Consider the following 144,179-nt stretch of genomic DNA (forward strand, 5'->3'; position numbering starts at 1 on the left):
ACAGTTTCAACTCCATCTAGAGTCTCCACATAAATGGCATCTTTCCGTGTAGTTTTGCACACTCAATATGGTCCCTTACCAGCATTTTTCAATTTCTTGGCCTTAGCTTCCGCTTCTTTTTGTTGTTGGGATAACTCCCAATTTTGTCGTCTCCTCATTGTACGGCTCAACTTGAGCTTCTCTACAATCTCTAATTGGGCAATGTCATGGGGTTGTGGACTACACCACATGACACTTTGGAGGTATTAACCGAGATTGTCTACTAGCTTTTGATGAGCATTCAAAGCTCCCACATAACAAAGACATTCTATAGTGGATTTCTTTTCATTTATCTAAGCATGAACATTTTGTCGATATTGCCACCTCTTATGGCTCCTCTTTTTCTTTCCTAGGACCTACTTTTGATTTACATCTAGATTTGACTCACTAGATTGGTCCTCGTTGATGTCCTCTTCACTCTCAAATGAGCTAACATAGGTTGATGTACTTGGTCTTGATTTTTTCGACTCTAAAATTGCTTTATCTCCCAATTCGTGAGTCTCAAAATAAGTTTCATGTTGGGATTCAATCTCTGAGCTGCATTGGTCAGAGTCTTCTATAGAGTCATCGGTGGCACTGTCAGGTTGCTTTACAAATTTCTTACCCTTAGAGGATATATGCATTGCACTTATCATGTTTAGGGGTGCAACCTGTGGTAACTCTTCCCCCTCTGATGTGACCCAAGTGGTTCCTCTATTTCCCCAGGTGTCTATGGTTGCAACTAGGAGTATCCAATCAACATTATCTGACTCCGTCATACATGATAACACATCCATGTAAGGAGAATCCTGGCCAATGTCTATATCCTTCTTACAAGTATAACAATATTTTAGTAGGGCTGAGTGAAGTGTGGTGTCAGAGCAATGATTGATAATGGATCTACTTCCTAGGGGGTGCACTTTATCGATCACCAAATCCACTCTAATGACAGAGTCCTAGAATCATAGATAGACATGGTTTTTAGACCAATCATGGACCATTTGTGTTTCCCTCACAAAAGGTCTTCCTAAGATCATTTCACATGACATAGGGTCCTTAGAGAAATCCATCATGATGAAAGTATGTCGTACCCTGTGCCCTAGAAGTTTGAACTTAAGATCCATGAGCATCCCAATAGGTTTTTCAATGGTACCATTGTCCATCTTTACCACAATGTTTGTAACACTGAAGTCAGGTTTTCCCATGGATCCCAACAATTTTTAGTAACGATGCTAACTCCCGCACCACCATGAAGGATTCCCTTTACAAATAATACCTTTGTAGTGATAGGTATGGTTGTATTAGACTCGTCACCTTCAAAGTACACCCTAATTCGTTGATGGGTACCTTGACAGCAGACTCTATTTCCATCTAAGTCATGCAATTGCACTTAATTCTCCTCAACACTCATAATCGAATCAAGCCTATTCATTTGTGAAAACTATGGTAATCCAACCTATAGATCCCCATTGAGGAATGCTCAAAGTGCAAAAAATAGCTCAGGATCTCCATATAGCTTTGTTATGATCGTGGTTCGGACCTTTGAAGACATGAAATCCACTAGCTTGGCAACATTCAATGGAATTTTGTGAGGTGTAGGTCCTTGACTAGGAACTGGTGAGGATGGAATCTCCCCTTCCTCAATGGGATCAGGTATTCCCTCACTAAACATCCTTTTAAACAAGAAAGGTGTATGCCCACTTTTTGTTGTCTTATCCTCACTCTCTTCTCGAATGATATTGGGTTTTGCTAACGATCTATGGTTCGTGTGGTGAGGATGGACTTGCTCAATCTCCTCTATTGGGTTTGGGTAGGTCCCAATCTTCTTCTTACGGTTTTCTTCTTTTGTCCCTCGTGTCTTATCTTGGGGGTTCTTGATTGGATTTGGAATCACTTGTTGTGTTTTCAAGAATTCGTTATGGCTCTCCCCAATTGGGTTTCCATTTGGCTCTGTCTCATGGTGTTCTTTGTTGGATTTTCCTTTGTGGTAATGGTTTTGGTTTCCATTGTTTCAATTAAATATGAATAATCCTCGGGGTCGTTCATATACATGGGATCGTCTCGTGTCCCTATGTTTGTCTTGGAACTCGGTTTTGAAATTCCGGTATTTAGCGATCTCTTCCTTCGTGTTTTCTTTTTCTTTGCTCATGCAATTGATGTAGTATCTCTCTCTTCAAAAATATGGTTTGAATTTTGGAGCATTGATCGTGTAATCACATTGGCGGGTACAATGGGTGGTATTGCTAATGTCCCACTAGCAATTTTGACCAAATTCATGGGTGTGATCTTGGGTGCATTTGGGTTATGGTGGCACTGTGCAATCAAATGATCTATGCCACAATGATTACATGTGAGTATTAGAATTGTGGATGTGCTCCCCTCACTTGTGTGGCATTCTTTTAGAGCCTAATAGGACATTCAGCTATTCAATGATTGTTTTGTGGAGCACAATTATCTCTATGACTTTCTTTGCCTGGATGCTTGCGAGCTATTAGACTTTGGCTCAGAGGACACTCTTTCACCTGCAATCATCAAATTGTCTTCCAATTGGATTGGATTGGTAGTGACTGCCTCCCAGGTAGTAATACCTCTACTACGCCATTATAGATATTTTCATGTTGTAATCCTTGAAGGAATCTATTGAGCAATTGGTTATTGTTCAAATGCTTATTTATAGGACAACGAGAGCTTGAGTACTTTAGACGGCTGATAAAGTCTCTCACTGACTTGCCTTCCTCACGCTCGGCCTTTTGTAGGTGAGATGATACACCCGAAAGCACACCTTCTCATATGTACTCCTTCACGAACAATCTCCAAAGAGTAGGTAAATTGTTTTCTCTTCCATCCTTAAGGTCCTATACCAATCCCCATCCTTCCCTAGCCTTAAGATCCTATACCAATCCCCAACCTTCCTACTCAAAGTCAATCTTAAAGAATTGCACTTATGTAGTTCATTGTGTTCTCCTAGGGAATCACATACTTGTTCAAATACTTTGATGTGCTTTCAAGCATCTTTATCTCCATTGAATTTTTGTGTAAGGTTTGGAATCTATACCACTTTACTCCTAGATTCTCTCTCAGGCGCATGACACATATTCTCCGCAATAGAGCGACCTATCATTTGAGCAAATGCTATCAAATCACCTATGTGAGGAGGTATGGCCGATGGAGGCACTCCTGGAATCATATGTGGGACTGGGGTGGTTACTGGCCTGGCATGTATGTAGATGATGTAGGATATGGAATATGACTTGGCATAGGCCCACTCGAATAAGGGCTTGAAAATGGCACTCATGGAGCATATGTTATCGGTACAATCAAAGGTGTAGGATCCATGTGTGCATAAGTGGCTACAGGGACATATGGTGAGGCCCAATGGTAGATACCAGGCGACTGGGTAGTGTTACTACACTAGCCCTAGAGGTCATGGATGCATTCTCTGTCACGTCCATCACTGGAGTAGGCATCGCAGTTTCTCTGAGAGGAAGTTGAGCCAAATTAGGAAAAGTAAAGTTTTTGTTTGTCGGCTCAGACTGCATCAGGACTGTAGGAAAAACGACATATGACGGGTCCATGGGACTCGTCATAGGAGTCTCCATTTGTGGTAGAGTAGGTTGTTTTGCCTTTCTTGTATCCAAAAATCTCATGGGGATAGTTGAGGGTACGTTTACACTTTGATTTTGCCTCTCCGAGTGGATGATGCCATGGATAACATTACAGATCATTCTTTGTTGCTCCTCAATATTAATGGTGCTAGATGTGGATTATAAAATCTCTATCCAACCTACATGGTAAGAGTGGCCAGAGTATAGATCCGTAAACATCTCAGTGTAGAGTCATATTTCCAATTTTCATTAAGGAATAACCCTTCTAGACTTAACGTGTTAGAGGTACCTTGTGAGGTGGAAGCAATATTGCTCCCAGTGGTTTTGTCTTTTGTGAAGAGGTCATATTTCCAATTTTCATTAAGGAATAACCCTTCTAGACTTAACGTGCTAGAGGTCCTTTGTGAGGTGGAAACAATATTGCTCCCCGTGGTTTTGGTCGGTACTTTAGAGGGAAGTTCCAAGGGAGGTAGCTCGGTAGGGCCTCTGTTGAAGGAGGTAGGAAAAACATCCACGTGGACACTCTTAGAGGGTGTAGGGTCCAGGTGAGATGTGAATAGAGAATCTACTTCCCCACCCCCTGCATACACTTCATTGGCCTCCGGTTTGGAGCAAGTAGCTCTACTAAATGTCTCCATAAAACAGCTAAACATGCTAGCACTAGGTTATGGAGCCCCGGTGGCCACGTGTCCTTCTTCCGATCAGTGTTGGTGAGTACCTATGAAGGCTGCTCACCTAGTTCTTTTGGTGTTTTGCAACCCGATTTTACTCTCACATTTTTTATTTTTTGGTTCTTTTTTCTGGCCAAGCTATGGAATATAGCATGTGATAGATCAAAACGAGTGTCTCAATTAGAAAGACGTGGCATGCTTTACAACCCTAGATTTGGTTACTTTACGTTGTCAGGAGTTTTTTGGAGCAAGGGGTTGCGCATATGTACATACACATGCATGGTGCATCAAATGAAGAATTGCCCATTTTCCAGAGCCAGGTGGTTACGTGGGGCCCACATGTGTACAGGTAGGACAGCGTGTACATAGTGCATCGATTTTCACTATCACCAGTACCACTGTGTTTTTCTACAATAATGAGGATTTTATAGCGCGTAAAACTTCTCGAGGAAGCTATCCGCGGGCTGAAGACATGAGGTCAACAGGTGCGTCAGATGGAATCTAGTGGCGTCAGGAGGGCGAACGAGGTCAATATTTGCACGCAGATGAGGACGGACACAACGTGGGTGTTTTCTTGTGAGAGTTACGCAGACAGTTCATCATTAGGACCACTTTTTGGGGCCACTTCACGTGGTGGCGAGATGCATTATTGGAAAAAAGCTGAGTGCCAGGTGTGCGGATGATGCAAAAAGGTGACAACTATGCACTGCGAGGTCCGTTTTTGGCCTGTTCAGGGTCGGTTTGAGGTCATCTAAAAGGCCAAGGGTGCCCAAGTAATAAAGCTAAGTGTGGGAACTGAAAAAACAGAGAGAAGACCAGAAAAAACGTGGAGAAGAGAGGAGGAACAGCCGCAGGTGTGTTTTTTGGGTTTTTGGAGCCTGTTTTGGCCGTAAACTGCTCATCCGAGGTCGGATTTGAGCACTTTGACATTGTAGACTGGGGTTTTGGGCCGTTCCGGACGCGATGGCGCTGTCCATTTTGCCAAATTCCTCACTCTTTTCCTGCTGTTTTTCTGTGTAAGTTTCTCCTATGAGCGAAGTTTCTTCTCTAGTTTGTGATTGTATCTGGCTTATTTTACCCATATTGTGTGAGCTATTTGCCCCATTGGTGTTGGCCCAAGCTCAATTGTATCTAAATATCAGAAATTCTCCTCTTTTGAGCTGAGTTTTTTGGGTGTGTGTGTGTGTGTGTGTGTGTGTGTGTGTGTGTGTCTGTGTGGAGTGGGCAAGTGGATAGTCTCTCTCCTCTCACTCCAGAGGTGTGTTCCTTGTCTCGGCCAGGTGTGTTGTCTAAGCCGAGTGGTGCCCCATAGTGTGTGTGTGTATCTTCCCAAGAGTGTGTGTCGGGTCGTTATAGAGGCGCTGTGTGTGTTTTCATCCCGCTCACAACGTCCTTGGAATCCTCAAAATAGTCTATTTCTAGTTGGAAACAAGGTTTAAAATGGAAGTCCAAGGGTGCAAGTGTGAAGGGGAGGGTGGAGGACTTGTCCCACATGCCCTCACTCCCTCTTGTGGGGGCAGACTATATATATAGTCTTGGGTCTATATTATATCATAAGACTGAGGACTGAGGCGTGCGAGGCCTGGGCTTGGTCCGGTCATTTTTTAATACACGCTTTTCGTTCTTTTCTTCTATTTTTTTAAAAAAAATTTGCAGTTTTTTCTTTTTTTATTTTTCTCTTTCTTTTTTAAATTTGAGGATAAAGTTTTTGGATACGCTAGCCGCACACGCATGAAGCTGCGTGTGGTTGTGGCCACACCAAATCTATGTGCCGCGCACAAAACTAAGTGGTCGTGTGCGTGAACCTAGTAGAACAAGGATAGAACGGAATTGCATAATAGAGCTAGTGAACAGAGCTTAACAAGGCTTAACAAAATTGAACAGACCTTAATAAAACAGAACTTTTATTCCATTCCTAATAGACTTGTACCAAAAACACACACACACCTTCCTCTACCATTCCTACGTGCAGTGAGTAACTTCACAAGGCAGCACAAATTGCTTCTTGAGCTTGGTGCAGGGAAACTCCCCGGCAACAATGCAAATAATGTGCACGTTTGCAGCACGTGTCAGAGCTAGGGACTTGCTCAGCACCATGTGCGAGCCACAAATGGCTGCAAGCAAACAACCAAGCTAGTGTAGCAAGCTCAAAGAGAGAAAGTCTATGTCACTCATCGCTCTACGCTCATCGTCGTGAAGGATTCCTCACTGTGAAGAAGAGGGATCCATCATCTCCACGCTCAATTGCCTCATCATCATCGATACCGCCGCAATGCTCTCTCTCTCTCTCTCTCACACACACACACACACACACACACACACACACTCGTGAGCACACAATGGAGAAGGATATGGAGATAGGGCAAGAGCAGTCTTCTTTACCATGCACCCTTCAAAATGAGGGATTTATGTCACAATGGCCCCTTTATATGGGGTTCACGCATGGGTGTCCACACTTGCAAGTCAAAGTAAAAATACTGTCAAATGAGATATGTGGTGTGCCTCTCTTCGACGATCACCCAAGCACCTATAGGACCAATAAGCCCGGCCCATCACTCAAAACAATCTGATAGGGCGTCTGTCATCCATTAACAATCAATCTTAGGTAGACCAAGGGAAAGATGTCCTCCTTGCTAAATAGGAGGTTATGATGTGCACTACTACCATGTCTTGCTCATAAGAAAGATGCAAGGATAGAAGCAAGTAAGAGAGTGAAGCACAGACAATGAATCCAATTGTGTTCCTATTGTTGAAACCAATCCTAGAACCGGCTCTATTTTCAAAAAAAACTTTATTATTGCATTGACTTCTCTTAACTTTCATATCTTCACAACACGCTAAGGCTTATCTAATATGTACAATCAAGCTAGGTAGCATTGTTAGACCAAGATAGACCAAAAGGAGGACTCTCTCTCTCTCTCTCTCTCTCTCTCTCTCTCTCTCTCAATAGAAGTAGAGCACTCATAATTTTATTGATACACACCCAATTTTGTTGAAAAGGGGTTAGCACCTCATGAAAAATAATGTCTATGATAAACTCCCAAGCTTGGTATCAAAGAATGTTTTGCAATCTTACATATATTTATGTTTGTTAGAATATATCAAGAGGTTGTGTCATGCATCACTTTTAGAAATGCAATAGACTATACATGTAAGAAGAGAGTATTAATAGTGTTCCTCTTAGAGAAGAAGATAGCCCTATGAGAATAGAGGCGATGTTTTTTGCCCGTGGAAACGCGTGGATCACATACAAGTGTGTACATATGTCATTGAGACATCAAATGATATCGGTGATCGTGCAAGCATTGTGCAAATGCCACATAAGTTTCATTTTCAGTAGGTTAGAGACCTGACCTTATCATCGTCTATAGCTAAAAAAAATTATGAACAAATGCCTTGTGTGAATAGGTGGCCAAAACGTTCTTTTTGGATTCATTAGAAGGCATCTTGGGAGATCCCATTTGGAAAAGGGAAGAGAAGTTTCTCTAAGCCCAAGTCAAAAGGGAAAGGTGGTCAATATGCCACTTTGGGGATTCGAGAGGAAAAGGAAATCTCTCTCTCTCTCTCTTTCGACGCATGGCAAGAAAAATCTCTCTCTTTGCCCCGCACGTGTGCGTTAAAATTTCTCTTCTTCTTCTTCTTCTCTCGTTCTCTCCCACAGGCCTTGCGCATCTATAGCAAAAAGAGCGCTTGATAGTGCTCTCTCTCTCTCTCTCTCTCTCTCTCTCTCTTTCTCTCTCTCTCTCTCTCTCTCTCTCTCTCTCTCTCTCTCTCTCTCTCTCTCTCTCTCTCTCTCTCTCTCTCTCTCTGTGCGCACGCCTTGAAGGAGTACGAGCGGAAGTGCGACACGAAAGAGAGTGCGAGAAGAAGAGCACAACGATATGGTGAACTCGCTCTACTGTAATGTGTAGAGCATAGTGAGTTCTTATTAGGTTTTTACAAAAGAATATGTGTACATACCTGGCGGCCCGCCCACTTACCTGGGCGACCACATTGGGCTTTATACCCCAACAACCTCCCACTTAAAGTCCAATGTGGTATTTTAAGTGTGAGAGAAGCTACTATACAAGCTAATATACAAGAGATGTAGAGAAGTGGTGTACTACCCTACACCTAACTGCTTGCGAAAATGCGCAAAGCTCTCTGAGGGAAGTCCTTTTGTAAGTAGATCAGCAGGATTTTCTGTGGTGTGAACTTTGACAAGCTGAAGTTGCTTATCCTCAAGCATTTCCTTGATGAAATGATACTTCACATCCACATGCTTTGTCTTTGAGTGATAAACTGGATTGCGAGCCAATTGTATAGCACTTTGACTATCACAATATAACACAGGCATCTCTTCTTTGATTCCCAAATATGTTACTAGTCGATTAAGCCAAATTGATTCTTTGCATGCCTCTGATGCTGCAACATATTCAGCCTCTATAGTAGATTGAGTAACACAATCTTGTAATCTAGAACGCCATGATACTGCTCCACCAGCCAATGTAAAGACATACCCTGACGTAGACCTTCGGTTGTCTAAGTCACCTGCATAATCTGAGTCTGTAAAACCCTTTACACTTACCTCCTGACTCCCATAGCATATACGCATACTCTTTGTAGCTTTCAGGTATCTCAATATTCCTTTCACTGCCTCCCAATGTTTCTTGCCTGGGTTTGACGTGTATCGACTTACTACTCCCACTGCAAATGCAATGTCTGGGCGAGTAGCAATCATTGCATACATCAAACTACCCACTGCAGACGCATATGGAATCTTATCCATTTCAGCATGTTCTTCCTCAGACACAGGACAATCTTGTTTGCTAAGTTTCACATATGGTGGCAATGGAACACTCAGTGCCTTTCCCTTCTCCATATTGAAACGTTGCAAAACCTTGTCAATATACTCTGTTTGAGATAACCAAATCAACTTCTTTGATCTGTCTCTCCCAATGCGCATACCAAGTATATGACTTGCCTCACCCATGTCTTTCATGTCAAACGATTTTGCCATCTTTGACTTCAAAGCTGAAATTTCTTCCAAGTGCTTGCCAGCAATCAACATGTCATCCACATACAAAATAAGGATCAGCCAACTACCATCCTTAGCTTTCTTTGTATATAGACAGTGATCGAACTCACTACGTTTGTAGCCTTCAGAAAGCATAAACTTGTGGAATTTATGGTACCATGCCCTCGGTGATTGTTTTAAGCCATAAAGACTCTTTAACAACTGGCATACCCAATCTTCCTTGCCTTTCTCAACAAACCCTTCTGGCTGCTGCATGTAAATTTCCACATCTAAATCACCATGCAAGAACGTTGTCTTGATATCCATTTGGTGCAACACCAAATCTAATATGGCAACCAATGCAAGGAAGCATCTCAATGTAGTCATCTTGACCACCGGAGAGAAGACTTCATCAAAGTCAATGCCTTGTTCTTGCTTAAAGCCCTTGGCAACGAGCCTTGCTTTGTACTTTGGCTGACTATCATGAGCGGTGATCTTATACCTGTAAACCCATTTACAGGGTAGAGCCTTTTTGCCCCGTGGTAATTTAACCAGCTTCCATGTCTGGTTTTTATGCAGAGCAATCATCTCTGACTGCATGGCCAATTGCCAATTCCCGGAGTCCTTCATATGTTCTTCTTCCTTGTAACATGAAGGCTCATTGCAATCAGTCAACATGACATAGTTCATAGATGGAACAAACCTATCAGGAGGTTGTGTGACACGTCCAGATCTACGCACAATAGGTGGCTCAGGCTCAGCCACAACCTGTGGTTCCACTCTATCCTGCCCTTGCTCCTCTTGAGCCCTGACATTTTGTCTTGCACGTGCAGGTCCATCTTCTTGGAAGACAACTCTTCTAATCTCCTCAACCCTCTCTGGTTTAGAATGATATTTGGATTCATTAAAGTGAACATCATTGGTGCGGACAACCTTTCTGGATTCGGGATCCCAAAGTCTGTACCCCATCTCACCAGAATTACCATAGCCTAGAAAGATGCACTTTCTACTCTTTGGCTCAAGTTTGTTCCTAAATTCCTTTGGAACGTGAGTATATGCCTCACAGCCAAAGACTCTGAGATGCTTGTATGAGGGCATTTTGCCTGACCATACCATCTCTGGCACTGAATCCTTCTGCAAAACCTTGCTAGGAGATCTATTTACAAGATGAACAGTTGTTGATACAGCTTCAGCCCAAAACCCATTTGGCAGCTGTGCATTAGACAACATACTTCTGACCTTCTCTTGTATGGTCCTATTCATCCTCTCAGCAACACCATTTTGAGGAGGATTGTAAGGAGCATTAAGTTCACGTTTTATCTCTTTTATTCACAAAAGTCCTGAAAGGCCTTTGAAACATACTCTCCACCATTGTCAGTGCGTAAGCATTTAAGCTTCTTGCCACTCTGATTCTCCACAAGTGTCACAAACGTTTTGAAAACACTAAACGCTTCATCCTTGTGCTTGAGAAAGTAAACCCATACTTTCCTCGAGTAATCATCTATAAATGTCATAAAGTAAGAAGCTCCCCCTAGAGATAGGTTAGGCATAGGTCCACACAAATCACTATGAACAAGTGCCAACTGTGTATCTCTTCTACTGCTTCTATGCTTATGTGGCTGCTGTGTTTGCTTACCATACAGACAATGTTCACAAAATTCAAAATCATTAAATGAAAAGCCAGGCAAATAACCAGAACGAGACAAGATTTCCATTCCCTTCTTGGACATATGTCCTAACTGGCTATGCCACAAAGAAACGTTCGGCTGCTCGGTTACATTGATTACATTTTTAGAGACATTTGATACATAAATCATGTAAAGTCCTCCAGACTTTACTCCATGTGCTACTGTCATAGAACCCTTGGATATCTTCCACATGTTCTGTCCAAAAGTGGTGACGTAGCCAGCATCATCAAGTAAACCTGTGCTGATCAAGCTCTTTGTAATTGCGGGAACATGTCTCACATTCTTCAGCGTGAAAGAAGAGCCATTCTGAAACTTCAATTGAACATCTCCAACACCTAAGATCTCACATGTCTGCCCATTGCCTAGCCGAACATGATCTTTAGTGGTCACATAAGAAGTAAACCACTCCTTGTTTGGAGACACATGAAGTGATGCCCTGAGTCTATAATCCAGTCACTCAGTGCATTTCCATCAGATGCTGTAAGAAGAGCTGAGTCCATTGTATTCTTCAAGAAGTAGATGTCTCCTGACACTAGACTGTCATCCTCTGCAACAGTGTTTGTCACATTTATTTCTTGAATCTTCACTGAGGACTTGTTCTTCTCACCATGGTCTTCAGCTTTCTCTTTGCCTTTTTCTGCTTTCCATTCTCTGCAGTCTCTTTTCATGTGACCCTTCTTGCCACAATGGTAGCATTCTATGTCACTCTTGCCTTTAGCACTGCGGGACTTGCTACGAGACTGATTCCTCTTTACACCTTTGTACTTTTCTTTGGTCCTTCCCCTGACAACTAAGGCTGTTCCTTTGCCTTTGTCCATTGTCTTTCTATCGGTTTCTTCAGTAAGCAGACTTCCTTCTACACCTACTATGTTCAAACCATCTGGAGGTGCAGAATTACTCAAAGTTTTGCGAAAAGTGTCCCAACTTTCCGGTAATGTGATCAACAGGAACATAGCTCTAATAGGTTCATCAAACTTGACACCTTGAACTGACAACTGACTATAGATTGTGTTGAATTCATTCAGATGATTGGACATAGGTGTCCCTTCTTTCATCTTCAAGTCAACAAGCTTCTTAAGCCAGTATACCTGTGAAGCTGCACTCTGCTTCTCATAAAGATCACTCAGCTTTAACCATGCTTGATAAGCCGACATCTCGTCTGCTACATTGAAGTAAACGCTTTCTGCCAAAGTCAGCATAATGGTAGAAAGTGCCAATTCGTCCATTTCGCTCCATTCATCTTCGTCCATATCTTCTGGTTTTATCCCCTTGAGCTTTATAGGTTTTATCTGCTTCTTTTGTACCAACACGTGCCAAATCTGCTTCTTCCACAATGGGAAATTGGTTCCATCCAGCTTCTTGATATTGTAAAGAGCAGTGTCCTGTGATCCAGCCATAGCTACGCTTCACAGTAGTTTACTTTTCTGGGAAAAATTCGGCAGAGTTTCCCCTGTAAACTGACCTCTGAACCAATATCAACCTGTCAAATGAACCAAGAAAGCTTCAGATTCTGCATAAATTTTGGCAGACTCTCCTTTGTAAAATGGCTCTGGTGTACTCAAAAACAGACCAAAAACAGCTCAAAAAACACTGTCTCTCTGACACTGTAAGCTGTGGGTAAACCTGTCCTGCACCTATAATGTCTCTCACTGTCCTGTCACTGTCCTGTAAGCATAGACTGTGACAATGCCTCAACGGCAGTAAAGCAAACATGCAATCCCAACTGTCTAACTCACAGTCAATACATCCTAGCTGCCTATCTAAGGGTGCTCGAGGGATCGCTCCAAGACCTGTATCACCGAAAGGATCTCAACATTCGAGAATCCCCCAGCTCAATAAAACCTCACTCGACCCTCAACAAAGGCTGCAGTAAATCTGACAGTACATAGACTTCCCACAAAGTCATACATCCACAAATTTCCCACTGTATGCTGTAACCGCTGCGGCGGTTGTTTGCTGCGTGACTCACAGCCAGCAAACCCTCAACAGACATACATCATCTCTGACAATACATCCCATGTGGAAGTACCTGCAATGTTAGGATGAAATCTGGAATATCAAGCAGCAAACACAACCTACCTGATGAACTAGTGGATGTCGCCTACAGTCTGTGTAGATGCGCCACGAATGTGACACGCCTCCAAGAACTGTGAGCCGTCCTTCGATGTGTAGACAGCCACAAATCAACACTCTGGGAGTGTCGATATCCTCAGCACCTGCAGTCGTAGGCCGAAAACCCCAAATTTGCAGAGTCGGATCTGCACCCGCTGAGACCACGCTGTCGAAAATGGCCTGCGCAAACCTTTGTCGAAGCCGAACGGTGGCCGAGATGACCTCAGAATGAAATTCTGATAACACCAAGTCCGTCGGGTACTCCCACGAGATTTGGGGCCGTGTCTTCGACTGTCGAATTTCACTCCAATCTGAGTTGGTGACTCTAGCCTCCTGCAGTGCTGCCCCGAGCCTCGATCTGAGCTCTGATACCAGTTGAAGGAGTACGAGCGGAAGTGCGACGTGAGAGAGAGTGCGAGAAGAAGAGCACAACGATATGGTGAACTCGCTCTACCGGAATGTGTAGAGCATAGTGAGTTCTTATTAGGTTTTTCCAAAAGAATATGTGTACATACCTGGCGGCCCGCCCACTTACCTGGGCGACCACATTGGGCTTTATACCCCAACACGCCTGATGCATCAAAGGAAGAAGGAATGCACGATCAGACATGCATGAGCAATGAGCATAAGGGCACAGAGTCTGGCTGCAGGAAAGGCCGAGTATGCAGGCGCAGGCAATGGGTCTGTCAGACGGTGTCTATGCAAACATACATGAGGTTTTGACCATGCCCAATCGGAGAAGCATGGTCTCCAAAACAGGGTGGCGACCAACAGGTAGCACCTCGGTTTTGGCATTGCCGCAGACAAAGACCATGTCATTGAACGCGGTCCGCCCATGATTCTATGGATACCTTCGTGCGGACAGCGTGTCTGTCTCAATATACAATGTCTTTAATTGCCGCTAGGATGAGCCAAAAGTCATGAGGACATAGCGAGGGGAGTGAAGGAAACGAGGAGGAGAGAACAATAGGATGACATGACGAGTTTACACTCGACCGAGAAGAGGGTGAGGACAAAGATCATGGGGGGAATACAATCGCGTTGTGTGTCTCTTTCTCTGCTGCATGTTTGCATGCACCCAAGGAGACCACTCTCACACAAGGGTTCATTGTTTGGACCGGTCCCAAGATTGCGCAGCGGAACGTAGGACGAGAGCAGGGGAGGGCGAGACAGCGTGTGTATCTCCTCTGGTAGGAGTTACTTTTTAAAAGTTAAGATGTTGTGGAATCCTGCCGGAAAATTAATTAATCGATATGCGAATAGACCAAACAGGACCGCCCAATTTTGCATTCATTAATTTTCTTAGAATCCAAGGAGATACCTTTGTTTCAAGGGATTAAAAGTAAAGCTAAGTGTTTTAGAGCCTCATCCCACCAAGTGGCTAGAGGAGCTCGAAGTCCTGCAAAATTGAGGAGTTGAAGTCTCGCTTGACACCTGGAGCACTTGGAGCGACTATTCGTATGCAGAAACATACAATATTCCGTTTCTTGAATTTGCCAAGAGGAAATTGTAGAAAATTAGGTCTATTATTTAGGTTTACATACTATTTTTTTCTATTTTGGAGCGGAATTTTCACTTTTCCCCTCGCCCTGAAAACGGCCGATATTAAGCTGAGACACATTTTTCTTGAACAATGGTTGTAAGGATCCAAGAAGGTCACACAGGTAGCATTTGGTGCGATTCTGGAAGGATTGCTCTTTGTGGCTGTGAGTGAAAAAAAGGGGACGTGCCAGGTGGAAGAAGAAGAAGAAGACACTTTTAACGTCGTAGGAAACTATCCAAGAGACCTTAAAGGTCTAGCTGACGTGGAGAATTGAACTCAAGACCTGTCATGTGAGAGAGAGAGAGAGAGAGAGAGAGAGACAGAGAGACAGAGAGAGAGAGAGTGAATTTTCTGCGTTGCTGTCAGGAGAAGACGCGAAGATTTTTTCGCCCTTCTTGGAATCCAATCGCCATCCGTTAGGAGAAGTGCAGATACGTATTGCATTGTTGCCATCGACCCAAGTGTGCAAACGACGATGCTGCCCAAGAGCACACGAAGAGCAACATCCAGCGCCAAGGGAAGGGGACAGATTGTTGGTCGCAAGACGTTCCCGGATGAGCCAGCCGGCGAAGGCAGGTGACAGGGCTTGGACCAAAGGCAGAGCAGCCATTGTTTTTCTCCAAATCAGCAAACGACGAGCTGGGCTGTGTGATGCTGGGCCGAGCATGGAGGAGACGTCGAGGAGGTCCTGTTCAAAAGCAGGGCCGGCGGGGGGGGGGGGGGGGCGGGGTAGCTAAGGAGCTGGTGTGCAGGCGATCACCGAGGGAAGAGAGAGAGGCTTTTTTACCTGTTTTGGGGACGGAGGGAGAAAGGGATCTGCCGAGATTCCGTTTAAAGGAGCACCGTGGACCGAGTAGGAGAAATTACGTAATAGATATGATTAGGAAATCTCAACGATTGAGAAATAATAGAGGAAAAGCTCATGGCATCAATAAAGCTCTTAGTTTTATCCAATGGTGTTAGTGGACTAGGCTTCAGAAGTTGAACCAAGGACATTATTAGTAGGGGGCTCCAAGCATGTGAAACATGCTAGCTTGTGTGGGGGTGCATCATGGTAGAGGCTAGGGGGTGCCCTCAAGGAGGACGCTTGACAAAACGCCGTCGAGGCTCTCAAGAAAAATCCATAGCTAAGCTTTCTTGAGCTAAATCAAAGGATCACATACTTATCTTGTAGATTCTAGCCTTCTTACCTACTGGCTCCAACTTTCACTTTTCAATACATAGTATCTTCCCAAGATGCTTCAACATCCCGAGGTAGCTTCAAAAGCACCCCTAATCCCTAGGATTTGACCTCAGCACGTAGACACTAAAAAGACAAGCTTAACCATTAGGCTATTCGCCTTGGCTGCCCTTAGGGCTCCCTTAAGCACAAAAAAAACAAATACCTCCCCCCCCCCCCCAAAACGCCCACCAACCAAAACTAATTAATTAATGATTTGTAAAAAAGTCATTTTGGCTACCTACTCCTTCAGGGCTTCAAGTAAAAACCTTCAACTGGTTGTGGGTTTTTGGAGCGCGGACCCCGGTGGAGGATAACTCTCCAGCGGGAGGATAAGGGTGATGGAGTGTAGGCCAATACTCTAAGCCAAAACCCTTTTTCACCATTTCTCCTTCCAAATGGCCACAGCTAGAGCACATCAACTACACTTCCAATCCATCATGTTGTTGATCCCTTTGCTACCATCTTGCATCTTCATGCCCACCATAGCTCCTGCTTAAAGGGAACCCCCATCCTAATCACCACTTATTAGTGCCCTTACTACTTTGCACCCTGATGGCCCATGTTTGCAATATTGTTGTGCCATATCAAAGCTAATGGTGGTGACCAAGCCCAACCGGGCCATGGTGAGTAGATTGGCTAGAATGTACACATCTGCAACTTGGAACTTCTCTCTCTCTCTCTCTCTCTCTCTCTCTCTCTCTCTCTCTCTCTCTCTCTCTCTCTGTGTGTGTGTGTGTGTGTGTGTGTGTGTGTGTGTGTGTGTGTGCCAGATAGCATGTAGGTGTGGACGACCTCGGTGCCATATAGTCTTGGAGCGGTGGGCACTTGCAGAGAGAGGCCCTTGAAAGGATTCGAGGCTCCATTTGTTAATATTTCCTCTCTAGTACTCCTATTGTGTGACCTAGGCTTGGACAGGGGGGTGTCTTCCCCTGATGTCGAAGGTTGCACGCGAGAGAGAGAGAGAGAGAGAGAGAGAGAGAGAGAGAGAGAGAGAGAGAGAGAGAGACTCCCTCTGTGTGTGTGTGTGTGTGTGTGTGTGTGTGTGTGTGTGTGTGTGTGTGTGTGTGTGTGTTGGGGGGGGAGGGGGTATTATTTGTTTGTTTTTAATTTTGGGAACCATTACTTGCTCCTCAGCTCGCACAACGTGATATACCCTTGGCTGGCCTTAGTTTCCATCTTCACATTAACAGAAGAGGCCATTAGATTGCAGCGTTTGTGTGCAGGGCCTAGGCTTGTGCGGCGAGCTCACAAGGTAGCGAACACTAGAGGACAGTGTCAGGAAATGGTTTGTGATTGAATAGAGGTTGGGACTTTGAAGGTAGGCGACAATGCAAGCTATAGATACTTTGTGTGTGTGTGTGTGTGTGTGTGTGTGTGTGTGTGTGTGTGTGTGTGTGTGTGTGTGTGTGTGTGTGTGTGTGTGTGTGTGTGTAAGAATGATTATCTAACAATACTTTCATTTCAGAAACTATTGAAGCACACAATGTGACTAGAAACCAGACAAAGTGTATATAATAGCCAAGAACTATGTCTATATTGTATAAGAAGTAATCTTTAAAATTGACAGAGATAAAACTACAATTGACATATAGACTAGACATTGACATATACATTGTTATTTGTCATTATATGAAACTATCGAGAAACATATAGAAGTGCTACCGATCAATTATACAAATAACTTGACAATGGGTGATCTTCTATTATTGTTGCAGTTGTCAACGTACTAACAAGGAGGAAACCTCTTACCTGCCACCATCCAAAAAAATGCAAGTCCATTAGTACTTGACAATAGTTGAGAAGACAGGTGTCACAACTCCCTCCCCTTGTTATTTGTGTCAAGAATTAAAACAAAAACTAACAACATAGCATAGATCAAGTATTATGTCTAGTGATCGAGTCATTTATTTGCATCTTTTAATTCTAAAAAACATCGAGCAGCAACTCCTTTGGAATTAGGCCCTATTTTCAAAATTCCAGTCCAATGTCATCTCATTCGAGACCCCCACATGAGGATTAAGGCCTTTTCTTAAAACCATTGGATTGATTTTAGAGTAAAATATTAGCACTAATTTCAAAAGTTATGCATTTATTCACCAAAAAAGGAAAGTGTTAAAGAACAATTAACAATACAAAATTCACTAATGTGAGTATACTTAGCTACCGCCATATTGCTACAATCGTATATCTAGCACCATCAATGAGAAAAAAAAAGGCAACATCAACTGCACAATAAACATGACTTCCCAGCCAAAAAACATGTGTGAGAGATCTGTTAGGTTACACCTAGGTTGTTCAAGATACCTGACATTTGACGACCTTCTAAAACCCACTTCGATCTCAGTAAGGATGTTTGAAAACCTCAATTACTTGTATACCATGTTGGAAAATTAGTATACTAGGCAATTGCATCTTACCACGTAGATAGGGTAACAAACACTAAAGTAGGGATGTCCAATAAGTCCACAACAAAAATCGGTACTAGGTTAGTTGAAAATCATGATTCAATACTTACTTAGAGTTGTAAATCCGAACAAATACAATCCAAAGTCTAGCTGAAGATCATTAAAAATACCCAATCGTATGATTACTCAGTATATAGCAAATAATACCAAGATAATTGTAGTCCCAAAACCTATAAGGGAATTTAAAAAATGTCGATCAATGTATCAATATTAGAGTTGTTTGTGTTCACCAAAAAGCACCGACAAGCTGCCAGATATTGTGTAGCAATAGGTCACTAGATCCACCTAGGTCCATGATATCTCATCCCACAAGAAAACTAGCACATTTTAGTTCAAAACATGCAAGGGAGTTTAGAGTATGTTAGTATAGTTATCAAAACAAAAACTACTTGTATTCACAAAATTCTCGATCAAATTTATCAAGCCTTGTGTAACTCTAGGCCAACCTTAAACTACCAAATCTATCAAGAGTGTGATTGTGTGTTAGATTTCCCAAAATTTGGACAACATCTTCTTTGCATTCCGACAATTTAAAAAAAACTCATAGATTGCTATCTCTTACAACACCCCTATAGGTCCTCCTATATACATCAGAGTACATAGAGATCCAAAAGAGCAATTAAATAAAAACCATTTGTTATTACTTTATAGCTGAGAATGCTTTACTTTATATGTCAAAGAGTAAACCATATATTCATCCTCCCAGTTCATATGAGTAATAAAAATTGCTCATGTGTGTGTATGTGCGCGCGCGCGCACGCACGTGCATGTGTGTGTGTGTGTGTGTGTGTGTGTGTGTTTTTATTTTCAGCAATTATGAACTACTATGTTTATCAGCAACCACAAAAGGACCATCTAAGTGTCAACCCTCATGATGACAATCAATAATGTCATATTTTCATGTGTAAAAGGACTCAGAGGACATAGAATCCTCTTCGACACTTAAAAAAGACGTTTGATATACTCCTTATTCAATGTAAACACCACAAACCTATTTCTTGTGCATAATTACACTTCCAGATCTATAGTGGTTCAAAATAATCAATCAAATCTACACTTTTCATCACGTTTACCTATATGTATCCATCCATGCCATAACACACCATATCTTCATATGTAGACATGCCCAAATAGAGATCAAATTGATAGTTATAGAAAACATCAATTGTCATTAAGTTTTAGTTGAGTATGTTCTAATCAATTGTTCCACCACGGACCTCGTTACCTTTTTCTAGGTCATTTGAGCAGGAAAAGACAATGTTATGAAAAACCTTCTACACTGAGTAGGTGCAGATGCACCTACCTGTATTTAGCTTCATTATACAACAGTCGTTGAATATGTCCATGACTCCACCACGAGAGCATCATGTGATGTACGTCATGTGGTGTCATGCTTGAGGGCATCATCATGTGGGTTGCGATGTGTGTATTTTGCATGAGATCCGAGAGCTATGGCAAGCCTTGCGTAGAAACCCAACTCTCATAATCCGAGGTGCTAAGAAGGTTAGAGACCCAAAGCTGCATGGTGTTCTATAGATGATGGCAAGCCTTCATAAGAGGACCTCGTTGATCGGTGGGGGGGGGGGGGGGGGGGGGGGGGGGGGGGGGGGGAGAGAAGATTATCATTTGTTCTAGATCAAGGTGTGGCGAGTAGGGAAAGGAGAAAAAACATAGGTATAGCAAGCGAGGGTAAAACCTCCTAGGAAGATTGATGCAAGTATACCTTTGCCCCAGGAGAGCTTATAGGGGATTTTGTAGCACGTCGAATACGTACCAACGTAAGTGTGTGTGTGTGTGTGTGTGTGTGTGTGTGTGTGTGTGTGTGTGTGTGTGTGTGTGTGTGTGTGTGTGTGTGAACCTATTATGCAAGGCTGTCAAGCCTTTCATTCACTATTATAAGAAGCTCACCACCAAAGGTAGGAATCCCACATTTAATTCTACCCATGTGCAGGAAAGGTTTTGCCTTCATAAAGTGCCATTGAGAAGGGGAGTGTGATAGGGGAGTCAAAGATAGGAGCCCATTAGAAAACTAAGCGCATGTATACCAGACTATGAAAAGCTCCCAAAAATTAAAACAACTTCCTTTTTGTCAGGACTCAAGGAAATTGTGTGATTGTGTGGGTGTGGGTGTTTATAATTGAATGTCTGTGTGTGTGTGTGTGTGTGTGTGTGTGTGTGTGTGTGTGTGTGTGTGTGTGTGAGAGAGAGAGAGAGAGAGAGAGAGAGAGAGAGAGAGAGATTCTAAGACCATATTGTCAATGAAACGGTGTGTGTATGTGTGTGTGTGTGTGTGTCCCTCACGCAACCCTAGCAGAAGGTCCACATGGTGGGAGATAGGGCCCACCATGTGGAACCCTACCCCCAACCAAGTATTATCAAATGAAAGAATACTCGTGAAAAAATGTTAGTGTTCAAAAGGGTACCTTGCAAAAAAACGGTGCCTATAGGGCTTATAGAATCAAGACAATATCATACATAGATATAATTGTACAGATGGAATCTATTGTGTGATGCATAGATAGTGTAAATGGAAGAAAAAAGAGGATTGAGTTAGAAAGTCCTTACCACTAGAGTTGTGTGTATTTGCATTAGTAAGTGCTTATGGAAAGAGGATTCTATAAGTTGTTCCCATTCTAGATATTTGAATCGAACACTGTATAGAATGGGCAATTCGGGTGTTAGCAAGAAAGGCATTTTAGACCAAACAATCTTGTGAATTAGTAATAGCTATCATTTACTACGAGATTAGGAAGTTGGTGTATTATCCATTTAGGATCCATACACCCATTTAGGACAGCTACATATTATCTTAGTATCTTGTGAAGTGATCAATGATACAAAAACAACTTGTAGATAACTGCATAGTTTATCTGTATAGTTTAACAGAAGAACTCTATGCTATATGTGCTTGATCAGATTAGGAGGCGAGGCCCCAACCCATACTCTTGGATTAGGTGGGTCTAGTAAACAAATATAACTGGTCTAAGCCCATTGTATGGCACTAACATCACCAAAGGTTAGCTAGAAACAAATGTGTGTGTGTGTGTGTGTGTGTGTGTGTGTGTGTTTTAAGAATGATTATTAACAATACTTTGATTTCACAAACTATTGAACCACACAATGGGACTAGAAAACAGACAAAGTGTATATGATACCAAGAACTATGTTTACATTATATAAGAAGTAATCTTTAAAATTGACAAAGATTAGACTACAATTGACATATAGGCTAGACATTGACGTATACAGTGTTATTTGTCATTATATGAAATTATCAAAGAAGCATATACAAGGGCTATTGATCAGTTATACAAATAACTGGACAATGGGTGATCATCTATTATTGGTGCAATTGTCGCCGTAATCCCAAGGAGGAAACTTCTTACCTGCCACCATCCAAAAAAATGCAAGTCCATCAGTACTTAAAAATAATCGGAAAGACAAGTGTCAACAACAACTCCCTCCCCTTGTTATTGGTGTCGAGAATTAAAACAAAAACTAACAACATAGCATAGATCAAGTATTATGTATGGCGATCGAGTCATTTATTTGCATCTTTTAATTATTTAAAAAATCGTGTAGCATCTCCTTTGTAATTAGGCCCCATTTTCAAAAGTACAATCCAATGCCATCTCATTCCAGACCCTCACATGAGGATTAAGGCCTTTTTTTAAAAACCATTGGAACGATTTTAGAGTAAAATATTAGCACTAATGTCAAAAGTTTTGCATTTATTCACCAAAAAAGGAAAGTGTTAAAGCACAATTAACATTACAAAATTCACTAATGTGAGTATACTCAGCTACTACCAAATTGCTACACGCGTATAACTAGCACCATCAATGTGCAAAAAAGCGAGCATCAGCTGCACAATAAAAATGACTTTCCAGCCAAAAAACATGTGTGGTTACACCCAGGTTGTTCAAGATACCTGACATTTGACGACCTTCTAAAACCCACTTCCATCTGAGTAAGGATATTTGAAAACCTGAATTACTACCATGGTAGCTATATCCGATGGAGCCTCACAAAAAAATTGCTCATGGTTGCCGTGATGACCTACAATGTCCTCAAGACAATCTTCTTAAGCAGGCTAGTATGCAACGATGAGCAATCCAAGGCACACACTGGCAGGCACTTATGCGACATGGATCTCACTTATGCAAGAAAGAGAAGACAAAGCCGGATTCAAGTAGCAATGGTTTCAATCAATAAGGTGAAGTGCAAAGTTACTGTGCAATGCTTGCATCCATGGATGCAAGTTTAAGTGGAGTCTATAGGTGGGTAAGAAAGAAAGCAACCCTTTGTAGGTTCCCTCATGTAGACACTTTCGTCTCATTGTCTACCTTAGGAGAATCCATAGGGTGCATGATGGCCATCCTCATCACATGCCAAGAACTAGAACAACCTTAAAATTCTTTGACATATGAGCATGGGTAAACAAGTATCAACAAAGGTTAATGACGATATTGTCTCTAGCAATGCTGCTAGGGAGTGGAAAGGATCTACGCATCTCGATCCTCATACAGGCTGTTGAAAGACATCACTTGAAAAAAAAATTGATTGACATGCATGCTAGAGGGTGTGTATCTTGAAAGCGCAAGTTGTTCTTGAAGCACTAACTATTTGGGACATCTCTCCTAGGATGAACTAATTGTGAGGTAGGCTACACATGGGTAACACTCAAAAAATATGTGCTCTTTTTAGTAAAAATGGACCCAAGAATTCCGCTCTACAGAATGCCATGTCATTGATTTCATTTCTTGTTAGATGTGTTTAATCAGCACAAGGCTAGGAAGCTATGGGTACATAAACACGGACATGGTGCGGAAGATTTGGGTTGTTTTTACTAAAGGGAACGAGGGTCGCGATGTGCAAACACATACAATCACATCTAGTTGGCGAATCACAAGTCATTGCAGAGTCCATGCTCCAAGATGTTGTCTCTTGGAGAACACTAATTGCAAGGTATGCTCAACATGGGCCTTTGATGCATCCCTTTGATGTATGTTGTGAGTATGAGAGAGGTCTACCTTCTTGGGATGCATCTAGTGTAGTTGGTTACCTTACCTTTCATGTACCGAAAGTTTGGATGATTTTTTTGTCATGTAAAATGTTATTAGATTCATGTTACTCTATGTCTATTGTAGAGTTATAGTTATAGTACGTTCAAAGTGATAGGCTTCAGCAAGTAGTGAACAAGCATGCAAAAGTCCAAATGTGATTGGCAGATTTTGACAATGCTTCACTTATCGCTTAGAGAGTCAGCTACAATTTAGGACTAGATGTGTGTGTGTGTGTGTGTGTGTGTGTGTGTGTGTGTGTGTGTGTGTGTGTGTGTGTTTGTTTTGGTTTAGTGTGTGAGAAAAAGTCATTTGGTGAAGACTCGATGTTAGATGGTGTATGATGCTTCTCTTTAGAAGGCCCTTCTCATAACACCTTTGTATGAATGCCCTTATCCTCATTGGGAACAATCCGAATTGGCCAATCTATTTTTGTGTCGATCATCTGTGTGTCACGAAGAGATGTATGAAGATAGGAATGCGCGCACACACACACACAAATATATCATTGATAAGAGTGAACGAGACCCGTTGGTAGCGGATCGCGTAAGCTAGTATCTCTAGTTTTTATGGTTTATGTGAAGTTTTATCCAATGGTGCACAACCCAATAATTCCAACACTTCCTAGGTGAAATTCCAACTAAGACAATGATCGCGTTACCTCAGGACTAAGTGACACGGATCATTTAAGAGGGAGGGGTGAGGGGATCAATGGACGGGAACTCCACGCGCGACCGTCGAGGTGTTTTGAGCCGTAGATGGCTTATTAAAACTAAACTCGGCCAAGAACTAAACCCGACAAAGGGCCCCGTCCGGGTTTAGTTCTAAGCCGTCCAGGTTTATCGTTTATATCATTGTGTAAAATGGGAGTTCTTTCACATGTGCGCGGACGGGCGACGTGGTTAGCCCATGCTTCCAAAAGCATTGGAATGGGACGTCGTGGGTTCCAATCCCAACCTTTCAACGGCACCCCCATTTTTTGAGTGCACTCCTCCACCTCGAGATGCCCGCCGTCACCCTTCGCCGTCGATCCCCTTACTCGCGCCCACGTGCCCCCATGTGTCACTTAGTGTCGTGGATCGCCGTACGCATAGTTGTCACTAACACTTTGAAATAATTGTGTCCTATTCATAGTCACATGTGCGTTCCTAGTTTGTCCTACACAAATGTGTGAGTCTTTTTTGTTAACTACCTCGATTTTGGCATAGTTATATTAGTAAGGAAGTGGTCACATGAAGCATAGTTATCAATTACTTTTTGAGTTAACCAGCTATTTGTTTTAGGGAAAATTACCAAAATACCACTCTAATTTGAGGAAATTCCCCAAATACCCCTCAAATTTTGAAAATTCCCAAAACACTCTTGTATTTATTTTTGTTCAGATTGTTTAATATTTTTTAATCTTTATTCGTTTTTGAAAATTGAGATACATTTTTGAGTGCTTAGCATGTAATTTATCACAAATTACCTCGCAAAAAAAGTAATCATGTCTAAAAATAATGAAGCAATTCATCTCCGAAACCTGTATGACCAACCTAGATTCTACTTTTAGCATCTTGTATTAATAGACAATCACTCTTCTTATCATGAAAAGCTACAACTTTTTTATTTTTGGAAATATTTAATCCCACAACCAAGAATATTTTGGGAATTTTTGAAATTTGAGGGGTATTTTGAGAATTTCCACAAATTAGAGGAGTATTTTGGTAATTTTTCCTTTGTTATATGTAAAATTATGCAAGGCCCTATGTGACTATGCCGATTTTGATGTAGTACATTATGAGATCTTGTTAATAACTATGCTTTGGCCCCTAGGTGATCAAAGCATGCTGATAACTGGTGCAGGCATGACCACATCATGTCGAGGTCAGTGTTAGAAAAAAACCGGAGTGCAGTGTATTTTAACCGGCTAAAATCATAAAATCTTGGTTAGATTTTGAGCTTGCCTTGAAGAAAACCGACAAATTTACACAAGTTTTAGTGCCAAAAGCTTCAAATTTTGACCAAAAAAACCGGTAGAATTTCAAGTTTGCCCTTATTTCCTTCGGTTAGGGAAAATAGCCCTGGTCGAGGTGGGTTCAAATCCGGGTTTCTTCATATTTAGAGAAAAGTGATGCCCTTGAAACTTGTATTCCGTGTGGAATGCGTGTGGTCCTGACGTGGAGGTCAAGGCCAAGAAGGTTCGCAGCTCCCCGCATATAGCTTGCGCATTCAGAATTCCTGAGCCCATCTCGCGCTCTCTCTCTCCTCTCTCTCACTCTCTCACACACACACACACATACATACACGCTCGCACGCACACAATCTCTCTTTCTCTCTCTCTCCCTCCATGGAAGGCAGGCATTTAGACCTCACTGTCGTTTCTGCAAAAGACCTGAAGAAGGTGAATCTGATAGGCAAGATGCACACCTACGCAGTGGTGTGGATAGACCCCTACTACCGCCAGTCCACGGGCGTAGACGAGGAGGGCGGCAGTAAGCCCCAATGGAACAAGAAGCTCTCATTCCCTGTGCCGGAGCACTTCTTCCAGCAGGCCAATTCACGCCTCACGGTCGAAATCTACAGTAAAGGGACATTCTCCGATGACAAGTTCGTGGGTGCGGCCAGCATTCCATTGTCGGAGATCGCACAGAAGACGTCAAATCAGGAGGAAGCGGCGACGTATCAGGTGATGAGGAAATCCGGAAAGGAGAAGGGATCATTGCGGCTTTCGACCCGGGTCGGGGAGAAGACGACCATAGGTACGGCACCGCCGCCGGCTGCAGCAGCGCCGGTCGCAGCATATGACCATAAGCAACATGATGTAGCGGCCGCGGTGCCATATGGTTATCCACCGCCGTCCGCCGGCGGTCCGGCGCCATATGGGTATACTCCACCCGCCGGCGCGTCGGCACCATACGGGTATCCTCCATCTGCCGGACCGTATCCTCAAGCGTACGGCGGGTATGGCGGTCAAGGTTACTATCAGCAGCCGCCGCCGCAGTATTACGCACAGCCCCCTCAGAACGGCCGGCGGCCTGGATTTGGTGGCGGCGGTATGGGTATGGGGCTAGGCGCGGGCTTGCTCGCCGGTGCTGTTGGGGGCCTCATCGTGGGTGACATGGTCGACGATGCTTTCGATGGCGGATGCGATTTCTAGGTCTGCTTTGCTTTGTCTTTATTGTAGTTGGTGCTTGGACATGATTTTCCCACTTTTCCACACCCACCCACCCACACACGCAAACCTGGCTTCTGTTCCCACCAAAATACAACCCCCCCCCCCCCCCCCCCCCCCCCAAAAACCCCAAAAATGGGCATCTCAAATTGCAATGTACTGACAATGGTGTATCAAATCAATCTTATATGTCTATTTTGTCCATTCATGATGTCTCCATTAAGTCAATTTTTGCTTGGTTGGCTTAAGAGCCGAGACCCCCCTTTGTTTTTCTACTATTAGTGAGATTACAAAGTTAAAACAATGAAATTGGTGTTCCGTTGCACTAACTCAAACGTGTCTCTCCTTGGAATATCTTAAATATAACCAAAAAATGAACGCCCAAGTGATTTAAAGTCAAAGATGCTTTCCAAAGTGAACTCTTATTGTTTAGTACTCCAAGCAATTCCTTAATAATATAAAAGTGATCATAGCCACAAGGATGCCATTATTGAAAAGCTATGAATAATGTAGAGACCACAATAGAGAGAATGAATATAAAAGTAATCATAGCCACAAAGATGCCATAATTGAAGGACTCACGCATAGCATGATGATCCAAGGATATATACAATGGATATGCAAGTATTTATGACAATGTTGCACGGAGAGATCGAAGCGGGAGGGATCGAGATAATAAAAACCCTAGCACTTCAAAAGACCATTAACAATGGGAACTTGAGTTGCTCAATGTTCATCGAGCTAGGGATACATGTGACATGGATCCTGTCTGCTTTGTGCAGCTTACGGCTTTCATTATCAAAAGAAAGGGATTGTGTACTAAGTTGCATTGTACGCTATACAACGTACGCATAATACGCTTTAAACGGAAGTATTATGCGATATTTATTTTTATTCGACTGTATTATACGATGCCACATAGCACCGTATCGTATAATTTCTTGGAATTTCAATCGAATAACATTTTGATCAAAATATTATTTCGATCAAAATATAGCTCTTTATATACCGTGAAGACGGTCTTTTCTCATTTATAGGTGAGTTTCATCATCAAAAAAAATATTTAAAAATCAGTTTACATTTGTTATATAAAATTTAATAAAAGTTTAGAGCTTTGGACAAATGTGTTTTATAGGGTTTGGACTTTTGAGTTTAGTCCTAATCTGCTCTGTGTGAAGTATATCTTACACTGGGAGGTAAATTAAGCAAGGTAGTTAATTATTACTTGCTTTGTGTAGAGAAAACTCACACTTGGAAGTAATTTAATAAAGTTAAATTTAGCAGTTATTTGCTTTGTGTTGAACTATGTTCGCACTTAGAAGTAACTAAAGTTAGATAGTTAAAATTAAGAGTTACTTGTTGTGTGTTGAACTATGTTCACACCTGGACGTAACTTAGCATAGATTTATCTAATGATTGTCTGTCATGTGTAGAGTAGTACTCACACTACATACAATTTAAGTAGATTCAATAATAATCTCTCTCTTTGTATAGAGGTATTCTCACACCTAGAAGAGATTTGGAGAAATAATGAATTTTTATTGCTTGCCATTTGTAGAGTTACACTCACACTTGGAGGTAATTTAGATAGGTTTTTTAAAAATATATTGCCATGTGTAGAGTTTACTCACACTTGGAAGTTATTGAGATAGATTAAGCAATTTATTTATCATGATTCAGGTGTAAGTAAGATCTCACACTTGAAAAAAATCTATTTTTGGTATTTATTAATTAAAGAGGTTGAAAACGTTGATGAATAAAGTAATGTGAATGGTATTAGAGTTTGATTTTAGATGTGTATTTAGTAATTAGTTATGTTTGAGTTTGCAGATCTTAAGAAGATGGTGAAAGAATATGAGTGGAACTACGTAGATGAATTGTTCAGTGGAAAGACTACATCAAAGTTGAAGTGTAAGACCTGTGGCCATAATTTTCGCGAAAATGTTCACAAGATAAAAGAACATGTGTTCAAAATTCCTGGAATTGTTTTAGCTTGCAAATACCCCCCAAGAGGTATTGAAGAAAAATTTCCCGAGTGGGCGCTCAGGGCAAAGAGAGCACATCTTGAGGGCAAAAAAATGGGAGGTCCCAAATGATGGCTCCATCTATGGCTAGGAACATCGAGATGACACTCGAGAATAATCAAAACCCTCATTCGACTCGTGCTTCAGGTCAAGGAGGGTGTCATTCATCCTTTGTTGGGGATTGCAGCTCTAATCTTATCGGAAGCTCTGCTAACCTAAGCCGAAGTGAAGCATGGACTGGAGAAAAACATGCGCCAAGTGGTTCTACTTTGCATCAAGCATTTGATAAACAATGGCTACTTGAACTCCATCTTAAGTGGACGCAAGTATTTATTGCATATGGAATTCCTTTTAATGTCATCCGAAATCCTATCTTCAAAAATGCTTTAATGAGCACGACGAAGAAGGATTTTGTGGTACCTAATTATAATAAGATGCGTACAGAATACTTAGATAAAGTGAAAACTACATCAGAAAATATTTTAAAGGGCACAACTCTTGATTATGTGCCACACTATCGTTTCACAATTGCTCTAGATGGTTGGAAAATTTGTCAGAAGAAACCATTGATTAATGTGATGTTGATTTTTCCAAGAGGTTCCATCTTTCTTGAGGCAATTAATACATCCCTGAAAGAGAAACTGGATATCTTGTTGGTGTATATGAGCGTTCAATCAGAAGAGCACGAGGACATAAAAATGTGACAGCCATTGTCACAGATAATGCATCTAACTACAAGACAATTGAAGCAAAGTATCCAGAGATAACATGGGTTCCATGTGCTACTCACACTTTGAATCTGCTCTTAAAGGAATTTGGGAGAGTTCCTTCTATTAAGCAAATTCTTCTAGATGCAAACCACTTGGTGAAGTTTATAAGAGAGCATTCATTTTCTTATGCTTTGTTTAGAACAAAGTCCCCAACAAAAAATTTACAGATTTTTTATGTGACCCGTTCTGCAACAGCATATTACGTTCTCTCTACACTACAATAGTTTAAAGCAGCCCTTGTTGAAACAATGGTAGATAGAAGATGGAACATTTAGCTTGATAAATATCCCAAGTATGAACCTGCTGCTTCCAAATGCTATCGGCTTGTAAACTCTCCTGTTGTTTGGAGAAATGTAGACAAAATTGTTCATGTCACAAAACCCTTCACTCATCTGATACGATTAGTGGACAAAGAAGCCTCTATCTTTGGACGGGTTTACTGGTACATTCATGAAGCCACTTGTAAGTTAAAACACTGTACATCTTATGCAGGAAAAGAGAAATCCATGATGATGTCGTTTGTCGAAAGACAATGGGAGCAACTGCATACTCCTCTACATGGAGCAGATTTTGTCTTAGATCCTAAGTTCCAGATGCACAAGCAATCTTCAAACAATGAAGTGATCAGTGATTTCAAGAAAATGTGTGCTCAACTATTAAGCAATGTGGATGGACAGGTGGCATACACACAGAAGACGGCATATACTAGTAGAGAAGAAATGTTTGGGGATCCTTGGCATATAGATGATATCAAGACGATGAGCGCACCAATTTGGTGGAAAGAGTATGGTGGAGAAAAAGTGGAACTTCAACATGTGGCTGTGAGAGTATTGTCTATTGCCGCCTCGAGCGGTAACTGTAAAAGAAATTGGTCTTCGTTTGCTTTCGTGCATACTAAAAAACGAAATCGATTAAGTCCTAAACGAGTTGCGGACTTGGTCTATGTATTTTGTAACATGCGACTTATGTATAAGCCAGCAAAGTTAGCCACACGTGCCACAGAAGAAAGCTTTGGGCACTTTCAAACACACGAAGCAATTGAAAATGAGCTCAACTCCGATAATGAAATGGGATGGAACCCAGAAGAGGTTGATCTAGAATATTTAGAGTTGAAGAAATTGATGACATGGTGCCTGTGATTGAGGGGACGGATGAGCTATAAAGTTTGTATTATATTCTCTATTAAATTTGCAATGCAAAAGTTATGTAGAGTTTAGCTTCACAATCTCTCTCTTTCTCTCTCTCTCTCTCTCTCTCTCTCTCTCTCTCTCTCTCTCTTTCATTGTCTCCCTTTCTCTCTCATCTGCTCTTTATCATTGTCAAAAAGAGGGAGGGAGAGAGAATAGAACTTACACAATTGCAACAACATCCGACATGTTCATTTGTTGCAATAAATAGAGATTTACATACCAAAGAGAGATTTTAGTTACAAATCTTGAGATTTAAGATACAAAATGAGCTTAGTATTGTTAGGGAGATTTAATTTAAATCATGGGCTGCATCTCTTAAAAGATCAGATACACGAAATTTTGATTGGCCAAATGAATTGCTTGCACCCTCATTGCCTATCTCTTCTTCGATAACACACCCATACTTTGCCTCCTCGTGCCATGCTAACTTTCTTTCTAGCACTGCTATACGAGCGTGCAGCATGGCTGGGATCTCTCCTTGACTTGCCAAATCCACTCCTTGGGTTACAAATTGCTCAATGAATGCAGTTTCTTTGGGCAAGTATGTGTAACCTCTCTTGCGAGGAGGGGTCTTCTTGATTGGCTTCCCGTGCATGAATCTTCTCGGTTGGGTGTCCTTTGCCAACACCTCCTATAGTAGGATGATCGTTCTAATCAACTTTGAGCCGCAATACATAGTAACAATAGCATTTTGCACAAAGTAAATTGCCACTTGATTATTATTTGGTGGCAATCTGTACACTTGGATAAATCTTGCAAGGATATTTCTTGCGAGGCTTTAGCATTTCCACTGACTCGAAATAATGTGTTGCATACAAAGTGATTCTGGCATAGCTGTTTGCATTGCCTGTAATTCAGTTGCTCCCCTGCAAGTTCTGATTCGTCTTGTTGGGACGCAGTCAAAGCGCTAAGATCTCCTTGACCCACCCGGATCTCTTCCTCTTTGTAAATTTGTTGAGCCAATGAATGATCAAGCAAAGAATCATTAGGCTGTTGTGCATTCTGGTAGGGAGCAATATCTTCCATAACTGAAATGCAAAATAATAAACTTTAATGAAACAGATCTTAGCAGTTGGAAAAGAAAGATGGTTTAGAGAATTCAGCGATCCAACTTGAAATACTTTAAAACCTTAACTTGAAGAACTTTAAAGACATAACTAAAAAATACGATTAAAGATGTAGTTTGAAATATCACCACACATTGCACACCATTAATGCCAAAAAAGTTGATTATTGGTCTAATCATCAACAGGCCTCAAGCCAAATTCAGTTACAATATGATAGCCAACATTATGGCCTCCATTCAAACAAAGGTTTAAATCCCATATCTAAGGGTTTGGGGGATTTTCCACTAGCAAGATGTTTGTTTACATTTCACAAAAATTCGTGTTTGAGAACCTCGGAGGGCTCTGGAATACACGCAATCAAGCGTCTAAGAATATATGAGAGACTATATATATCAGACGCTTTAGTGAAAGGAGAAGGATTGGTGCTGATATTTTCAGGGGCTGTCCATGGATAATCTCGCTCAACTTGAGCTCTACATTGAGGGGTGAGATTTGGCATCTTGGGAAATGTTGCCAAAGTGCTTAATGGTGTACTTTGTCCTCAGTCCGCAATGTCAGCATACACTCCTCGCTCACCAAAATAGAGTAGAATATTTCTAGTGTGTAATTCATTGTGAATGAATTTGTGACTATGCACAAATTTTATCGTCTGCAGAAGAGCGTTGCAGATTCGCAAATTGTTGTCTGTGAACTGCTGTACAGTTCCAGACGTATGTTGGAACTCTCTAATTGCAGGCTTACTTCCATCATGATGACATTCCTGAATCCACTACTCAAGGTGACCTCCATTCCAAAGCTTGAAGATCAACATAGGCCTTTTGCTATATAGAACAAGAGCACAGGATAATATCATGCCACATTGCTGAGCAGTTGTAGCAGTTGCCTCTTCTAGCACAATTTTTGTAATGTCGGCTTGCTTCCTATTTGGTCTTTGTAGATCTTTGATGCATAGATAGGATCTTTGAACAGAGGATGTGCCACTGAAACTTGTTTCACATTTGCAAAACGTCCCTCACCTAATTGGGGTGCTTGCAGGTGAAAGATGGAATGCTCCCCAAGTAAGTGTAGGACAGAAGGATATTTCATATCATCCAGGTGTACAGCTAAGGGTTGAGCACCTGACGGAGGAGGTACATCCTCTTTAGTCCTAGGACGTTTTGAAGAGCCTTCGATCTTATCCTTGCTCTTCAATTCTGAATGTAGTTGTGCTACAAGATGCATTTGCTCTTTGATTCCAGGTTTGGTTTTGATTTCTGGATGAACCATACTCTCAAAGCTTTTAGTGACCTGGCCTAGTAATTGCTTTACTCCGTTATGCATCACTCCATTAGTGCACAAAGCTGGGTCAAATGAAACTGGGAATGCACTACACAGCTTCAGCCAACACTGTTCCACAAGTTCAATCACAAAATCATCAAACTTTGCCTGCAGTGGATCAAATGCTCGTCACAAATGATCGTCCGAAGCTCCATAGAGAGACAAAACTAGAGCATCACTAATGATTTTGCGATGCTAACGCGTTAACTTTGTCTCTACCATGACTGAAGCCTGAAAATACATGAAGCAAATATAAGTAAGGTAAATCTAGAATACATAAAAATTTGACATATATGATTGTAAATAATTCTAAACAAAAACATTTCATGGACATTAATAACTTCCAATAATGAAAGATCTAAACATTGCATACACAATAATAACTAGTAATGAAATCCCTGCAGTGTGATGCAGTGGTCAGCAACAACCAAAGATGAAAAAACATATATTAACAATCGCCTTGCAGTGCGACGTGGAAGACCTCTCTCTACAGTGCGACACGGTGGTCAGCAACAACTAGAGATGAAGAATCCAATAAATCCAATCTCCTTACAGTGCGACGCAATGGTTAGCAACAACCAAGAATGATGGATTTAAAAACTCTAAACCCCTCCTTGCAGTGCGATACGGTGGTCAGCAACAACCAATGACAAGGAATCTATTAAATCCAATCTCCATGCAGTGCGACGCGATGGTCAACAACAACCAAGAACGATGGATTTAAAAATCCTAAAACCCTCCCTGCAGTGAGACACAGTGTGGTCAGCAACAATCAGAGACAAAGAATCTACTGAATCCAATCTCCTTGCAGTGTGACGCGATGGTCAACAACAACCAAGGACGATGAATTTAAAAATCCTAAACCCCTCCGTGCAGTGCGACACGGTGGTCAGCAACAATCAGAGACGAGGAATCAATTAAATCCAATCTTGTTGCAGTGCAACGCGATGGTTAGCAACAACCAAGGACGATGGATTTGACAACCCTAAACCCCTCCCTGCAATGCTACACGGTGGTCATCAACAATCAGAGACAACGAATATTTTAAATCCGATCTTCCAATAGTGCGACGCAATGGTCAGCAACAAGAAAAGATGTAAGATAGCTCACTCCTCCTTGTAGTGGGACTCAATGGTTAGCAACAACCAGGGACGGAAAGTCTAATTGTATAACCTAAGCTACTCCCTGCAATGCGACACAAATGTTAGCAACAATCAAGGACGAAGCGTCTAAAGTCTAACCCCCCTTGCAGTGTGTCACGAGGATCAACACATTCAAGGGTGGGTGTCTAAACCTACAGACTAACATTGAGGTGTGAGCAAAGCTCCACAACAACAGCAATAGCAAAAAACACAATACAAACTAACACTGAGGTGCGAGCAAAGCTCCACAACAACAATGTTAGCAAATAAATTTCAAAAAAAAACATAAAAAAGTACAAGAAAAATTACCTGCTCTGTCCGGCTCGACTTGGCTCGGCTCGACCCTAGTCTGCTCTGCCTCTCTCTCTCTCTCTCTCTCTCTCTCTCTCTCTCTCTCTCTCTCTCTCTCTCTCTCTCTCTCTCTCTCTCTCTCTCTCTCTCTCTCTCTCTCTCTCAAGAAACTTTCTTTCTAGCAATCGCAATCGCGGCAGTTCATTCAAATTATCGCGGTGCCTTTTTTTATAAGGCAAACAGTATTTGATCGAAATATATTTCGATCAAAATACTATTTATTTGGATATGCACGTACCGTAATGTACGTACAATTTATGATATACAGGCGTATAAATGCAACTTAGATTGTGTATGTGTCACAAATTTTTACATGTATAAGTGTTGACGCATAAGATGTTGTAAAGAGAGATCAACGGGTAGGGGTTAAGATTGTTTCCATCATAAGGAATGCAATTATCCTTTCCATCCTTCCATGATGAATGTGGACCAAATTTAGGGCAAGATCTTCACAATTTGCCACACATATGAGTGATGACGCAAAAGGTGAAGGGAGATGAAGAGGTATGTGTTAAGGTTGTTTCCGTGTCTAGGAATACAATTAGTCTTTTCCATGAGAGACGTGGACCAATTTTCAAAATACATGGCAAGATCTTTTGCTAATTTGACAAAAGAGGGTCACAGTGGCTTTCTTAAACAATAAAAAAGTGATAAAATCATAAGGTTGAGTTTAACTGGAATCAATGTTTGGGAAAGGATCGCCTCACCTTAGCCTTGACCCAATTGAAATCAAGACTAGATGATTGCAAACCATGGTTAACACTAGTTTGGTACCAAAACAGGATACTTAAGCGTTCTTTTTTTCCAAATTTAAATTAAATTCTACTTACATTAGATTGTTTATTTAAGAAAACCCTCTTGATATGCTTAAATATGTTAGCTAGAGGGTCTTTTAAAAATATAGCTTTGCATTTTAGAATCTGCCATGATCAAGAACTATACTCATCAAGTTGACCCTCGTAAGACTGCTATTTATGGTTTGAAGAAATCAACTTTATAAGCTCAAGAAAAAATAAAGCGACCTTGTACAAAATTTTAGGTTTCTTTTTCACAATTTTGCTATAGATAATTGGAAGTTTCATGTGCAAAAAAATTGACTTGGGAGTATATAAAATAATGGAAAGTTCTATGTGTTTGATATAGCCATTTCAAACATATCGTTGTATACAAAGAAAAATATGTTTTTGATGTATTTGTGAGTTTTAAAAAGTGATACATGCTTACCCTTTTCATTGAGGACTCAAGGTGGCATGTAGAAGGGCTTTGGTATGCAACAATTATTGGTTTATATTAAATATTCAAAACTACATAAGAGAGAACTTTAACACTAGACTGGTAACCTAATAGGACATAAAAGTGTCCTTTCAGGGTTTTGGAAAAAAAATTCAAAACCATAGTAGATCCACTCATTTTGAAAAATCCTTTCATGAGCTTATAGTTCAAGGACTACTACATATGGAAAAAATGAGAAACTTATAAGATTTCTCATCCCTTGGTCACTACAAGCCTCCAAAGTTGATGGACCAATGCATTTTGCCCAAAACAGCAATTTCTTATGGTTGATTGCATATAAATAAGAGTGGAGATTTTTGTAGGACATGAGATCAAATACGTTGTTAACTTCCATGGGTTGGTGATCAAAACATATGGTTGCTTTTACCTCACTTTTTTTTTTTTTGGCAAAAAAAAGGTACAAAAAAGTTGCATTTTTGCCATTCTGCCGACCTATCATCAAAGTTTCTATAGTCACACTCAATACAGATACTATATACATGTTTTCTTAGTTCCCTTTGGGCCTTTGGATTCAAAAGGAGCCATGGAGCATATCAAAAGGATAATGGATCTCTTACCAAGTGGAACCTTGGGGACAATGATAAAGTGCTAAATACAGCAAACATGAAAAAATTGGGTTTAGCATTATGACCTCTAGAAACCCATAGAAACTACTCAATATCTAGCCAAGTTTGTAGTTTATGATTAGATATGATTACTACCTACAAAGTACACACAATTGGCCTAAGAAACTAGAAATGTTTTGAGAAAGTTATACTTGCTACTGTAAAATGTCTCGTATTCTTCAGCAATCAAAAAACTCAACCATCATCATATACTATACTATATAGCGTATTAGGTCCCCCAAAACTCAAGGAACATTAGATTTATGGTATACATTACACTTACACAATCAAAATTGAATTTGGAAATCAAGAAAGCAACCAAAAAAATCATAAAAGTGCTAATTTTGGCCAAAAAACAGGATTATGCAATTCTTCTAAGTTGGTCATAACTTTCAATTTTAACACTTAGCTCTCCCTACAAGCATCAAAACACGTTGAGAACTATGAAGGCTTATCCTCTAGCAATCTAAACCTCACAAACATGAAGTTTAGAGTGGTATAGTTGCAAAAATTTAAAAAAAAACCAAAAACAGGACCCGTTTTTTCACACAGTTTAGGTTCAAAAATGTTGTACAAGAGTAAGGTTAATGGTGAAATCAATACTCCAAAAAAAATGTCAAGTTTTTTGCAGCTCATAAGGCAACTTTGTGGATATATAGCACCTAGAAATTCATTTTCATACTCCTCAAATAATTCAAGCAAAATGGTCACTTAACAGGACACAAAAGTGTCCAAGGACATAAAAGTGTACTGTTACCATTCTAGTGTTAATATTTTCATCCTTGAGACATAAGAATTCAAAACCTCAAATAATATCAAACTTTCTATGTAGATGAACCAAATGTAACAAAGTACGTGGTACATACACAATTGGGATGCCCAAAACCTTGGTTTTAATGTCATTATGGAGAACTCAAGATTTTCAAGAGTTTTTGCACGATAAAAATTTCAAGATAGAGTTTAAGCAATGAGATTTAATTGAGTTAGGGAGCCCAAAAAAAATGTATTTTCTTGGTTTTAACATATAAAGTCATTTGTAGTTGTCAAATTGCACTAAAATACCCCCAATTCCACGAGGGGACCTTTGAAAGTCCAAAATTATCAGTACGTGCTCAAGTATGAAATTATGTCTATAACTTGCATGTGACTTGGAAACTTGTCTTTAAAGTGAACTCCATTGTTTTGTAACACTAAGTGCTAACACTTGGCTTTTATAAACATGAAAAAGGCCATCTCTACAAAAAGATATAAGAAATTTATGATTTTTTTTGACAAAATAACTTGAAATTTTACTAAATTTATGACTTAGAACTTACCAGAATTCTATCCATACGGATTGTATTTTGACATAGAGAAACATCCAGTGTTTTCTTTCCCTCATAACCAACCTATGGTAGAAACAAGGTATGAAAAACCTTCTTTTTAGCTTGACAAATAAATTGCCAAAACTTGGACGGAAAACAAGACACTTTAGACTTGGACGGAAAACAAGACACTTTAGTGTCTCATGACACTTAAGTGTCCAATTTTACAGAACTAGTGTTAAGGGAAGAAAAAACATTGAAATATGTGAGAAAATAGTTCAAAACTCCTGCAAATTTCAAAAAAAATGCTAGTATTTCTAGTTTGCTTCTTTTCGAGGAGAAAACTCGATCGACGGTCGCTTAATAAAAGAGACTTTCCCGAACACTGATAAGGATTAAGCTATAGAATGCAATAAAAGTCAAGCCATGTGAGGCTGTGATATGAGAGGTGTAATTAAAAAAACTCCTACTTATGTGTGTGTATGTATGTGTGTGTGTGAATATAAATAAACATATTTATGTGTGTGTGCATGTAAATGAAAGGTGAAATAAAAAGATCCATTAATATTTTAAAATTGAAATAATATTTAAGGTAAGTCTCACTCATCAATGAAAACATTAAAAGTATGCTTAACTCAACTCTCCTCTAAGGCTTCTTTTAGAAAGCCAAAAAAACTCTTTGGATGAGAAATCTAATCCATGTAGTAAGAATTGGCCTTCAAATTAAGGTTGCAAGTGTCTTCTGATAGGAGTATGAGAATGGCTCTTCTAGGTGAGCACTAAAGACAATGAGTTCACCTAAGAGATAGAGTGCTAAGTACTTGTTGGGGGGGAGGTCACTATGTATAAATTGTATATATTGTGTGCATTCAATGACTATTCAAATTAAGGTTGCAAGTGGATTTCTAATCTTCTGATAGGAGTATTAGAATGGCTCTTCTAGGAGTATGAGAATGGCTCTTCTAGGTGAGCACTAAAGACAATGAGTTCACCTAAGAGATAGAGTGCTAAGTACTTGTTGGGGGGGAGGTCACTATGTATAAATTGTATATATTGTGTGCGTTCAATGACTATTTATTAAACTCTCTATCTGTGAATTTTTGACAAATAAAATCTATCTTTTTATAATTCAATTTGTTTTAAAAAAATTGGTTCCATTTTACAATACCCCTCTATGCGTGAAAATGTGAAAAAAAATAAAGTTTAATAACCCCTTCTGCTGCACTCACCTGATAATCACATAATTATTTAGTGACACCCCCCCAGGCTAAGTAGCTTATATGTAAGGTATCCACCTTCGTATTGTAAGGGTTGAAAAATATGCAATCCTATTGGTTAGAATAGAATAAAATATCACATGGGATGCACATGGAGTCACATGGGGGGCAATTTGGCACTCAAATTAAGCAAGGAAGCAACTACAAGGCATGGAAGCCCTAGAATATGACCAAATGTGCAGTGAGAGGTAGGAAGTGGCCTCTTGGACCTTGCTAGGCTTAAAACAGCATGTCATGGAGAGCTATGAAGCTAGTGGCTAGCTCTTGTAATAGGGAGCAGCTTTTAGCAAGCCCCTTGTTTGGCAAAAGTTATAGAAAGGCCTTGAAACATCATCATATACATTGCCGTGGAGATAATCATTTATGAGCTTGTTAAGGTTTCAGATGCCCAAAACAAAATATAACTACTTTGTTGCGGCTTGGCACAACTGCAAAACAGCACTCACTCCCTGTCACCTATCTCAGGGAGAGATCGAGACTTACTAAACAATCCAACAGAAAGGCCTTGAGAACTCACTCATACACTTTGTGTTGGTCATACTATGTTGCAATCAAGACATTTACTTCTCCCAAGAGAAGGGTATCCACAAACCACTTAAAGATCAATAGCTTAACTGAATTTACAATGTTATTAATTGTTATTATCCTAATTTTTCCTTAGAAATTGTATGTAGTTATGTTAGTCTCTATCTATGCTAGAATCTCTAACTAATTACTCGCCTTGTTGATTAAATAATCACTTTCAAATGGTTGGTGGTCCACCACTAACCAGTGGTTCAGACAAAAATTGACATCCACTTGCAAGTGCTTTGAACTACTTGCAAGTGGTTCATACAAGTTTTAACTGGTCCTAGAAACCTTTTAGAAGTGGTTGCCAGAACACTCTTATACACATAATTCTAATCTCAAAGACCACTTGCAAGAGCTTTCTCAACCACTTGCAATTGATTCTCAACCACTTGCAAGTGGTCCTCGGTTTACATGTGGTTGCCCGAACACTCTTAAAGAAATAAGTAAAGTCTCATACGCCACTTGCAAATGCTTTCTCAACCACTTGTGAATGGTTCTCAACGAGTTGCAAGTCATTCTCAACCACTTGCAAGAGATTGTCAACCACTATTAAGTGATTTTCAACCACTTGCAAGTGATTCTCAACCGCTTGCAAGTGGTCCCCAATTCACATGTGGTTGATTAAACACTCTTATCTAGATAGTTCTAATCTCATACACCACTTGCAAAGGGTTTCTCAACCACTTGCAAATGATTTTCAACCTTTTGCAAGTGGTTCTCAACCACTTGCAAGTGGTCCCTAGTTCACATGTCGTTTATTCAACACTCTTATCCAGATAGTTTTAATCTCATACACCACTTGCAAAAGCTTTCATAACCACTTGTGAAAGGTTCTCAACCACTTGCAAGTCATTCTCAACCATTTGCAAGTGGTCCCCAGTTTACATGTGGTTGATTTAACACTCTTATCCAAACAGCTTTAATCTCATACACCACTTGCAAAAGCTTTCTCAACCACTGTAAATGGTTCTCAACCACTTTCAGGTGGTCCCCAATTTACAAGTGGTACAACTTACACTTCTTCCCACTTACATGTGGTTTTAAATCACCTACAAAATCCCAAAGACAAATAGCTAAAACAATCTGAAACCAGCTTATAATTAGACAACTTGTAAGGCACAAGGAAAAAGTCGATTGAGTAGCAAATCGGGTTTTGCATTACAAATTAGCGTATAATTCCGCAATACAATGTCAAAATTATTCACACTTTGAAATGTCAAATACATTTACATTTTGAAATGTCAAATAGATTTACATTTTGAAATGTCAAATTCCCCATGATGACTTACACTATCAAACCCATCATGGATATTTGCATGCTGACTTACACTATCAAACCCATCATGGATATTTGCATACATAGGCACAAGTATCTAGCTCTTAAGATTTTTACTGAGAATCACAGGTCCTGATACTATTGATAGGCCTTCTGTAACATGGTGTTGGAGGTAGGACTTTGCCCCCACCACATGTTTTCTTTCACCATTTTAGCTAACTGAGACTGCTCTTGATTTCTTCTTACATCCAGTGCACTGGTAATGACTGTCTCCGATCGAATTTTTGATATCTTCCATTAATAGAAAAATGGCAAAACCTCATGATGTAGGAAACTCTTCCATTGCTCCTCTATCTAGGCCTCTAGAGAAGGAAAGATAACATAGGAGTCTTTGTCATTCAAGCATCATTTCTAATATTTTTCATCTAGCAAGAGGGTGTTATCCTTGTTGAATTGTGGAAACTCTTTCCAAAAAGTGCTCAAGTCTAAAAAGAGCATTTGTTCAGACAGTTGCTTGACAAGCCATGAGCTTTTACTAAATGTCTCTCTTGGAATCCACCCACTCAAGCACCTATGAGATTAAGACAAGCACAATTATAATCTTTGTTCCAGTTCTCTCCCACTCCATGTGTTTCAGATGTACAATTCAACGATCTAGCTAGCCCCAAGAATAGACCATTCTGCAAAGCGATGCACTTAGTGCTTCACAAAGCTAACCTACTTCACAATTCCAAAGTGCACCATGTCGACACCAAGCACGGTTCGTCCCTCTTTTTGTTACAGGTTAGAAGAAGCAGATCATTCATATCAATGATCAAGGCAAGCCTATTGTCCTCAACGAGACACACGGAACTAAATTACTTGAGGTAACTCGCGATCAAAATGCCCCAAGTCTTCTTCACTCCACTGTCCGTGCCCAACATTACCAACGACTTGTATTTTTCCTATAATGCCCAAAAACCACCCAGTAAATTGAAGTGGAGATTGACACACGAGACAAAAAATATATCTTGTGTTTGAAAAAAGTAAATAGCACAAATAGCACATGAAACATAAAGTTTTCGATGTGCACGGGTTTTGGGGGGGTCGTGGTTAGTACTTTTCGTTGGATCTGGAGGGTGAACTCCTTCCTCCAACTATCGCTTGCGTTTCTTCTTCAACGTTTCTACAATCACCCGTAACGTCTTTACATCCTCGGGACACCACTTTATTCGTTGTTTTTTATTTTGGGATCATAGCAAGGCTTAGGGTAAAACAATAGAAAGCTTGTCCAACAAATAGGGACGCTACATCACTGTTCTTTTTTACCTTCCTGGTTGTGGAATTGAGAGCTTGTTGGAGTCATCCACAATGGTAGCCTTGCCATGGTTCTCCTTAACCACTATTGGGTCAACCTCAAGGTCCTTCAAGCTATCCATAGTTTTTTATTCTAGGATCACAGCAAGATTTAGGGTAAAATAATAGAAAGCTCGTTCAGCAAAATTAAACGTTACAACAATGTTCTTTTTCACTTTCTTGATTGTGGGTTCTTGTTGGAGTCATCCACAATATTAGTCTTGCCATGGTTCTCCTCAACCACTATTGTTGCAGCATCGATTTTTCAACTAGGATTGTCCTCTCAGGGGGGTCACTGCAATAAAAAAATGCCTATCACGTGGGTTCAGCAAATAGGGATTATTTTATTGTATATTTTCTCACATTTTCACACACAAAAAGATGTTAAAAATATGATCTTGGAAAAAAAAAATAGAATGAGTAGAAAAGGATCCCTTTTATTGGTGAAAAATTCACAACCAAAAGGTTTTATAAATAGTCCTTGAACGCACTCGATATATAGATTTTACATATAGTGATCCCCTCAAGGCTGTCATCCATGGTTGCGTCCTTGAACAATTAAAAATCATCAGATAGTTTTGTGTTGTTTTTGTCAAATGCAAGCAGAGAAAAACTTTTCTCATCATTGGTTTACGTGAAGGAATGATCATGTTAGACTCTTGACAACTAATCTCATCAAGCACTTGCTAGGCACTTTATAATCACCTCACACTTTATAAGCACCACCAAGCACTGCTAAGGATGTGCTTCACTGTGAAGCACATCTAAGGAGTTGCATCATCTCTTAGCACTTTTGACAGACTTTTGAGTTGTGTCTAAGCACTTCTAAGCATTTTCTAAGCTCCATTGGGCAATATGAGGCACTTCTTAGTATTGTCTAAGCAGCTCGTAAGCACTATGAAGCTATCTCTAGGCACTTTCTATGCACCTTATTTAGCATGATAACCACTCATACATGGATCAAGTAGTTTCCCAGTAATTTCAGAGCAGTACAAGCACTTTTCTTAAACTTTGAGCAACAAGCTCACCTGCAAGGAGTCCAACTCTTCTTTAACATTAACCTGGGCCAAATCACTGTTGGAACCTGCTTTGGATAGCACTTTGGTGATGGCTTTGACCCCTGCCCTACTACATTAGGAATATTCTTCGCTTGCCTTTTGAGCATAGAAGAACTCTCAATCGAGTGTGATTACCCTCCCTCTTTCTAGGATGGAGGAGATGGCTTCTCTCATTCTATCGGTCCCATGGGTCATATTTGGCCGGCAGAGGACGCTAATGGATCATTATCATCATCTCAAGATCAAACAAAGAATCGCAGAGAAATGAGCTGGCATAGGCACGGAGTGTGTGCGCATGTGATGGGTATGAAGGCAAGCGCATGTGTATACAAACTATTTGAAGGAGCTATATGAGCACAAACAAGCTCACAAGGAAAAAAGAACAACACTAAAAGTTTAATTCAAGATCATGGTTTTCTCTTGCTCAATTAGGACGCACGACCCTACAAATTGACATAGAGTCGTCATGTAAGACACCAGCTCCTAATGGACTGGTCAGACACGAGATTGTGTCTTTAGACAGATTACTCTCTATGCTAGCTTGATGATTTAAGGGAAATCAAAAATTATACAGCTTTGTTTTTATCATTTTACGAGCATTGGATTACCGTGCTCTTGAACGCAAATTTGTAGGGCTAGTGATGATATGAGAGACTTATGCACTCTCAAGAGAAGCACCACTCCATTCTTTGATGTGTTGCAAGGTTTCTAATCGACAAACATTTGCTGCTTGATGTTGCCCCCTTGAAGACGATCCAATACTTGTATGATTCATTTCAACTTTCATCCATGTTGGTCTTCTATCCGATTTCTTTGCTAGTGTGTTGTGGCCGTTCTGCCAAGATTTTTAGAAAGTTTTCGATAATCTTCATGCCGTTTTCTGTTATGATGCTCTCTGGATGGAACTGCACTCCCTGCTCAAAGATAGTGAATATCATTCGTAAGTTGAAAGCTTGCAAGCGGTATAAACCAATGTGTGTGTGTGTGTGTGTGTGTGTGTGTGTGTGTGTGTGTGTGTGTGTGTGTGTGTGTGTGTGTGTGTGTGTAAAAATGTTTATTCATGAGTGCAAAAGGCCTTAAGACATGTCAGACCAGAAAAATAACATCACCGTCATATGATCAGAGAGTGATTTACAGAAGATACAAAAGACTGGAAACAAAGAAGTGAACCAGTGAGGACAGCAAACACAATCTCCCTAACAGTGTCCAACTCTAAAAGGCAGTGTATGAGCCCAAGGCCACCCTGTGAGGTGGGTGAGGTGTTGCCCTATCACACACCTTAGCAGGTGCAGGCTATCCACCTCTACCAAACCATAGAAAGTTCCTGAATCTGGCGAGCTCAAGAAGATCCAGCAAGATTTAATGCACCACATTGTCACCAAAAGCATCTGCTTGGCCATCACAATACTTCCTGCCAATGAAAGACATGCTGAGCTCCCGTGTATTGTCTTCCTCCAAATGCTCAGGGGAAGGGGGGCAATCTGTTTCTCTGGTGTCAAATAGAGCCCTACCTAATTACCTAAGTAGCGCATCTGCATCCCTAGGTGAATCCAATGAAAAACCTCTCTACAAGACCACTCGGGTGGCTGATGGACCAGTCCAAATGCAATTGCCTTTGGAGGCAATCGTCTTTCTCCAGTTGATCAGCAAACAGAAATGTCTTAAGTCTGTGGCCTTTGGCCACCTCGCCAGCCAAATACAATGCAGTGTCATCACCAAATTCCACATCCAGAAGCTCCTTATCACAAATAGGCCTATGCGATTCTCAGAGCCATAAGATAGCTACTCAGGGACTCAGCAAAGAACAAGAACAAAAAAGGGTCAACGGGGTATGCCTGTCTGACAGATATGGTCGGTGCAAATCTTTAGTCCTCTTCCTCTTGCAATCAGCACCTGGTTATGCGCAATGTAAGATAATGTTGCAACTCCCCTAATTCAAGCATTCACGAAGCATATCCTCAGCATAGGCCCCTCACGAAAGCTCCAATCCATGTGTGTGTCTTCAGGCCAAAAAGCTTTTTGCAATTGTGATCTCTGATTTCTGACAAATGATTTGGTCTTGAACTATGATTTTCTGTTTTTTGCGCAATTAGTGCTGTTAGGCTGCTTTTGCTGCTTTTCTGGTGTCATGTTGCCACATACATCAATAGTGCCACATGGTACTGCCACATCAGCAGGCTGACTGGCTGCTGCTACTTTTGCTGAGAACAATGGACATCTACAGTGTTGGGTGGGAAGATAAACATACCCTTTAAAATGTAAAATTGTTGTTTGGCAGACAGTTTGGGGGGAGTGCTGATATAGGTTTTTTCCTTGCCCTCTGGTTTGCTTACCGGATTTTCTGTTGTCTCAGGTATAGCTCTATAACATCCACGTACATGATTGGGTTTTCAGTGAAGTTAGAATCAATGGACATCTACAGTGTTGGGTGGGAAGATAAACATACCCTTTAAAATGTAAAATTGTTGTTTGGCAGACAGTTTGGGGGGAGTGCTGATATAGGTTTTTTCCTTGCCCTCTGGTTTGCTTACCGGATTTTATGTTGTCTCAGGTATAGCTCTATAACATCCACGTACATGATTGGGTTTTCAGTGAAGTTAGAATCAAAGCCCATGCTGCAGTATATTTTCATTCCATTGTGAGACGTATTGGTCTTGGGCTACTTGTGTAACAAGATAATTAATATATGAAACTATATGGAGAAGAAGAAGAAGAAGAAGAGGATTTAACGTCGTAGGAAACTATCCCAAGAGACCTCAAAGATCTATCCGACGAGAGTTGAACTCAAGACCAATACATCACATCCTCATCAGGTGTGTCAAAGTGTCCAATACAAAAATAGTGTACTGAAGTAAAGATTGAACCACTAAAAAGGGGGGGGGGGGGGGGGTTGTGCTGGTATAAGGGCAGCCTGCTGAGCTCGAGGTAGCTGGTATAGGCATGAACTCTCTCATGGGTCTCTGCAGCATGATATCAATCTCTTGCTCTGTGAAGAACCTCGTAGGAGTCGCTCTGCATCTCCCAATGATAGCCTAGATACGTCGGTGGTAGGCAGATCGGCGGCGTAATCTCCAAGGAGGCCGTGGGCATGGGATCTGCTGATCTCTGTGGCTCTCTCTAGCAGAATCCCACGTGATGTGGGGCAGGCTGTCATGTAGTCTGCTGCCTGAGGAGGGCCGCTCTGGAAGTAGTGTGTGACTGGCCTTTGGATGGGCCGTGCCTGGAGCACCTCATCCTTTGTAGTACATCCTCTCTATATTGCTGTAATTCCAATAGGAAAGCCCAAGACATCTCTGATCAGTGTAATCCCTAACCATAGACAAGGGCCCGAAGCCATCTCTGAAGAGACAATGAAAACGTCCCCTTATCTCATAATAAACTAAAAATCGGCAGATATAGTGTTCCTCCGTCTCTGGCTCAATGTCACATAGGTCGCATATCTGCTCCTCTGCGGGTGTCGAAGTATATCTCCCTATCTCTATGTGTAGCTGATGAGAGGAAGTGTGAAGCTGACCTATCACGCATGCAAGAGGTGTGAGTCCATGTATCTCGGTCGCACAACGAAACCATCCTCGTTAGTGTGAAGAAAGTGCTCTCTATAAAAAGCCATTTTCTTTCCCAACTCCTGAGGGGGGGCTCACCCAGGTCCTCTCTGTATCGAGCTGTGTAAGATCCTGTCTGGCTATCTTGCTGATCTGTGGGCGAGTCAGTGCGAGCGATGTTGCGTCCAAGGAATATTGAAAAGGTGGCAATTTTCCATCGTGAACCATGTAACTGAAACCACACTGAGATATGTGCATACCAATATCTGGAGTCGCCCCACAAAGCTAGTTGGCGGGATGATTCGAGGACCAATCTAGCGTAGCAATGAGATGGCCATGTACATACATAACTGACCCGGTAAGTGCCTCAGCCACATCAAAGTAGCTGCCAATTCTGCTCTAACAATCTCATGGGGTTTTGCTGCCTTGCATCGGATAAGCTTGGAGATCATAGTGACAAGCTTTCTCCATCACCCTCCACCCGTTTTGTCACGTGACACATCCCAACCCTATGTGTCCGTGGACAAGCTACACCACAACAGGGTTCAGTTAGTCCGATCAAGTTTAGATTAGCAGTGATCTGGCACTTTTGTGAGTCTATTCGTAGACCGTGCATGCCCAGTCACTTAGCATAGATGCATATCCTCCGGTTGCGCACAGCATGATCATCGGAATTCCCATCAGAATCCATTAGCATCAGTTAGGGGAATTTTCCAGTGCATTTAGCCTATTTTCCTATTTTTGGTTATTTTCACTTATTATTTTTAAGTGACTTTCCAACAAAAGTAGGTAGGGCAATTTTGCTAAGTTAATATATAAGCAAACCCAAGTTCACACTTTCTGGCAGAAGAGGCAGCAGGAGCACCTTGCTCAACAGGCAACTTCTCAGCAAGACCAACCCCCGCGACTACTCTGGCGTTTTCTCCACAGAAGACCTAGCGTTTTTGAATCAGATCAGCCTTGGCGATTTGTGCACAGCAGATCAACCTCGGCGTCATCACGACACAGTAGATCAGCCTAGCGTTTTTGCATTTGCAGAACCCCGACGACACAATGTGACATGAAACGTTTCGTGGTTTCGGTCGTTTCGGGGTTTCGAGGTTTTGAAACGTTTCATTTCATAGCGTCAAAAACATGAAACAAGTTTCATAAACGACATTAAATTATATATTAATAAAATATGATAAATATGTATACAATGTAGCACACATGATTCTAGACTTTAATGTCCACAAGAGAGAGAGAGAGAGAGAGAGAGAGAGAGAGAGAGAGAGACGTGCTCACTGCTTAGAAGCGACTTCAAGCGAGCACGATCAAAGAGATGTTCAGTATTGATGAAAGTTAAAACACAACCACTAGTTTCATGAATCATAACTGATGCATCATTGATTCATTTAGCAAAGTACTTCTATTGAACAAAGTTTTTGGAAAAAAAACCCCAATTTTAAACGTTTCATAAAAAATGCCTGTCCGTTTCATGCGTTTCGGCAAAACGTTTCATAGGTTTCGGGGTTTCGGGGTTTCATCTGCATGAAACCCGTTTTTATGTCACACTGCGACGACAGAAGGACCAATTTCAGCCCCTGGCGTTTTTGGATTTCAGCAGCAAATTAAGACCGGCATTATTCACCTAAAGTGTAGCAGATTCAGCCCATAAAGACCGTCAGTTTTCAGCCCCAAGAAACCTCATTTTTCAGCCAAGAAAACGCAGCCAAAAGTCATTTTCAGCCACCGAAACAGTCCCGAAATTCAGCGATTAGAAGATCTCAGATTTCAGCCATCATCGTCATCGTCGTCGTCGTCGTTGTCGTCGTCGTCGTCGTCGTCGTCACCGTCGTCGTCATCGGCATAGACCAAGTTGCATAGTCCATTGCATATGCATTGTACACCTTTGTGCAATCAAAGAATAGACCACTCTCGCCGACGAGAGTGGGGCCTTCGGAGGAGGGTTTTACAACCTCTCGGGTGTCGTATCTCTTCTCTCTCCTTCTCTCAGTCTCATTCACTTACACGCACAAGATCCACTCATTTTGTTCGTGATCACAGCACTCTACAAGACGGAAAGCTCTCTCTTTCCCTAAGAACTAAAAGGAACCTTGAGCAATAAAGATCACTAATCTTGAGAAAAAACAACATTCATTCCGTTGCACCTAACATTGGTATCAGAGCTTTGGAAGTGTTCTGCATTACTCAAGGAAAGAACCACAAGAATTTTTTATTTTTTTTGCTTGTTGCGATCGCACAAACCCAAGTTTACTTGGGCGTGGCGATTCCTAATCGTGTTTTGTTGAAGAGTGACAGGAATCCCAAGAAAGAAGGGCTTGTCCAGCCTCCCCTTGTGTCTCTTTTCACTCATTGAGAGCGGACCATGCACTTAGCGGCCGGCCAATCGACGTGAGGTGGGAAAAAGCAACCTTGGTGTGAGCGCAAGGCCGCCAAGGGGTGAGCCCGCAGAAAAGGGTAGAACTCGGGTGAAGAGAAGATCCTTCTCCAATGCGATTTGCAAGTGAAAGAAAACCTCAAGAACCTCAAGAACCCAAGATTCTCACGAGTCAAGGACCTCAAGAACCTCAAGAACCCAAGATTCTCACGAGTCAAGGAACTCAAGAACCTCAAGACCCTCAAGAACCCAAGTTCCTCGTGAACTTAAGAACCCAAGACTCTCAAGAACCCAAGTTCCTCGTGAACTTAAGAACACAAGAACCCACAAGAACCCACGATTGCAGCATGATCATCACTCAAAGCGGAATGGATACTTCGCTTGGAAGTGATGAGCATGAGAGAGGCGAAGAAGAATTTTCCCCACCAGGAGGTTTTTCTGACCCTTCCCCATCTACAACACCGATTGCACTAACTCCTATGGAGGCTTTCGACAAGAGGATGATTGACAAAGAGTTAAGAGATGCCGAACGAAAAGCAGAAATAGAGCGTGACTTCGAAGAAAAGATGGCAACCATAGAGCGTCAGCCCCAAGAAAGAATGGTAGCCATAGCGCGTAAGAGCGAGCAAGCACGCTTGGAATCCAAAGCAAGAGAAGCAGAAATGGATCGCAGACACGCAAAAGACAAAGAAGAAAGAAAAGCAATACAAGAACAGAGCGACCAACAAAACAAAGAGTTCTTGCGACTTTTTTCTCAAGTACAGACGTACTTTGCACAAAATCACGGAAAGGAGACTGTCTCAGTCTCTTCTTCTCCAACGCATGATACACAGGATTTGCATGATTGTGCGAAGCATGATGATGATTTGATTGACAATGACTTGCATGATGATTTGAAGCACAATGATAAGCATGATGATTTGGATGCCAATGATTTGCATAATGATTTGGATGACAATGACAAGCATGATGATTTGCATGATCAATATGTGATTTCTCACAAGCATGATGATTTGCATGATCAAGATGTGAGTTCTCACAAGTATGATAAGTTGCATGAAGAAGATGTGATTGTTCACAAGGATGATGTGTTAGTGGATGCTTTTTCTAGCGAAGCTAACCTCGTTGTAGATTCGAGCAGTCACAAAGATCTGATCTTGGCTTCCGAGTCGAGGTCCAAAGAAACCCCACAAGACGATTCGATCATTCAAGAAGAAGCGATCTTGGCTCTCGAGCCTTGGTCCAAAGAACCATCACAGGAAGTATTGTGTGTTCGCATGATTGATACGCACGCATTGTTCAAGTGTTTCATTCGTGACGGTTTCCTGTATTTTAGTCAGCATCGTTATGTGATCCCTTTTTCTAGGCATGACATACTGTATGTTGAGCACGTTTCTCTCATGGATGAGGACGAATGTATGCGAATTGTTCATGAAAAGTTGAAAAGTATGTATGTCAGGAAGTCACATTCCATGGTTCTTCCTTGGCATGACACAGTTTCCGAACGAGCACATGATAGTATGAGCACCAAGCATAGGCATTTCCATTGTGATTTGCCACAACTGATTGATTTCGATCAAACAGAAAAGATTCGGCCGCATTGTTTGCATGTGTTTGATGAACGGGTTGTAACTCCGTTTCTATGTTCATCTACATTGCATACACAGTCTTTAGAGAAGACAATATTTTTTTCCTTCACTATACATAGAATGGGTATGTTCATGGTTTTGTGTTGGAGATTGTTTCAGGAATTTTCAGCCATGGAGATTCTTGAAGACGAAAGAAGCAGGACTCTAGACAAAGTTGAAGCAAGAAAAGAGATTCAGAAGACTTTGTGTCGCTTTCGGCGCGGCCCAAAGAAGCAAGCGTTGCAGACCTTTATGAAGTTCAAGTACCGCACGACCCACACATCAGAGTGGGCCGGCGAAGAGTCCCTTCCAGGATTCCGGATGCTGTTGGCGATCTCCCTCAACGCCATACAGTTCGGTACCAGTACCTCACTTTCAAAAGGAGGGGATGTCACATGACACATCCCAACCCTATGTGTCCGTGGATAAGCTACACCACAGCACGGTTCAGTCAGTCCGATCAAGTTTAGATTAGCAGTGATCTGGCACTTTTGTGAGTCTATTCGTAGACCGTGCATGCCCAGTCACTTAGCATAGATGCATATCCTCCGATTGCACACAGCATGATCATCGGAATTCCCATCAGAATCCATCAGCATCAGTTAGGAGAATTTTCCAGTGCATTTAGCCTATTTTCCTATTTTTGGTTATTTTCACTTATTATTTTTAAGTGACTTTCCAACAAAAGTAGGTAGGGCAATTTTGCTAAGTTAATATATAAGCAAACCCAAGTTCACACTTTCTGGCAGAAGAGGCAGCAAGAGCACCTTGCTCAACAGGCAACTTCTCAGCAAGACCAACCCCCGCGACTACTCTGGCGTTTTCTCCACAGAAGACCTAGCGTTTTTGCATCAGATCAGCCTTGGCGATTCGTGCACAGCAGATCAGCCCCGGCGTCATCACGACACCGTAGATCAACCTAGCGTTTTTGCATTTGCAAAACCCCGACGACAGAAGAACCAATTTCAGCCCCTGGCGTTTTTGGATTTCAGCAGCAAATTAAGACCATCATTATTCACCTAAAGTGTAGCAGATTCAGCCCGTAAAGACCGTCAGTTTTCAGCCCCAAGAAACCTCATTTTTCAGCCAAGAAAACGCATCCAAAACAGTCATTTTCAGCCACCGAAACAGTCCTGAAATTCAGCGATTAGAAGATCTAAGATTTCAGCCATCGTCGTCATCGTCATCGTCGTCGTCGTCGTCATCGTTGTCGTCGTCGTCGTCGTCATCGTCATCGTCATCGGCATAGACCAAGTTGCATAGTCCATTGCATACGCATTGTACACCTTTGTGCAATCAAAGAATAGACCACTCTCGCCGACGAGAGTGGGGCCTTCGGAGGAGGGTTTTACAACCTCTAGGGTGTCGTATCTCTTCTCTCTCCTTCTCTCAGTCTCATTCACTTACACGCACAAGATCCACTTATTTTGTTCGTGATCACAGCACTCTACAAGACGGAAAGCTCTCTCTTTCCCTAAGAACTAAAAGGAACCTTGAGCAATAAAGATCACTAATCTTGAGAAAAAACAACATTCATTCCGTTGCACCTAACACGTTTGAGGTTTCTCCAGACCGCATGGGGTGGTCAAGACTAGGTCCCCAAATCTGAACTCCATACAATAGTGTGGGATGTCACCATCGTATCAAACAGCCATAGCTTAGTTCGGGGCTCTAGGAACTGTACTAGTGAACACATCTGCTCAAGACATGCAAGGATTGCATATCCTCGTGTAAGTCTAGAGGTTGCTGCCTCTCTCATGGAGACGGAGGGTCCTGTGAAAACAACCCCCAAGTAAGTGTAATGTCTCAACCAGCTCCACTTCTTCCTCGCCATATAAAAAAGTTGGCGTTGATGCCTCACACATTGTGCTGTAGTGCTGTAGTATTAAAAATCATCATTGTGGTCTTGCTGAGGTTCACAGACAAGCCTCTATCATGTGCGTCTTGTCACAAACTGGTGAGGTGGCTGCCCTGTACACACACACACCCAAGAAAGCAGGAAAATTCTGCATTGCTGACATGGCAAACAGCGTACGGACTGGCCCGAAAAACGCGGCGCGATTTGCGGGGCTGATGACGCGGCAAGCTGAAACCGGCCTGTTCAATCCAAAAAGGGCGGTAGACTTTACTTCAAACCTTGATTTAGCTTTCACCCATTATTAGTCGTCTATTATACCTGCGCTATAGTGACACAAGAGAGGGGAATGGGATACAGATGCTAGAATGCACCTGTATGAGAAGACCGACACCAGATTGGCCCCTAACTTAGGCGCCCCTTTCGGTATTTCTTTATTGTTTAAAAGAGGGAATAAACGTTGTGGTTCTTTCCAAGCTGCCCCGCACAACCTTGGCTGAATTTTGACTGTTCTGGCCTGATTTCGACAGCATAACTGTACTAGAACCCTTCACGGTCAGTATTCCCACGCATTAAATGATTTTCCCGACGCATACGGGCACTTTGCAAAACTTGGCGAGAATCTGCAGCACGAAAATGCGCCAGATCACCTATACAGCGGTCCCCTTGCGTCCCCGAACCTCCTAGGGGTATTAGGGTCCGTTTAGGGCCAAAACCCTAAACCTGCAAAAATACACAGCAGGCTGTAATTCACTGTTTTGGGCTCCGTTTCACGTGCCGGTCGCATCCGTAGCAAGTTCTCGAGCTCCCGCACCTGTAGGGCTACTTGCCCTTTGAATCGGACGAGATTTCTAACGTGAAACCTCTCCGAATTCACCTGTACCTGCGGGGGGATTAGCCGCTAGCTAATCCAGTACCTGTACAAGAGGCTCTTGCCTCGGCAATCGCGCATGAACCCACACAACTGTACATTGGTCAAATGAAGAGCCAACTAGTGGGGCATAACATACTGCCAAAGGGGAGAGAGAGAGAGAGAGAGCAGTGCGTATCATGCAGGGCATCACTCCTGGCACCGCACTGCGCATAAGAGGGAAAGCAAGCACTCCATAGCTCTTAACCTGTGACAAATTCTGAAAATCAGCCTCCTCTCTCATTTTAGGCGCCCCCTCTCTGGCCAGGAGTAGCAGAATGCCCACAGAGTGCCACATGGCACATTTTCTGACTTTGGGCATTCCCGGCTAAAAATATCTCAACTGGTGCGTCAGTTGACTTTGCAGCAGAGCAAGAAAATGTTCCCTTTGTCATTCCGGAGGTAATGACATCAACACATTTTCAAGTCCCAAAATAGCAGTTCCCTAAATTTTAGGAGATGCTACCATTGTATCTTTCTAGGTCATCCGACCCTCTTTGTACACTGCGGCCACATCCAGAACTGAAATGTAGCCTCTGTAACAAAGGATTCCACTTTGGCTAGTCAATGACCCCACTTGGCTAACCATAGTCCTTGTCCAACCTTAGTGCTCTCTTGCCCTCATGCCTAGACTCCCTCTGGACAGTTCCACACTAGTTATGCAATGCAGGGCAGTTAGATTTCCCGAGGGGTGTTTCCAAAAAGTGAAAGTAAATAGATAATAAGAAAGAAATCAACAAAAAGGATAGATAGTAGTCACACGCTGGTGACATACCCCCCTCTTGAAATCTCAAACGTCCTCGTTTGCATCTATGTCGTACATGCTTACTGTCAACACTGATGTATTCAACACCTGTCGACACATATACGACACATACATGCTCATTGTCAACCCTGGTGTATTCAACACCTCGTCGACTCATGTATTGCCTGCGTGTGAACCCTGTCCCAATGACATAGTGGTAGCTTCGCACTCTGCCATTGCTTTGAGTCACTAACTTTCCAATGACAAAATGGCAGCTGCACATTTTGCCACTGTCTTATAGTACACGTTGGATCCCGTAACACTTTCAAGCATACCCAAACCGACAGTTTAAGAATGCAGTTACACATGTACTCTTTAATAGAAGCAATTACTGTATCCTTGACAAACTGACAAGAAATACTCACTTCTATAGCACTAACCAAACTTTTGGACATTCCATAAGAGCAATTGCCAAACTGACAATCTGTACAGCTCTAACATTCATGTAACAGGTATTTCATTTGAGCTCACTTTAAATACCATGTACATCATTTGTTTCAGAATCCATTGTCACACTGACAATCCATGTAGCTCTGAAACTCAAGGGGTCAAGGTAGGTTGCAAATCGAAGGCTTCCAAGTAAAGTGATAACACAGTTGGTGACTCTGCAAGTTCACCTTCTTCCATCCACTTAGCATCCATTGGTGGATAGTTTCTGAACTTTACCAAGTAACGCCTAGCAACCTTGCCTTTCACTTTCCTTTCTTTGTGTGCCAAAATCTGTTCAGGGACCAAGATCTCGTCAAGTTCCTCGACTTCCGGCTGATCTTCAACTGGCATATCTTCTGGCACATCACCCACATAGGGTCTGAGAAGACTCACATGAAACGCATTGTGAATCTTCCAACTGTCAGGCAATTTCAGCCTATATGCAACATCACTGATTATGTCGCACACTTGAAAAGGCCCATAGTAACGCATGCTGAGCTTTGGAAACAGTCTTTCCTTGCCCTTCATCTTCTTTAACCTTGCCTTTTCAAAGCGTAAAAGCACCCAATCACCAAGTGAATATACCACTTCACGACGGTGACGATCAACTGCTTTCTTTTGCTTTGCCTGAGTCTTTTCCAAGGCCACTTTGACCTTCTTGTACATTTCATCCATGTCCTGAACATACTTATCTGCTTCAAATATCTTGTCCTTTGTATGCAGTATGGGAGGAACTTTCTTGCCACCTTCAACTATCTCAAAGGGTGCCTTGCCAGTTGATGAATGCACTGTATTATTGTATGCATACTCCACCAATGGCAAATACTACTCCCACTTTCCTTTATGCTCTGACACATAACACTTCGGCAGATCTAGGGCAGTAGAATTTGCCTCTTCTGATTGCCCATCTGTTTGAGGATGAAATGACGAAGAGAATTTGAGCGTTGTGCCCATATTCTCAAACAAGCCTCTCCAGAACAAACTTGTCATGCGTGGATCACGGTCGCTAACAATCGATTGTGGCATGCCATGATACTTGAAAATATTGCTCATAAACAAGCGTGCCATCTGATCCGGCTTTATCTTCTTCCTGACAGGAATAAAATGAGCCTGTTTGCTGAATCTGCAAATAATGGTCCAAATACCATCGTTTCCTGTCTGCGTTCTCGGAAGATCAAAGATAAAATCCATAGCAATACTTTCCCATGGTTTATCTGGAATAGGTAGTGGTTGCAATAACCCTGGTGCCTTTTGCCTGTCAAACTTGACCTTTTGGCATATTAGGCATTCTCGCACAAAGGCATCCACATCCCTTCTCAATGTAGGCCAATAGAAGAATGTCTCAACCGCTGTGAGCGGGATGAAAACACACACAGCGCCTCTATAACGACCCGACACACACTCTTGGGAAGATACACACACACACTAGGGGGCACCACTCGGCTTACACAACACACCTGGCCGAGACAGGAAACACACCTATGGAGTGAGAGGAGAGAGATTATCCACTTGTCCACTCCACACAGAGACACACACACACACACACCCAAAAAACTCAGCTCAAAAGAGGAGAATTTCTGATGTTTAGATACAATTGAGCTTGGGCCAACACCAATGGGGCAAATAGCTCACACAATATAGGTAAAATAAGCCAGATACAATCACAAACTAGAGCAGAAACTTCGCTCATAGGAGAAACTTACACAGAAAAACAGCAGGAAAAGAGTGAGGAATTTGGCAAAATGGACAGCGCCATCGCGTCCGGAACGGCCCAAAACCCCAGTCTACAATGTCAAAGTGCTCAAATCCAACCTCGGATGAGCAGTTTAGGGCCAAAACAGGCTCCAAAATGGGCAAAAATACACCTGCGGCTGTTCCTCCTCTCTTCTCCACGTTTTTTCTGGTCTTCTCTCTGTTTTTTCAGTTCCCACACTTAGCTTTATTACTTGGGCACCCTTGGCCTTTTAGATGACCTCAAACGGACCCCGAACAGGCCAAAAACTGACCTCGCAGTGCATAGTTGTCACCTTTTTGCATCATCCGCACACCTGGCACTCAGCCTTTTTCCAATAATGCATCTCGCCACCACGTGAAGTGGCCCCAAAAAGTGGTCCTAATGATGACCTTTCTGCATAACTCTCACAAGAAAACACCCACGTTGTGTCCGTCCTCATCCGCGTGCAAATATTGACCTCGTTCGCCCTCCTGACGCCACTAGATGCCATCTGACGCACCTGCTGACCTCATGTCGTCGGCCCGCGGATAGCTTCCTCGAGAAGTTTTACGCGCTACCAACTCCTCCTTATTGTAGAAAAAACACACTAGTACTGATAATAGTGAAAAACGATGCAGTAGATACACCCTGTCCTACCTGTACACATGTGGGTCCCACGTAACCACCTGGCTCTGGAAAATGGGCAATCCTTTATTTGATGCACCATGCATGTGTATGTACATATGCGCAATCCCTTGCTCAAAAAAACTCCTGACATAATTTGCCCATCCCCTAGCCTGCTAGATCATTCATGATCAGCAGCAGCAAAGAGAGATATGAGACTCGCCGCATCACAGGTCTCCTCATCCCTCACCAACATTGCTTGCTCCACAGACATCTCATCTTGCTCCACCATCATCAATCTAGCATGATACAATTTAAGACGCAATCCATTTACCCTTGACTTATGTAGAATACCATCCAGGTTAGCCAGCTGATATGTGCCATTTGGAAAACACTCCACTACCTTGAAAGGGCCTTCCCACTTAATTTGAAACTTCTTTTGGAAGGTGTTATCCAGCTTACTGTTGTAGCGCAAAACCAAGTCATGTTTCTTGATACCCTTACTTTTAACCTTTTCATTTATCTTTGTCAAAGCCTTATCCTGCATCTGCCCATAATGCTCCAATGCGCTCATCCTATCCAACTGGACCTCTTGTAACTGCAAGAGCCTCTCTTTGAATGCATCACTAGGCGGCCCAAGCAACTTCTCTAACATCTTGACCGCAAGCAACTCTACCTCCACAGGCAATAGTGCTTCCTTTCCATACACCAAATGAAATGGAGTAAACCCTGTACCTGTCTTCACCGAAGTACGGTAAGCCCATAATGCACTAGGCAATTCCAAATCCCAATTCTTTCCTTGGTGCTCTGTCACTTTAGAAAGAATTTGTACCAACTCACCATTGAATCTTTCATTTAAGCCATTACACTGTGGGTAATAAGGAGTGGTATGCTGGTGCTTAATCTTCATCTTTATGCATAAGAAGTCTAGCAGTTTAGCTCTAAATCCTGGCCCCTTATCTGAAAGTAGCTCTAATGGCACCCCAAACTTGCAACATATTTCATCATACACAAATTTTGCCACATCCTTTGCAGTGATCTGTTTTACTGCTATAGCCTCTGCCCATCTAGAAAGATAGTCCACTGCCGTCAAGATATAGCTTTTGCCCCTGCTTGTGATAGGTAACGGGCCTATTGCATCAATCCCCCACTTTTCAAACACATCAAACGCCATAATGGTTTTTCGTAGCTCTGGCTTCAACACTCTCTTCCCAAATGCTTGACATCTATTGCAAGACCTACACCAATGGTGAACATCCTTGTGCAAACTACGCCATACATACCCCTCTTGCAAAATCTTATGCAAGGTGATCTTTAGAGCAAAATGGCCACCACATGCGCCTTCATGATTCTCTTCCAACACTCTGTAAAGCTCCTCCCGCCAAGGTACACGTCTCAACACGAGATCAGCCCCTTTCATGTATAAAACATCACCAATCAACTTGTACCTGTATGCTCTACGCACAAAGCCATACTTCTTAGACTTCTGAATCTCCTTTGGAATGATTCCTGTTAGCAAAAACTCCTCTTCTTGAGCCAAACTTTCCCGGCCATGATAAAGAGGTAAAGTGGTCCTCAACACGAATAGCTCCCCGATCATGCCTTGAGCTGCTTCATGTGCCTCTCCATTTAGAGCACGTTCAATGTGTTTGATGCTCCATGCTTCAAACTTTTTTAACATGCCTTTAATTCTGAAGCACATTTCCTTCAATGAGGTGTTCTTGCTCTTCCACACACCCAGCACTTGCTTCACCACTAACAAGGCATCACCTTTTATGCTCAACCTTCGAACCCCATGCTTCAAACAAATGTGTAATCCGGCTTCCAATGTAGCATATTCAACCTCATTGTTACTATGCGCATCCAATTTGAACCCTCTCTTGCATACTAGCTTCCCCTCTGGATCATAAAGTGCTATACCCCCTGAAGCTGCATCGTGGCTCTTTCTGTATGAACCATCAAAGAACAACACATGTGCATTGCTGATCTGTGGCACTTCTTCAACTACCTTTCTCACCACCTCTTCCTTAACAATAAGGGGATTCTCCTTGTAGGTCAACAAATCAGCTAGGGTAGCCCTTGTACTATCTTCCACTAGAAAAGAGAACTCAAACTCTTGCAGCTCAATTACCCATTTCTTCACCACATTTGACATGTTAGTACCATTAATTAACTGTGGCAAAAAGGCATAACTCGTCAAGAAAACAAAAGGCCGTGGTAGCAAGTAATGACGAAATCGTCGACAAGCAAATATTACACTGGCCATCACTAGCTCTACTTCCGATAACTTTCTCTCCGCTACCAACTTCACTCGGCTTGCACAATACACTGGCCTCATATAATGGCTGCCCTTCCCCTTTTGCAATAGCATGGCTCCAATGGCATCATCCCCTACTGATGGATTTACATAAAAAACTTTCTCCCAATCAGGAGCCTGCATGGCTGACAACCCCCCTAACACCTCTTTCACCTCTTGAAACACTTCTTCACACTTGTCATCCCATTGCAATGGATCATGCTTTGCCACTTGCTGTAATGGATAAAGAAGCTGCGAAGACAATGGAATAAACCGTGCCATGTACTTCACTTTGTGTATAAAGGTTGCCAATTGCTTCGTACTCATAGGTGATGGAAGAAGAATAATAGACTTAACCTTGTCTGGATCAGCCTCAATGCCATTTTCTGACACCATGTGGCCAAATAACTTCACCCTTGGCTGTGCTAGATGACATTTCTTTGGATTTAGTTGTCCTCCACATTCATCATATCGAGCCAATACCATCTGCAGCTTCTCATGGTGATCAGCCCTACTGCTATAGACACAGAAGTCATCCATAAAAGCTTTAACACAACTACCAATGAATGGTTCCAACACCCAATTTGCTCTCTCTTGATAGAAGGTCCATTTGACAACCCAAATGGCAATACTGTGTAGCAATAGCAGCCCCATGGCGTAATAAAAGTTGTCTTTGTGCGGTCTTTAAGAGCAATCTTCAATTGAAAATAGCCTGAAAAACCATCACACACATTGTACCTCTCATAACCTGCCACTGAATCCAAGATCTGATCGATGAATGGAAGAGGATATGGGTTCTTCTTAGTGGCTGCGTTTAAGGGTTTAAAATCCACACAAATTCTCCACTTCCCATCCTTCTTTGGACTGACTACAACTGGACTCACCCATTCTGTGGTCTCCACTGGAACTATAAACCCTGCCTTCAATAACTTGTCCACCTCTACCCGCAAGGCTTCCATTTGCTCTTGACCCATCCTTCTTAGCCTTTGCCGCACTGGTTTAGCACCTTCTTTCAGCTCTATATGCATCTCTCCACCCTTGAACCCTCTGATCTCTTCATATGAAGTAATGAACAAATCAGGAAAACTAGCCAGCATATGCAAAAATATATCCTTCTCCATAGCTGAGAGGTCTCCACTAATCATTTGCGTCATTAATTCCTGCTTCTTTGACAACTCAACCTTGGTTTGCATCAGCCCTTCAATCACTTCATAAGGCCCTTCACTTTCATCTTCAACCTCATTCGCAAATGCAACTAAACCAATCTCCTGGATTTCTTTGTCCATCAAAAGAAATGCAACATCAGCATCCTCATCACTGCTGGTAGTGCTATCACTGTTCTCATCTGTCACTGTGGAAGAGTCTTCATCACTAGACTCATCCTCATCTTCATAAAGCTCCTCTAATCGTTTCCTTGTGTCCATATTATAAAGCTTCTTGGTACATGTCTTTCCATAGAGGCTAATCGTACCATGTCGCCAATCTTGAACAGCTCCCACTGCACGTAACCATGGTCTGCCCAGTATAATAGGATATGCTCCCAACCCTGCTGGCATCACATGAAAATCAACCACTGTCTTTGCTTCATATGCCTCCACTTCTAAGCTCTTTACAACACCCAAGCATTTTACTTTTTGATGGTTTGCCAATCTGATCCGAAAACTTGACACCCCAGCCACTGTGAGACCCATCTTCTCAACACATGAGTGTGTTATGACGCATATTTGGGCTCCGCCATCCACATAACCTTGTCCCAAATTTTTCCTTTTATGCCACACATCTACTATTGGACAAATGTCTGGTAGCTCGTCCATTGCCAACACCTTTACTGAACCTCTCTCTGGCTCTTTCTCCATTGGGTTAACCATCCTCTTCCACTGTCGCTTTAGCTTAGGCACCATCTCTATAAGCTGCCCAAGAGTAACATCTGCCTTCCTGCTCGTCAGATCCTCCCTCAAGTCATAGCTTAATTGCCCATCCCCTAGTGGAAAATCTGAAACATGAAACTTTCGACGAGCTCTCCTTTTCCTCTTGGCTTTGACATCCTCGCCTTCATGGCTCTTTCCTTTCTTCTTACTAGAACCTGGGGCACTTCTTCCTTCCTTTTCCTCTGTGGTCCTCTTCCCAATAGGCATCACTAATGTATCCTCTAGCTTTGATGCCTTCTCCAAGGTGACTACACTTAGCACTTTTGTCTTTCCTTTTTCCTCCTGGGTCAGTCCACTGGTTCCTTCATCTCCCTTAATTTCGATGTCATAATCATTTGACCTAGTTAGCACCTGTCTTAGCAATGGATACATGTCTCCCCCCATCCTTGGTGGCTTATCACATTGCGGGCTGATGTGACCCAACTCTCCACAATTATAACATGTGGGCGTCTGCCTCCAAAACCTACCATTGCTTTGTCCAACACCATTCCTAGGCCTTTCTTCACCTCCTGGCTGATTTGCAAACCGCCCTCGACTTCGATTATTTCCCACTTGACCTAGCATGTTTAGGCTGAGATTCTTCATCAAATCAACCACTTGCCTCATGTCTTGCCTTAGGCCATCATCTTGCACTGCTGTAGTGACCACTGCTGGCATTACCTGAGTAGTAACAGGAACCACTGGTTCATGATGAACCCCTGACATACGACCTTGTAAAGAGTCCATAGGCTGAAATTCAGACCTCATTGGCAAAGACTCCACCCCTAACTGGCTCATTTTCCTCAGCTTCCACTCTTTGTTCCTTGCTACCTCTAGTGCATCCTCATATGTCCTAGGCTTCTTTAGCTCCACTCTCCAACGTATATTCTCCCAAAGACCAGCCAAGAACCTGTCCTTCTTCATCATGTCAGGTGGGGGTACCTGTGGTGCTAAAGCCTTGCACATTCGCTCCCATGCCAATGAAAACTTGCGTATGTACGCATCTACTGGCTCACCTTCCTTTTGCACCAAAGCCTGTACTTCTTGCCACACTTTGTCAGGATCTTCTATCTTCACAAACTCCACTTCCAACCCATGTCGTAGATTGTCCCAACTCAACCTTACAGGTGGATCAGCCACACGCAACTCCTCTTCAAATGCTTTAGACTAAACTCGTGCATCACTCTTCAAACAAATTTGGAGAAGGCGTAACATTTGCGTAGGGTCATGAATCTGGTTGCTAATGCAGGCAACCTCCATCTTTTCCAAAAATTCTTCCACATCTTCATAACTTCTTCCATGAAACTCCAGATAAGAGAAAGCCATGGCTACCCAAATTATGATGCTTTGAGAACCCCTTCGAACACACGTGCAAGAACCCAAAACTTTTCACTACCCAATCCCCCAGAAACTTCAATGGAGCTCAGCTTTAGATAAGGACAAACACATGCACATCAAATGAGTTTTCATAGTTAATCATCGGAATGACAACAGGCAAAGGACATTCCAGGATCTCTCTCAATCTTCTTGGCCCAAACATAAAGACTATGCGCTGCTGGAAAAAGATCTTCCTGGACACATGAACATTATTCTGAATTCTTTGAGTTAAATGAAAAGGAGTGAACTGAGGGCCATTTTGATCATCCATTAAAGCTAACCATGAAGCTCCCAAGAAGGCACACCTGACTCAACCTCTGATTTTGCCAAAATTTCAGCAACATAACAGCATAAATGGCTCAAAATACCAAAAAACTAGCCATCATAACTTGGGAAAATTTCGACAGAGTTTCCCCAGAAGTAGAGCAGTAGGAACCCAAAATATAGACTGTCTATGTATGCATAAACTGTCAACAATAGAACCCGAGCATCAAGTAGGACTCACTAGTACATAGCCTATGGCGAGGTCACGAAAAGGGTGCTCCAGCTACCTGTAACACCGAAAGGATCTCCACATTTGAGAATCCCCCAGCTCAATAAAAACCTCACGCTATCGACCCTCACACGAAGGCTAATGCAAATCGCATATAGTCAAGTCTCAGAAATGACTATCTTCCAGACCAAGTCTCAGAAATGGCTGGGACTGCCAAATAAAACCATATATGGCTCCACAAAGGCGTACAATGGCAGTTTCCACAAGTAACGTACAATCCAGCAGACAATGCGCTCAAACAGGCGCCAAGTGATGCATACCCACAACAACTGCAAGTGACACCAAAGCTAGTATATCACTGTACTCCAGCTACCTGTACCTGTGTGAATCACCTGTACCTGTACTTGTCCCTGTCCCTGTAACCTGTAACCTGTAGTCTGCAACCTGCAATCTGTAATCCCGAATCTCGAAGCTTGAAGCTCGAAGCAGAAGGTACTCGAAGAAGATCCTCCGTGGGGACGCCAAAAGAATGTGAGCGGGATGAAAACACACACAGCGCCTCTATAACGACCCGACACACACTCTTGGGAAGATACACACACACACTAGGGGGCACCACTCGGCTTACACAACACACCTGGCCGAGACAGAAAACACACCTATGGAGTGAGAGGAGAGAGATTATCCACTTGCCCACTCCACACAGAGACACACACACACACACACCCAAAAAACTCAGCTCAAAAGAGGAGAATTTCTGATGTTTAGATACAATTGAGCTTGGGCCAACACCAATGGGGCAAATAGCTCACACAATATAGGTAAAATAAGCCAGATACAATCACAAACTAGAGAAGAAACTTCGCTCATAGGAGAAACTTACACAGAAAAACAGCAAGAAAAGAGTGAGGAATTTGGCAAAATGGACAGCGCCATCGCGTCCGGAACGGCCCAAAACCCCAGTCTACAATGTCAAAGTGCTCAAATCCGACCTCGGATGAGCAGTTTAGGGCCAAAACAGGCTCCAAAATGGGCAAAAACACACCTGCGGCTATTCCTCCTCTCTTCTCCACGTTTTTTCTGGTCTTCTCTCTGTTTTTTCAGTTCCCACACTTAGCTCTATTACTTGGGCACCCTTGGCCTTTTAGATGACCTCAAACGGACCCCGAACAGGCCAAAAACTGACCTCGCAGTGCATAGTTGTCACCTTTTTGCATCATCCGCACGCCTGGCACTCGGCCTTTTTCCAATAATGCATCTCGCCACCACGTGAAGTGGCCCCAAAAAGTGGTCCTAATGATGACCTTTCTGCATAACTCTCACAAGAAAACACCCACGTTGTGTCCGTCCTCATCCGCGTGCAAATATTGACCTCGTTCGCCCTCCTGACGCCACTAGATGCCATCTGACGCACCTGCTGACCTCATGTCGTCGGCCCGCGGATAGCTTCCTCGAGAAGTTTTACGCGCTACCAACTCCTCCTTATTGTAGAAAAAACACACTAGTACTGATAATAGTGAAAAACGATGCAGTAGATACACCCTATCCTACCTGTACACATGTGGGCCCCACGTAACCACCTGGCTCTGGAAAATGGGCAATCCTTTATTTGATGCACCATGCATGTGTATGTACATATGCGCAATCCCTTGCTCAAAAAAACTCCTGACACCGCTTTAACTGTAGCATCGATACCACGATGCCCTGCATACGGTGGGACATGACTCTCTTCCATCACTTTGCGTCGCAATGGCTTTGTGACACACAATCTGCCATGCATCATCATGAACCCGTCTTTAAGAAGATAGTGTTCATGACGTTGTCCATCCATTAGTTGCTCGAAGACCCTTGCAAAATCTTCATCTTTTGCATACTGTTCTCTCATATCATCAAGTTCATGATGATAAGGAATCGACACAGCTGAAATTTGTGGCTTCCTTGACAAGGCATCAGCCACAACGTTCTTCTTGCCTTCCACATGCACAATCTAAAAATGGAACATGGACAAGATATTTGCCCATCGCATATGCTTCTAAGATAACTTTGTCTGTGTCAAGAAGTACCGCAAGGTCTGATGGTCCGTTTGGACAACGAAATTTGCACCTAGCAGGTAGTGTTTCCAACTTAAGAGCCCATGAATCACAGCCAGTAACTCTTTCTCATAGACCTGCATGGTCATCTCTGGCCCTTGCAAAATTCTGCTCTCATAGGCTACTACCATGCCATCTTGCATTAGCACTGCACCAATGCTACTACCACAGGCGTCACACTGGACCACAAATGACTTCCTAAGATCTGGCAACACAATGACTGGATCCGAAGTCATCTTTTACTTTAAGAGATTAAAAGCTGAAATCTCTTTCTGTGTCCATCTAAAGCTGACTGCCTTCTTTTGAAGAGCATGTAAAGGTGAAGCAATCTCAGCGAAATTTCGGATAAACCTTCTGTAATAGGAGCATAGTCCTAAGAAGCTTCGGACATCATGCACCGTCTTCAAATTTGGCCATGACTTGATCGCTTCAACTTTTGCAGGATCCATTCTGACACCATCCTTTGAGACAATGTGTCCCAGAAAGTGAATCTCTTCCAGAAAAAACTCACTTTTCTTTGCATTGATGAGTAACCTATGACTGCGTAGCTCTTTGAACACAATGGCCAAGTGATGCCTATGCTCCTCTTCATTCTTTGAGTAGACTATCATGTCATCAAAGAATGTACCTGTTAGGGAATAAAGGCCTAAGTGCCTTGTACTTATTAACTTATAAGTTAAAAGACTTATAAGTGAGGGGGCCCAAGTGTGAATGGCCCCCTAGTCACTTACTCATATACTCAAAGGTCAAGCCCAAAATGACTATTGTGACTTTTCCCAAACTTCTACGAGTTCTCTCTCTCTCACGTATTTTTTCTCTGCGTGTGCTTCTTCTGCGCCACTCTCCTCTTCTCCTTCACTCTCATTGCATAGAGTAGCAAGTGGGCTCTCTCTCCTGCTACCCCACACATGGTATCAGAGATTTAGGGTTTCCAAGAGAGCCATTTTCGCAACACAGATCAGAATTTTGTTCTTGCTCGCTGCGTGAAGGATATTCAACCGTTTTCGATCAACTCTGTCGCGAAGGGATCCTCTCACCGTGTAGAATCGACCTCCGGTGACAGTTTCCCCAAAATTAGGGTTTCAAAAACTGGCGAACAGCAGCCTATTTCTGCTGAAATTGACCAATTTCGGGGTCAATTTGATGCAATTTCATTAGGGCAAGTCTCACAGGTCAATCTTACATGTGCTTCCACCAACGAGGTTCTGAAAATTCAGCAAAACAGGTGTTTACAGGTCTGTTTTTTGCCCTAAAACAGGGAATTTCAGCAAGCAAATGATGTATACACCTTGTGGAAACCTTTGGTAAGGGTTTGGCAATGAATGTACGCCGTTTTTGGGGTGATTTCGCGTGAAATTTGCTCGCTGTTTTTCTGTAACAGCAAGCTGTTTTTGCCCGATTGCGCACATTTGGGCGTGTTTAGGTCGGCAAAACAGGGTTTCAGTGCTTGCAATCACTCAGAATGGCTTCTAGCAGTGAAAGTGACAATTTGTTGCACATTCGCAAGCTTGAAGGGGCCCATAACTTTGCTATATGGAAGAAGCAATGTTATAATGTGATGTTGCAGAAGAAACAGGCGAAACCTATTAAGTTACAGGGTGTGAAACCGGATGATATGGAGGTTGAAGAATGGGAAGAAGTGGACGAGTTGACTCGCTCCACGATCATGCTTTCGGTGTCTGACAATTTACTCTTCAATGTAGAGAATGAGCAGACAGCATGGGGCATGTGGAAGCGTTTAGACGAGTTGTATGCACAGCAGAGTGCTGCCAGTAAAGTGTATTGGCTTAAGAAGCTTATGGATCTCCGCATGAAGGAGGGCACGCACATGTCAGTGCACCTCAATGAATTCAATTCTATTTTCAGCCAACTGACAGAGCTGAAATTCACGATTGATGAGGAGTTCAAAGCTACTTTTCTGCTATGCACATTGCCCGAGAGTTGGGATGTATTCCGGACAGCTCTTAGTAACTCAAGTGCGTCACTTAAGTATGCAGATGTAGAGAGTTCTCTCTTGATGGAAGAGATGAACAGGAAGAACACCACAGGTGGGTCTTCTAATGCATTGCACTTGAGAGGCAGGTCTCAACAGAGGGAGAAATCTGACAGTAAGGACAGGGCACGCAGCAAATCTCGTAGGAAAGATGTTGTGTGTCATCATTGTGGAAAGAAAGGGCATTATAAACGGGAATGCTATGAGTGGAAGAAAGAGAAGAACAAGGGTGCTGAAACTGATGCAAAGGACAAGGGACATGCCAAGAAGAGCACTGTGTTGATTGAGGAAATCAATGTTGCTAGTAGTTGTGACAGTGACAGCAGCACTGATGTACTCAATGCCTCTTCTGTGGATGCACATACCCTTGCTATGGGTTCTGATGTGGACATGCATACTTGGATTCTTGATTCAGGTGCCTCCTTTCATGTAACACCTCATAGGGATTGGTTTACACAGTACTCAGGTGAGGTGCAGGGCACTGTTTATTTGGGAGACAACTATGCATGTGACATTGCAGGTATTGGCAGTGTCCAGTTTTCCTTTGCTGATGGTATGACTTTTGTTTTGCACAAAGTGCGCCATATGCCACAACTCAAGAAGAGTTTGATTAGTACAGGGCAGCTAGATGATGCAGGCTATCACACCACTTTTGGTGATAGCAAGTGGAAAATTTGTAAAGGGGCCCGGATTGTAGCCAAGGGTTGTAAATCGGACACTTTGTATCCTTTGCATGTATCTAGTGTGCGTGACCATGTTGTCGCCGTAACCGAGCAGCCAAGTGTTTCTTTGTGGCATGGCCGGTTGGGACACATGAGTAAAAGAGGAATGGAAACTCTGTCTCGTTGTGGTTATTTGCCGTGTTTGAGGTATGCTGATTTTTCTCATTGTGAGCACTGTATTTATGGTAAGCACAGTCAAACACCGCACAAAAGGTCTCTTTCTTTGAAGTCTGACAGGTTGGACTTAGTGCATTCCGATGTATGTGAAATGCCACATTTGTCCTTAGGGGGAAAGAAATATTTTGTCTCGTTTATCGATGATGCTACACGTAAGGTGTGGGTGTATCCAATACGTGCTAAAAGCGATGTTTTGGATACTTTCAAGAAGTTTCTTGCGTTTGTTGAGAATCAAACTGACAAGAAGCTTAGGTCTTTGCGCTCAGACAATGGGGGGGAGTATGTATCAAAAGCATTTATTGACTTTTGTGCTACTAAAGGTATTAAAAGAGAGCTCACGGCTCCTTTTAATCCCTCTCAGAATGGAGTTGCCGAGAGGTTGAACCGGACTATCCAAGAGAAAGTTCGGAGTATGCTGTCACATGCTGCATTACCTCATGGTTTTTGGGCAGAAGCTGTGCAAACAGCTATTCACTTGATTAATCGCTCACCTAGCAAGGCTTTGGGTGGAAAGGTGCCTGAGGAGGTGTGGTCTGGCAAGCCACCCTCATATGCACATTTAAGAGTGTTTGGTTGTGAGGCCTATGTTCACATCCGGAGTGAACTGCGCACCAAACTAGAACCAAAGACTCATAAATGCATTTTCCTAGGATATGGTGAGGATGGTGAAATGGGGTATAGATTATGGGATCCCGCATTACGGAAAATCATACGCAGCAATGATGTCATCTTCAATGAGAATTGCATGCACAAACTGCCCACAAAGGTCGAGGAAGTGCGCCGGGTTGTTTTTCGTGAAGATGTTACATATGGACAGCCAAGAAGGCCCAATGTTCAGCAGCCTTTACATGCTGAAAATGGTGCTGAAAATCAGCCATTAGCTGCTGAAAATCAGCCCCAACAAGTTGCCATTGATGCACCACCGGTAGGGGAACAGGTTGATGCTCCTAGACCGCCCGTTGTTGCGATGCAACCGGCTGAACAGCCTGCTGTTTTTGATGGTTTACAGGCTGAAAATCCACCTGTTATGGATCATTGGGTGCATAGGTCTACTCGGGTGACAAGGCCATGAACCGTCTTTGGACTATGTCATGCTTACTGATTGTGGTGAGCCGTCTTGCTATAAAGAGGCTATGCAACGGGAAGACAGTAAGAAATGGTTCAAAGCAATGGTTTCGGAAATGCAGTCTTTGGAGAAAAACCATACATGGGACTTGGTTGATTTGCCTAAAGGGCATAAGGCTCTGCCATGTAAATGGGTTTACAAGACCAAGGTCACATCTGATGCTTCTTCTAAGTACAAGGCACGTTTGGTTGCTAAAGGGTACAAGCAAAAGCATGGTGTTGATTTTGATAAGATTTTTTCTCCTGTTGTAAAGCTTGCCACATTACGTCTTGTTTTAGGCCTGGTTGCTTCTGAAGATATGGAGTTAAAGCAAATGGATGTCAAAACAGCGTTTTTGCATGGCGATTTGCTTGAGATGATCTATATGATGCAGCCAGAAGGTTTTGTGTCAAAGGGGCAAGCGAAGAAAGTATGTAGACTCTTGAAGAGCTTGTATGGTTTGAAACAGTCTCCCCGTGCATGGTATCACAAGTTTGATACATTCATGAGGTCTCAAGGATACAAAAGAAGTAATTCTGATCACTGTTTGTATATCAAAACGGCAAGTGATGGATCTCTTCTATTGCTGATTTTGTATGTTGATGACATGCTTATTGCGGGTAAAAATGTCACGGAGTTGGATGCATTACAGCAAAGCTTAAAGAATCGCTTTGACATGAAGGATCTTGGTGATGCTAATCATATTTTGGGCATGCGTATCTCTCGAGATAGACCCAACAGGCGTCTGTATCTATCTCAACGAGATTATGTTAATAAGGTGCTACATCGTTTTCATATGGATGGGGGAAAGGCACTTGGTACTCCGTTGCCTCCATATGTAAAACTGACTCCACATGACTGCCCAAACACAGATGATATGCGGGCTGAAATGGCCAAGATTCCTTATGCATCAGCCGTTGGCAGTTTGATGTATGCTATGGTTGCTACACGTCCGGACATTGCATTTGCGGTGGGAGTGGTAAGCAGGTACATGAGCAATCCTGGCAAAAAGCATTGGGAAGCAGTGAAGTGTATCTTGAGATACTTGAAAGGCACTAAAGACTTGTGCATTTGTTTTGGGAAGAGTGAGACATCTGTGCATGGCTTTACAGATGCAGATTTTGCTGGACATCCAGATTGCAGGAAGTCTACCTCTGGATATGTGTTTACATTCACAGGAGGTGCAGTTTCTTGGATTTCTAGACTGCAAAAATGTGTTGCTTTGTCTACCACTGAGGCTGAGTATGTGGCTGCCACTGAGGCATGCAAAGAAGCTTTGTGGCTCATGCGTTTGGTAGAAGAGCTTGGCATTAAGTCACCGGTTCCTGTGCTACACTGTGATAGTCAGAGTGCTATTATGCTTGCAAGGAATCCTGTTTTTCATGCCAAGACAAAGCACATAGAGGTGAAGTATCATTTTATCAGGAGTGTGCTTGATGACAAGAGCATTACACTTGTCAAGGTGCACACAGATGACAATCCTGCAGATCTTTTGACCAAGAGTCTTCCAGCAGAGCGGTTTGCATATTGCCGTCAGATGATGGGTGTTGGATGAGTAAGTGCATGATCAGCTGATATATCATAGTTAGCTGATTCTTTGATCTCCCAAGGTACATTGCCTTTAGGTGGGAGGTTGTTAGGGAATAAAGGCCTAAGTGCCTTGTACTTATTAACTTATAAGTTAAAAGACTTATAAGTGAGGGGGCCCAAGTGTGAATGGCCCCCTAGTCACTTACTCATATACTCAAAGGTCAAGCCCAAAATGACTATTGTGACTTTTCCCAAACTTCTACGAGTTCTCTCTCTCTCTCACGTATTTTTTCTCTGCGTGTGCTTCTTCTGCGCCACTCTCCTCTTCTCCTTCACTCTCATTGCATAGAGTAGCAAGTGGACTCTCTCTCCTAATACCCCACAGTACCAACAAACTGCTGGTGTGGACGGAAAATTCTGTCCATCATCCTATTGAACGTAGCAGGAGCATTTGTAAGACCAAAGGGTATCACTAAAAATTCGTAAAGGCCAAACGTTGTTCTAAAAGCAGTCTTGTGCACATCCTCTGATCTAATGCGGATCTGATGGTACCCACTCTTTAGATCTATCCTGCTAAACATAGCTGCTCCTTCTAATTTGTCCATAATATCATCAATTCTAGGTATAGGGAACCTATTCTTGATGGTATTCTTGTTCAGTGCACGGTAGTCGATGCACATACGCCATGAGCCATCCTTTTTCTGCACCAACAACACTGGAGAGCAGAATGGAGATGAACTGGGCTGAATCAGCCCCTTTTCTAACAGCTCCTGTACTTGGCCCGTTATCTCTTTCTGCTGAGCCGCACTAACCCTGTACGGAGGCTTATTTGGTGGGCTACTGCCTGGCACCAAATCTATCGCATGGTCCTCGGGTCTCTCTGGCGGTAATTGAGACCGTAATGAATCGGAAAAACAATCACTATACTGTTGTAAAAACATTGACCTTTCTTTATCTAGCATAGATAAATTTGATTCATCACAATCTGACACTTCACGTGCAAAAACCAAGTACGCAGAAAGATGCTTTTTCATTACAGAAGTAATAGCAGAAGCTGATACAGTGGGAATAGACTCCCCTTTAAGCTTTACATCCAGAATGTGAGTCTTTCCCCTGCTCTGTACAGTGATCTTTTTGTTGTAGGCATCCATGATTCCCTGTACACGAAACAACCAAGGAATCCCTAGCAACACATCACATCCGTCCAGTGGCATGATGTAAAATTCTTCAACATCTACATAGGACTGGATATGTAGGCGCAACTTTCCGATGATGGGTGTCACAGCCTCTGTATGGCCAGGACATGCCAAACCTGCCTCTGCTGTATACCCCATCTCTTCAGGTCTGATTCCCAACTTTGAAGCCAATTCTGGGGAAATAAAGTTGGCTTTGGCACCTGGATCAAAGAAGATAAGCACTGTTTGATCCCTGACCTTTCCCCATGCTCTGCAAAGCTCACTTGCATCTGAATTTGGCTTGTCACCCACCATATCTGGCACTAGACCAGCCATGGGCTTCTTTCCTTTCCTGTCCTCCTTGTCATCAGAATCAGCTGGCCTTTTCTTTGTAGGACAATTGTAAGCAATGTGGCCAAGCTGCTCACATATAAAGCATTTGTTCTTTTTCCTCAGGACCTTCTTTTGCTCTTCTGACTTGTGAGGAAAACGTCTTTTCCATTTCTTTGCTGGTCCCTTTTCTGATTCAGCTATAGCTTTATCTTTCCCAGCGTTGGCTGACTCTTGAGTCCCTTTAGGAGCCTCATTGGGAACGTGCTTCTTGGCTGAATTTTTCTTGCTTGATCCTGCCTTGACGCCAGTGTTAAATTCACAATCTTCTCCCTTGAGCAAACCATTGCCAGTGTTTGCTACCTCGATGAGCTGCGTCAAAGTAGTGACTTTTGTCTTCGTACAGTACTTTCTTAATCCTTTAGGTAGGCCACAACAATATTTTTCAATCTGTTCTGTCAATGGCACAAACCTATAGGAAGTTACTGGAAGTAGAGCTTTCCAAAACTTCCGATTGTAATCATCCACATTTCTGCAAGTGGCAGCATTAAGCTGGTGCCATTCTGTCATGACATCTGCTTCAAAGTCATCAGATAACCATGCTGCTGCAAAAATCTGCTTGAAGTAAATCCATGTGGACGGAGCTTGCCCTTGAAGCAATAAAGTTGTCCACCATTGTCCCGCATTCCCTGTCAAGAAAGTGGCTGCCTTGCGGACCTTTGAAGCCTCTGTAAAGTTTCCCCTTGCATAGGCCTTGTCAAACTGCTGGAGGAATGAGAGAGCCTTCTTCCTGTCATCAAACCCTGTAAAGGTCGTGAAAGACACACCTTTGCCACCTTCTTTGTACGGAGTTGGCCTCTCCAGTGGCGTTAAATTGTCATGTGGAAGTGACTGAAACATGGGAACACTATTAGGGTTCATCTGTGTTCCTTGGCCGCTATTAAGTTGACCTGGAAACGCCATATTTGGCTGCTGATTTGTAATTCCAGCCATACCAAAATTTGCTTGTGGCATCCCAAATTGGCCCTGAGTGCTCTGAAACCCTGGTAGCATGCCCGTGACACCATACATGGGGTTAGGCATCATCGTTTGAGCACCCCCAAACACTGTTCCTGGCGTATAAAACTGATTTCCAGGTGCATGACCAGCCATGCTTTGGAATACCGATCCACCTCCAAAATAGCCAGGGTGTACTGAAGGTGGTGGGAAGACCTGTTGCATAGCCTGTAGGTTGCTTCCCTGCCCATTAGAACCAGCTATAGGCTGCTGAAAGGTGGCGGGCTGAACTAGTACAGCTTGAAAGACTGGCATCTCAGCCACCTGTTCTTGCACCTTAGGCACAGGTTGTGGAGACTGCATGTTCTCCGTCAAGTGTACAGGTGTTTCCATTGACTGTGCGGTATGAATCACCTATGCTCGAGCCTTGACAGGCTTTTAAATATGATCCAGTGACCCAACTTGCTGAGACGGAAGAGGAGGTTGCAGAAAGGCTAAAAACCTCGGGTTCTGCATTACTTGTGTGAACATAGCCACAGCAGTAGCCAACTGGGTCCTGAATATATCATCATCCGTCTGTGGTGGTCTTGAGGACTCACCCACTTCATGTGTCTGTTGACCCTGTGAAGAGGAAACCTCTTCAGTCACATCATTTGGTCTGTCAACCATAATTGCTAAGTTAATATATAAGCAAACCCAAGTTCACACTTTCTGGCAGAAGAGGCAGCAAGAGCACCTTGCTCAACAGGCAACTTCTCAGCAAGACCAACCCCCGCGACTACTCTGGCGTTTTCTCCACAGAAGACCTAGCGTTTTTGCATCAGATCAGCCTTGGCGATTCGTGCACAGCAGATCAGCCCCGGCGTCATCACGACACCGTAGATCAACCTAGCGTTTTTGCATTTGCAAAACCCCGACGACAGAAGGACCAATTTCAGCCCCTGGCGTTTTTGGATTTCAGCAGCAAATTAAGACCATCATTATTCACCTAAAGTGTAGCAGATTCAGCCCGTAAAGACCGTCAGTTTTCAGCCCCAAGAAACCTCATTTTTCAGCCAAGAAAACGCATCCAAAACAGTCATTTTCAGCCACCGAAACAGTCCTGAAATTCAGCGATTAGAAGATCTAAGATTTCAGCCATCGTCGTCATCGTCATCGTCGTCGTCGTCGTCATCGTTGTCGTCGTCGTCGTCGTCGTCGTCATCGTCATCGGCATAGACCAAGTTGCATAGTCCATTGCATACGCATTGTACACCTTTGTGCAATCAAAGAATAGACCACTCTCGCCGACGAGAGTGGGGCCTTCGGAGGAGGGTTTTACAACCTCTAGGGTGTCGTATCTCTTCTCTCTCCTTCTCTCAGTCTCATTCACTTACACGCACAAGATCCACTTATTTTGTTCGTGATCACAGCACTCTACAAGACGGAAAGCTCTCTCTTTCCCTAAGAACTAAAAGGAACCTTGAGCAATAAAGATCACTAATCTTGAGAAAAAACAACATTCATTCCGTTGCACCTAACACGTTTGAGGTTTCTCCAGACCGCATGGGGTGGTCAAGACTAGGTCCCCAAATCTGAACTCCATACAATAGTGTGGGATGTCACCATCGTATCAAACAGCCATAGCTTAGTTCGGGGCTCTAGGAACTGTACTAGTGAACACATCTGCTCAAGACATGCAAGGATTGCATATCCTCGTGTAAGTCTAGAGGTTGCTGCCTCTCTCATGGAGACGGAGGGTCCTGTGAAAACAACCCCCAAGTAAGTGTAATGTCTCAACCAGCTCCACTTCTTCCTCGCCATATAAAAAAGTTGGCGTTGATGCCTCACACATTGTGCTGTAGTGCTGTAGTATTAAAAACCATCATTGTGGTCTTGCTGAGGTTCACAGACAAGCCTCTATCATGTGCGTCTTGTCACAAACTGGTGAGGTGGCTGCCCTGTACACACACACACCCAAGAAAGCAGGAAAATTCTGCATTGCTGACATGGCAAACAGCGTACGGACTGGCCCGAAAAACGCGGCGCGATTTGCGGGGCTGATGACGCGGCAAGCTGAAACCGGCCTGTTCAATCCAAAAAGGGCGGTAGACTTTACTTCAAACCTTGATTTAGCTTTCATCCATTATCAGTCGTCTATTATACCTACGCTATAGTGACACAAGAGAGGGGAATGGGATACAGATGCTAGAATGCACCTGTATGAGAAGACCGACACCAGATTGGCCCCTAACTTAGGCGCCCCTTTCGGTATTTCTTTATTGTTTAAAAGAGGGAATAAACGTTGTGGTTCTTTCCAAGCTGCCCCGCACAACCTTGGCTGAATTTTGACTGTTCTGGCCTGATTTCAGTAGCATAACTGTACTAGAACCCTTCACGGTCAGTATTCCCACGCATTAAATGATTTTCCCGACGCATACGGGCACTTTGCAAAACCTGGCGAGAATCTGCAGCACGCTGAATTCTCTGTTTTAAGCCTTGAAAATGCGCCAAATCACCTATACAGCGGTCCCCTTGCGTCCCCCAACCTCCTGGGGGTATTAGGGTCCGTTTAGGGCCAAAACCCTAAACCTGCAAAAATACACAGCAGGCTGTAATTCACTGTTTCGGGCTCCGTTTCGCGTGCCGGTTGCATCCGTAGCAAGTCCTCGAGCTCCCGCACCCGTAGGGCTACTTGCCCTTTGAATCGGACGAGATTTCTGGCATGAAACCTCTCCGAATTCACCTGTACCTGCGGGGGGGTTAGCCGCTAGCTAATCCAGTACCTGTACAAGAGGCTCTTGCCTCGGCAATCGCGCATGAACCCACACAACTGTACATTGGTCAAATGAAGAGCCCACTAGTGGGGCATGTTATATTGCCAAAGGGGAGAGAGAGAGCAGTGCGTAGCGTGCAGGGCATCACTCCTGGCACCGCACTGTGCATAAGAGGGAAAGCAAGCACTCCATAGCTCTTAACCTGTGACAAATTCTGAAAATCAGCCTCCTCTCTCATTTTAGGCGCCCACTCTCTGCCAGGAGTAGCAGAATGCCCACAGAGTGCCACATGGCACATTTTCTGACTTTGGGCATTCCCGGCTAAAAATATCTCAACTGGTGCGTCAGTTGACTTTGCAGCAGAGCAAGAAAATGTTCCCTTTGTCATTCCGGAGGTAATGACATCAACACATTTTCAGGTCCCAAAATAGCAGTTCCCTAAATTTTAGGAGATGCTGCCATTGTATCTTTCTAGGTCATCCGACCCTCTTTGTACACTGCGGCCACATCCAGACCTGAAATGTAGCCTCTGTAACAAAGGATTCCACTTTGGCTAGTCAATGACCCCACTTGGCTAACCATAGTCCTTGTCCAACCTTAGTGCTCTCTTGCCCTCAGGCCTGGACTCCCTCTGGACAGTTCCACACTAGCTATGCAATGCAGGGCAGTTAGATTTCCCGAGGGGTGTTTCCAAAAAGTGAAAGTAAATAGATAATAAGAATGAAATCAACAAAAAAGATAGATAGTAGTCACACGCTGGTGACACAAGCAGCGTACAAATTTCCCCTGCTTTATTCTACGCAAAGGCTGAAGATTTCCTATGCTAACAGCTTTTTGAGAGTTGTTTTAATTCCCCAAGAGAGCTTGTGAGAGAGCCTTGCTTTAGTTTTGAAAGCTTTTGATTTACAACTTTTGGGCTCTGCTTTTGGCATCCCTTGTAAAACCTTTATAAGTGTGAGCAGGCCTCCCACTTCTCAGAGCATTTGGACGCAGAGTCTGAGAGTGATAGCCTCCCACTCCTTCGTACTTTGAGTTGCAGATTAATACAAAAAGAAATACCGAAAGGGGCACCGGTCTTTGGGGCCAATATCTCTAGGCACGGAACTCCGCCGGGCCGTGTCGAATCAATTATGAACTGTGAACTGTTTTGAAGTGAATTCTTGACGTGTCGCGGTAGAATCTTCACTTGGAGTGTCCAAGTCAGTTACAGTGGTATCAAAGCGCGGCCAATTTCTCTCCTACCGAGAAATCCGATCTTTTTTATACGGCACTTATGGATTCAGACAGAGACCAGTCGACTTCCTCTGCATTCGAAGATGCAAGAAGAGATCACGAAGAAGATTCACGCGAGTACGGCCCGCCTCGGCCTACTCAGGCAGAGCTCGAAGAGATGGAGCGCCGACCATTAAGATGATGCTAAATTTTGGTAAGGACCCGAAATTTGCAAAATTTATGAGCCAGACCTCCTTCGACGAGGTGCACTCACAGTGGCAGCAAACCACATAACCACCACTCAAACCGGCACTCAAGAAACCTCCTACTCCAAGGATGTTTACAGCGCAATAATTAGAACAGGTGGTTGATACACGGATTTCTCAGCTTTTTGACGCACAGAACGAAGCCCAAAAGCACGACAAAAAGCAGAAGAAAGGCACTGACTTCTTGGGTTATTTGGGTCGTCAATCTACATTTGCCTCGGTAAGAAAGCAGATGTGTGATTTGAAGGAGTACCCAGTTCTTCTTCTTCTTCTTCTTCTTCTTCTTCTTCTTCTTCTTCTAGTTCTTCTAGCTCCTCTGACTCGAGCGAAGAAGACAGAAAAGGGAAAAAGCAAAGCTTTGGAAAGGGCAAGAAAAAGGCAAAGAAGTCTAAATCTCGCCAAGTTGTTGACAGTTCTACAGAGGACTCGTCTTCGGATAGTTCGGACTCTGACGACAACAGCTTTAATGCAAAGAAGAAGAATTACTATAAAGCCAACCGGTATGACTTTCTGGAGGATAAAAGCAAGAAAGTCCGCGAGTTTAAATAAGGTGGACAGTCAATTAAATTTGACACCTTTTTTTGGATATCGAGATGCTTCGAAGGCTTTGGCCTTCATTCAACAGTTTGACATAGCTTTCTCTGGAGGACGTTACTCAGAGCACTCCAAGCTTCGGAAGGCTACCTCTTACTTCAAGGGAAATGCTCGAACTTGGTGGTCCACACTTCTATTGAACAAGACAGCGTCAGTTAAATGGCTGAAATTTAAAAGGCTTTTTATTTCTTCTTGGCTGACTCGAGAGTACGAACACGACATACGAACTACTTGGAACCATCTTCGGATGACCACTAGAGCTCTTTTCTACCAGCCTCTTCATTTAAGAAGATCTCGTTCAAAGAACAGATTGAGCGGTTTACCTTGGGGCTTCGTACAGAGATCCGAGATCACTGCTTAGAGCACAAGTCGGATTCCATTCAGGAAATAATGAGTCATGCGAAACGGGGTTTGCCATTCATTCAGGCAGTTTGACCTACCCCACAAATGAAATCATGACGCAAATGACCGAACATACTTCAAACAATGAAAGTAGAAAGAGGAACAGCAACCCAGAAAAGAAAGAAAAGGATGCACGACCCAAGCTTACTCTTCGAGAGAGAGCTCTCTACATCAAAGAGGGGAAGTGCTTTGGATGCGGGGAAACTGGGCACATCTCCGCGAAGTGCCCTAAAAAGGCACCGAAAGAACAGAACGACAAAGATGAAGAAAGGCCTGAGAGTTCGAAAGCAGCTGAGGAACGTGGACGAAAAGGAAAGATGAAAGCAGGATTGGTTCCAGATTGCATGGGTACTGACCCAAGCACGATTGATGAGAGTACAGAACTTTGCCGAGCTTGGGACAAAGTGAAAGACCAAGAAGCCCTAATTTTCTTTGATGGAGGAGCCAAGGCCAACTTCATTTCACCTGAATTGGTGGCACGGCTCGAGATCACACCCCGCTCAGATGGGACCACTAGCAGAGGCATTTCTAGCGGCACCCGGCAAGGACGTAGCCATTACACCTGTCATTGGCAAACTTCGGTTGCATTGTCAGAGGTATTTGGGGCATGAGGACTTCTACATAATGCCCTTGGAAGGTTGTGATGTCCTCTTGGGAATTCCTTCGTACCATAAGAACAACGTCGTGATCGACTATCGGGGGAGAAAGGCGACTTTGACTACAGAGAAGGGCCGAACCATTGAACTTGATATAAAACTTAAGGACGAGTCTGTCCCTGTTGTATTGGCTTCAGCCGTTTCAAAATTAACGAAATCCAGTCTGTTTGTTTACTCGATCTTTTTGAGAGAGTTGAATGATGAGAATAGGACAAATAAGTCTGAACTTGATAAAGAACGTGAAGATTTTCTCCACACTCATGCCGATTGCTTTTCAGAGGGCCTGCCAGGCGAGTTACCACCCGCTCGTCCTGAGGATCATACCATTGATCTCATACCTGGAAGCACACCACCTCTCGAGAGCACAGAGTGGTCAAGATGGGATCTGGACTTTTATTGACAGATTTAGCAAGCAAGCTCATTTCATTCAAGTGAAGAAAACAGTCAAGCCGGATCACTTAGCGAGACTGTTTGTGGCCCAAATCTTCAGATTCCATGGCATGCCCGAGACGATTCCACGAGTTTGTTTTGGAAGACTATTTGGGAGAACTTTGGCACGCGGTTGCAGTTCTCGTCATCGTTCCACCCGTAGACTATCGGGCAATCTGAGATTGCCAATTCAGTGGTACTAGATTTATTGAAGTCTTACATCTCGGATCAGAAGACTCAATGGGAAAAGTATTTATCTTTGGTGGAATTTGCCTACAACAACACGATACGCTCTTCGACGGGGAAGGCGCCATTTGTGATTATTGAAGGGGGTGGGAAGGTTCCACCCTTTCTAAGCACGAAAGATAAGATTTTTGAAGCCGATGAGTACACGTGTGACTTGGACACGGCTTTTCCAAGGTCCACGAGGCTTTGCAAAGATCTCAAGGAAGACGGAAAAAGGCAGCAGATCGCCATCGTCGCGATTTGAAATTGAAGGAGAACGATTGGGTGCTCTTACATTTTGAGAAGGCACGCCTGAGAAAGAAAAGGGAAACGGAGAGGCTTTTTCCGAAGCTTAGTATGCAATACTACGGACCTTTCCAAATCTCCGAAAAGATAAATGATGTCTCCTTTAGACTAAAGCTGCCCGAAACTTGGAGGATTCACATTGCTTTTCATGTGAGTCTCCGGAAGCCTTTTAAAGGCGAAGTGCCCGAAGATGGGGAGCCTGATGAGCAACCCGAAGTGGAAGAAAACGAGGAAATCCTTGCTCCAGAACAAATATTGGCATATAAAGACAGAAAGATTAAGGGTAAAGTGATAAGGCGGTTCTTGGTTAAATTCAAGAACTATCCTGCATTGGATGCGAAGTGGATGGAGGAGGAGGACCTAGCAGATACTCCTCAGATTGTGAATCTTTATCTTGAAGCATTTGGATTAGCATAGTCTATTCTAGATGGAACCCCGAACTCAGCTTGGGCGGAATCTCGTGCAACGGGTATGCACAAGAGGGAAGTTGCTCCGCTCCTTTGTCAACAAATTGCCTCGATTTTTTCGATTTTAAAGTCACTAATGTCTCTTTGAGTTTCAGGGACACTGTGAGCTGACAGTATATTATTGTATGACTTTATGAACTGGAATTCCTGATAATATGATTCTGATTTGTTCTTGACTTGTTTAAGTGCAGAAACTGATAGACGAAATGACTGCAGCATTTTAGTCTGAACGATCTCGATAGACATGGTTGCAATAGGGATTAGTCAATCGGGCATCTATGAGGTCCTGAGTGGATCTAGATGCGATTGCTAATTGCGTTGCCGATAAATCATGGTCTGAGATCCGAATGAATTTTGAATGTAATTTGTCATGTGATGTCCTGTGATGTCAAGTGATGTCGTGTGATGTGACTGTCCATTTGCTACATGTGCTAGATGTGTGCTCCTAGTGCATCGGTACTAATAGTCAGTGTCTGCTAAGACAGTTTATGGCCTCTGTCTGTTTTGCAGGCATAATCGAGGGCAATTACAATGCTTTCAAGAGGGGGGTATGTCACAAACTGGTGACGTGGCTGCCTTGTACACACACACACCAGGGAAAGCAAGAAAATTCTCCATTGCTGACGTGGCAGGCAGCGTACGAACTGGCCCGAAAAATGCGGTGCGATTTGCGGGGCTGATGACGTAACAGGCAGCGTACGGATTTCCCCTGCTTTATTCTACGCAAAGGCTGAAGATTTCTACGCTAGCAGCTTTTTGGGAGTTGTTTTAATTCCCCAAGAGAGCTTGTGAGAGAGCCTTGCTTTATTTTTGAAAGCTTTTGATTTACAGCTTTTGGGGCTCTGCTTTTGGCATCCCTTGTAAAACCTTTATAAGTGTGGGCAGGCCTCCCACTTCTCAGTGCATCTGGACGCAAAGTCTGAGAGTGAGAGCCTCCCACTCCTTTGTACTTTGAGTTGCAGATTAATACAAAAAGAAACACCGAAAGGGGCATCAATCTTTGGGGTCAGTATCTCTAGGCATGGAACTCCGTCAAGCCGTGTCGAATCAATTGTGAACTGTGAACTGTGAGCTGTTTTGAAGTGAATTCTTGTCGTGTCGCGGTAGAATCTTGACTTGGAGTGTCCAAGTCAATTACACGTATCTCTCCAATGTATCCAGCTGGCTCTGCAACCCTTCTGGTGATTCGGAAATGAGCACAAGATCATCTGCATACAACAGCAGGGGTATCCAAGTCCGTGATAACAATGCACCTCTGTCTCCATCTCTATCAGTATAATCTGAAACCTCATCAATGTACAAGCCAAAAAGAGTAGGAGAGAGTGGACAGCCCTGTTTCACTCCAATGTTAGAATCAATAATCTATGAGAGGCCTTCAGCTGTGCGCACTCTACCTGTTATTGTCTCGTGTAGTGCAAGGATACCCCATGTAATCTCACCTGGGACACCAAGATCATACAGTCTGTGCATCAGCCTTGCTCTAGGCACTGTGTCAAAGGCTTTGCGGAAGACGACAAAGCAACAATAGATACGCTGCCCATGCGCTCGACCCTCCTCGATGATGGCTCGAAGAGTAAGTATGTGATCAAGGGTAGCAAAACCTCTTCTGAATCTAGCTTGCCCACGTGTTCTTCCACCCTCTTTCTCTGCCCAACAACCGAGCTCGTGTTCAATCACAGAAGCATAAAGCTTAGCCAATGTATGGCATATCATGAATGTGCGATAGTTACCAGGTGACGTAGGATCCCCCGTCTTTAGAGCTCTAACTCTCGGGGAAGCCCTCAACTACGGTTTTGTTAAACACCAGCAAACATGCCAATGTACTTTGTGCATGCCGCAAATGTTCAGCAACCAGCCCCTCGTGGTCATATGCTCTGCGTGTATGTAGTCTATCAATGGCTGCGTGTATCATGCTCTCAGTAAAGAATGTACAGATCTGAGGACGGGGCCCCCATGGTAATGGTAGAGGGGGCTGATCTGGTACCGTATATAGACTAGTCGCATAATACCCCAAGTCTCCGTAGAGGTAATGGGTATGGGAGCTGGCTGATCTTCAAAGAGCAGCCATGCTTCTTTGGAGTCCTCACTTAAGAACAACTCATATAGCTCTTGCTCAAGGTGGGCTAGAAAGCTTCGCTTCTTTCACCTTACAAGGTGCCGAAAGATTATCTATGACTGTCTATGCGTAATGATTCCTACCACTACCTCTCTGTGAATTTTGGTCCTCGTCTCTCGACATTCATCGTCGTACCAGCTATTTCGGGGTCTAGTAACCTTACTTTCTCTTCCCGCGCTATGAGAGTGGGGAAAGGCTATATCTGCAGCTGCATGGAGAGCATCTGTAAGTTGTTGTGTCAACTCTGTCAATGGAACTTTCGGGTCCACTGTCGATAACAATCTGAAAATTTCAGATGTATATACCTCTTCAGTTTGCTTTGTAAATTAATATCTGGGGTGTGAATGACCCTGCTCGGTAGCCATGGATTGTATAGAGTAGCAAAAATCTAGCGTAAAGGACAAATATGCATGATCAATAGCAGCCCCAATAAGTGTCGGTGACACTGAAAGCTCCCGAATGCGTGGGATGAGGTCAAGCGGTGCAAGTACATAGTCCACCGTGCTGGAGCCATTGCGGTGTATATAACATGTAAACCCTCCTGAGCATGGCAATCTGGCTATGCCATTAAGAATGGCTAGTCCATGAATAGCCCCCGTCTCTAAAAGATATTTTCCATATGCTGTGCATTTGCCTTTATCTTGTAAGACTCTCAATCCCGAGATCCACATTATCATATTCTCGAAAATCAGCAGCAGAGGTTTCAAAGAAGGAAGCTTGCAACGATTTTGTCCTTGCATTGAAGTCCCTAGCAAGCAAGACATTTCCCACTCGAGAATAATGCACTATGTCCTCATCCATGATCGTATATGGGGACTGCCCATTCGGACCAGAATAGGCAGAGTTTGAGGGTGCAGAGTAGCATATTGAAATGTACAACGGACGATGGTCTTCTGCCTACACTCTAATCCACATATAGCGGGCATGTTCATCCTTTCCCATGACCTGTATGATATGGTGCAGCTCCTCTCTCAAAGTACAGCCACCCCTCCTGATGCTCTCGAGGTATTTCCACGAGGTCTCTTCCTTGCCACTGACTCCCACCTGTACCCCGGGACTGCGAGCAAGGTGCTCCTCCCATACTGGTGCGTTTCTGTATATACTATCTCTGTTTTTGAGAGAGAGAGAGAGAGAGAGAGAGAGAGAGAGAGAGAGAGAGAGAGAGAAAGAAAGAAAGATTTTTAACGTCTATGTCAGGCCGAAATCGGTCTATGAGACAAATCAAATGTACATGGTGTGTATGTCATCCGTCTATCGGAAAGACAAATGAAACAAAACTGATACAAAACTGAACTGAATGTAGGTAGTGGAGTATCTGAGGAGGGATGGAGCTCTATCTCTAGGGGTATATGCATGTCTATATGCTCAAGGTAGTACAATCATGAGAATGCATCAAGCTATCTAGCTCCATCCTGTACTAATGGGGGGATGTAAGATGTGGTACATGGGCGGGTCTGGTGCCAAGGCTACCCGGATGAAAGCTGTCGGGTCGGCCCTCATCTGAGCCACTCGCTCCTCAGTGGCACGGCGCTCCCGGGCTCGGATCTCCTCGATCTGTCGGTGGTGGGAGCTCTCGCCCCTGTAGCCTGTGACTCGTGGTCGTCGTCTAGCTCGGCTCACCTCCGCCTGTGGGAGTGTCACTCCCCTCTGAGTGTCTGGTGAGGGAGGGGCGGCAATCCTCTGAAAGAAGTCTGTGAGCTGCGACTGTCTCCCCTCTGTCTGTGTAGCTGTGTGTGGCTGTAGTAGTGTGTCCCGATGGCTCTGTATCTCTAGTAAGAAACGTCCGAGCTGTCTCTGATCTCGAGAGTCCATGATCTCTCGGAGAGTGGGCTGTCCTCTGAATAAGGCCTCATACCTGCCTCTGATCTCAGTGTATGCTCTGCATCTACATACAAAGTGCTCCTCACTCTCCACCTCCTCTGTGCAGGCTCTGCAGACTCGCTCCTCCCTGGGAACACCAGTATGTCTCCCGATCTCAATCTCTAACCTGTGTGAAGCCACTCTCAGCTGACCAATCGCCACCCGTGAGCTATGTGGCATATATGTGTCCATATAGCGTGGTCTCTGTATGAACCCCCCAGACAATATGGTGAGAAACTGGTCTCTGTAATCTGACATCCTCGTCCCCAAGCCAGGTGACTCCCAGACTCTCCTAGTGTATAGCTGCCACAGATCCTGTCTCAATACCAAGTTCCTCTCACTGCGAGAGAGGTGAACATATGGTGAGTGGGGGTCGTACTGGAATGGTGGTAGGCTCTCCATGTCAAGACCGTATCCCTCAAACCATGCTCTGACCTGTGAGTACCATGCTCTCTCATGCCCACTCTCTGATAACTGTATAGCTGCCTCAAATGCTCTACGAGTAAGTCTGTCAGGAGGTAGCTCTCTCATCCTCTGGATGAAGCAGACTGTCTGGAATAGTGCCTCTACAACCATAGGTGGTGTGGCGAGCTCGGCTCTAATAATGTCATGTGGCACTGTCTTCTTGCTGCGGAGCAAGCGTGAGATCATAAATACCTGTGGCCTCTCAAGCTGTGTCCACTGGTCAGCTGTCAATCCTGGTGCCCATACTGCCGCCGAGTACATCAAGGCCGGGGTGACTAAGGTGTCGAAAAGCCACCCCTTCGTGCGGGGCTCCTGAAAGTGTGCCTGGTGGCATCTCCGCTCTAGCATGGTCAGAGCTGCATATCCTCGGGTGAGCTTGTCAGCAGCAGCCTGCCTCATAGTGAAGGGTCCTGGTAGGCTGGTGAATGTGATGCCAAGGTAGACATAGGAGGTGACTACATCAACCTGTCCTCCTGCTGCTGTGAAGGTGGCAGCGCTCCTCACTGCACTGGATGTGTGAAAGATCATAACCTTGGTTTTGCCAAGGTTCACAGTCAACCCCCTGTGTGTGCTGAATTCGTCCAAGGCCTCAAGATGGCGTTGCAAGCCCTCGGGTGACTCTGAAATCAACACAATATCATCAGCATATAACATGATGTGGACCGGAGTACCAGCCAAGTCGCTCCCCTCTCCTCCTGCTCGCAATATGTAGTCGGAGATCTCGTCGATGTAGAGCCCAAAGAGTGTCGGGGAGAGTGGGCATCCTTGCTTAACACCAATGGTGCTAGCAATGGTCTCTGAAAAACCGCCTGGGCAACGAACTCGACCCGTCACCCTCTCGTAGAGAGCATATATGGCCCAAATCATCTCTGTTGGTACCCCAATGCTGTGAAGGCGCTGGAAGAGTCTCTCGCGTGGGACTGTGTCAAAGGCCTTGCGGAAATCCACAAAGCAGCAGTAAAGCCTCTTCTTCCACGCCTTTGCCCCATCAATGAGGCAGCGCAGAACGAAGATGTGATCAGTGGTGGAGAAAGCTCGTCTGAAACCTACCTGGCCTGGAGCTCGTAAACCCTTGGTCTCTGCGTAGCAGCTGAGCTGTGCCTCAAGTACTGCTCCATATAGCTTGGCCATCGTGTGGCCAATCATGATAGTCCTGTAGTTCCCTGGGTCCAGGGTGTCGCCAGATTTGTGGATAGGCACTATGGTGTGTTGTGTCCACTCCTCTGGGAAGCCCTCCCCTATAGCCCGGTTGAAGACATGTGCAATCAACGGGGCTATAGTGGAGGCCGCATAAATGATGTGCTCACTCCGTAATCCAGTATGGTCAGCTGATCGTCTGTGCTGCATGCGGTGTATGGCCCTCTCTACCATCTCTGCTGTAAAGAAGGAGGAGCACGTGGGGCGTGGCTCGTGTGGCTGTGGGATAGGAGGCTGCCCTGGCACCTCATAAAGTCGCTCTGCATAATCATGCCATATCTGTGGATCCTCAATAGCTGTAGTCGGACGTGGCTCGCGCAGGGTGCGCCATGCCGTCACGCTATCCATGCTCATGAATAGGCGGTATAGCTCAAGCTCCTTTGCCTCTTCGAATGCTCGCCGCTTTTGGCGTGTCAGCGTCTTCATATGCCGTCTGGCCTCTCTCTCTGTGATCTCTCCTAAGGCTCGCCGTGCACGGAGGCGTCGGTATAGCTCTCCGCACTCATCATCATACCAGCGGTTTTGAGGCATAGTCCCGGGGGGGGGAGTGCGTCCTGTGTGAGTGGTGTGTGGAAAAGAGCTAATAGCTGAAGTGTGGAGAACGGAAGAGATATGTGATGTGAGAACTGAGAGTGGTGTGGATGGGTGGAGGAGGCATAGGCCATGCTCGACCTCGGCCGAGTAAAGAGAGGCTAGCTCATGTGTGAAATGGATGGTGGTGTGTGGAGTGTGTGCTGTGGAGCTGTGTGGGATGGTATCTCCGGTGATGGAGAAAGAGAGGTATGTGTGGTCGGCTCCGATGGGTATGGGTGGAATGGTGAAGGATGTGATAAGGTGTGTAGCCTCCCTGGGTCCCAGAATATAGTCGACTGTACTCCCCCCTCCCTCTGTAACTCCATGTGGCATACAAGTCAGGCCCCCTGAGGTGGGCCACTGGACCATCCCGTTATAAATAACGAGACGGTGCTGGGAGCCAAGTCGAAGTAGATGTCGTCCGTAGGCTGTGACTGGAGCTCTGTCTGCTGTATCTCTCATAGTAGCCTCCTCATCTAGAGTGTGTAGTGCCTCTGGGTCCTCGTGGTCATATGCCTCACACTGCTCACTGCGTGTACGAGCATTGAAGTCTCCCATAAGGAAGACTTCACCCAGTGTGGAGTACTCCATAATCTCCTCCGTGAGGCATGCGTACGGTGACTCCTGCTCAATAGGGGCGAATCTGGAGCCTGTGGGAGCAAAGTAGCAAAGGGCAATGTAGACAATCCTGTCTCGTGAGAGCTCGAGGCGAATCCACATGTAGCGGGCCTGTGGGTCCCGAGCAACAATCTGTAGTCTGTTGTGAAGCCCCTGTCTAAAGAGTATGGCCACTCCTCCTGAGCCGCGAGTGGTGTGCTGGCGCATACATCCCCGATGTAGAGACTCCCACTGGAATCCATGTATCCGTGGTAACCCTCTCTCTGGGCTCTCGTGTGTCTCTGTAAGTAGAATGATGTCTCGACCTCTCATCACCTCCTCAAGTCTCTCTGGGTGTGTCCATAGGTCTCCATTGCAATTCCAAACCGTGACATGAATCTCCTCGTGTGTCCCACAGGCCGCGAGTCCCTATGCGATGGTCTTGCCATCAATGATAACCCTACCATCTCGATATACTGCCTTCTTCCCTTCTTTGCGGGCTTGGTGGACTCTAGGCATGCACGCGCGACGGTGATCTTGTTGCATCTTTGTGAGGTCATCATCAAGATAAATCGGGGGGCCTTCTAGCCCTCTCAAGATGACCCTCTTTCGGAGGAAAGAAGTTCGAGACTCCTCGGAGGCGAATTGGAGGATGAGAGCTCTCTTCTTTGGATCTTTGCCGGCTCTCCAAACTTTGGAGAAAGGGATCTCTTCTTCCTTGTATCCCACTTTCTTGCATAAAGCTTTCCCATCGCTCTCGGGTGTAGACCCTTCTTCTTCTTTGATGCCGGTCACTCGCACATTGAGACGGCGAGCTTGTCGCATCTTCTCCTCCTCGATGGTTGTGTGTACGATGAGTACCTCATCTTTTTGGGCTTCCTCTCTTGCTACCTTCTTGATATTCTTTTTGACCACTTCGACCCATCCTTCTTTGGTGGCCTTTAATTTGTCCTCAATGCTTGCGGTGAGGGCTTTGGTGATCTCCTCCTTGAGGGCTTCCTTAGCCTCCTCTTTAATCTCTCCTTCCTCGGGGGTGAGGGATGTGATGGAAGCATGAAGGAGATCGATTTGTGCCTTCATCTCTTCTTGCTCTTTCCTCCATCTCTCCCTCTCCTTCTCGTTCTCCCGTTCCCTTCTCTCCTTCTCCTCTTTGAGATTTTGGATTTCCGCTCTCATGTCCTCCTTCTCTTCGTTCCATAGCTTGATGAAGGTGGCTTTCTCCTCCCTCCATATCTCTCTCTCCATCCACCATTCTTTCATGTCCTTCTCCAATTGTGCAAGCCTCTTGTTCGTGAGCATGAAGGTTGTCTTCATTGTCGATGTCGGTGTCTTGATGATGGGGGAAGACATGGTTGTCTTCGAAACTACCCTCTCTTCATATTGTGAAGAAGAGGGGAGAAGGGGAAGAGAGGGAGTACGTGTGTGTATGCGTGTATGTGTGTAGTGTGTGTGTGGGTATGTATCCGTGTGTGTGTGTGTGTGTGTGTGAGAGAGAGAGAGATTTTTTTTGGTTTTGGGGGGGGGGGGGGGGGGGGGGGGGGGAGAGAAATGAAATGAAATGAAATGTTATATTAACGTCTTCAAAAGGCCAAAGTGACCTATGAGACCAGAAAGTTACAATGTGGTGGATCGGATACAAAGTCAGAGTAACAAGATGAGAGAGAGAGAGAGAGAGAGAGAGAGAGAGAGAGAGAGAGAGAGAGAGAGAGAGGCACCTGCACATGGCGATATTTTTTGTGCCGCACACCCATGACTAGACCGTCTTCTGTCCAGGCAGTAACTTCAAGCTCCTGGCTTGGAAAGGTTTCTTTATCAATCACCAAACTGTGGTACCGTCCTGCAACAAATGGACTGCAATGCAAAGAGGTAACTTCATACAATTGTTATGTGAAAAAGCTAGACTTGACCTTATTTGCTATGTCCCCACTGCTCCTCTTCTTGGAGACTCAGTATTCAGGTTGCCCAATATCACATGACAATACACTCACAAAAGTTGAAGGGAAGCCCGATGTGCCAACCTAAACATACAACTATGCTAGCAGTGTAAGCTAACATAACTATGACCCACACACCCACAAACCTATACCCACTGCATGCTGGAGGCGAGGTGTGAATGTGTGCACATATTCAAATGGAAACACACATGCACACCCAAATTGCAAGATGCAATATTGATCAACTTACGCTGGCATACCTCAGGTGACACAAAGCAATGACTTCCTGCTTCGCACCAAGATGTGCAGTGGCTCCATTTCATAATTAGAGAAAATGAGATAATCAGAACGGACTTGGTGGTTCAAACAAGTAATTTAACTAACATTTCTCATATCTCAATGAACCCAGGAGAAACCAAAGTTCACAACGTGCAAGTTGCAGAGTCAAGTAGTCATCCACAGGACAATATGCCATCAGCTTCCTCATGCATAGGATTGACCGAGTATCGCACATCCTACCTCTCGATATACGCTCCCAAAATAAACTGTCCCCCTACCCTCTCCCCCACACAACACTTGACTATACCGAAAAACAAAGTTTTGTGTAGTGAGTTTTTGTCATATCCAGGAGATGCATGTTCTAAACTGAGTTTTCAAAGTAGCAAAAAGGTGTTTTATTTAATGTTACTTATGCATGCTACCCATGGCAGTAAAAAACTTGGAAAACAGAATCCTAGACCAGGAGGCAATGGGGAAATACCTCCGAAAATTGGAAACAATGCCATGTGACATTTCCCCCTCAAAGGTAACTTGTTTCCTAACCCCTTTCCCATAAGATGGTCAAAGGGGGCACCCAATAACCCAGTTATCCATGATGATTTTTTTAGCACTATAGCACGCAAGTATGCAAACATGTGCACACCAGTATGAGCAGTTGCTTTAAAAGTACTTCTTAGCGCAACCTCGTTTGTCTCCAACTAACAATGTTGCTTTGATACATCCATTGTCTAAAATATATTGAAAAGAATATGATCCTTATCACACGTACTTCGGCAAGCCTGCAAGTAGTCCATCTTCTCCATGCTCATCATAGTAAACCAAAGACTTCTTTCCATGCATCACACCAAGTGGAGAGCGGACAATCTTACCTGCAACCAAGCAAGTAAGACCATAATTGTTACATTATTGGTTCAACAACAACAGTATGAGGAAATCTGTCGCAATCCTCACAGAGAAAAACAAGCATAAGAAATATTAAAGAAGTAGATGGCATTCCTGCCTGAAAAGAAATAAAAGTCGTGTTTTATAAATAAAAACAGTATTACGAAAAGAGAGAGAGAGAGAGAGAGAGAGAGAGTGTGTGTGTGTGTGAGAGAGAGAGAGGAAGTTTTAGCGCGTGAAAATTCCTGTGCGTGAGCAGTTCGCGAACACTCCTGCGCGCTGCTGCAGCCCACTGCACCTGCGCCAGCGGGGGTATGAGAGTGTGTGTGCGCGTGCGTGTGTGTGGGCAAGAGATTCCTGCGCGCTCCTCAGCTTTTGGGCGCCCCTCAGGCTGCGTGGTCTGCTCGTCCGTGACCTGCTATAGCAGTTAGCACTCAGCCTTGCGCAGCTTAACCCTATTGTGGGCTCGCCCCCTGTCAGTTATTGAGCGACCTGCTGCATCCTCAGCGCCACTACAGTCGGTGCAGTCAGAGCATAACATAACAGTTAAGATTTTGCAAGCTTTAAAATTTGCACAGTTTGCACTTGTACAGGCTTTTACCTTGCAAGATGTATATCCTCTGTGGCTGATGTATATATCTCTGCGGCCTTTGTGAATAGATAAAAAACAAAAATACAAAAAAAAATCTCTCGTTTGGTTTGGGACGTGGTCCGGTTGCTGTATGTCAGAGTTCCAGTGTGTTTTTAAGCGTCATAAAGCCATGGATAATGTTTCCGAGAGTGCTAAATCAAAAGTTGTCTGTATGAAGACTTCGAAGAAGCCCGAAAAGCCTGGAATGGTCAGGCACCTGCCCTTGAGGTGCGAATTCCAGTACAAGACCTCATGGATCCGATAGCACAATACGCCAAGAATGCGGTCATCTTGTCTTCCCCGGGCAAAATGCCAATCGCGCAGGATGTCGGACAATGGGTGATTTCCTTCTTAAACGCCAAGCTGTCCGAGGCATTTATTTTGGTGCTCGGGGTTTCTATGAGGTTTTACTGGCACACACTAAAGCTAGAAACCTTTTGCTGGAGATGTCTCCACTCTTTTTTGGCACGCAGATGACTCATGTTCTACCGTGGTCACTTACGAAGGACTATCAAAGTCTTATTCATCATAAATGTCCAGTGTGGGTGGAAATAGTTGATTTCCCTCGCACGTGGAGGCATTTTCTTCCGTTGCTAGCTGCTCAGCTTGGCAAGGTAATTTGCCCTCCGAAATTGGATGCGAATACCAATAGGTTTTGCATTCTTTGGGATACGGACAAACATACCCCGGATGGAATTATGGTGGATTCAGGGGATCCATGGGTTGGCAAGCGTCCTGTTAAACTCAAATGGGGAAAATTTGCAAACTCCTGTTTCCGATGTGGTAGATTTGGTCACATGCAATCTGAATGTCCTGAACCAGTTCTACAGCCTTCTCTTTCGGCTGATCCTGCTTCTGCCCCTGCCCCTGTAAGCAAATATGTTGGTGACGCTAAATTGAATGGAGTTTCTACTATGAAGGTGATTCCCAATGTAGACAAAGGGGAAAACAAAAATCCGCAGTCTGCTGATGTTGGGAATGTAAATACAGTGAAAGGCAAGAATGTTGGGTCAAGTGATGTTAGCTCATGGGCGGTGCCTAAAAAGACGGTGAAAATTCATACTCCAACCCCCTCCCGTAATTATGTTCCTCTGGTTAATGCCAACAAGAATGTATCGTTTAAGCAGCTTCCTTGCAAGGACAATCGCACGTTGATTGATGCTTGGGAAAAAGCGATGCATTCTTATAGGGATGTGCTTTTGGGTGAGGCTTCTACCTCTCAGGCAGATCCTATGGACAAGTCTCCTGTTTTCACTCAGCGAATGGGTTCTGGTATGGATGTGGTGGATGGAGATGTCCATATGGGCATCTCGACTTGATCCTTGTGTCTCTCATCGATGTACGTATGATTTCTAATGCACGGTTCCATTAAATGCATTACATACAATGTGCGTGGGTTATGTAACCTTGACAAATGGCGATTGACCTGGCACTATGTACATTGTACATACATGTAGGGCAGATATATTAGTTTTGCAAGAACACAATCAGCATGACTTTGCTGGTCAGTGTTCTTAAATTACTAGTTATTGGATTGCATATGCTAGTTTGCAAGACTATTCAGGTTTATTGATGCTGGTTCGGCATGAGCTTCATGCCAGCACTCTTGTACAATGATCCGCAGGGCCGCTGGATGGTAGTTCAATGCCTGATGAACGGTCAGGTTTACGAATTTGGAGGTGTTTATGCGCATACAGCATCTGGGCAAAGGGCTGCTCTATGGCGAGACATCTCTTCTCGTTCATGGACTTCAAATGCATTCCTTTGTGGTGATTTTAATAATACCCCTGCGATGGATGATAGCACCATAGGTATTTCGCACATGTTTTCTGCGGAAAGGCTAGAATGGGATAATTTGTTTGCTGCTACTCCGATGACTGATTTATGGCGGCATTTGCACCCAAATGCCCCTGGATTTACTTTCCAACATGTTGCTCGCTCTCCTTATCGAGCGCGGTTGGATCGATGGTATTTGCTTAATCTGCAACAATATGAGGATTTTGTATGTGAGGTCAGCATCGATTACACTTTACAACCAGACCATCATGATCATGTGCTCTCCTTGTCTTCATCCTATCAATGGCTTTCCTTACCCTCTCGGCAGTAAAGAAAGAACATGTCTCCGGGCATGTCTCTAGTGGGTCCGGCAAAGGTGTTGCCTTGATGCTGTGTAAAGAGATGTGGCATATTCCCCACATGTCTCTGTGGAGGTGACCGCTGGTGGTGGTGAATGCTCGTGGAATAGCCTCCATGCTTCGCCTGAGTCTTGACTCATAAATAGCCGATACAGATCCCGCTCTACCTGAGATAGATAAGCCCTTTTCTTTCATCGCACTAGGCGGCGAAAGATAACCCATGACTGCCTAGTGTGGTAATACCCATGAGCACTTCCCTCTGTAATTTGATCCTCGTCTCTCTACACTCCTCATCATATCAGCTGTTCTGGGGCATGCTCCCAGATCGTCTCCGTGTAGGCTGGCTGTGGGGGTATGCTTGTCACGAGACACATCCCAACCCTATGTGTCCGTGGACAAGCTACACCACAGCAGGGTTCCCGTCAGTCAAGTCAGTTTAGATTAGCAGTGATCTGGCACTTTTGTGAGTCTATTCGTAGACCGTGCATGCCCAGTCACTTAGCATAGATGCATATCCTCCGGTTGCACACAGCATGATCATCGAAATTCCCATCAGAATCCATTAGCATCAGTTAGGGGAATTTTCCAGTGCATTTAGCCTATTTCCCTATTTTTGGTATTTTTCACTTATTATTTTTAAGTGACTTTCCAACAAAAGTAGGTAGGGCAATTTTGCTAAGTTGATATATAAGCAAACCCAAGTTAGCACTTTCTGACAGAAGAGGGAGCAGGAGCTTTCCGCTCAACAGGCAACTTCTCAGCAGTACCCCCCCTTGCACCCCTAGCGTTTTCAACTCTAGGCCATCCCTCTCCCATCCCTTGGCGCTCCCTTCCCCAGCATCCAGCATCGCCATCAAGTGCCATTCTCTGGCGTTTTCCCGTGACCCACAGGCCTCAGCCCTTAGCGTTTTGACCATCAGCAGCAACCCCCAGCATTTGCGTTTTGGGATCGCTAGACAATCAGCCCCTCAGCGGTTTTGTGGCGTTTCCCTCAGCATGGACAACGCAGCCCTTGCAGCGTTTTTAACCTGCGACAACAGCCCATAAAAACGCAGCCGTAAGGTGTCTCATCTCAGCATTTTTATTCAGCACAGAACCTTCGACAAGAGCAGAGAATTTCAGCCATAAGTACAGCAAGAAAACAGTCATTTTCAGCCACCAAGACAATCCCGAATTCAACCATAGAAGATCACAGATTTCAGCCTAAGTCGTCGTCGTCATCGGCATAGTCCCATTGCATCAGTCTATTGCATACGCATTGTACACCTTTGTGCAATCAAAGTAGACCACTCTCGCCGACGAGAGTGGGGCCTTCGGAGGAGGGTTTTACAACCTCTCAGTGTCGTATCTCTTCTCTCTCCTTCTCTCAGTCTCATTCACTTGCACGCACAATATCCACTCCCTTTGTTCGTGATCATAGCACTCTCCATAAAGACAGAAGGCTCTCTCCTTCCCTAAGAACTAAAAGGAACCTTGAGCAATAAAGATCACTAATCTTGAGAAAATACAACATTCATTCCGCTGCACCTTACAATGCCTCTGACGCTGCATCATGGAGCGTCTCTGTCAATATCTGAGTGAGTTCAGCTAGTGGCCGTCCCGTCTCCTAAGTGCATAGCTGTCTGTATATCTCATCCATATACACAGGATCCGTCTCCTTGATGAAGGTATACCGAGTGTGCGTGGGGACCTCTCCTAATGGAGCTGTGTTGAACTAAAACTTCAGGGTGAAAGACAAGATAGCATGATCAACTGCTACTCCAACTGGCCTAGTGCCCACCATGAAATCCTGAAAGAATGGAATGAGACTTGGTTGGGCCATAACATAATCCACTGTACTAGCACCATGTCGGTGTGGAAAGCAAGTAAAACCCCCAGCTGTCGAAAATCTTTGTAGGCCATTCAAAATGGCTAATCTATGTGCAGTTCCCATATCTATCAAGTATCTGCCATACTCAGTGTACTCAGCTTGTGATATTCTAGATAGGCCAATCTCTGTAACGTCCAGCTCCCTAAGCATCTCCTCGGAAGTATCATAAAATATTGTCTGGTGATGGGCAGTCCTAGCATTGAAGTCCTCTAGTATGATAATGTCACCATCCTTGGAAAACTCCCATATGTCGTTATCCAAAATAGTGAAGGGGGAGTGTCCTCTAGGTGATGCATGTACTGACGTACTAGGAGGAAAGTAACAAATAGCAATGTAGAGGTATCTGCCCGGTCTCTGCCCTGAGCCTCACCCACATGTACCTAGCTTGTTCATCCTTGTGCGCTATATACATCAATGGTTGCAACTCCTCCCTAAATAGAACTGCCACTCTCCCTGAGCCCCGTCCTCGATGCTCCGATCTGGTCTCCTGTCAGCTGCAGGCTGTCTCCCATCTATATCTGCTCACCTGTGGCATGGATTGCCCAGGGGCTTGATGCATCTCAGAGTAGAAAATGATGTCTCTCCTAGTGAAACTATCCTCAAAGGCACCTACATCAAGACGGAGTGACCCATTACGATTCCAGGTTGCCATCTTCAGTGTGGTCCCATAGGTCTCGCACCATCATGCGGAGCGTCGCTCCAATACCACCACCCTTCTATCCCTGTAAAAAGCAATCTTCCCTTTCTCCCTTGCTACTCTAATTTCGAGCATTACTTCTTGCATATGAGCAATCTGCGAGAGGGTGAGATCATCTCCAAGAAAGATGCCATGCCTATCTTCTTTAGAGTCGGTCTCTTCTTCAAGAAGTCCTTCGCTTCCATGGAGGGGAAACGGAGGATGAGTGCCCTTTCTTTCGAGGTTTCTCCGTTGCTCCCACTTTTCTTATTGCCCACTCTCCAAGCCCTCGTATGCATCTGCTCGTTGACCCCCACCAGTGTCATGAGTTCTTTCACCTCTTCATCCACATTATCTTGGTCTCTGAGGCCACATATCCTTGCATGTAAAGCCCGCACACGTCTCCTTTGCTCCTCTTCTAGTGTCAAGTTAATGATGGTTGGTGTGGGGGTGGGGGTTATTTCCTTGCCCTTTCCTTTCTTAACAATCTCAATCTATTTTTCGGCCTTTTCTGCTTTTTGTTGGGTCTTTGTGAGGACATCTACCCACGAGGTCGTCATTTCTTTTTGTTGCTCCTCACCTTCTTTGATTGCCCGCACTTGTTCTTTGATCATGTTAAGCTCTTCAATTACTGAGGGTTGAAGCTCTCCCTCTTCGAGAACATTTTGCGATCGCATCTCTGCAAGCTCTTTCTTGAGTAGTGCGACTTCCTCATCTTGGGCCTTCACACAATCCTCAAGTGTATGTATCGTGCTTTCCTGCGCTCGTCGAGTGCGTTAATAGTACTTAGGAGGTGGCGATTGATCTTGTTGATGGACTCGCTCATTTCTTCTTTGCATTTTTGAATGGCATCCTCCATAGGATCATCCTTGCCATTTTGATTCGTCATGACGCAAAAAAAGGAGGGGGGGGGGGGGGGGGAAAGAAAAATCACCCGCACTCACATAATTGAAGAGAGAGGGGATTTTTTTCCCTCTCTCTCTCTCTCTCTCTCTCTCTCTCTCTCTCTCTCTCTCTCTCTCTCTCTCTCTCTCTCTCTCTCTCTCTACGCGCGCACGACCGAGATGCAGAAGCACACTTCACCGGAGGAGACTACAACAAAGGATTAGAAGCATTCTAGCCAGACACCCAGAATGCTCCTAAGAAGTTTATTTAATACTTGTATTTAGTTTTTCACATTTAATTTCACACTCACACTTTTCACACTTAGTACTTTAGTACTAAGGTACCCAGACATTGTAACAGATTCACCACTTTTGTATTAGTTTGGTCTGATAGGTCATTCTGGCCTTTTGAAGACGTTAATATAACATGTCATTCATTCTCTCTCTCTCTCTCTCTCTCTCTCTCTCTCTCTCTCTCTCTCTCTCTCTCTCTCTCTCTCTCTCTCTCTCTCTCTCTCTCTCTCTCTCTCTCTCTCTGTGCCTAAGACTTTTCCCACCTCTCTCTACGCCTGGGCCCTCTCTCTCTCTCTACGCTTGGGCTTGGTTGGGGTTGCAGGGAGAGCGCGAGAGGGGGTTGGGGGGGGGGGGGGCGCTGGGGGTGCAGAGGGAGCGCGAGAGGAGGGGGAGAGGGGGCGGAGGGGGGGAGCGGGGTGAGCACGAGGGGGGGTGGGAGCATCAGCGGGGTGTGGCAGTAAAGGGGGGGGGGGCGTAGGAGGGGCAGCGGGAGCCAGAGAGAGAGAGAGAGAGAGAGAAATGAAATGTTATATTAAACGTCTTCAAAAGGCCAAAACGACCTATGAGACCAAACTGATACAATCCTTGTGGATCTAATCCAATGTTTGAGAGACACAGAGAGAGAGAGAGAGAGAGATTGGTTTTTTAATCCCAAGGTTTAGCATTAAAGAACAGGCAATGAATTAAGGTATTTACTTAAAACCATCATTAGCTTATCTACAATTCTTTAAAAACCCAACCAAACACTAAGGCCTTTGCCACAAGCAGGCCGAACAGCACCCCCCCCTCCTTCTTTCTTTAAGTCTCTAACAAGGGAAGCCAAATGGCTTAGCTACAATAAAAGAAATAGATACTATACTGCAAAGAACCGCAAGACTATTCAAGGAATGAGCGATCCTCCGTAGACTTCACGGTTACACCTCCACCTTGTATTGTAGCCTTTCCTCGATTACCACCTCATTCGGGGTACCCCTTTCCTCATTTATCTCTGTCCCCATTGTCCCACCTGAGTTCTAGGTTGGCTTCATTTACTTTTCGAGACGGTTGTATCATTCGTTTGATGATCGTAACGGGCCTTTACATAGGTTAATACGACATTTCATATCTGTTTTTCTTTTGAAGCAAAAAGTAGCTGTATTCTGTGTACATGTTGACCTCTATGGATGCTCATGTAAGCCAGTCACGAAGAGGTAGGAGAAGCTATGCATAAATCCAGTGTGTAGGGTCGGCACATACATCAAGAGGACATATGTCAAGAATCCACTATGAACCATCGAGGCCGGGCATAATGCCGAGTGATGTGGCCTTGGTCATACTGAAAAGACACCACCACCAAGGATCGTTGACGCTCCTCAGCCACCCTAAGAGGGCCTGCGATGTACCCACTGACGACACAAAGTGTGCTCTAGCTCTGACCATATGTCCCAACGTAGTGAAAGGCGTGGTTGCAGGGGCACCCTAACTTCTCCTGAAAGGCTTGGCTGAAGATGAGAGCCAAAAAGGTGGTGCCAAATACTTTTTTAAAGTGACTTCCGACCTTGAGTTCCATAAACTCAGTCATGATACCCTTTTAAAAATTACCAAGTAATCACCAATTTTACCATCATTGAAAATACTTACAAAAGCACACAAGTTTTATGCATGCACATGCTCAGTCTATTGGTTGGCTTTGAGACTTTTAAGTTGTGGGAGCATGTCCAGATGGCACATCGAGCCCCTGTGCAGTGACAAACTCCAACCGTAAAGGGACTCCTCTAGTTTCAGTACTATCACACTCATGGTGCAAACATTATAGCCAGACGATAACATGCTACATCAACTCTCCCATATTGGTCATAGTTGCTCCCCTGACATCAACTCAAAGAATCCAGCCATACCATTAGTTTACCCTTCCAAAACGAATATTCCTTCTGTGAAGATATTCTATTGATGTCACTAAAATATGTCGCTATATCTGCATAGCCTTCATACACATAATACCTTTTACTCTCTCCTTGCAATGTCAACTTTCCAAACATGGAGCTCAACTTAATAAAAAGACATTACCTCCAAAAGCTTCTCCCATGCATTGAAGGCCCATGCAAACTCCAAATAAGGGTATGTGTGGACTGAGCTTGATAACCGTCTCTAATGAGATTCCTGAATCTTGGGGTGTGCCTAATTTATGACAAAACAAGACTCGGCCTTTTAAATTCAATAATGTTCTTACCTAAATGAAAGTAAGAAAAGCCAGAGCAAACCTGGCCCCGGAGAAATAAGAATGCCAGAAGGCTCTTTCCTGAATTATCAACAAGCCAACAACCAAACTTTTAATCTAGGACTGAAACATCACATTTAAAGAAAGCAGATGCTGCAAGGAAACATACATCTTAAGCTCCTCAACCGTTAGCTCATCATTGCGGTAAACTTCCATTGGACAACCAAGACTTCCGAGATACTGTTCTACAAAAAGCAACAAGATTAGCAAACATATTTTATAGGCAGAGCTAAATTTCTTACAACGCATAAGTAGATCCAAATTTTCTTCATGTTTATGACAGGGGCACATACTCTTGCCCAAGACAAAATGAGAGATTCCAGGTTTAGGCCATGCTAATCGCTAGCTTGCAAACCAACATGGCAAGAGTTTGAGAACTCGTACATGAGTTTAGATTGTAAAGTAGAGAAAACTATACATTCAAATATAAAATATCATACCACTTCAGCAACCCTTCTTAAATTGATTTTCTCCCTCTCATCAATTTCCACATATACAAATAGACAACCTCAAAAAAACCCAACGTCACTTCTCTTGCTGAGTAGTAGTGCTTGGACATTGATACCACGCAACAAAATGTGCATTGACTTCTTTGACAACAAAATTTACCTATTCCTTTGAATGGTCTATACTTTTCGCTTTATCTGTCGCATGCACGTGGCTCTGTGCGCCATGTGGACATGCTTCATTGACTTCCACAGCTAGTTTTCCCCTTCTTCCTAGATAGGAGTGTCTAGAATCCTAGGAGGATTAGTACCGGCAATTTTGTGATCCTATTCGCAAGAGCTGCATGTCCGAACGAGCCCATTCGATTAGGTTTTCCAATTTTGGAACCCTCTTGCATAAATGGTTTGTACACGCGTTTTGACAGATGTTATTACACTACGGTGGGCACCTGACATGACATGCATGTAGTGTTAGGTTATAAACCCAACACGCCATTCCCAGTGTCGATGGGCAGATGTGGAACAATTTCACCCAAAACTAACCCCCTTAGCCAAACTTTTTAATAAATCATTTTTATGATTTATTTGTTTGGTCTGGTGGACAGTTTGCCCTACCTAAACCTAAAGAAGTTTATAACCCAAAATCTTACTTATAAAAGGAGCCAGGCAGCCCATCGATTGGCATAGTTGCAGATGGTGAAAGTTGCAGAGCTCAGCGTTTGCAGATTCCCAGCGCTAGCGTTTTCACCACTTTAGCCCAACACTAGAGTTTTGCGGACTCTAACCCTTGCCATCTAAGCTTTTAGCCCAGCACCAGTGTAACAGACTTGGACACTCCAAGTCGAGAATCTACCACAACACACGAGAGCAAACTGAAAGAACTGAAAGAGAGAGAGAGAGAGACGGCACGGTGTAGTTCCATGCCCAAAGAGATTGGCCCCAAAGACTGGCGCCCCTTTCGGTATTTCTTTATCATTAATTCGTCTCAAAGTACAATGTCTGAGGGTCCTCCTCTCAGCAGTGCTCCCCAGGATATTTGTCTAAAACTGAGGTCCTGGCACTTTATTTATAGGCCCAGGGCCTTCCAAAAGCAGTATCCATGAAAAGCTTCAAGTCTAAAAGCATCTGGGTCTCAAAAGCTAGCGCTATGGCTGCCAGCACAAATCACAAAAATCCATACAAGTGTCACATAAGCAGCGTAATTTTTGCGGAGGTCCGTACGTTCAGCCACGTCAGCAACGCGAATCGTGGGTCTGTACAACTGCCACATCATCAGCCCTCTTACGCCTTCTGTTTAGTCTTTAGGCCCTTGGACAGGACCTATAAGTTGGTGCAACTTATAAAATTGAAGGTCCTTCCATTTTTGGCTTCTCAACTTGGTTTTGCAAGTTGGTACTAATTCTACTGCATCTTTAAGTGGGGCTCTGACCTCAACCTCTGTCCGGAATATGTCGTTTAGGTCATGCCACGTCATCACTTTGTGACAGCCAACTCCAAAGGTTGCAGATCAGCCAATGTTCAGTTTTCAGCCCTTCCCTCGCCGGATTGGCCCGGATCTGCTGTCTCCGTTGGCATCCTGTTGTTGTCCGGCACTATGGCAAATCAGCTAGTGTTTTCAGATTTCAGCCCTTCCCTCGCCGGATTGGTCTGGATCCGTCGTCATTGGCATCCTGAATCTATCTTCATTGGCATCACATTGTTGTACAGTACTTCGGCAGCCCATAGAGCCTCCCCTCGGCCATTCCCTCACCGGCATCGAGTGCTCACATTACTCTCCATCATCGGCATCGTCAAGATCTACGTTTTCAACCCTGGTTTCCTCGCTATTTGAGTGGATGCACCTCATCGTTCCACTGGGCTAACGGGGAGTGGACCAATGTGATCTCGCCTTGACGTTGGCGGTCCGGCTTACGGTTGTTAGCCTAGGCTAATGACTTACCGAGAGATCATCAAAGAAACATTGATTCAAAAAACCATGGCATATACATTCAGAACAAATAACACAAAGGTTGGTAGCAATTGAACGATCTGAACCTATGGCCCTCTGTACCCAAAACAGATGCGCTACACCTCGTGGGCCATCCCCAGTAATGGTTGAGAGTTGGCTATAGCAATCAATTAGCGCTTGGTACCTAATCTTTTCTCACTCAATCTCAGGGACGAAGGGGGCAGCCTTTCCTTTGGCTGCCGGCTACTAGCAAGAAAGTCTTATGTCTTTGTTGCATGGCTGCTTAAACGCTTGGCTCAACTCCAAGGGATGAAGCACAACAAGGGTAAGCTCAAGACGGCCTCACGTAATGGTAACTCTTCCTCTCATGACTCATCTAAGGACAAGGACAAAAATTTTAATGGTAACAATACAAAAAAACTTCACTTCTTCTCAATCTAATTCTCCATCTCAATATCAATCAAAGAGCGATAAATCTAAGGATAAGCGTAAAGGAAAATCTCATAAACCTCAACTCACACGTGATGAAAAGATTGCTCAAGGAGTCTTAGGTGGTCAATTAAGTAAGGAAGAACAGGGCTCAGGCATTGTATGCGGAGGAACATAGGTGTGTCCATTGTCACGTATTAGGTCACATGAAAAGGGAGTGTTGTAACAAACTTGGACACTCCAAGTCAATATTCTACCGCGACCCAACAGAGAAAACCTCACCTTGAAACTCAAGTCTAATGTGACGTCATGATGGCCACTCTCAGCAATGCTAAAGACTAGAGTCCCCTATTGTGCAACAAACCGGTCTCCCGAGCGAGGACCGAAGTACACCCACCAACCTTCATGAAAAGGTAAAATCCCTTTGTGGTTCCGTAGGTAGCTCCAATAACCTCTACCCCAACCAAGGAAACATCTGACCAACGGTGTAAAGAGCTTACTCGCCCGTCATCCCATCTAACCAACTCAATGTGAGTAGCCGACGGCCTTCTAAATCTGTCACATATGCATTTCATACGAGTGGCTGCCTCGCTACCTCCTCGACGCAAGAAGGCAGGTGTCGAATCAAAGCAAGACGTAATTCCTTCCAAATCCAGAGCAAGCAACGCAAAACGGTGACAAATGGACGTGTTCAAGGGTGCATCAGTGAAGATGTATATGATGGTCAGGCGCCAAACACCGGCAATATCCATAGATCCGAAACGAGGATAGGTATGTGACAGAATGGTGCAAAAATTGTTTCCAAGGCTCTATCCCTAAACCACTCCCCATACTATGAGCTTGGAAAGCAATGCCTTGCTCTGCAGCTTTGGATCAATAATCCCCAATCCTCCCTCCTCTATAGGAAAAATCATTGTGTCCCAATGGACTGGTGGTAGAGCCATCTAGGCCACCCCACAGAAAGTTGCGCGCAAGGCGCCTCAAACGCACCATCATGCCAGAGTGAAGAGTCATAAAGGATGTGGTAAACCAAGACGTCGCAAGAAGAACCTCATTCACCACAAGGGCTTTGCCAACCAAAGATAAATGCAAGGATAACCAATGTTTTTTCTTGATAGATTGTAGTATGGGCGCAAACAGCTGCTCAATTGACACATCAATGCCAACAAGGAAACCCAAATATCCGCAAGTCTGCCCTATAGGTAGCCAAGCGAAATTATCCTATGCAGCCCATAGACAATCCTCATCCACTCCTACAAGAAAACCACAAAGATTTGTGCCAATTGATGAGAGCACCACTGATAATCAAAAGGTAGCAAGAGCATCCCGTAGTCTATCCAAGGCGGGTTTGTCATATCGTACAAAGAGCATAGTGTCATCTCCATACTCCTCATCTAACAAATCTGGCGAGTCAACCAAAAGCATAGTAAGACCTCTCAACAGTGGGGTCCTGTTGCGCAAGAAGAGAGACATGGCCTCAGCAAAAAACAGACAGAAGTAAGCTGCCAAGGGACATCCTTGTCAGATTGAACGAGACAAAGGAAAACACCATCCAATGTGGCCCCTAATCCTGATAGCGCTTGAAGCATCTTATCCCCTACAGAGGTCTACCCTCCATGTATCCTATGGGCCTAGAGTCCACTTTCCTACCTTTATGGCATCCCTATAGAGAGACACATGACAATGTTTTCTCACAATCTATGCTACATTTTTGGGGCAACCGCAACGAGTCTTGGAGATCCCTCATCGATGCAGTCTCTCTTCATAGGGGACCAGCGACAAATCTTCATCCTTGCATTTTTCTCATCATACCCTTTGGAATCTCCAGCCAAAGCCTCAGTTGTATTGGAAGTGTTTTGTCTACCTTGGTTATGAACTACTACTCCTAGTCTAATACCATTGGCAATAACTCGTCCCATATGATAGGGGATCGGCAACAGGACTTCATCCTTGCATCTTTCTCCTTAGACCACCCTTGAAATCTCCAACCAAATCCTCAATTGTAGTGGAAGTTTTTGTCTATCTTGGGTTTTGAACTGCTCCTCCTAGTCCAATACCATTGGCACTAACTTCTCCCACGTGATAGTATTCAGTCATCCTCTTGTAATCAATGAAGAATAGAAACTTGAGTGTGATGCCAGTAACAGGAAAATCAAGTAGATGTCTGTGTCTTCCAAAGCAATGTTCTTCCCCATCCGAAGTATCTCCTACACAGTGTTTGCATCTTCTTGATATGGGCCCTCATGCAAGAAGCACGGGCTATATCCAGGTTGATCAACTACACTTAAAGGCAATACAGTAGGAGTAACACGCTCATGGACAAACTCCAAACCATCTCAAATCTACTTGGCACCACTCATCATTGCCTTCACATGTTCCAAGAACTCTGGGGTACAAATCAAGATGATAAGAGACTACATTTGAGCATTGACACGCTCCCAAAGTATCCCCTCTTCCACTATAGATGGCTTTTCAGCCTTCTCAATCACAGAACCCAAGATCGTACGAATCAAATACCGCCATCATTAATCGGTTTTTACAACATTCCTTTGTTCCTCTTGTGTGTTACTAACCAGCCATAATCCCTATCTTCTTGGTGCTCATAGAAATTAAAATCTGTTCCACATGTCTTGATATAAACCATGCTGTAAGGTCTTATGGAGTGCATTTAACAGAAAATAACAAGAGTAAATCATGGAGAGAATTACCTGAACGAGGTTGTAGGTGAAACTGTCATAGTTATCAATGACGATTACAGGCTTCTCCAATTTGAAATCTTGAGTGGTTTGTAAGGCAGCACTCTCTACATTGACAACTCTTGTCGTGATGATTGAACAGCGACTTACTTGGGATCCTTGAGATGGAGCTGGAAATGGACAACAAATCTCTCTCTCTATCTCTCTCTCTCTCTCTCTCTCTCTCTCAAAAACACACACACACACACACACACACGCACCGGTAAAAATTGGTTGAGGATTCACAGAGCTTGCTGTGAAACGCAGAAAGTAAGAGTTTTCTGTGAACTCGCGGGAACAGGACGGTGAGCAATGTCGATGGCGAGCAGGAAGTGCGACACCAGCGCTTGCTGTGGCAGCCATAGTCGGCTCAAAGATTTTTTACCGTGAACTCACTCAAACCATTTTCAAATTTATATGCATTAAATATTAAATTTAGAAGCTGGTTACATGCGACCAATTTACGTTAAGAAAAGGGAAAATTACCAAAATACCCCTCTAATTTGAGGAAATTCCCAAAATACCCCTCAAATTTCAAAAATTCCCAAAATACCCTTGTATCTATTTTGGTTGGAATGTTCAAGATTTTCTAATCTTCATTCGTTTTTGACAATTGAGATCCGTTTTTGAGTGCTCAGCATGTAATTCGTCACCAGTTACCATCGCAAAAAAGGCAATTATGTCTAAAAATAATGAAGCAATTCATCTCCAAAGCCTACGTAACCAACTCAAATTGTAGTTTTAGCATCTTGTACGATAGACAATCACTCTTCTTGTGAAGACCTACAGAAAAATTTATTTTTCGAGAAATTTAGTCTCACAACCAGGGGTATTTTGGGAATTTTGAAAAATTTGAGGGCATTTTGGGAATTTATGACAAAATATCGGGGGCATTTTGGGAATTTTTGAAATTTGAGGGGTATTTTGGGAATTCCCTCAAATTAGAGGGGTATTTTGGTAATTTCCCCTTAAGAAAAACATTTGCTGGTGGCGGTCGGGTATGATCGGTCTCATCATTATATCACACGGGCATGCTCAAATGGGATCAATAGTGGGGGAGGAAAACGTGGGGCACGCCAATCGGGGACCGTCAGATTCGGCAATTTCTCCGAATTTACTAGTCTACCCGAATTTACTAATCGGCCCACATTTACAATATGACATACTTGAATCCCCTATATTTCAACGAACGCATGTGGGCGTAGTGGTTAGTGCACATGGCTCGCAGTGGGGAGGTCGCGGGTTCAAGACATGAGGTGCGAACTGCCCCAAATTTACAAGCTTACCGGAATTTACCAAATGTCTCAAATTTACAAATGTGCATCTAACGGTCCGAATCACCTCAACCGTAGATCCCATTTGAAGCTGCCCCTGCGAGATAGTGTGGAGGATCGGTCTCATCACTATATCACACGGGCATGCTCAAATGGGATCAATGGTGGAGAAGGAAAACGAGGGGCGCGCCAATCGTGGACCGTCAGATTCGGTAATTTTCCCTATTGGCCTTTTACTATCGGTCTCTTATGGGTCTCTTAATACTTGTGGTTACGGATGCTATCTATGGTATGTGGCCTCTCATGGCACATGAGTTGCATGAGAATCTTGTAAATTTTTTGATGTTTAATTTATTTCCAACTCACCAATTGGTGAGTACTCCAAAAAGAAAAAAAAAAGAAAAACATTTGTTGTCTCCCTCTCGTCTTGCACGCTGCTTTGCCAGCTGGCTCGTTTGGCCGACCTGCCCCTCACCTACCTCACGCGAGACGTAGGAAACCCCCCTGCCTGTCTCGACCCTTGGTTGCCCCCTCTTGCATGCGCCCCTAGCTGGTTGCATCGTGGCTATGCGGCCCCTCCTTTCCTTTTCCATATGAAACCAATTTAAGGGATCTTGAAAGGTTCATGTAAAAAAAATGGTTGCAAACAGATTACGATGACAATGTGTTAACATTTGTAGACATGCCATCACCAAATTGTGGCATCCGTGGTTGCATAGCAAAAATCAGGGAATTGGTTCTCACGACGATCCTTCTTTGAACATCCAAGTGGTAAATCCTCCAAGAGTTGTCCTCAACAGACAACATCTCAGCATCATAGCCTCTCTCAAATGAGAGTGAGACATAGCCTCCTCTACAAAATCTAGTTCGTCAACTTAGGTCATCAAATCATAATTCACCTATTGTGAAGTATGAGCCATGCTTCGAGTAGAAACCTATGCATTAATGGTAGAATCAGAGATACCAATTTTTTGAAGTAGAGTGGGAACCCATCTAGGAGATCATATGTATAGCAGAAGATGCAGAAACTTGCCCAAAGGCTAAAAGAATAGATGATGTAGCAAGAGACGGTGTCATGATGGAGAGGATGAAGGGGAACCAAAAATAGGGCAAGAGGGGTCATGTTAGTGATAGTGTGTGGAGGTAGCAGGAGAGGCCGAACCATCTCAACATGGGGAATGGATTAATACAAGCACGAAATGACGAAGCTCCATTAGAATCAAAATTAAACCTACTCATATCACAAATTGAGCACCACGGGAGATCATAACGTCTTCCAAAGAAGGATCCCAAAAGTGAAATCCTTTGTAGTGAGAGTTGCACTTGTTGGAATGAACGCAGTCATTGTAAAAATTTTCATAGGAGTTCTAGTGAGAGGCATTATATATGGCACCGAACTACTATGGAAAGTACCTAAGTGTGTAGGATCTACTCCAAGAGGCTTAGGGAAATCACTGCTCATCAAGGTAGGAACTCTAGTAGACAAGCTAAAGATAGTGTCATGGATGAATGAATTGCCGAGAAATGGAGAGTCTCCTCTACCAATCCAACAAGTGGTCCTACCTCTACGATTGAAGGCCCTCAACCTTTTACCACTTAGACTCATATCTTTAAGAAGACTCAACTTCTAACCAGCTATTCATTAATGAATAATTCACTCAATTGCGACACCATCTTTGACACATTGGCCGTTGAAGGGGATCGGAGAGCACCACAAACGGAGAGTGAGAGAGAGAAGGAGACACACGACACACAGATATGGGTGGGGAGACTCAAAGAGTGAGCAGCCCCCTATACACTTATGTATGTATAAGGTATACAAGTCAGTGGGCGCCCAGACTCTGGGCTGCCGGGCAAGGCACATGCGCCTATACCCCAACAACCTCCCACTTAAAGGCGATTGTGCCTTTAAGCAAGGGAACCTAGTTAGTCTAAAGACTACAAAAGGCGAGAGAAAACTGCTCTCTACCGATGCCCACTGGCTGGCTATGATCGTGTGCATCCGGCTGTCCTGCTCCGGTGTAAGTCCATACACCACCAGACGTACCGCACACGTACTGCAAGTATGTACACAATACCTGCATATCTCCCTCGTGCACTATGCCATCATCAGTCAAAAAACGACTGACAACCCCAACTGCAAATGCTCCAACTGCAGCTGCGATATTCGGTCTCAAGATCAACATCTCATACATGAGACCACCGAATGCCGATGCAATGCTAGCGGGCCCTGCTAGCTCTACGGAGCATGCATCAACATATATGTCCCTGGCAATAGGCATCTCTGACTGACAAGGTGTGTCAGCCACATGCATCTCCTGACTGTCCGCAACAGACGCATCAACCTGTCGTGCAACCTTAGAGCAAACCAGTTGCTCTAGGTGTCTGCTGGAAGACATATCCTGCACAACTATATCCTCATGCTCACTGTCGAGCATAGAAAGAAATGATTGCATAATCGCTGACGTCTCAGCCTCCTCTGCAATCATCCACTGCAAACATGACCACTCAATCTGCTATGCCTTACTAGAGCTCTCATGCTCTAACTCCTTTTGTATAGACTCTTGCACAACGTCCTCCTGTCGTGACTCACTAGAGCAAGACCGCTCTACCTGTCTATCCTGCATAGAAGTATCTCGCACAATTGACTCTCTACTTTGCTCAGTCACTAGCAAAGCATGCATGTCTGACTCTGTCACCTCTCTGTGTGACTGCTCAAGTCGTGCCCCAACTGTGTGCACAACGAGCTCACTACTGTGCACTCCATGCAAAGCACCCTGCAACCCATGAGCAAAAGAGACTGTCCGGGTCTCTCGCTTTCTGCATGGCTGTAACAAGATTGAGACTCGACCATCTCGCACCAGTACTACGTGCAATGGGTACCATGTGCCAACTCTAGCACCTCTCGCAATCACTAGCGAACCCAAATGCAACACAAAAGATCGCTCAAGCAGCGATACCCGACATCCACTATCCCGTAACTGTCTGACTGAGATCAAATCGCATCTCAAATCTGGCACATAACGCACATGACGCAGGGTAAATCTCATACCATTGGGCAAGGACAAACATACGTCTCCTGCACCCTCAATGTCATACACAACACCATCAGCCATGTGCACACAACCAAGTCTCCCACTAGAAAACGTGCTAAACCACTCACGATGCGACGTGACATGGAAAGTAGCATCTGAATCTAGTAACCAATGTGAATACAATGTGCAATCCGATATGCAATCCATAGACATAAGATCGTCTGAAGACAAGCTAGATGTAAATGTGACATCACCGTCACAAGCATACTCAGTAACCACCGTACTGATCTCACTAGCATCTGTCATGCCCAAATCTACATCACGCATTTGTCGCCTCTGTTGTCTCAAATGCCTGAAACATCGACGCCTAATGTGCCCTCTATGTCCACAATGCCAACATGTCAAGTCTCTATGCCGTCGAGACTTGCGTGTGGGACCAATCTCTCCCATGGACATAGAAGTGGGACTAGACTTCCTTGTAGACATGGATGTCGCGTACATAGCATGTAAACTTTGCCATAAAGCATGAGTTGTAGTCTCCCTCGAGACATGCTATTAACTCTCACGGCACACGGACACCCTATGATCTATAAACGTTGTATTATTTAGAGTCAGGTACCGGGCTTGTCGGACCAATAGGAACAGGGTAAGGGTGATCGCCGATGACAGGCGCACTCTAACTGGAATATTCAAGGAGTTAGTTAGCTAAGTATGGGCGCCCAAGTGTGAATGGGGTGAGCTCATATAAAAGCCACTAAACCTAATTTTTACTCATTCTCTCATTGTGCAATAGAAGCTGCTCTTGCTCCATCTCCACCTTCTCCTTCACCATCTCCTTGTGTGTGTGTGTGTGTGTACGTGTGAGAGAGAGAGAGTGTGAGAGTGTGTGTGTGATCGAGCGTTGCGGCGGCACGACGGCGGCGAGGCGGTTGAGCGCGGCGTAGCGGTGTCTCCCTCTTCTTCGCGGCGCGGGAATCCTTCATTCGCAACTACGCAGGAAGGTGAGTGACACACCATTCTCCCTTGTGAGCTTGTCTGTTGTATGACTGTGTGCTAGGAGCCTTTGTGGCTTGCACACGATGCGTAGCAAGTCCCTAGCCTTGACATTTTTGGCGCCGCTGCCGGGGAGTTGCTGCGCGTGAAGCTCCAATGGCGACATGTAAATTGTATTGAAGCTATTTTTTATGTAGGAAAGGCGCGGCTTAAGTTTGATTATTGTTGTTATGCAAAAACAGTAGAGAAAGACACAATGTTGTTGACTGCATTCAAGTTTTCTATGTTCTGTTAAGCTCTGTTTTGCTAGTTCTATTAAGCTCAGATTTCAGCTTACACAGTTAGCATTTCTTGCGTTTCTGCGTTTTCTACATTTTCTGGTTTACACTACACAGTTCTGTCAAGTTTCAATTTTTTGCATTTTCTGTGTTTTCTGGTTTGTGCATAGTTAGGCGCACAGTTAGTTAATTAAGCAGGTTAGTAATTAGGTGAACCACTGATTAGCAAGTCAGTAGGTAGGTGGGACGGTAAATAGTTAGGTGAGGTCAACGCGCACCAAAACGCGTACCAAATAATATCCAAAAAAAAAGTTTAAAAAAATTAAAATTTAAAAAAATCAAAAAATAAAAACGTGAGCGAGGGGGAGGTTATAAAAAAATCGAAAATATTTAAGCGTGAGTGACTGGGGGATCACTAAAATTTTGATCGGGATCGGGATCATAAGCCCAAGCCCAAGCCTCAGTTCTCATTCTTATGATATACACTAGACTCACTCTTATATATATACCCTACCCCCTCAAGAGGGAATGAGAGCATGTGGGGCAAGTCCTCCACTCTCCTCCCTTCTCTTCCCACTTGCACCCTTAGACTTGCTATTTGGAGCCTAGTTCCCCAGCTAGGAAAAGACTGTTTCGAGCTTTTCTGGAGCAAAATAGAACCAAACGGTGGGCTGTAAAGCACAACGCGTCCCTCCTAGTGATACGCTCGTTTCGAGCTATCACACGGCCCATTCCACGACACGCTCTAAAAAATCTAGCAAAAAACCAAACAAAAAACACACAAAAAACTAGTCACAAGGCCTCCTAGAGCAGCTTTTTGACACCTTAGGGTATCAAAAGCACATGCACTTACGCTCTGGGCGGGTGCTAGAACACGAGCATATTGAGGGTGCCTCTGTTCATACGGACACCCATTACCCATCCACGATAGGCTCTAGACCCTCAGCGGGGACACAAGGTAGCACCACCCAAGACCCTAAAATAGCCGCTAGTGATTCCTCCTCCGACTCAGAAATCATGGAAGCATACCCTACCCAAAACACTGAGAGAGAAGGCCATGCACCTCCCGAAGCTCCACAGCCTAGTACTAGTATGTTTAGCCGTTTCATGGAAACATTAGGTAGAGCTACTCACTCGGAACCTGATGCAAATGAAGCACACGAAGGGGGTGGGGAAGTGGACTCTCCTTTCACATCGCACGTGGACCCCACAGCCCCAAAGAGTGTCCATGTGGATATCCTGCCAACTTCTTACCAAGAAGGCCCTGTTGAGAAGTTCCCTCTAGAGTATCGTTGGTGACAAGTAAAACCACGAGGAGCAACATTGCTTCTACCTCACAAGAAACCGTTAACACGTCGACTCTAGAAGGATTGTTCATTAATGATCATTGGACATACGACCTCCACACTGAGGTGTTGACGGATCTACACTTTGGCCACGCCTACCATGTAGGATGGATAGAGATTGTACAATCCACCTCTAGTGCCACGAGCATCAAAGATCAACAGAAAATGATCTGTAATGTTATCCATGGCATTATTCAATCAGAAAGGCAAAACCGAGGGGTAAATATACTCTCAACTGGCCCCATGAGATTTCTTGATACGAGCAAGGCTCAACAGCCTACTCTATCACAAATGGAGACTCCTCTTATGAGCCCCATGGACCCATCTTACGTCATTTCACCTGGGGTCTCTATGCAATCTGAGCCTCCGAGCGACAACTTTAGCTTCCCTAACTTGGCTCAACCCTCTATTAAGGAAAACACAGTGCTCACTCCAGGGATAGGCCTGACAGAGAATGTACCGATGACATCTACGATTAGCGCAATGCCACTACCTAGTGTCGTAGTACCTAATATGGGGCCTCGACCTATGTGCCTCTAGCCCCTTATGCACACATGGCCCCCACACCTCCAATTGTACCACTTGTTTATGCTCCTCGAGTGCCGCTCCCTAGCCCTTATCCGAGTGGACCTATGCCCGGTTATGTTCCATATCCTGCATCATCCACACATATGCCAAGACCGGTACCCGTCCCTCTCCCACACATGATTCCAAGAGTACCTCCACCGGCCCTGCCTCCTCACATAGGTGACTTGGCAGCGTTTACTCAAACCATAGGTTGATCTATCGCGGAAAATATGCGTCATGCATCTGATAGAGAGCCTAGAAGTAAGGCAGTACAAATTGCCAAACTCACGCAAAAATTCAATGGGGACGAAGATGCTAGAAAACACATTGAAGTGTTTGAACAAGTATGTGATTCCTTAGGGGAATGCAACGAACTACATAAGTGCAATGCCTTAAGCTTGACATTAAGTGGGAAGGCTGGAGATTGGTATAGAACCCTAAGGGTGGACGAGAAAACAATCTACCCTACCCTTCGAAGGTTGTTTCTAAAGGAGTACATACGAGAAGGTGTGCTTTGGGGTGTAGCATCTCAGCTACAGAAGGCCGAACGTAAGGAAGGAGAGTCAGTAAGGGACTTCATTAGTCGTCTAAAGCACTTAAACTCTCGCTGCCCTGTAAATGAGCGCTTCAACAATAACCAACTGCTTGATCGATTCATTCGAGGGTTGAGGAATGAAGGAATCTATAATGGACTAGTGATTAGAGGTATCACAACCTGGGAAGATGTCACTGCCAATGCAATCCAATTAGAGGACAACTTGATGATAGCAGGCATGAGGGTGTCTACTGACACGAGATCCACTAGCTCACAAGCCATTGAGTATGAACCCATGACTGCAAAGCCCATTGCCAATGAGCCAAAGGTATTTGAGACATTCTTGACATACCTCACCAAGGCAATCCAAGAGTCTCTTAAGGATAATCGACCCCCTCAAAATAGTCACATGTATCCAAGAAGGGAGCAACAATGGTGTTCCATTTGCTTGGGTCCACATAGCACTAGTGAGTGCCCTACGTTTAGAGTAAAATTTAATGGAACTTGCAACGCATGTGGTAGGTATGGTCACCAAGCTAAGGATTGTTTAATGATCAAACGTATGATGGCAAATAGACCACCTGTAGCCTGGACAGATGCACCTCGAGCTCCTGTATTGATGCCTGCTCCACCTGTTGAGCAACTACCGCAACACATGGTCCCTAGATCTCAAAATGTTGTACAAGCTACACCGCTACCACCTCTTGTGCTAGGACCGCAGCCCCCGCATCCAAGAGTCGCCCCTATGAACCAAGTGGGTTGCGAGCCATCTAATGCTTATGCAGATGGCTGTGAGGAGGAAATAGACACTAGTATTGCCTACGGACTTGATATATTGGAAGAGTGTCCTATATACTACATGGAAGATTGTTGGGGGCAAGTCAAGCCGGTTTATCAAGCTGCTGCTCTCGCATCCAGAGGTCAAAATATCAACACCCAGGCTAGGAGGCCACCTCTTCAATGCTACGAGTGTGGTGGACCACATCGGGCAGCGGAGTGCCCTATTAGGCTGCAAAAGAATGCTGCACAGATGCAAATGAATCAAGGGAGCACGTCTGCAATGCCAATACTCACATGTAATCGTTGTGGCATAGATCACTTGATTGCCCAATGCCCCTATAACCCAAATGCGCCTAAAATCACACCCCTAAATTTGGTCGAAATTGCTAGTGTGACATCGCCAATACCACCCGTCGCACTCGCTTATGCGATTACATGGTCGATGCTTCAAGGGCCAGGCCATATCCTCGAAGAGAGAGATACCGCGTCAGTTATCCAAGCAAAGAAAAAGAAGACACGAAGGAAGAGGTCGCAGAATATGGGAAATTCAAAGCCAAGTTCCAAAACAAACATAGGACCAGGAGATGACCCCGTGTATATGAATGACCTCGAGGATGATTCAGATTCAATCAAGACAATGGAGACTAGAACCAATACCCAAAAGGGAAAACCGACAAAGAAAACCGTAACATGGAACCAAATGAAAACCGAATAAGAGAAAACCATAAAGAGCCTCTGAAAACACCACAAGTGTTTCCAAATCCAATCCAAGACCCCCAAGATAAACCGCAGGGGCAAAAAGGGAAGAATCGTAAAAAGAAGATTGGGACGTACCCAAACCCAGTAAACGAGATTGAGCAGGTGAAACATCTAAGAGGTTTAGTGGAGGAGACTCAAAGGAAACTAGAACCAGAACCCATGCATGTCAAAATTCATGACACAGTGTTTCCCACGCAAGTTCATCCACCCCATATGAACCATAGACCGTTAGCCATATCTAGTATCATCCAAGAAGGGAGTGAGGACGGGACATCAGAAAGTGAGCATACACCTTTCTTGTTGGAAAGGATGTTTAACGAAGGAATACCTGATCCCATTGAGGAATATGAGATTCCATCCTCACCAGTTCCTAGTCAAGGACCTACACCCTGCAAAATGCCAATGAATGTTGCCAAACTAGTGGACTTCATGTCTTCTGAGGTCCGAACCACGATCATAGCAAAGCTGTATGGAGATCCTGAGTTATTCCTTGCACTTCGAGCATTCCTTAACGGAGAGCTACGAACGGGATTACAGCAGTTTGCGCAACCAAATAGGCCTGACTCGATTATGATTGATGAGGAAAATCATGTGCAATCACTTAACTTAGATGGACACGAGTCTGTGATCGAGGTACCCATTAACGAATTAGGGCAGTATTTTGAAGGCGACGAGTCTAATGCGACCCTATCCATCACTACCAAGGGATTAACTATAAAGGGAATTCTTGATGGTGGTGTGGGAGTTAGCATCGTTACAAAAGATTGTTGGGAATCCATGGGAAAACCCCGCCTCACTGTTACTAACATTGTGGTAAAGATGGCAAATGGTACCATAGCCAAACCTATGGGGATGCTCAAGGATCTTAAGATCAAAGTTCTAGGACACAAGGTACGACATACGTTCATTGTAATGGATTTCTCTAAACACCTTATGTCATATGAAATGATTTTAGGACGACCATTCATGAGGGAAGCACAAATGGTTCATGATTGGTCTAAAAATCATGTCTATTTGCAATTCCAAGACTTTGTCCTTAGAGTGGATTTGGTGACTGGTAAGGTACACCCCTTAGGGAGTAAAACCATTATTGATCATCGCTCTGACACCACAGTTCACTCGGCCCCACTACAATATTGTTACACTTGTAAGAAGGATACAGACATTGGCCAAGATTCTCCTTACATGGATGTGTTACCGGGTATGACGGAATCAGACAACGTAGACTGGGTACACCTAGCTGCAACCATAGATACCTGGGGAAATAGAGGAACCACTTGGGTCACACCAGAGGGGGAAGAGGTACCACAAATTGGACCTCTGAACATGATAAGTGCCATACATGCATCTTCTAAGGGCAAGGCAATTGTAGACCAATCTGACAGTGACACCGATAGCTCAATAGAAGACTTTGACCAACACGACTCAGACACTGACTCCCAGAGTGAAACGGATTCTGAATCTCATGAATTAGAGAGTGGAGCAAGTTCAGAGTCAAAACATTCGGAAGGACCGAGCACATCAACCGATGATAGCTCCTCCGAGAGTGAAGAGGACACCAACGAGGACTCCTTTAGTGAGCCAGATCTAAATGCAAATCAAAATCAGGTCTCAAATAAGAAAAAGAAAAACTTTAAGAGGCGTCGATATCGAGCCAATGTACGTGCTAGGATAAAAAAGAAGAGATCCTCAGCAGAATGGCTCAGTTATATAGGAGCATGTGATGCTCATCGTAAATTGGTAGACGATTGGGGTGAATATCTCCAAAATGTTATGTGGTGTAGACCACGACCCCATGACATAGCCCAACTAGAGATCATAGACAAGCCAAAGTTGAGCCGCACTGCAAGGAGGCGTCAAAACCAAGAGTTAGCTTGACAACACAAGAAAGCAGAAATGGAAGCACAGACCAAAGCACAACCGGAATCCACAGACTTGCATCCTGCACCAGAACATTTCAAATCTTACACCACGGGGGAAGCAAAGGTTGTGTACACAAAAGCCCAAAGAATACCTATCGATGGGAATAATGGAATCTATGATGGTCCGGCAATAGTTAAAGAAATAGAATTAGCCGACCCCAGTGAAGAATTAAAACCTGTTTTTATTGCCCAAGACCTCACAGAAGTTGAAGAGGCGGTCCTCAAAGAGCTTCTCAAGGAATTCAAGGATGTATTCGCTTGGACATACCATGATATGAAAGGTGTTCCACCACTACAAGAGGTTGTGTGCTCTTGTGACGCTGTTAGCGACGGAAATACACTGGGTTTTTATAACCCCCGGCGTCGCTAAAACCGTCGTTACGAGCGTCGCTACGAGAGCGTCGCTATATGCGTCGCTATGAGAGTCTCTATATAGAGACGCTCATAGCGACGGTTATAGCGACGTTTACACTGAAGACTATAGCGACGCTCATAGCGACGCTACAGAGCCATAAATAACGACGGTTATAGCGACGCCCGAGAGAATTTTTTTTTGGTGGCAGGGCATTGAATGCCCTGCCACCCATCAACCATATTGTACTTGATTCACTTTTAAAAAAAAGTGCAAGGGTAGATAATAGACCCAAAATAGTCACCCACAAGACGCATTGTTTGCAAAATTGACAATTGTACACATCATAGGCAAAATGAATTGATTGGCAAATGTAATAATGACAATTGTACAACATCATAGGCATAAAGAATTGATTGGCAAAAGGAACTGCGGTGACAAATGTAATAATATACATGGTTCAAAAAGACGTATAAAATCCGTCTCATGATACATAAGCTATGAGAAACCCTAAACTAATGCTATCTAGCTACGGCTAAACTGACGTCGTCTAGTCAGACGTCTCATCGCGTGCAAGCGACGTATCTGTCGGATTCTGCAAAAAAAGACAATAAGATAGCTTTCAGTAAGTATAAACATATAACGACATTTATAAAACAATACAAAAAATAAAAAAGAGTAAACCCTAATACTAACCATGCCGCCGCGAGAACTGAGAATGTCCATCAGGGCGTTTAAGCCCTTCCTGCCTGCGTACTCGCACTCGTACGGTGTGGGATCACGTCCTGTCATCGACCACTGTCAAAACATACAAAGATTTCATTATGTTAGAATTAAAAAACTCATAAACCCTAAACTATCAAACATGAAGAGCAATGTGAAAACACTTACAAAATCAGCTTCAAATGATGCCCATCCACCGCTCCCCAAGTGGTGCGAGCTCCCTGCCTCTACTCGCGCTCTGGCTGCATCCTTTTGTTGCTTCCACTTGTCGGGATTCTCGCGCGCTGCTTTCTTCGCATTCTTCCAATCTTCTTTGGCGAGCCAATCTGGCCTGTTCCACCCATTCTTGATTGCTTTTTGCACTTTGGAACGCTTGTGTTTGCAGTATTCGCGCATTCGAATCTTCATCAGGTCTTCATTGAAGCGCTGATCCCGTGTTGGAACGGGAAACTCATCATGAAGTATGCTGATGACTCTGTTTTTTAAATCACTTGGTACTTCACTCCATTTGTTTAGTATGTAGTGTCTAAACAGCTGAGAGCAAAGACCACGCATGCGCGAGATCACCTTCTTGCCGTCATCATCCATGATGATGCCGCCGCTGAAGTCGATGGAGTAAGACAAGCCCTCTGGCCGGTGACGCGTGAACCTGGGTGTCCCGGCAGGGGTCTCTAGTGGTGTGTCGATGGGGGTACGGACGTCAGGTGTCTCCACCGGCGTCTGGGCCCCGAAGCGAGGAGTGTCGAGTGGGGTGGCTCCTGGCGGAGTAGGTAGAGGTGTGTAGCTTCTAGGAACAGTCAGCCGTGCAAAACGTGGCGTAGATGGCGATGCTGTGGTTGGTGTGGGGGCGGGCAAAGAAGGGGAGGGTAAAGAGCCTCGTCGAACACGAGGCGGTGTGGAGGCATCGGTGGCGGAATCCCCACAACAACCGCCACCGCCACCACTAGAGCGCCGGTGTCTAGACGAGTGTGAAGCTCGTCTCGTCGACGCCGAAGCTTCGGAGCGCGCCGAATGTTCCGAAAGAGAGGGAGATGCGGATGGAGTAGGAACGCGCGATGATGCGCCAGAGCGATGACGCTCCACGTACCACTGTCTCTGCTGCGGTGACAAAGAAGAAAGAAACTCTTCATCATCCATACCTACATTAAACACACGAATATTTAAACTTAATATTGAATGAATAGAGTAGACAATGACGCAAAGACCATTAAATACAATGACGTAATGACGCATATAAATACAATGACGCAATGAATTGAGTGATAGAAGAGGCAAGTCGAAAGCTCAGAATTTTCAATCAAAAGATGTGAGCGCGAGTAGAAAAGAGCGTTATACACCATGGAAGGTACTTAGAGAGCCAGAGCTTTTACAACACGGAGCAAAATTGTTCAAATACAATATTTGTGGCTTTAAGAGATCTCTCTCTCATCCTCGCATAACTCAGCATAACTTCCTATATCTATATAGAGCTCTCTGTTTAAACACATATCCTCTGTTTCATTTTGTAGCTCCTCTGCATGCATCCCATATAGAGTAGTAGCATCTTGATGCTCGTCTGGCACCACCGCAGCGGCTTCTGATTGAGCATCTTCTCTGATCTCCTCCATTGATGCCGTTGTGATTGGCACATGGTAGCCTTCATACGTCCTTGCACTACGAGGGGCTACCTCTATGACGTACCACCAGTTTGATGTAGACTTTTTAGGATGAAATATTACCTGCCAGAGCCACATAACTTACATGAGAGCTTTCAAGCACATAACTTGTAAAAGGGGGATGTTAACTATTTACATACTTACTTGTTCACAATGCTCGGGTAGTACGAAAGTGTCTCTTAGGTCAGTCCATTTCTTAGTAGAATCCACCTCAAGAAAACCAGACTCTCCTCTACGCACAGTAGCGTTGCGACCCTCCATGATTATCTTGAACCATTGCACGTCGAACAAGTCGACAAAAAATCCTCTGTAATCGATCCTCAAAATCTCTTGCAGCGTGCCGAAGTAAGTGAGTTCCGCCACCACAGGATCTGCATCAGAGGAACGTCGTCGACTAGACTGTTCAAATTTTGCCATGATTCCACAATCTTGAGTAAAACGCTTTTTGTCGATTCGTTCCACCCTAAAATGTCGACCTTTACACCATGCTGCTGTGTATGACTTATACTACAACGAACAAAGATTATGAGTGGCCGTTCAAACGTTTATAAATAAAGTCACTTGCTAGTCGTACATTGCAAACTTACCTTGGTCGCGCAACCCCGAGAGTACTCCCACTCTTCCTCAGTCACTTCGTCACCGCATTGTTGTGCGCTTTTCAATTGGTTGTGCAACCATCTTAAGCTCATGAAGGTTGGTAGGCTCTCCAGAACCGCTGGATAGTGCATCGGTGGTCGTCTTCCCCGTCTCCACTCGATTCGTGCCCTTTGTCGCTCTTGCTTTGCATCCTCATATTGTGAAATCCACTTTTGCATCACTGGATTGTGAAGCATGCAAAATCGGTTGATTTTAGCCTCTAGATCTTCCGTCATGTTGTTCTCAACACCGAGATTGCACATGACAATCCCAGATATGCGCTCATCATCTATGGTTCGCCATAGCGTGTCCCGGGCTTTATCAAATCCGTCTAGCCACTCTCCAATGTACACTAGGGACTCTGATACCAACCAACCTTTTGCCATGCTACCCTCCGGACGTGCCTTTTGACGCACATATCCCTTAAGCGTTTTCATGAAACGTTCTAAGAAGAACATCCATTTGGAATGAACTATGCCAGCTATTTCCACCTCATCAACTATGTGAACAAGAAGATGCACCTGAATGGTTAGCATTGTAGTAGGAAAATGTTTCTCAAACATGCACACAAGCTCCGCAGCATTTAGTTTGGCGAATGGTATGGAGTCTACGTTGATCTCCTTTTGTGAGATCCATTGCACCAGCTTTGCAAGTTTGTAGATTGTGTTACGGATGTCGAGAGACAAACATCCCTCAATGGCAACCGGTAAAATAAACTGTAAAGTATGTGCAGCAATGATATTAAAGTCCACATTTTATGCAATGATATTAAAGTCCACTATGAACGTACCTGACACATTTTATGCCAATCGTGTGACTTCAAACCGGTAAGCTTTCCTTCTTTAGTAAAACACGTTCGGAGCGAGTGCATTACGCCAGTGGGGGTCCGCAAAGATCGAATGGTCTCTTTTACTTTGCGTTCTTGGGCTCCTGTGAAAATCCATGGTGCTTTAGGGAGTTTTATCGATCCATCAGACGCTGTTTGCGGCCAATATTGCTCCATACGATCCACATTTCTAAGGTCAACTCTGGCTCCCAAAGTATCTTTCTTGCCGGTCAGATGGTCCCATAGTAGATTACCCACATTCTTGAATATGTGCATTGGATCGAGCAAGTGATTGATCATGAGTCGGGGCCAGTATGGTAACTCGTACCATAGAGATAGTCTCTTCATCCCTGGAGGCAATCCGTCATCGCACATCTCCTTCTGCTCTAACCATGCTTGTGCAGACATCCTTGGTGGCTCTCTTCCCAAAAAGCCATCGCGTAACACATGATTCTCTGGAAGATACGCTTGATGACCTTCGTAGATTTGCTTCTTCAGTGAGGGTGCCCTACGTGCATTCAGTCTAGGTCCACATGTGACACATGCTCTGTATCCGCTTGTTTGAAGCCCTGCATGTATACACATGATAATAGATCAACTATGGGAAAAAACAAGATTTACAGTGTCTGAGTGAGGAGTGTCAATAGATCAACTGAGCATTCTGTTAGCCCGGGATAGTCATGCATGGTCCACATTAGAATGCCTCTGATCAAAGCATTCCGTCGTCCTGTGTGTCGGCTCATATCCACCACCTCTATGCCAATCCACAATTGTTGTAGCTCTTCCAATAGTGGACGAAGATACACATCCATATTCCCCACTTTATATCGCCCTGGCACAATCAAGCTTAGCCATAGGTGCCCCTTCTTCGTAGTCAACCACGGGGGAATGTTGTAGTTGACGATGACAACTGGCCATACACTGTAAGATGTTGATCTTTGACCAAATGGATTTACGCCATCCATAGCCAGGCCTAAGCGCAAATTTCGAGCTTCCCTGGCAAAATCCGACCATGTTCCATCTATATGTTTCCAGGCTACGCAATCTGCAGGAATTCGTAGCACACCATCCGAAGATTTATTCTCCTCATGCCATGATGCTAGGGCGGCCATGGACTTACATTCGAAGAAATGTTTGATGCGAGGAAGCAGAGGGAAATGTCGCAAAACCTTTTGTGGAATTTTTGTCCCGTGGAGATCTACTCGATATCTTTCGGAATCACATTTCGGACACTTCTCCATGTCTATGTATTCCCCTCTGAAAAGAATGCAGTCATTAGGACAAGCGTGGATAGAATTGTAATCCATCCCCAAGTTTCGCAAAATCTTTCTTGCTTCATCTCGGGAATCTGGCATCACATTGTCAGTTGGTAGTATGTGCTCTTTCATCAATCTACACAACATAAAAATATGATACAGTCGTGTAAAAATCTATCAGATCATTATACATTTAGAGTTTTATTAAAGTAAACTAATTGTAATAGATCACCTGAAAAGCGCTGTGACGCTAGTGTCACTCCATCCAAACTTTGCCTGCATGTTGAGAAGAACCAGGAGTGCTTTCAATCTAAACATACGTGCTCCATTATACAATGGCGTATCGGCTTCACTTTTCATATCATCATAGATAAGCCTTTCTGAATCCATGATCGTCTCGATCATTTCATCAATCTCGGGCTCAAACATTGCCTCGTTGGGAATGTGCTCTGCATGATCATCCCCCGAGCTGTCAGAGGCTACATCTTGTGGCCTCACATATGCTGCTTGACCAAAGCGCCTGTGAACACGTCTATTGGGTTGCAAGATTGCTGCTTGTTGGCTAGTGTCAGAGTCCGACGAGTTATAATTGGCAATAACTCGATCTATAATAGATGGATCGAACTCGCCAAATTCGCGAACGTGCTGCAAAGAAACACGTCTTGTCCGTCGCACAGCATGCTTGCATTGATTACAAGGACATAAGACCCTCGTTGAGAGATAGGTGTTTCGGTTGGACGGTCCCACATCCTCGTCACTACTCATAATGAGGATAAAAAACTTATAACCTAGACAACAAATTTAATATTCTATTGGCATTCTTCGTCTTATCTCTCTCTCTCTCTCTATGTCTCTCTCTCTCTCTCTCTCTCTCTCTCTCTCTCTCTCTCTCTCTCTCTCTCTCTCTCTCTCTCTCTACCTCACATTCTCTAGTCATGTCCAATCCCCGCACACCTCGGTCTAGAGGTGCACGGAGATCAGAACCACCGGGTTATAATCTCGTCTTTATTGGTCAATACCTATATTTGTGGGTACAAGAAATCTACACACCCACGTCTACATGATACTGCATGTAGTGGACAAAACCCCTTTGCCTCTTCTCTAGCTGTAGCACTTCACAGCATCTTAACATCTTTTCACAGTAGATCTTTTCACTGTTCGTCTAACTCTAAACCCTAAAACGTAAGTAATTCTTGCGTGGACTCGATCTAACGTAAATAAGCGTAAATCTAAATAAACGTAAATCTAACTAAAAATAAACCTAAATCTAATTTAACGTAAGTCTACATCTAACCTAATCTTTAACGTCTTTTGGGATAGTTTCCTACGACGTTAAAACTCTCTTCTTCTTGTGTGTGTGTGTGTGTGTGTGGGGGGGTAAACCTAAATAAACCTAAGTCTAATCTAATATAACATAAATCTAAATCTAACGTAAATTATGTTATATTAAAAACAAAGAACTAAACTAACAGGGATTATAAGAACCTTAAAACTGATTTAACACATAATTTTTCACATAACTCGGCAAGAGTTGGCATTCTCATCACTAAAGATGTGAGAGTTAACTTCCGGCGGTGACGCTGCCTCATCTCTATCCACATCTGACGACAGCAATTGGCCCTTTAGACCGTTCTTGCTCTTGTTACTAACTTTGAAGTTGTTGTTGAATGACTAGAGGTTGTCTAGATGGTCATTGTGTCGGGGATGTAGTGACTCTTGCCGCCCTGAAGATCCACCTTCTTCCCTATCTTCTGAAGACATTTCACCAGTACTTTTGGATCGACGGAGCCCACCATGAGTGAAGGCAGCAATACCCTATATTCCATTGAGGGCTTTCTTCACCCGCTTCATGCAGGCATCGCAGTCTATGGAGACCTAAATCTAATCTAATATAACGTAAATCTAAATCTAGCGTAAATAAACGTAAATCTAGTTAAAAATAAACCTAAATCTAATTTAATGTAAGTCTACATATAGCCTAATCTTTAACGTCTTTTAAGATAGTTTCCTACGACGTTATAACTCTCTTCTTCTTGCGTGTGTGCGCGTGTGTGGATGTGTGTGCCAATAAAAAGAGATAAATGGTATAACCTTTCTATCACCCATGCCAAGTATGATAGATTGATTATGCCATTTCCCTCTTGAATAATAGGTCTTGAGTTCAACTCCTCGTCGGCTAGATCTTTAGGTCTTTTAATTTTAATTAGTTTCCTACGACGTTAAATTAGTTTCTCTCTCTTTCTCTCTCAATGTGTGTGCGTTTTTTGGATCGTATGCATTTTTCCTCTCTCAATGTGTGCGTTTTTTGTTTATGCATGTTCTCTCTCTCTTTTCCTCTCTCAATGCGTGCGTTTTTTGTTTATGCATGCTCTCTCTCTCTCTTTTCCTCTCTCAATGTGTGTGTGCATTCTTTGTTTATGTATGTGTGTGTGCGTTTTTGTTTTTGTTTGTACTCTCTCTCTCTCTCTCTCTCTCTCTCTCTCAAAAACACTATGTGTGTGTGTATGTGTGTGTGTGAGAGAGAGAGAGAGGGAGAGAGAAAGAGGGGAAGGGAACATGAGAATGAGGAGAGGGAAGGAGCATACCTGGCTCTCCTTCCTCTCCTCGTGTGTGTGTGTGTGTGTGTGTGTGTGTGTGGAGAAGAAAAAGAGAGAGAGAGAGAGAGAGAGAGAGGGAGAGCGTTACCTGCTCCTTGCTTGAGGGCGCCGAAAAACTCAGATCTGAGATCTGAGTTTTTGGGCGCGCTCGGTTATTTTTTTAGCCCAGCCGGCGTCGCTATGAGCGTCTCTATAAACGTCGCTATGAGCGTCGCAAATTTACAAAGAAATTTGCGACGCTCATAGCGACGCCGGGAATTTTTTTTTGAGCGTCGCTGTGTGAGCATCGCTAATATGAATAGCCTCTTGTAGTGCACCTTCTGTGGTCCAACATACAATCCCTATGATTAGCACTGCGAAGCCCGTACAACAAAGACCCTACCCGATGAATCGTAAGTACGCAAGGATCATTCAAGAAGAACTAGAAAAGCTTATCAAATGTGGGTTCATTTATCCTATTGAACACTCTGAATGGGTGTCTCCAATAGTTATCGTGCCAAAAAAGAATGGGAAACTCAGGGTGTGCGTGGACCTCAAAAAAGTTAATGCAGCTACTAGAAGAGACCATTACCCCCTACCATATTCCGAACATGTACTCGAAAGAGTTGCAGGCAAGGAAGCTTATAGCTTTCTAGATGGGTACTCAGGCTACAACCAAATCACGATAGCGCTAGAAGACCAAGCTAAAACTGCCTTCATCACAGAATTTGGCGTGTTTGCATTTCGTGTGATGGCTTTTGGCTTAACAAATGCCCCTGCTACATTCCAACGATTAATAAACACTGCTTTTAAAGAATATTTGAGAGAGTTTTGTGAAGCTTTCTTAGGTGACCTTTGTGTTTACTCTTCTTGGAAAGAACATCTATCATGTTTGCGGAAGGTGTTTGAAAAGTGTAGGTTATATCGTATCTCATTGAACCCGTTCAAATGCCAATTTTGGGTCAAGCATGGAGTTATTTTAGGGCATATAGTATCTAAGAATGGTATCTCAACCGATGAGAGCAAAATTAAAGTGATTCTAGAGTTACCACCACCAACCAATTACAAGGGAGTTCAAAGGTTCATGGGACACGTGGGTTATTATCGACGGTTTATTTTATTTTTCGCTGAGATAGCACGTCCTTTGTACAAGCATCTCATTGAATTTAAATGGACTGAAGAGTGTGACCAGGCCTATGAACAATTGAAGAAAACACTAGCAAGTGCTCTGATTTTAAGGACACCTAGCTGGGATGTCATTTTCCATGTGCATATTGATGCATTAAACTTTGCTATTGGGTGTGTTCTCACTCAACCAGGAGAACATAAATTGGACTATCCCATTAGCTTTGCAAGTCGTCAATTGAACGATGCTGAAAGGAACTACACCACTATAGAGCGAGAAGGTTTAGCAATGGTTTATGCAGTAAAGAAATTTTGCTACTACCTTCTGGCAAACAAGTTTGTATTTTATGTGGATCATCAAGCGTTGCTGTATCTGGTAAACAAGCCATGCTCCACAGGAAGAATCACACGATGGTTGTTAGTTCTTCTGGAGTTTGATTTCACGATTGTAGTGAGACCCGGTAAAAGGCACGCCATGGCTGATCATTTGTCTCGCATACCCAATGGTGAAGCCCCTACAGGAGTTGATGATGAATTACCCGATACTTCCCTATTCATAGTTGACACTATGCTTGAATGGAGTGAGAACATTGTTAACTTTTTAGTTAATGGTTTTCCACCCAAGGAACTTCGTAAGGATATCGCTCGAAGGCTAGTAAAAGAATGTGAACCCTATTGTTTGATTGCCGGAACTCTGTATAGACTAGGCAAGGACGATATTCTTAGGCGTTGTGCCCGCGAGGATGAATATTTGTATATCTTGCAAGAAGCACATATGGGCATAGCAGGAGGACATTTTTCAGGAGACCTGACTGCTAGAAAGGTGCTGCAATCAGGCTATTGGTGGCCAACTTTATTTAAGGATGCATCACTTTTTACAAAAGGGTGTGATGAGTGCCAACGTTACAAGACCACACAGCGCAAAGACAGAATGCCCTTACATCTTATTAAAGTAACCCAACCATTTGAAAAATGGGGCTTAGACTTTGTAGGTCCAATTAGTCCCGCAGCTCGCAACACTCAATCTCGATATATTCTAGTTGCTACGGACTATGTAACAAAGTGGGCTGAAGCTAAGGCTTCACAAAAAGCTGATGCGAGGACAACAGCTAAGTTTCTTTTTGAGAACATTATCACAAGATTTGGTTGCCCTTTTGAAATTGTTAGTGATAATGGTACCCATTTTATAAATGAAGTAATAAGAGAGCTTACCACGACCTTTATGATATCCCACCATAAGTCTACACCTTATTACCCGCAAGCTAATGGACAAGCCGAGAGCACCAACAAGACTCTAATCTCTATTTTAACCAAGACGGTAGAAGCTCATCGCACTGATTGGGATTTGAAGTTGACATCTGCTCTATGGGCTTATCGTACTGCTTATAAAGTGGCTATTAATTGTACGCCATTCAAAATGGTATACGGCCAAGAAGCGGTTATGCCTTGGGAATTTGTCATTCCTAGTCTTAGGGTAGCTTCGCAAGAAGGATGGAATGGTAACCGTCAGGTGATGATTTCATGAGAAATTCCTTTTATCGTAGCTTAACTACAAGGTCTTCTAGGTATAGCCTCTAGTCAGCCCTCGAACATCAAATACTTGGCTCTCGCGATTAAACAACTTAATTGACCAGAAAAAATTGAGAAGTTACCCATGGTATTAATAGTCGAGCTCTAGTGCCTTTTGACCGTTAAATTAGCGACCCCGGACTTGTTTAATTTTTTACCTTTACATCTGTTTATGCATTTGATTATATTGCAATTTAATGTTTATTGCTGACAAATTGTCTAAAATTCTGTTACCAATCACTTTGTCTGTCTATTGCATATGATTTTTAATTGTATATGAGAATGCAATTACTGTGGCAATGTTGTTGGATTTTGCAGTGATTGAAGAAGGCTACGCACATCCATGTCGACTACTCTTCCATCTCGACGAACGAGCTTCAACTGGATAGCTTCCGAGGACGGAATCTACATCAGGAAGGGGGGCATGTTAACCCTCACGGCACACGGACACCCTATCATCTATAAACGTTGTATTATTTAGAGTCAGGTACCGGGCTTGTCGGACCAATAGGAACAGGGTAAGGGTGATCGCCGATGACAGGCGCACTCTAACTGGAATATTCAAGGAGTTAGTTGGCTAAGTATGGGCACCCAAGTGTGAATGGGGTGAGCTCATATAAAAGCCACTAAACCTAATTTTTACTCATTCTCTCATTGTGCAATAGAAGCTGCTCTTGCTCCATCTCCACCTTCTCCTTCACCATCTCCTTGTGTGTGTGTGTGTACGTGTGAGAGAGACAGAGAGAGAGAGAGAGTGTGAGAGTGTGTGTGTGATCGAGCGTTGCGGCGGCATGACGGCGGCGAGGCGGTTGAGCGCGGCGTAGCGGTGTCTCCCTCTTCTTCGCGGCACGGGAATCCTTCATTCGCAACTACGCAGGAAGGTGAGTGACACACCATTCTCCCTTGTAAGCTTGTCTGTTGTATGATTGTGTGCTAGGAGCCTTTGTGGCTCGCACACGACGCGTAGCAAGTCCCTAGCCTTGACACCTGCCAGTAAACAGACTCAACCAGATGCAAACGAATCGTAGACATTGCTAACTCATCAAGATCCTGCCAATCATCATCAGGCATAGACTTGGGCTTCGCCGATAAACCACACAAGGGTTTATCCTGCCCCAAATCCGCCAATGCAACAAGCATATGCTCCTTCCAAGCAACAAAATCTGCACCATCAAACTGTGTCAGACCATAATGCTGGAAGTCAAATGAAAAATCAGCCATAATGCTCACAAAAGAGCAACCAACAATGAGTAGCAAATGTCAACCAAATCAGCCCTAAACTGGCTCGAATCGCATCAACAAAAGTCTGCAAATATGGCCGCAAATCAGCCCCAAAATTCAGCTCTTAAACAGCTGCATAAACAAGTCACAAACGTGTCCCAGATCAGCCTACAACTGAGCCATACATGGACACCTGCAAAGAGGAAACAATGGCTAAAAATTCAGCGCCCAAATAAGCCCTCAAACCTGCCTGTAAACTTGTAAACCTGTAAAACCTGCTGAAAAACCTCAAGCCATTAGTGCTCGAATCCGGCTACCTAGCTCGTAGCCACACAAGCATACATCACAATACTCACTCCTGTGAGTATGCCAAGATAACTGTACGCCTTTCAAACCGTGAGCTAATCACCAAGCCCACACTGTGCGGTATCGATGCATACACACGCACAAATATCCCACCTGCAGAGAACACCGCACGCAAATGCTGAGTGCAACCCGCAATCTCTACCTAGATCGCATAAATGATACGCATAAAACTCCTGGGAAAATTTCACCAGAGTTTCGTCAGTAAAACGGCCACAAAACCAGTAACCAAACTGACTGCGCGCTCAAAACCATGAGCAACCAAAGCGCATCAAACCGCACCCCAAATGCATGCACCAATCTCCACACTTTGCATACATCATTGCAAACACCTGCAAATCTAGTACACAAATATCTGCTCTACCTGTGACTGCCAAAAAACATGCTCGAGGCATACATTGCCGAGCTCAAAATGCAATCACATTAGTCTCCTTGAGCATCAAACTGCATAAGGCATACATTGTATCCTCCCACCTGTGAGGAAACTTGCAGCAAATATCACTCTCACATCTGAGAACAAACCATGTGTGGAATCCTTGACACACAATAAACAACTGCTGCTGTAGAAAATTCAGAGTTCAGAATTTTAAAATTTTGATATGACGAGCGCATCCGGAGCGTGCCAAAACCCCAAGGTAGACTCCTGGATCACATGTATCCGAGTCCGGGTGTGAAAGCTATGCCAAAAAACGTCCGTTTCGACCCAAAAACGTAGCATAAACTGCCAAAAGGGGGCTGAAAAATGCAACTCCTCAACCGTAGCTCGAATGAGGTTTCTGATGGCTCGAATGGCTTTGAAAGGGGGGTATTATGCCAGGAGAGTTGTTGGAAATGCTCTCGGAAAGCTGAATTTGCCGATGCCGAAGTCAAAACCCTGTTTGCACTCTTGAAAGTGCGCGCGCGCGGACGCGATTTCAGGAATGAAACTGGCTCTCCGCTGTCGTCGTGACTGTGCACACACGCGCTCCCTCCGCACCTACGCTCTGATACCAATTGAAGGGGATCGGAGAGCACCACAGACGAAGAGTGAGAGAGAGAAGGAGACACACGACACACAGATATGGGTGGGGAGATTCAAAGAGTGAGCAACCCCCTATACACTTATGCTATGTATAAGGTATACAAGTCAGTGGGCGCCCAGACTCTGGGCGGCCAGACAAGGCACATGCGCCTATACCCCAACAACCGTGTTCCTAACTTTATGAGTGGAAACTTCCACATACTTTAGTACTTTTCATTGTTTTACATCTATGTTGGCATCTCCTATAGTGCCTCTCGTTACAACTCCTATGATAATTTTGCTAATGGCTATGGTCGTTCCAACAAGTGCATCAGATTCCTCTCACTCATACTTTTCCCTGGGGCATCCACTGGGAAATATGTAAGATAGCACGTGCGAACACAATAAGAGATTTATAATTAGGTACATTTACAGAAAAATGTACTTACATTAAGGGTTTTTTAATTGAGAAAGTGAAAATTTTCATACAGAAGGGCTATTTTTTTAACAAAAATGCATACATAAGGGGTACATATAATACTTGAAAATATACAGGTAAGGGTTATTTAAATACCTCTTGTTTGCACATGCTATATGCAATTTTTACATAGTGAACTCCCCGGGTACTTTTCTTGGTGGTGGGTATCATCCTCCTATTTTTCCTATGCTAGATTCATTCAATTCATTCACACAACCTTTCAATCCTCCAACTTCTCTGATGTTCAAAAGTTATCATAGGATAACTATCAACGGATAACCATAAAAATTGGTATGTTTTTTTGTAGTAACTCTCAAGCAATGCAAGAGTGTGACATGTCATTGAGCAGCCACACATAATTTTGACAACCTACAAGGAGTAGATAGAGGCTCGAGCTATCTCAATTGTGGTTCATGGTATGTCTCCATCTGCCTTCTCTCAGTTTCTCTCCATTTCCACGACTACTTGTTAACTTTGGTAGGATCTATATGATTTCTATGGATCCATTTCTACCACAAGGGTTACACAGCTTGAGAAGGAATTGGATGAGTTAAACCATTTCCAAAACTAGCAACATCATTAAGAAGAGGTAGTTTTCTTGAAATAAATAATATGTTGGGGTAACGGCCAATGGCCAACTGGACAACCACACCAATTTACATTCTTCCTTATTTAATAGAGCGTGTATTTCTACATTGTGACTCCACCCATATCACTGTGTTCTCTCTCCATCTTACTCATTGCACACATGTGCGTGCTCTCACTCACCTCGAGGGGATCAATATGTATAAATTGTGTATATTACGTGCGTTCAAGGACTGTTTTTAAAAATCCTTATTTGTGATTTTTTGACAAATAAAATACACCCTTTTCCTATTCAATTTGTAATTTTTCCCCCCAATTTCATTTTATGGTACCTTTTTGTATGTGAAAATGAGAGAAAAAATGAAAATAAATAACCCCTTCTACTGCACTCACGTAATAGTCACACAATGATTAAGGAACCCCCTAGAGCTGCTCACGCACTCCTTCAATTGGTATCAAAGCATTGATAGAAGGTGTGTAGTCTAGCTTGGGAAGGTGTAAAACCTTTGGCTCTAAGAGTTTGTGATGAAAGACACTTTGACCAACCCTCTTCCTAAAGATGGCTTAAAAACTAAGAGCTTTCACTGCATAAAAGTTACAAATCCTCTTTACTATTATACTTGGAAATTTCTTCTTGTTGTAAGCGAGTTCGTGATGAAAGGATTCACCGATTCACAACCAGTTTTACTTAAAAAGAGCAATTAAAAACACTTAAGTTTCATCCATGAAACCTCAACTCTCATACAAGCACAAATCCCATTCAAAACCCAAACCTCTTTCATGGAACCTTGCTCCCAATTACATAGTTGTAACTTCAAACAGTCAAAAGTAAATCATGAGCTTCCACCTTCATGAAGACCATTTTTTTATTTTGAAGAGATTTAAGAGCTTCCATATCTCACTATTTTGATGAAGGGAAACCCTAATTCACCGCCTCACAAGCTCAGATACAAGATAGCGGAGAGGCAGGACTGCACTACACACTCATAGAGCAACTATGAGAAGTGAATTACTATCGTACGCCAACACTTGATCACCTTCCTCTATATTTTTTGGTATGAGCCTACGCCTCTTGTCATTTTTTGCTTTTGTTGAGCTTTTGCAAGATCAATGCCTTCGGGCCTTCTTTCTAATTGTTGTATGTGTAATGCAAGAAGGTCTTCTCTACTCATTCCATCTTCCCATGAAAATTTACATTCCATGTAAGAACTACACCTTCAATTGGCATCATAGGTTTTTGACCATCCATCAATTCAACATGCATATAGCTAGTGACTAAACTATGTGTTTTACGGTCATCCCATAATTCAAACAGCAGTAACCTTGGCCATTCTCTAAGCTTCCCTTCACAAGCTTTAGCTAAAGCTTTAATTATTGGAGAGTGCCCTCTTTCACTCTTGCCATTGCCCTTTGGGTTATAAGCACAAGTTAAAGCTTGTTTGATGCCCATCCTAGAGAAGAACTCCCTTGCTTCTTCAACATCCAATTCTCCTCTATCTGCAATTATCTTTCCCACACATCTATAGCGACATATTATATCTTCAAGAAGGAATTTATATACAAGTTCCATATTCTTTTTCCTCAATGCATGCCTTTCAACTTGATTAGACAAATATTTTTTTTGCAAGCACTAAATACCTCATTTAACAAAGTCCCAAAAGCAATGTGACCAAGTCCACAACCCATTTGTAATGTATGGCCAATGGATAAGTAGGATGTAGTCCATCGATGTTGTACATTTGAATACATTTGGCATTTCACACAAGACTCCACAAACTCAGCCACATCCTTATACATCCTTTCCACCAATACCTTTCTTTTACTTTAGCAAACGTTGCTTATATGCCACAATGTCCTGCCCATAAACTTTCGTGGAACTCCTTGATAATCTCCTATTGAGTAGCCTTATCACATACTACCCGCAACAATGTTTCATCTCTTTGTTTAGGATGCTTCCATAAGTAGACATCTTTCAAGAAGTATCCATGTGCTTTTTGTTTTATCCTTTTAAATTTTTGCTCAGTCCAATCCTCCTATTTTTGCAAGGTACTTAGTATCGACCTATCAAGATCCATTCACCCTCATATAGATTCTCTAAAAAGGACTCAAGTGAAGATACAAAACATGCATGATTAATCTTTGCATGAGCAATTGTATAAATCTTTGTGCCTACATTATCTCCCTCAACAATCATGTCTTGTTCATCTTCATACCTTGCCCTTGGATTGTCCTTCCCTGCAATATGCATGAAATCGGAATTCAAGGACTTTATGTACGCTATCCATCGTAGCATAGCAATGTTAGGATTTGAATTTTTTTAAATCATTCCAAGAAGAGAAAAACAATCCGTTTCTGCAACCACTAATGGCCTTATCAAGTACTCCTTGTCACATCTCAATGTTGTGACCACTCCCCATAATTCCCTTTTTACCTGCGCATAATCTTGTTGATAAGAACTCAAAACCTTGGCCCTAAACCTCACCACATACCTTTTACCTTTGTCATCATCTTGACCTATTGCCACCTATCCCCGTAGAACACTCTCGGGGGGTTCACTATGTGTAAAACTACCATATCACGTGCGTTCAAGACATGTTTGTAAAACCCCTTATCTGTGAATTTTGTTAAGAATATAATGTACCCTTTTCTTTTAACATCTGTAAGATTTTTTCAAATTTGAAAAAATAATGCCCTTCTCTATATATATTTCTGTAATTTTCAAGAACTTTAAGTACCCTTCTATTGAACTCACGTGATAGGTTACATTTTTATTAGGTGACCTCCCCGGGAGAACACTGCCACAATGATAGATCTTTCACATGCATAGTCTAGCTTTCTCAAGGCTGGTGATGAAAGAAGTAGCTTCTTTAGCTTCCTCATGGCTTTTGTATACATGTTTTTGATTGCAACCATCCTTAAGGCCTTCTACCATAAGGACCACACATATGTCCCACAATCAACACTTCATTAACTACAAATACAAATTTTTGTCTTGACAGGGTAAGATTAACTTCTTCCAACCTTGCCGAAATCTTCTCACATCCTTTGATAGGCACATCATCAAGAAATGGCATTATGATTTGAGGTATGAAGTCATGTAGAACCTTGTTCATCCCATTCATCATATGTGCAACCAAATTCGTTTCCCCTTGAGGTAAGGTACACATCCTTAACTTTTTTCCAATTCATTCTCCTCCCTGCTTCTCGTTTCAATTCCAAAGGTGTTGTGATGACTGTTAAATCTGTAATCTCAACATCTACCTGAAGTATATTGTACCCTGAATAGAGATATCCCATTGAGTAAATTGACCTTCCTGCAAATGCATCTATAAACTCATCCACAATTGGTCATGTACTCAATTCTTGATACTAACCTTGTTTATAGGCTACATGTATTGTATAAAGTGCAAATCTCCATTCTTCTTAGGCATAGTGAGCCACTTGTTTGAATATGGCACACAAGAAGGCTCCAAAATACCCATGATAATCTTCTCATTGAGTAGTTCTATTAGCTTTGGCAAATGTTCTTTCAAAATCGACAAAGGATGCAGATTCCAAGGTACATGAGGGATAGCAAAAATCACCATAGGTGCAACAACACTAGGATCAACACACCCTATCTCATGTGGTTGGAAAGCGAAAGCCTTGCCATGTCTTGAAAGAATTTCTTAAAAACATTTCTTCTCTTCTTCTATTAAAAACTCCTCACAGACAACCTTTAGTTTATTTAGAAATTCCATTGTGAACTTTATCCAGTTCTTTTTGGATCCCTAAGATTTGGCTACAAAGAAGCATGTTCTAGCTTTTCCCTGCAATCGGATGGTAAAGGCAAGGCCATCGGTCTCCCTTTCTTTGCCACAGTTTTGTACCTGGTCTCTATAGGGACTTTCGGTCCTTCATTGATATTGAAATCCTTTTGATCTTCAAAAGCCTCAACCACTTCATACATTTCCATAGAGCACACTTCTAGAACTCGGATTCCATCTTGCATGCTAGAATCCATTATGGCCTCAAGCTCAAGCACATGAGAAACTTGCTAACAGAAACCTGAAATGCATTTACTATCCTCTATGAAACCATTTTTCTTCATGTATTTTTGTACATTACATACATATTGTTGTGCACTTCTTTTCATATCCTCAAGCTTTATAAAACATATTGTCCCATGCTTTGTTAACCCCTAAAGACTTGTAGAAAAGGCTTCTTCTTGCTTTGGGTAAGGCGAGAATCTTTTTCTTATTGTACCATTTTAATCCCGTGTTACAATGGTATATGGCCAAAGCCCCTTAACTCTCTGTAGTCTTTGAGCTCTTTGTTTGCCTTTAATAGATGATACTCACGAAGACTATCATGGTTCCTCTCATGATTCACATACATAGTTAAGAACTGCACAACTCTCTTTCCATCTTGATTCTCTGCTTTTTAAGCAGAATCATAATCCAAGACCTTTGTTTCCATGCGGACGGCTTTGATGTACGGCTTCCCAAGGACAAGAATTTTTGCTCATCTTTGACATTACTAATGGCCATTTTCACATTGGGACAAGCCCCATACAAATTTCTTGATGAGTTGTTTGTCGCTCTAACCATCCAACCATGGTCTCGGCCACTTTCCCTTCATGTAAAGAATCTTGGAAATAAGATTGATTTCAGAGCCATGATCTATCAATGCAACATATGGCTCCTCAAGGTCACCCATCTTGACCCAAAGTTTCCATTGTAGCTCTCGCCCAAGAATTTTAGAGTAGAGGCTTTTATGGGAGGTTTCATCTTCGCCATCATCATCCACAAATCTAGCATGCATATCTCTTTGAGAATATTGGTAGCATCCTACCACAATGTCATCACATTCACTCTCTTGTACATGTATCCTTTGTGCCTTTGGTGACTCTCCTTCATCCCGAGATTATGGAGGAATAGACTTAGTGAGAGCTAGTCTCTTTCTTTTTAAGATATCTATAATTTTCTCATGAAACTCACGCTTAGATATGCTAAGAACTTTACCCAAGGTAAACTCAACTTTACTATTCAAAATCCTTTCCTCCAATCCCCCTCCAATACGAGTCCAATACCTGCTTTCAATTTGTAGGAGCTACAATGTCAAATTGTAGTCTGTACGAAGAGCCTTTTGCTTTTAATTTTCCTTGCTCTTTCTTTTTCCTATAGATGGCTCCTCCATAAGAACCTTAGGAGGACGAGGCACCTATGGTCAAGCCTCATAAGAAGGTCATGGATCTTTCCTTCCTCTAGCTCTTGTAACCCTCTTCGAAGGCAAAGGGACATGTACTCCCATTTGCACGTCTACGCTTCTCATCCACAATTGCTTCATTGTTATGGTATTTTGCAAGATAGGTATGCACTAATAAAGAGTCCACATGATCATCCCAACCTATCACTACAAGAGGTAATTCACATTAGTAACGCTCGTAGTGCGACGCTCAAAAGTGAAAATCCACGGCGTCTCTATAAGCGTCGCTATTTTCTTTGTTGCATAGCGACACTCATAGCGACGCCGATAGGAATAAAAAATAAACCGAGAGTGCCAGAAACTCAGATCTCAGATCTGAATTTTCGACGCTCAAGCGAAAGAGTTAAACCGTGCTAGCAGAGCCATATATGCTCCTTCCCTCTCCTCTCTCTCATGTTCTCTCTCTCCTCGTGTGTGTGTGTGTGTGTGTGTGTGTGTGTGTGTGTGTGAGAGAGAGAGAGAGAGAGAGAGAGAGAGAGTACACAGATTCATAAACAAACACATACACACACACATGCATAAACAAAGAATGCATACACACAGACATTGAGAGAGAATGAGAGAGCTATATATATAAAGCAGAGAGAGAGAGAGAGAGAGAGAGAGAGAGAGAGAGAGAGAGAGAGAGAGAGAGAGAGAAAACCAAAGAGAGAGAGAGAGAGGGGGAGAAGACGAAAAGAGAGAGGTAAGGGGAGAAAACAAAGAGAGAGAGAGAGAGAGAGAGAGAGAGAGAGAGAGAGAGAGAGATAAGTAGAGAAAATATGAAATGAATTGTTATATTAAGATTTAGAGTTAAGCTAGATTTAAAATTACATTTAATTGAAATTAATTTAGATTAAGATCTAAGATTAAGTTAAATTACATTTAACTTATATTTAAAATTTATGCTAATTTAAAATTAGGTTAGACTTAACATTAGGTTAAGATTTCAATTAGATTTAAAATTAGGTTAGATTACATTTAGATTTATGTTTATGTTGAGTTTAAGATTAGGTTAGATTTAGATTTACGTTAGATTAAAATTAGGTTAGATTTAAAATTAGCTAGCTAGATTAGATTCAAGTTAGATTACATTTAGGTTTAGGATTTACGATTGGATTAGATTTAGGTTTATGTTGAGTTTAAGATTGGATTAGATTTAGATTCAAGATTAAAACAAGATTTAAGATTAACTAGATTAGATTTAGATTTAAGTTAGATTACATTTACGTTTATGTTAGATTTAAAATTAGATTAAATTTATGTTTATTTTGAGTTTAAGATTAAATTAGATCTAGAATTATGTTTGATTTAAGATTAGATTAGATTTAGTTTAGATTTTAGTGCATGTCAATGAAGGCTTTTCCCAAAGAGCAAACACTAGTTACACAACAATATGTATATTCCCATCAGGATCTGACACCTATTAACTCACACACTAACTATATTCAATTAGTTGCGAATCACCATATGTTCAATTAGGTTAGATTTAAGATTAGATTTTGGATTTAGTTTTTATATAAAAGTCTACCTTCGGGATTACAAAAAAAAAAATAGAGCTACGCGAACGGTGATCCCTCTCTTCCTCTCTACGGATGCAATCTTAAGTTGGAAATCTTTCAACAACCTCATACACAGATTGGAGGCCAACATGTAATGTGCTAAGTAATCCCTCGAACAAAGATCTGTTGTAAAGAGATGTTAAGATGCTGTGAATTGCTATAGCTAGAGAAGAGGCAAAGGGGTTTTGTCCACTACATTCACTATCATGTAGACGTGGGTGTGTAGATTTCTCATACCCACAAATATAGGCATTGACCAATAAAGACGAGATTATAACCCGGTGGTTCTGATCTCCGTGCACCTCTAGACCAAGGTGTGCGGGGATTGGACATGACCAGAGAATGTGAGGTAGTTTACAGTGTGAACACACACACACACACACACACACACACACACACACACACACACACACACACACAGAAGACGGAGGATGCCAATAGAAGATTAAATTTATGTCCAGGTTTTTACATTCATTATAAGTAGTGACGAGGATGTGGGGCTGTCCAACCGAAACACCTATCTCTCAACAAGGATTTTATGTCCTTGTAATCAATGCAAGCATTCTGTACGACGGACAAGACGCATTTCTTTGCAGCATGTTCGTGAATTTGGCGGGTTTGATCCATCTATTATAGCTCGAGTTGTTGTCAATTATAACTCGTCGGACTCTGATGTTGGCCAACAGGCAGTAATCTTGCAACCCAATAGACGTGTTCGCAGACGCTTTGGTCAAGCAGCATACGTGAGGCCACAAGATGTAGCCTCTGACAACTCGAAGGATGATCGTGCAGACCACATTCCCAACGAGGCAATGTTTGAGCCCGAGATTGATGAAATGATCGAGACAATCATGGATTCCGAAAGGCTTATGTATGATGATATGAAAAGTGAAGCCGATACACCATTGTATGATGGAGCACGTGTGTCTAGATTGAAGGCGCTCCTGGTTCTTCTCAACATGCAGGCAAAGTTTGGATGGAGTGACACTAGAGTCACAATGCTTTTCAGGTGATCTATTACAATGTGTTTACTTTAATAAAAAACTCTAGATGTATAATGATATGATAGATTACTTACACAAGTGCACCACATTTTTTTCGCTGTGTAGATTGCTCAAATAGCACATACTGCCATCTGATAATGTAATGCCAGATTCCAGAGAGGAAGCAAGAAAGATCTTACGAAAATTGGGGATGGATTACAATTCAATTCACGCTTGTCCTAACGACTGTATTCTTTTCAGAGGGGAATATATAGACATGGAGAAGTGTCCGAAATGTGATTCCGAGAGACATTGAGTAGATCTCCACGGAACAAAAATTCCACAAAAGGTTTTGCGACATTTTCCTTTGCTTCCTCGCATCAAGCATTTCTTCGAATGTAAGTCCATGGCCGCCCTAGCATCATGGCATGAGGAGAATAAATCTTCGGATGGTGTGCTACGAATTCTTGCATATTGCGTCGTCTGGAACATATAGAAGAAACATGGTCGGGTTTGCCAGGGAAGCTCGGAATTTGCACCTAGGCCTGGCTATGGATGGCATACATCCATTTTGGTCAGAGATCAACATCTTACAGTGTATGGCTTGTCATCGTCAACTACAACATTCTCCCGTGGTTGACTACCAAGAAGGGGTACCTGTGGCTAAGCTTGATTGTGTTGGGCCGGTATAAAGTGAAGAATATGGATGTGTATCTTCATCCACCATTGGAAGAGCTACAACAAACGTGGATTGGCATAGAAGTCGTGGATATGACCCGACACACAGGTCGACGGAATGCTTTGATCAGAGGCATTCTAATGTGGACCATGCATGGCTATCCCGAACTAAAAGAATGCTCAGGTGATTTACACTCAAACTCAAACACTGTAAATCTTGGTTTTTCTCAAGCTTATCTATTGTCATGTGTATACATGTAGGGCTTCAAACAAGCAGATATAGAGCACGTGTCACATGTGGACCTAGACTTAATGCACGTCGGGCGCCCTCATTGAAGAAGCAAATCTACGAAGGTCATCAATCGTATCTTCCAGAGAATCATGTGTTACGCAATGGCTTTTTGGAAAGAGAGCAACCGAGGATGTCTGCACAAGCACGGTTAGAGCAGAAGGAGATGTGTGATGACGGTTTGCCCCCAGGGATGAAGAGACTCTCTCTATGGTACGAGTTACCATATTAGCCTAGACTCATGATCAATCACTTGCTCAATCCAATGCACATATTCAAGAATGTGGGTAATCTGCTGTGGGGCCATCTGACCGGCAAGAAAGATACTTTGGGAGCCAGGGTTGACCTTAGAAATGTGGATCGTATGGAGCAATATTGGCCGCAGACAACATTGGTCGCAGACAACATCCAATGGATCGATAAAACTCCCTAAAGCGCCAAGGATTTTGACAGGAGCCCAAGAATGCAAAGTAAAAGAGACCATTCGATCTGTGCGGACCCCCACTGGCATAATGCACTCGCTCCGAACGCGTTTCACTAAAGAAGGAAAGCTTACCGGTTTGAAGTCACACAATTGGCATAAAATGTGTCAGGTATGTTTGAAGTGGAATATATCATAGTGGGAATTGTGTAACAAATTCGTGTGTGGACTTTAATATCATTGTTAGACGTGTTTTGCAGTTTATTTTATCGGTGGCCATTGAGGGATGTTTGTCTCCTGATGTCAGTAACACAATCTACAAACTTGCAAAATTGATGCAATGTATCTCCAAAAGGAGATCAATGTAGATTCCATACCATTCGCCAAACTAAATGTTGCGGAGGTCGTGTGCATGTTTGAGAAACACTTTCCTACTACCATGCTAACCATCAGGTGCATCTTCTTGTTCACATAGTTGATGAGGTGGAAATAGCTGGCACAGTGCATTCCAAATGGAAGCAACAAAAGGAGACAACCAAAGTGCGAGTAGATGCAAGGAGCTCGCACCACTTGGGGAGCGGCGGATGGGCATCATTTGAGGCCGATTTTGTAAGTGTTTTTGCATTGCTCTTTAGGTTTGGTAGTTACATCTATTTGTACTTTTAAATTCTAACATAATGGATTCTTTGTATGTTTTGAATAGTGGTCGATGATGACAGGACGTGACCCTACACCGTACGAGTACGAGTACATAGGTAGAAAGGGCTTAAACGCCCTGATGAACATTCCGAGTTCCCGCGGCAGCATGGTTAGTATTAGGGTTTACTCTTTTTCATTTTTTGTATTGTTTTGTAAATTATATGTTTATACTTACAGAAAGTCTTATTGTTTTTCTTGCAGAATCCGATAGATACGCCGCTTGGACGCGATGAGACATTTGATTACACGATGTCAGTCTAGCCGTAGCTAGATAGCATTAGTTTCCTTTTTTCATAGCATGTATAATGAGATGAGGTGTATATGTCTTTTTGTAACTAATGGAAAACCATGTATATTTTCTCAATAAGGACAATGGTGTTGTAACTATTACATTTGCAAAGCTTAACAACCAAGTGATTTTGCTTATGGTGTGTAAAATTTTCATTGATTTACTTTCATCAATTTACTTTTGTGAGTTTTGTATTTGTATCTTTATTCTGCAAACAATACTATGGATGATGGAGTTAATGGTTATATTGTCTTGTGGGTGACTACTTTGGGTCTATACCTTGCACTTTCTTTCAAAGGTGAATCTTGGCTTATCTTGGATTCATTTAGATTTACTCTATTATTGAAACATTCAATATGGTTCATGGGTGTGTCCTGCCACCCAAAAACTTTTACTCTTGGGCGTCGCTATATGGCTCTGCAATGTCGCTATGAGCGTCGCTATAGGAAGCCTGCAACCGTCGCTATCTGCGTCACTATATAGCGACGCATATAACGAAGTTCCCATAGTGACGCTATTAGCAACGGTCTTAGCGACGTTGGGGAGTATAAAAACCCAATGTATTTCCATCGCTAAAAACGTCACAAGTGCACACAACCTCTTGTAGTGTATTGTATTGTGTATGCAATCACCACGTAATCACCGGCTTCATGTAATGCTTGTTTAGTTACCTTCACTTTTTTGGCTGATGTCACTTTATACGACCACAAGCTATCGACCTCCTCAAAAAATTATAAGTAGGCTCTGACCCTTTTTTTGAGATTAGCTCTATCTTTACCCCATAAATAGCAACCTCCACTGTAAAAATGGCATGATTGGTTGCCATATCCTCCACTAGCTTTTGCACATCCCCCTTTCCAAAGTTAGTTCCTAATGGCATATTTGTCTCTCAAAAATGGATCTTTCCATCCTTTAAAAACACAAGATCTTGTTTCAAAGCATCACTTAAGCTATCACAATCTCTTTTTTCATGGTATGTGCTATCACACCATATGCATTTGTGCAAAAGTCCTCCTTTGCTTTAGGATTTTTGTCCAACAGGTTTTCCTTTTTCTTCAAGTCTTGTCAACTTTAACTTCATTTCTCGCATTCCCTTAACAAGCTCATCAAGCATAGAATTTTCACCTTTTGTGCTGGGTGAGCACGTCTCTGAATCTTTGGTGAGAAACACCTCCTAGTTGTTCCAAGCTTATGTGGAAGATATTAAGCATCCTAGATATTACACTAGTATGGCTTTTATGTAAGTCAAAAGAGGCCCAAGGGCCAACTGGATACCCATCCTTAGCCTTATAAATAAAAGGCCTTGCTATACATACCTACTATCCTAAGCTAAAGTATTATTTGCATTTTGTAGTTTTGAGTCCACTTTATTGTAGGCCTTGTACCTTTCTCTCTCTATCTCTTAGTGTGTAAGCTATGGCTGCTTAAGCCTTTAAACCTCCTTGAAAACACACACACACATGTGAGTGCGCGGATGCAGTGCGTGTGCGGAGAGTGAGAAGGAGAGAGAGGGAGACAGAGAGCAGGACACAGGATGTGGGGTGGAGCTCCCAAATCTCACTGTGTGAGCATCATGTGAGAGTGTGAGTGAGAGCTCTTTATTCTTTGTATGTATAAAGAATAAAGAGATAAATGTGGGCAGTCGGACACTAGCCGGTGAACACGGGCAAAGCACGGTGAGGCACACCGCCTTTACCTAACATTCTCCCACTAAAGGCTGTGTGCCGATAAGTGGCGAGAAGACTAGCCTACAACTAGTATATACAAGAGGTGAGAGAAGACGGCTCTCAACCTATGCCCACTGGCTCACTCTGTAACCGCTCTAGTGTAGATCAACATGCATAGCAGGTATCGAGTGACGACCTGCATGGCTCCACAATGCACAATGCCAGTGTCAATCATCACACGACTGACAACTCCCACTGCAAATGCACCAACCGCATAAGCAAGATCAGGTCTCGAGACCAAAAGGTTAGACATGAGAGACCCGAAAGCCGACGAAACATGTACTATGTGTGCCAACCTAACCCTGTCAGCAACCTCAGTGCCATATGCATCCTCATCAGGAACCACCTGACTATGCATCACCATGTCAGCATCCTCTGGCAAAGGCATATGTGCTGAGAATGACTGCAAAACCGAAAAATCAGCACCACTGCAATCACACACAACTGTCTGAAGGACACTGTCGCCCTCAAACATATCAGATGCATCATAGAACAATGCATCGGTCTCTGGCTCAACCGATGTCATCTCAACGGATGACTGACCAAGGTGTGCATCCCCAGAGATACCACTGTCTGCGTGAACGTCACCGCAAGACAGATGCACAACCTGCTGTGTCTCACAAGAGCCTGCCTGCTCTAATTTCCTAACCTCAATAGGCACACACACAACTGTCTCACTGCTCTGTTGACACAAAGGCAAGGCAGCATGCAACCCACTAGCAAAGGAAACCCGTCTTTGCTGTCTACATGGCTGCAACAATGTCACAGAGATAGTGCCATCTCTCACGTGACTAACATGCATCGGATATGTGCTATCAACACTAGCACCTTTAGCTAAAACAAGCTGTCCACGATGCAAACTAAAACCGTGCTCATCTAGCACAACATGGCACCCATTGTCTCTCAACTGACTCACGGAGACCAAACTCCGAGTCAAACTCGGCACATGGCGAACATGCCTCAGCACTAGCATTGCTCCACTCGGCAATGACATCCAAACATCTCCTGCACCAACAATGTCATGGACTGAACCATTAGTCAAGCGCACATGTCCAAGCAAACCGCTAGCATATGAGCAAAAGTACTCGCGTCTCGGCGAGACGTGAAATGAAGCATCAATATCTAGCATCCACTCCGAAGGTAATGTGCCATCACATGACATGAGAACCTCAGGAGTAAACATGGAAGCAAGAACGACCTCACCGTCGTGTGTAGCCTCATACACTACATCTGCCTCCGATGTAGTCAAAGCTGAAGCATCCAACCTGTACTGATGTTTGCGCTGTCGCATCCTGCGAAAACAATGCCTCTGAATGTGTCCTGTGTGTCCACAATGCCAACAAGTGTGCAATCTACGTCTCTGAGACCTGCATCTCGCTCTAGGCGCATCTCTGGACTGTGAGGTGCCATATCTCTAACACAACAACTGCCATAAATCTCTAGTTGTACGTGCATGCATAACTATGCAATAGACTGACTCTACTAGGCTCAACATAATCGTCGACCGCGCTAGTGCATCCAAGTCCTCCCACGCACTGTCAGACATGGACTCTGGCCTTGCATCCTTGCCCTGTAGTGGCAATGCCTGGCCCAAACAAGTCAATGCATCAAGCATATGCGAGCTCCACCAAGAGAAATTTGACCCATCAAATCTCATAACAAAGAGCTCAAACTCTGACGTGCGTACTGCCATGTCTGGCAACCTGTACAACCAAAGAGCAGTAAAACCAATCCAA

The 144,179-nt window shown here is 43.5% G+C and overlaps 2 protein-coding genes across 2 annotated transcripts; one reads left to right on the top strand and one right to left on the bottom strand.

The window, feature by feature from the left end:
- The first annotated feature begins 25,593 nt into the window (after positions 1-25,593).
- LOC147444229 (protein SRC2 homolog) lies at positions 25,594-26,741 on the top strand. Its single transcript, XM_086526922.1, has one exon. The coding sequence runs from the start codon at positions 25,713-25,715 to the stop codon at positions 26,520-26,522; it is 810 nt and encodes a 269-aa protein (XP_086383048.1). The 5' UTR covers positions 25,594-25,712; the 3' UTR covers positions 26,523-26,741.
- A 16,770-nt stretch (positions 26,742-43,511) lies between these two features.
- LOC147444230 (anthranilate synthase beta subunit 2, chloroplastic-like) lies at positions 43,512-105,111 on the bottom strand. Its single transcript, XM_086526923.1, has 8 exons — positions 104,937-105,111; positions 104,689-104,846; positions 99,267-99,337; positions 99,141-99,178; positions 98,947-99,057; positions 90,298-90,397; positions 89,031-89,166; positions 43,512-44,030 (listed from the first exon to the last, which is right to left on the bottom strand). Exons 1-8 carry the CDS (start codon positions 105,076-105,078, stop codon positions 43,917-43,919), a joined length of 870 nt encoding a protein of 289 aa, XP_086383049.1. The 5' UTR covers positions 105,079-105,111; the 3' UTR covers positions 43,512-43,916.
- Positions 105,112-144,179: the final 39,068 nt, after the last annotated feature.

The sequence above is a fragment of the Adiantum capillus-veneris genome, chromosome 13 (assembly GCF_014529385.1).
Source record: "Adiantum capillus-veneris isolate H3 chromosome 13, ASM1452938v2, whole genome shotgun sequence".
NCBI lineage: Eukaryota > Viridiplantae > Streptophyta > Polypodiopsida > Polypodiales > Pteridaceae > Adiantum > Adiantum capillus-veneris.

Excerpts from the sequence above, each read along its gene's own strand:
- LOC147444229 (XM_086526922.1), top strand. The coding sequence starts at position 25,713 with ATGGAAGGCAGGCATTTAGACCTCACTGTCGTTTCTGCAAAAGACCTG.
- LOC147444230 (XM_086526923.1), bottom strand. The coding sequence starts at position 105,078 with ATGGCTGCCACAGCAAGCGCTGGTGTCGCACTTCCTGCTCGCCATCGA. Across the intron at positions 99,179-99,266 it reads ACGGTTGAGGAGCTTAAGAT|GAAAGAGCCTTCTGGCATTC; the intron begins GTATGTTTCCTT and ends TTGATAATTCAG. Across the intron at positions 99,058-99,140 it reads TCTTATTTCTCCGGGGCCAG|GCACACCCCAAGATTCAGGA; the intron begins GTTTGCTCTGGC and ends GTCATAAATTAG.